We start from the raw sequence: 144179 nt of genomic DNA, 5'->3' as shown, positions 1-144179 counted from the left end.
CCATTGGCTTAAAGTTGACTTGTGGGACAAGTTTAGCTTCAGCACACATCAAGGTTGAGCCTTTGTTAGCAGAGTTCAACATAATAAAAGCACAGCAAAGCACTGTCAAAATCTGACATTATGGTAAAGCATAGGCGAGCACGGTAAACCACGGATAAGTATTCAATATGGAACTGTGGTGTAAGAAAGACTTGCGCAACACATCCGCTAGTAAATCTATGCATGTGTTTTCAACATCAATCATCTATACATCCATTTGAACTCACAACAAGGGTAAGAGAGGGTAAACCAATACATGTTTATTAAAAACAGCAGTATACCTCAACCTGAACCATAATACTCATCAGCCTTGCTCACTGCTAGCAGAGACACAAACCCTCAGTCCATTACTGCATCTCACATAATACTCATCAGCATCACTCTGCTACCAGACACAAACCCTCTGTCCATTACTGCACCTCACATAATACTCATCAGTATCGCTCACTGCTAGCAGAGAAACAAACCCTCTGTCCATTACTGCACCTCACATAATACTCATCAGCATCGCTCACTGCTAGCAGAGAAACAAACCCTCTGTCCATTACTGCACCTCACATAATACTCATCAGCATCGCTCACTGCTAGCAGAGACACTAACCCTCTGTCCATTACTGCACCTCACATAATACTCATCAGCCTCAGCCACTGTTAGCGGAGGCACAAATTAGTGTGCTGACAGGAGAAGCAAGATTACTCCAGCAAAAAAAGGTCTGCTGCAATCATTCTGAACAGTCCTGTGCTATGAATTATTATCATTATTCTTTAAATCTGGCTTTACTTGGCTTCAAACTTGGTTTGAGCCTGAAAGTGGATTTTCACAGGATTGGAATGGAATCAGTGAAAGGGTTATCTAAGAGTTGAAAGTGGATTTTCATAGGATTGGAATGGAATCAGTGAAAGGGTTATCTAAGAGTTGAAAGTGGATTTTCATAGGATTGGAATGGAATCAGTGAAAGGGTTATTTAAGAGTTGAAAGTGGATTTTCATAGGATTGGAATGGAATCAGTGAAAGGGTTATCTAAGAGTTGAAAGTGGATTTTCACAGGATTGGAATGGAATCAGTGAAAGGGTTATCTAAGAGTTGAAAGTGGATTTTCACAGGATTGGAATGGAATCAGTGAAAGGGTTATCTAAGAGTTGAAAGTGGATTTTCACAGGATTGGAATGGAATCAGTGAAAGGGTTATCTAAGAGTTGAAAGTGGATTTTCACAGGATTGGAATGGAATCAGTGAAAGGGTTATCACAGGAGGAATGGAATTGAAAGGGTTATCTAAGAGTTGATTTTTCACAGGATTGGAATGGAATCAGTGAAAGGGTTATCTAAGAGTTGAAAATGGATTTTCACAGGATTGGAATGGAATCAGTGAAAGGGTTATCTAAGAGTTGAAAGTGGATTTTCACAGGATTGGAATGGAATCAGTGAAAGGGTTATCTAAGAGTTGAAAGTGGATTTTCACAGGATTGGAATGGAATCAGTGAAAGGGTTATCTAAGAGTTGAAAATGGATTTTCACAGGATTGGAATGCAATCAGTGAAAGGGATATCTATCTGCCGGCACGTCGGGTTCTCCAGACAACTAGCTCAAAGCCAGGTAAAGGCAGACTGAGAGAACTTAAAACAATAATAACATAACCCAGGACATCAACTCAGAATGATTGTAAAATTCGGGTTAAATGTGTGTTTGTGAATCTACTGGAACTTCTGTTTTTCTACACACAATTGAACTGTAACACAGGAGTGACACCTTCAATGTGGTTTTATGTAACCTCTGGAGAAAGAACTGTGGAGACTGGATTAGAAGCGAAGGATAGCTATCTTAATATGCATCGGAGGCTGGTAGTTCACTGAGAACCGCTCTCGAATTCCTGAGTTCTCCTGAGGAGCTGTGTGGGGAATTACTGTGGTGAGGGGAACAAATTATTATACATTCCAAATCAGGGAGAAAATTCGCAGATAAAATAATTGGGCACTCTGTATAAAACATTAAAAAAAAAAAAGCTTCTGCCACAGTACAGAAATAAGTCAGCCAACAGTCAGTCGTTGCTGAAATAGATAGCATGTCGGTATGGGCTTTTAAAAGGTCAAGCAATTAATTCCTCATCTACAGAAGAAAGGCTTCCATCTGTTAAACTACAGAGAGACTGAGCCCAGGCTCTTGTTTATCACTATATTGTTTGCAGCCCTATCAGTGCTTCCTGGCCTGCCCACCCCTAGTGTGGAACCCTGATAAGAGACCAGTGTATACAAAACTTCTACCAGGTGCCATGAGACTGCTATGATGTCAGGTAATACCTTACACTGTCTCTAAGGACTGTGTATTACCTATAGTATTTACTTTAGATACACTATGTGTTGTTCCGTTTCTACAAACTAGCTTTTATGGTAGTTTAAATTTACAATTAAAACACATTTTTGTAACACTTTTTTTGTATCTGTTGTATCAAATTCTGTATTGGACTGTTTTTAAGCTAATAATTTCATTACTCTTTAGAGTGTGTGTGTGTGTGTGTGTAGGATAGAATAGAGAAAGAGAGAGAGAGAGAGAGAGAGAGAGAGAGAGAGAGAGAGAGAGAGAGAGAGAGAGAGAGAGAGAGAGAGAGAGAGAGAGAGATCATGTGAATGAGTATATAGTGCATTTGCCAGGTCAAAAATTGAAATGCTTTTTAGGAATAACTTTAAAATGATCTACTAGGAGGGGAGAATGGGGTTCATACAGAAGGCTGGCTTGAGAGGTGCAGTATGCCTAAGGTCTAACCAGGGGAACCAGTTATTGCAAGCAGAGCTATTTACTTCTCCGTTCAGCGCCCCCAGAATCACAGCCTATCCGCCTCTGACAATGTGTTCTCTGGCAATCGGTATACCTGCTCACGGAGTGATCCTTTACAAACATCTAGAATTCATGTGACTTGTCACGTCTGCCAGTGCAGAGAAGACAAAATGGTACATCAATAGAAACATCTTGTTTGAACTAGAACATCCCCCCCCCACACAGTGTAACTAGTGTGGGTGACTCGAGGGACCACAGTATAGACGGTCACGTCTCTGGTTTTACCTTTTTAGAACAAAGGTGAAGCGTACGGTTTCTCCCTGCTTCTGGGCCAGGCAATGCTGTGAACCAGAACACCACACCCACGCTCCCTGCTGCTGGGCCAGGCAATGCTGTGAACTAGAAACCCCCCATGCTCCCTGCTGCACGACGGCGCCGGGGGTACGACCTTGTTTTTGTTGAGTCACATGAGTGTACTCCCCCCCCCCCACACACACCACACACACACACACACACCCCCCACACTCCCTGCTGCTGGGCCAGGCAATGCTGTGAACACAGAGACACCTTAGAAGCAAAAGAATATGAAACAAAATACAAAGAGTTGTAGCCATTCCAAACACAAAACAAGCACACAAGTGCTTTTCAAATGGGCTTGGCCATGCGGAACAGATTGGTGTCTTTGCAGGTCGTTGTGAGAATGACCAACAGAAAAACCAGAATGACTGTAGGTGATGGTATCAGAGAATGTGGCCATTCTTAATCATTTATATCCTTGGGAAGTCCCAGTCTGTTTTGAAGGCCATCTCAGGGGGGTTTATGAGATGTTACAAGATTTTTCAATCTTAAATCACAACCCACTTGCATCTTTATCCCTGTGAGTGATCAGGCTTCACTCACAAGTGGAATGTTTTTGCTTTACCCACTTTAAAATATCACATACGCTATATCTGCTTACTTCAGACTGACATCTCTGATGCTTCCAACACAGCTGGAGCTCAACCTCCTGACCCTCAATACAAAGATTAGAACCAGCTAGCTGTTTGTTTTGTCAAAGTCTGGACATAAAGCTAGTTCTGTTTGGAGAAACGCAATAAAGAAAAGTCAAGGTTTCTTACCACTGAATCATAGCTGGAAGAGATCAAACTAAGCCCTATATTTTCATAACAGTGTGTTCTGCATTATTTCAATCGTGTTTTTTTTTCCCTTGCATTTTGATGTTGGGAGTTTCTTTATTTACAGCGTGTAAGGCACAAATGTCTAGTTGCTATCAACCATGTTGCTCAGATTAAATTGCTCCCTGAGTGATAAGGAACAATCTTATATGGTAGGAGGAACTTTAATTACCTTATCATTGCAGGAAGCATGTAGCATAACTTCACTTTCTCCCCCAGCCTCTTTCCTGAGCAGTAGGTTGCTGCCTGTGACATTGTGTTGTGTGATTGGGTTGCTGCAAGAAAGAAAAAGTTGCTTTTCTTCTGCAGTTCTCCCCCATGTTTTACTGTCTTCATTCTTCATTGACAACATATTTCCATCGCCGGCAAAATTTACAGATTATATAGTTTAGATGGATTATCCTGCCACTGACCCTGAATAAAATTAATGTCATGCATTGGAAAGACTTTCCCATTTGACTGTAGATGACATCAGTCCTTCTTTGGAAAAACAGCAGTGTTTGGGGATCTTGAAGTTACGCTAAACGGCTGCCTATTCAATGTGGTCATTACTGCGATGAATTTGGGTCCCCACAGATTACCAGAACCACTAGGTTTGAGGAGGGTACAAATAAAACGAGATCTGAAATCTGGTTTAACTCTGGTTTATTGCACAAGGATAAGCAATCTGTAAGATTATTCATACAGGCCTATAGGATTCCCTGATGAGACTTAAAACAGGAGCTTAGATCCTCATACAATCTGTGCAAAGAAGGATAGAGCAACTCCAACCAAACACACTTGATTTCCAGCGGCCCATTGGCAGGTTGAACCCTGCATCTCTTGCAGAAAAGGGCCAGCGCTGACTGCTTTCAATATTGCACAGTCTAACCACACACTAGATTACTTACATGCCGGGTCACCAAAAATGCATTCAGACTGTTCTTACAATATATTCTATTTAGGTTTAACCCATGTTAAGTGTGTAGATGTTTTGTCTTGGTCATTACTAATATTCCCCTAATAACTATGAATGGCAAATTATTCAAGTCACTCTGTGGCTAAATATCTGATGCTAGTAAAGAGGCTCTACCATCTTGCTCACCTGACATGTCTCCAATCAGCTCTACAATCTCACCCACCTGACATGTCTCCAATCAGCTCTACCCTCTCACCCACCTGACATGTCTCCAATCAGCTCTACCATCTCACCCACCTGACATGTCTCCAATCAGCTCTACCATCTCACCCACCTGACATGTCTCCAATCAGCTCTACCATCTCACCCACCTGACATGTCTCCAATCAGCTCTACCATCTCACCCACCTGACATGTCTCTAATCAGCTCTACCATCTCACCCACCCATGGTGGAGACAATCTCCTCTGGGTGAAATGACCAGGATGTACAACACTACCTGAAAGCATGCTTCTTAGCTTTAATTCAAGTCAGCTGAGTGAAATGTCATTAGAAGCCGGACACTAGAAAGTATATTATTTATTTTAGAAATAAGGTCTGTTTAAAAACTGGAGGTTTTAGGTTTAACCCTTTGCGGTCCTATGTCAGACCAGGTCCGACATTACAATTTTTCCTTTCCAGTCCGATGTCGGACCCTGTCCGACATCATCAAAAAGATGTCAAGCACATGTCTCTAGTCGTTTTTTTTTTCTGGAAAAAGCTTATAAAATGGCTGAGTGAGACTGATAGGAGCCGAGAGAAGACAAAAATAAAGGGGGCGTAACTGAGCAATACACATAGTCCCTGTACCACAGAGATAACACGGACACAAACAAAGAAGATAGCTGCTTCCGCATCCAGAGCTCAAAGAATATCATGGACATTTGCTGAGCTTTGCAGAGCCGTGAGGTTAGTGCTCAAGTGTGTCTTGCTGGTGGTGCTCTGTTGTGCTGTGAATTACTTTGTCCAGTGCTGTGAGGTTGGTGCTCAGGTGCATCTTGCTGGTGGTGCTCTGTTGTGCTGTGAATTACTTTGTCCAGTGCTGTGAGGTTAGTGCTCAGGTGTATCTTGCTGGTGGTGCTCTGTTGTGCTGTGAAGTGCTTTGTCCAGTGCTGTGAGGTTGGTGCTCAGGTGTATCTTGCTGGTGGTGCTCTGTTGTGCTGTGAATTACTTTGTCCAGTGCTGTGAGGTTGGTGCTCAGGTGTATCTTGCTGGTGGTGCTCTGTTGTGCTGTGAATTACTTTGTCCAGTGCTGTGAGGTTAGTGCTCAGGTGTATCTTGCTGGTGGTGCTCTGTTGTGCTGTGAAGTGCTTTGTCCAGTGCTGTGAGGTTGGTGCTCAGGTGTATCTTGCTGGTGGTGCTCTGTTGTGCTGTGAATTACTTTGTCCAGTGCTGTGAGGTTGGTGCTCAGGTGTATCTTGCTGGTGGTGCTCTGTTGTGCTGTGAAGTGCTTTGTCCAGTGCTGTGAGGTTGGTGCTCAGGTGTATCTTGCTGGTGGTGCTCTGTTGTGCTGTGAATTACTTTGTCCAGTGCTGTGAGGTTAGTGCTCAGGTGTATCTTGCTGGTGGTGCTCTGTTGTGCTGTGAAGTGCTTTGTCCAGTGCTGTGAGGTTGGTGCTCAGGTGTCTCTTGCTGGTGGTGCTCTGTTGTGCTGTGAATTACTTTGTCCAGTGCTGTGAGGTTGGTGCTCAGGTGTATCTTGCTGGTGGTGCTCTGTTGTGATGTGAATTACTTTGTCCAGTGCTGTGAGGTTAATGCTCAGGTGTATCTTGCTGGTGGTGCTCTGTTGTGCTGTGAAGTGCTTTGTCCAGTGCTGTGAGGTTGGTGCTCAGGTGTCTCTTGCTGGTGGTGCTCTGTTGTGCTGTGAAGTGCTTTGTCCAGCGCTGTGAGGTTAGTGCTCAGGTGTATCTTGCTGGTGGTGATCTGTTGTGCTGTGAATTACTTTGTCCAGTGCTGTGAGGTTGGTGCTCAGGTGTCTCTTGCTGGTGGTGCTCTGTTGTGCTGTGAAGTGCTTTGTCCAGTGCTGTGAGGTTAGTGCTCAGGTGTATCTTGCTGGTGGTGCTCTGTTGTGCTGTGAATTACTTTGTCCTGTGCTATGAGGTTAGTGCTCAAGTGTGTCTTGCTGGTGGTGCTCTGTTGTGCTGTGAAGTGCTTTGTCCAGCGCTGTGAGGTTGGTGCTCAGGTGTCTCTTGCTGGTGGTGCTCTGTTGTGCTGTGAAGTGCTTTGTCCAGTGCTGTGAGATTAGTGCTCAGGTGTATCTTGCTGGTGGTGCTCTGTTGTGCTGTGAATTACTTTGTCCAGTGCTGTGAGGTTGGTGCTCAGGTGTCTCTTGCTGGTGGTGCTCTGTTGTGCTGTGAATTACTTTGTCCTGTGCTATGAGGTTGGTGCTCAAGTGTGTCTTGCTGGTGGTGCTCTGTTGTGCTGTGAAGTGCTTTGTCCAGTGCTGTGAGGTTAGTGCTCAGGTGTATCTTGCTGGTGGTGCTCTGTTGTGCTGTGAATTACTTTGTCCTGTGCTATGAGGTTGGTGCTCAAGTGTGTCTTGCTGGTGGTGCTCTGTTGTGCTGTGAATTACTTTGTCCTGTGCTATGAGGTTAGTGCTCAGGTGTTTCTTGCTGGTGGTGCTCTGTTGTGCTGTGAATTACTTTGTCCTGTGCTATGAGGTGGTGCTCAGGTGTCTCTTGCTGGTGGTGCTCTGTTGTGCTGTGAATTACTTTGTCCAGTGCTGTGAGGTTGGTGCTCAGGTGTCTCTTGCTGGTGGTGCTCTGTTGTGCTGTGAAGTGCTTTGTCCAGCGCTGTGAGGTTGGTGCTCAGGTGTATCTTGCTGGTGGTGCTCTGTTGTGCTGTGAAGTGCTTTGTCCAGTGCTGTGAGGTTGGTGCTCAGGTGTATCTTGCTGGTGGTGCTCTGTTGTGCTGTGAAGTGCTTTGTCCAGCGCTGTGAGGTTAGTGCTCAGGTGTATCTTGCTGGTGGTGCTCTGTTGTGCTGTGCTGTGCGGTGCTGTGAAGTGCTTTGGAGAAGCATAGCACTAACCTTACACAGCGCCCTTTCTGGCCGGGAGGGAGATTTACAGCTCAAATTCCTCTATCACAAGGAGTTTAACCCATCTGCTTGTCTTCCTGTTGTCTCTTCCCCTGATTCTATTAGAGAAGTGTATGAACGTGACAGTATTGATTATGGAGAGGACATATTTGTATAGCATGATTCCAGCAAATAGAAGTTCCATTGGGAATGTATTTCTATATCACAAGAAAAATTTGATCTTTATTACTGTTTTATGGGGGTGGTAAGAAAATGTGTGCAATTCTTACATTTTCCATCCCACACGAGAATCCAGGGCTATTTACAATGAGAATAAAGTTGGTGTGCAGCAAGGCCCATGAAAGCCTCAATACAAGCTGCTTGCAGAGCCTGTTTATCAAACTACAGCAAACTTAATATCAGTGCCCTCAAATGAATCTCTGACCCAATAATAACCTTACTAAATACAATTTAAAAAACAGTGAAATAAGGTCAACTAAAAGCAGATTTAGACATTCCAGTGTGGCTGTATTTAAATCAGACACTTTTTAAATCAATAGAAGGTACCCCCTCTGTGTTTATTATATGGGTAATCAAGGTACAGTTATGCATTATTTCTCAAGCATCTAGAAGAGCTGTCTTAAAGGAATATCAATGTTACATGAGTGAGAATTACAGCACATAGTAACATTCAGTGAGATAGAAGAGACATATAACATATATCTGAACGCAATCCCACAGATAGCACCACTGCCAGGATTTATTAACACAAAAGTAATTCCTTCTGTTTTTACAGCTTCTTTTAAATTATTGATCTCTTCATTATAGTAGTCATGAACTGTAGGTATTGCTTGATATTATTTGCTAATACAGTAAATGAATAAGGCCAGCCTTACAAAATGAGTACTGTAGACTCTACACATTGTGATGTTGATTAACAGGCTGTAACGGGGTGTGCAATATGTATAAAGAGGAAGTTAGGGTTAAAGTTTATATACCACCTTACAGATACAAAGTCCAGATCTTCTGTGAACATTCCCCAGATTAGTAGGAGTCGCTGGACGATGAGGAGTATAAGAAGGAGTTTAGTAAAGGAACACAAGCATAAATCACTATATATATATATATATATATTTTCTTAAACAAGAATGCTTTAATCTTATCTGAAATGTAAAACATTCAGAAGTAGTTTGTTACAGAATAATTATTGGTGCAATTGTGTTACTTCTTGTAATGTAAAAGAGACAGAGGCTCACTTGGGTTTCATTAGAAATGTTGGTTTAAAGAGTGCAATACAATGCTAATTCAAATCATGATGTTTCAGTCACACACAGTAGTCTAATCTCATTGCTTATTAGGGTTTGGATTGGAGATAATTGAGTTTTTAGTATTTTGGGTAAATCACATGTAGTTATTTTTTTTATCTAATTTAGATGTATGGGTCTGAATTTATTTTCAAATTTAACTCAGTGGTTCTAACTTAGTATATTGCTCCTTTATAAAATCAGTCTGGTGTATCGTGTTGCAGTGTGCCAGTTATTGAGTCTGGCTTAGTCTCACCTGTATGTGGTGAGTCATCATCATTGTGATGATGGACATCTCTACTCAAGCAGTAGTCTGATAACTTGTATAAGGCTGGGCATGAAGGCGAGCAGTAATTGTGGAATCAAAGCACTCTTATGCCAGCAGTAAAGGGGGCTTCAAAGTGAGAGCCTTATTAGAGACTTTCTTTCGTAACGCAAATTACTCAAATACATGTGTACTTACACATAATTCCAATGTTATGCATAGTTATACTGTACTTAATGCATACACCTGTTTACACAACATATGTAAGTGCACAATTATAGCAGGAAAGGGTTAGAGTTAGGGTTAGAGTCAGGGTTAGCATTATATCATGCAAATTACACATTAAATGCATTACAACTATGTATAATAATAATGTAATGATGTGTAAGTACACATGCATTTACTAAGTAACTACTATGTACATACACAGTAATTAGAGACACCATGTAAATAATTTAAGAATTGTTGCATCTCTCAACATCTTTCTAAGCAGGTTATAATTTGTTATAATTGTTGGTACAACACTGTGTTTTGTTCTGTTTATTTTTACTCTAAAGATATGAAATGCATCTTATCAATTTTTTTCTTCTTAAATGTACCCTGAGGAGGAAAAAAACCCAGTCCTTTCTAAAGTGGATAGTTGGTGCAAATTTATAACATTCATAAATATTTATTGATTGATTTTTTAAATTATAAAATATATATGTGCTGGTTATTTTTCTCTTAAATGTTTTTTTTTCCTTCAGTTCCCTTGCTTAAAGGCTTTTCATAGTCTTTTGTTTCACACAGAACAGACATCTTGTCAGAGGATCAGTGAACAACAGAAATATCTATTAAAGAAATGCTTACATTTTCCACATTTAAAATCATTTCACTTAACTCCTGTGTTGTGTAACTGTTTTTTTGTTTTTAACTGAGTTCTCAGTTATTTTGCCCCTGACTTTCTCCCCAGTTTAGAATGTCAGTAGTTTTTTTCCACCTCAATGCTGCAATTCCCCACACAGCTCAGGAGAAATGAAGGTTCAGTGGGCTTTCTCTGATCCCACGAGCAGGCCAGCTTCCTCTTCTACACCCAGGAACTCGAGAGAGGATGTCAGTGAGCTACCGGCCTCTGGAGGACTAAGGAAGCCCTGCAGGTGTCCGCCTGAGCTTCTAAGCACCTGTCCGGTCGGGTTGGCTGCAGCACAATGAGGAGAACAGTCCCTGCTGGATTTGCCTCCCAAACCCTCGGTAGCCAGAGCCAATGAGACACTACCCCAGGAATCCTCAGCAAAGACTAATGACTTTGCACAGCAAACCTGCACTCGGGGACCCCTATAACTGTCATTTTGCATAGCGATTTTCCATTTGTTTAATCACAGCCCTCACAGTGGCAGTGAGGGCAGTAATTATATATAACACTGGCAGTCCTTTTCTTAAACCACTTCACACAGAAAATGCAGCTGTTTTCAGTGGCTGAAAAGGTATATTTTGGTAAATAAGGATCTAATCAGAAACACAATGAAGAATGATTGAGTAATCATTTCTAACACCTCCTCACCTCAGAAGCAGCCCCCTGTGGTTGAAAAGAGACACTCGTTAGGATGCCTGGTATATAAATAACTTAAGCAGAAGCAGCAACAGAGTTATACAAAATACACCCAGATTCTTAACCTGGTCAGAAATTAGATAGTCAACAAAATACTGATGGTATAATGTTTTTGGAATGTAAAGTCTGTTTTTATGAATGGAAATGTGTTTAAATTCTTTAAGAACACAAACGCATAAGAAAAGTTGCAAAGAAGAAGAGGCTCTCTGGTGCATCAATGCTCGCCTGGTTCCTAGGAGCTGACTGATCCTTTGATCCTTTCTCTAGTCAGTTCTAAAAGGATCTCAATTCAGTACAAAAACTCATGTGAGCGTTTATTTATTAAAACAGACTAGACAACACGACTGCATTATACATATTGCACACTACATTCTTTGGGCTTTGGCCTTGCCTTTCAAGGTACCCCTGCTCATAAATAAGCTCGCAGATAAGTGTAGAGGCTGTAGGGAAGCCATGGGCAGGGGGGCAGGATAGCTGCCCTCCCCATCAGACAAAAAGCAGGTGGAGGCTGAAGAGGAGGTCTATTGATAATGACAACACAGAGATACAAAGTTGCATGCATCAACCTCATTGCTCTGTTTGGAATAACCAATTCACAAAACTCTCAAGTGACTTTTATCATCCTCTCACTACCTTACTGGAAAGAACGAAGACCCTAATCCTGCAGCCACAGGTGCCAACAAGCTTCGGTTAGATGTGAGCTGCCTGAAGCAGTTCATAATGCCCCAAAAGTGCTGAAAGTTATTTAAAGTTATCCAGGGAGACAGAAAACAGCACAGCAAGGTCCAATGCATCTTACAGTTATTGTTATAACTTATAAGGACGTGATACTGGCTTTTAAATGTTTCATATCACCTTTGGTAGAACTGAATTTTTTTTGTAATAGCACTGCATAAAAGCCCAGTGTTTCTTTAATGAAGCACCTCGAGCAATGTGCTGCAGCAGATGTACTAGCTCTCATCCAAAAATAGTCTTTCTTATTTCTTTATTCAAGTATGCAGCTTCTTGCCTTGGAGGTCTTTCATTGGTACCAACAAATGTTCTCTAAATTCAATGACTGATCTATTACTCTCTAACTTTACTGTAATTTAATTCAAGTTGCCCTTAAGTAACGTTATGAGGCACTGATTTTCATTACCTAAAATTGAAAGAAGAGTTTTCATGCATGGCCCTTAATGAAGGGAATGACTTTCCAAAACCTCTTAAACTCCTTCAACGCTTGTTGAGTCTAAAGATCAACTGCGTGCACATGTCAGGCACACTGCACTGAACGCTGGGCCAGTCTTGGCACTCACCATCGTAGAAACATTCATTTGGATGGGGATAGAAAGGAACACTAAATGTCATTGACTGCAGGCGTAGTACATGTTTTTTTTTTTTTGTGGTATGGATGGCTCATTAAAATCTTTTGAAGATGGGCTGATTACATATTCAAGATTACCAAGATATTTAGTAAGTGAGGAGTCTAGAACAACAGATATCGGGGCGGAATGGAGGGGGGGGGGGTGTTAACTCCGAATGTCTTGACGTCTTGAGAGAGGGGAAGGGGCCAGAAAATAAATAAAAGTGATGTGAAATCTTCTAACCTCTTTTTTTTTTTTTGTGAAAGCTCGAAATTACATTTTTCATTGTTCCTGCATGTAGCTTCAGGGCAGAAACATCCAGGAATATTTCCTATGATTTGCTACAAAGAGGTGAAATAATATCATCGCTGTCTTCAGCATTCTAAGTCAATGCCATGTGAAATGTAATTAAAAAGGAAGATTATATGAAAAAAGGGGCAAAGAAACTAGAAACAGCACACAGGCTTGTGTCTATAACCTGCTCACTGCATACAGCACACAGGCTTGTGTCTATTACCTGCTCACTGCATACAGCACACAGGCTTGTGTCTATTACCTGCTCTCTGCACACAGCATTAATCACAGACTGATGGCAATCAGAATGAATGTAATATTATGGAAACCTTCAACAATAATAGACAGAGCTTTGTAACTTGTGGGTGTTAAGCTCACTCAGCCCACACATTGGAGGTATTTGTATTGCTGTGCATCTGACTTCTGCACACTGACCTACGCCATGTGGGTATTCTGTGTAGTTGCTGACTCTTGAGGGTCGCTGGATTACTGAGGTGCAGTAGTTATATGTTATATAGACTGCCATCCACCGTCCGTTTTCTGTTCACAGTATAATCCTGTTTGAAATAATCCAAAGGTCAATTCACTTTGAGACACTTTACTGGAATAAAAAGTCTTTAAATTTTGCTCTATACTAGTGTGTAAAACTGTAGCCAGTATGGGTCAGTCCCCCTCTCTGCTAGCTGCACCACTGATTCTGGTGCGTTTGACATCTCTCAAAGATGCTTGGCACAATGTTCTGGTTACTGCTGCATACTGGGATACAAGCGCCAACTATTGTGTCTTTTTAAAATATGATAAATCTTCTGCTTCCAGTGCCCCCCTTTATATCCAGATAATAAACAGCTAACTCTTACAGTGGCCATGCCCTGTCACTATAGACAGGAACAATAAAATACTAACATATCTATGCTTTTTACTTTCCATAGAATTTAAATAAGATAGAGATGAGTGAGTGAAAACAACATCCAGTTTGACCTATAGTACCTAACACAGCAAAGCTGAAAGTCAGACGCTTTCTCTTCCATTCAGTTCACTACAATTCAAGACATGACTCCAATGGGATTATTAATATAAAACAATACGCTGAAAAAAAACAACCACCTTAAACTTAGAAAAAAAGTAAAGATTTTCAGCTTAATTTAAGAAATATGATCTGCCAATGGGGCAAGATAATTATCTTAATAAGATTTTAAAAAATATTAAAATTAAGCTTATATCTTTCAACATTCAAAGCTGAAGGGCTTCAAAACAATAACTCCTAAAATTGTATTTTTGCTCTTATTTTACTTTCGGTACAGATCAGCTCAGATACTCGGTTTGCTTTTCTGTGAGTTAAACAATGTTAAATTGCAAGATATTTTTTTCTTACTATGTGAATTTCTTTCATTTTAAGGGGCTCATTCAGACAATCTTGTGACCCTGACAATGGCAATGATTTTCCTAGAATATCAGAGCTTACCAAAATTGTTTTCTTGCAGTGTATCTCTTACAGGATCGAAACTGTATGAAATATTTTCATATATATTATTTACACCACTTGGAAATATTTGAGTCAGTCTCCATCCTAAATAAACTTTCGGGGCCATGTATTCTGGGTAAAGACAGAGAGTGATAGACAATCATCATCTTAGCGACAAGCAAGAGACAGAAAAGACTGAGATCTCATTTTGAAGGCGTGCCTTGCACAAAACACGCAGAATCCTTTTTTTCCCAGAAGCCTCTGTGTGTTCCTTGAATGTTTCACAGTGTTGTGTGATATGTGCTGAAAGGAATGTGTCACAGTATATAGGTACACATGGCTACTTGTACCATGTATCATAATCAAACCGTGTATGTTGAACATGTAACATACAATTTTGTACAAAGTTGTGAAATTACTCTTTCACTACTCTGTATGCCCAGGAGACTGGTGATGAAAGGTGAATCCCCTTATACACCAATGCTGTATCAAATAAACTTAAAAGAAAGGTCTTGAAGCAAAAACACAATCACATAAATTACATAGCCAGGGGAGACAATATATCCTGTGTATTTTTCTTCAAATGAACACACAAAACTCACAAAGCGCCATTTATTGATTTTCTTATGAAAGCCTTTGCTGGACTTCAGGGCAAATGAATGAGCTCCATATGAACCCCACAGGGTTTCAGAAACCCCCCTAACATTACAAAGATTTGTGAAACTAGTGTCCGCTTGCTTGAAAGGGAAAGATCTTTGTACAAGACCTTGCTGATATTGTCAACCTTACATCCAGCTAGCAGGAGACTATAAACATAAGGATGTCCCAAGAGGCCAACTGGCTTCCTGAGGCTCAGCCTGTATCCCATGAAACCTGTGCAGAATAACTCAGCCTGAAGGTCTTAAAAAGAGGGATGTGCAAAGAGATAAGAGACTTCATTATCCTAGTGAATCCCACTAAAGTTACGATATACTGTACATACCAACAGGTGCCAAGAATCCCACAAAATAATGTCTGAATGGATATTCACACTAATAAAGTCAAAGACTTTAATTCTTTCATTTTTTATTTTATTTTTATTTCCCAAATGTGTACATTTATAATCAGATTGATAATGTACAGGTGCATAAAACAAAATTAGTGTTGAAAATTCTGGGTAAATCCATTAGAAATGAGAAATTTGACCTTTTGTGACCTTCGTCAGTGCTGTAAATGTATCTGACATGCTTTCAGCCAGTAACATTGTTTGGCCCAGAAGACACTGCTGGGGTGAAATGGCCCAAGAAGTAAGGCAGTACTTCATGGAAGGCAAGGCAAGCAGCGTAAGCGCCTTCCTAGTACCATGCCTGTTTGAAATAAATCTTAAGCCCGGGACACACCAGCATGCCGATGCGCCTCGCGTCACTTTTTGATATAATGGGTTTCAATGAGACCTGTCACACAGGGGCCTCACATCCAGGAGCGGCGCATCTAGATTTCTCCCACTGCAAATTTTGGAAGCGCTGCTTCACTGACGCGTGTGCTCTTGATCAATACCAGCCAACACATGTGTGACGTCACTGGACAGTCTGAAAAACTCACTCACCAGGAACTGTAAAATGTATAAACTGTCCTGATACTCCTTTACACAATGGTACATGGTATGAATTAGAAAGGAGATGACTGCACTGCTTTGATGTGACAGAGAGAGAGATGTGAGTGGAGTGGAGATCACAGCTCAAACCCAGAGCATGTGAGCAGAGTGGAGATCACAGCTCAAAACAAGAGCATGTGAGCAGAGTGGAGATCACAGCTCAAACCCAGAGCATGTGAGCAGAGTGGAGATCACAGCTCAAACCCAGAGCATGTGAGCAGAGTGGAGATCACAGCTCAAACCTAGAGCATGTGAGCAGAGTGGAGATCACAGCTCAAAACAAGAGCATGTGAGCAGAGTGGAGATCACAGCTCAAACCTAGAGCATGTGAGCAAAGTGGAGATCACAGCTCAAAACAAGAGCATGTGAGCAGAGTGGAGACCACAGCTCAAAACAAGAGCATGTGAGCAGAGTGGAGATCACAGCTCAAAACAAGAGCATGTGAGCAGAGTGGAGATCACAGCTCAAAACAAGAGCATGGGAGCAGAGTGGAGATCACAGCTCAAAACAAGAGCATGTGAGCAGAGTGGAGATCACAGCTCAAACCCAGAGCATGTGAGCAGAGTGGAGATCACAGCTCAAAACAAGAGCATGTGAGCAGAGTGGAGATCACAGCTCAAACCCAGAGCATGTGAGCAGAGTGGAGATCACAGCTCAAACCCAGAGCATGTGAGCAGAGTGGAGATCACAGCTCAAACCCAGAGCATGTGAGCAGAGTGGAGATCACAGCTCAAACCCAGAGCATGTGAGCAGAGTGGAGATCACAGCTCAAACCCAGAGCATGTGAGCAGAGTGGAGATCACAGCTCAAAACAAGAGCATGTGAGCAGAGTGGAGATCACAGCTCAAAACAAGAGCATGTGAGCAGAGTGGAGATCACAGCTCAAAACAAGAGCATGGGAGCAGAGTGGAGATCACAGCTCAAAACAAGAGCATGGGAGCAGAGTGGAGATCACAGCTCAAAACAAGAGCATGGGAGCAGAGTGGAGATCACAGCTCAAAACAAGAGCATGTGAGCAGAGTGGAGATCACAGCTCAAAACAAGAGCATGTGAGCAGAGTGGAGATCACAGCTCAAAACAAGAGCATGTGAGCAGAGTGGAGATCACAGCTCAAAACAAGAGCATGTGAGCAGAGTGGAGATCACAGCTCAAAACAAGAGCATGTGAGCAGAGTGGAGATCACAGCTCAAAACAAGAGCATGTGAGCAGAGTGGAGATCACAGCTCAAAACAAGAGCATGTGAGCAGAGTGGAGATCACAGCTCAAAACAAGAGCATGTGAGCAGAGTGGAGATCACAGCTCAAAACAAGAGCATGTGAGCAGAGTGGAGATCACAGCTCAAACCAAGAGCATGTGAGCAGAGTGGAGATCACAGCTCAAACCCAGAGCATGTGAGCAGAGTGGAGATCACAGCTCAAACCCAGAGCATGTGAGCAGAGTGGAGATCACAGCTCAAACCCAGAGCATGTGAGCAGAGTGGAGATCACAGCTCAAAACAAGAGCATGGGAGCAGAGTGGAGATCACAGCTCAAAACAAGAGCATGTGAGCAGAGTGGAGATCACAGCTCAAACCCAGAGCATGTGAGCAGAGTGGAGATCACAGCTCAAACCCAGAGCATGTAAGCAGAGTGGAGATCAAAGCTCAAAACAAGAGCATGTGAGCAAAGTGGAGATCACAGCTCAAAACAAGAGCATGGGAGCAGAGTGGAGATCACAGCTCAAAACAAGAGCATGGGAGTAGAGTGGAGATCACAGCTCAAAACAAGAGCATGTGAGCAGAGTGGAGATCACAGCTCAAAACAAGAGCATGTGAGCAGAGTGGAGATCACAGCTCAAACCCAGAGCATGTGAGCAGAGTGGAGATCACAGCTCAAACCCAGAGCATGTGAGCAGAGTGGAGATCACAGCTCAAACCCAGAGCATGTGAGCAGAGTGGAGATCACAGCTCAAACCCAGAGCATGTGAGCAGAGTGGAGATCACAGCTCAAAACAAGAGCATGTGAGCAGAGTGGAGATCACAGCTCAAAACAAGAGCATGTGAGCAGAGTGGAGATCACAGCTCAAACCCAGAGCATGTGAGCAGAATGGAGATCACAGCTCAAACCCAGAGCATTTACTCAATAACTGGCTGTAAAAGGATATATTTTCTACCACTTTAGTAGTAGGCTACATGCTATCAGCAGCGTATTGTATGTTTCGTTCCTAAGCTCAGATCGCTCATGTCATAAATCTGCATATAGATGACAGAAAAACAACGTTGAAAAACAAACCAGTATTTTTAATTAGTAAAATATATGGGGGGCATTACAGCTATGGCCAAAAATTTTGCATACATCCTATAGAATTAATAATGTTATGTTGACATATCACTTTGTAGTTTTCCAAAAATGAAAATGGATCCATATACACTACACAGTACTGTAGTGTCAGTTCCACACTATGTACTCAAATATAATTTACATATATGGACAAAAGTTTTATGGAGTTCGGGAGGTGCAACACTGTGGTCCAACTTGCTGCAACACTTGAACGGCCTCTCGTTATTTTACAATGGTTTCATGAGCTATCATTATTTACTGATGCTTCATCCATAGGATTCGGGGGTTTCTAATCAACGAGTGGTTCTATAGCACATGGCCCCCCGAAATTCGAAACTTATCTCCTCATCTCAAGTCCTCAGCTCTGTTCAAAATTTATCCCATCATTGCAGCAGCTTATCTCTGGGGGCACTCTTTCTCCTCTCTAACTAAGTTCATATCTATTAAAAGACCTTTCAGTTCCTTAGACCCCGTCTTCATTAATTGCTCCAAAAGCATCATTACCAGACACTGGTTCTCTTCCCACCTCTCCGCCCTCGTCACCAGAGCAGGTCTTTTTCCCCTATTCTGCATCACGCACTCCTTCAGGATTGGCACAGCATCTTCAGCAGCCAGAGCCTGTCATCAGCCATCACCTGATCAAGACCATGGGGCGCTGATCATCTTCAGCAGTCAATTCCTACATCTGATATTACTGTCTGTTGCTAGTATATTACAGTCTTTAGCTAGTATACCCAGAGTAGGGGTGCCCTCTCCGCCAAGGCTACTAGAGACTTTCCCCTAATAGAAGGGTTTTTACCTCTCTGCTTTGCGGATGGCTGACACATAGCTTTTTTCCATTAACCAACTATTTTAGTTATTTTGTTTGTCTTTTCTTGCTTTTATGTTATACATTGGCATGCAGTCTTTGTTTGTCTTCACAGGTGCAGGGTCAGCAAGGAGTTGGTGGTCCATCTTTTGGGATGATAGTGACTCTCACTTCCCCGACCTGGAGTTCCAGAAACTGCATGTTCTTTGTGTGGTCAGAGGGGACCACCGGCCTTGTTTCGCACCTCATGTGCTATGTCTTGCCTCAAGAAAGAAGGCTCTGTCTTCCTTCCTTCTTTACCCTTCCTTCTTTACCATTCTTTCAGATTATCTTTTCTTCCTTACATCAAGGTTTCGTATGAGCTGTCTGTCCTCTGAGGATCGAACCCGGTCGGTAACTGGGACTCGGTTGCGAGGTCGAGCCTATAATGACTCTTCGAAAGTCCTTTTCTCTTGTGGGCCCCCACAAGTCTAACGCTGGCTCTGCTAAAACTGTTCTCTTTCAGAATAGAGGCTCCTTTCAAATACAATTGTACTGGTGGTGCTGTTAAAAATGTTGCTTAAGACAGTGTCTGCTGTGGCTTCAAATAATCATGCGGTGGCCACATATGAGAACTCTTGATTAACATTGCTAAGGACGTTAAGCCAATTCCAAAATGTTTTTCCAATATTACGACAGCAAGAGAACATTCAAAGAGGAGGTTAAATGTCTAAAAGATACAAATGGCTAAATCATAGACAAAGAATAGCAAATATATTAAGTGATTGCTTTTCACAAGTTTTACAAAGGAGGATATGGACAACATGACCCACATGTCATCCAGTTCCTATCCAGGTTTAAATAACTTTAGCATAACCGAGGCAGAAGTGTTAAAGGGACTAGGAGCTCTTAAAATAAACAAATCCCCTGGGCTGGATGAGATCCTCCCAATAGTACTCAAAGTTATTTACAAACCGCTAACCAAGAAAATGCAACAGTCTCTTGACACAGGGGTTGTACCGACAGACTGGAAAATTGCAAACGTAATACCAGTCCACAAAAAGGGAAACAAAACCGAACCAGGTAACTACAGACCAGTAAGCCTGACTTCTATTATATGCAAACTCATGGAAACTATAATAAGATCCAAAATGGAAAATTACCTATATGGTAACAGTGTCCTGGGAGACAGTCAATATGGTTTTAGGAAAGGGAGATAGTGTCTAACTGATATGCCGGATTTTTTTGAGGATGCAACATCGATAATGGATAATTGCAAAGCATATGATTTCCAGAAATTTCCAGAAAGCTTTTGACAAACTTCTGCATAAAAGATTAATTCTCAAACTGAACTCGGTACTGATTCAAGGAGACATACAGTACTGTGCAAAAGTTTTAGGCAGGTGTGAAAAAATGCTGTAAAGTAAGAATGCTTTCAAAAATAGACATGGTAATAGTTTATATTTATCAATTAACACAATGCAAAGTGAGTGAACAGAAGAAAAATCTACATCAAATCCATATTTGGTGTGACCACCCTTTGCCTTCAAAACAGCATCAATTCTTCTAGGTACACTTGCACAAAGTCAGGGATTTTGTAGGTATATAGTCGGGTGTATTATTAAACAATTATACCAAACAGGTGCTAATGATCATCAATTCAATATGTAGGTTGAAACACAATCAGTAACTGAAACAGAAAGAGCTGTGTAGGAGGAATAAAACTGGGTGAGGAACAGCCAAACTCAGCGAACAAGGTGAGGTTGCTGAAGACAGTTTACTGTCAAAAGTCATACACCATGGCAAGACTGAGCACAGCAACAAGACACAAGGTAGTTATACTGCATCATCAAGGTCTCTCCCAGGCAGAAATTTCAAGCAGACAGGGGTTTCCAGATGTGCTGTCCAAGCTCTTTTGAAGAAGCACAAAGAAACGGGCAATGATGAGGACCGTAGATGCAGTGGTCGGCCAAGGAAACTTACCGCAGCAGATGAAAGACACATCATGCTTACTTCATTTCGCAATCAGAAGATGTCCAGCAGTGCCATCAGCTCAGAATTGGCAGAAAACAGTGGGACCCTGGTACACCCATCTACTGTCCGGAGAAGTCTGGTCAGAAGTGGCCGTCATGGAAGACTTGCGGCCAAAAAGCCATACCTCCGACGTGGAAACAAGGCCAAGCGACTCAACTATGCAATAAAACACAGGAACTGGGGTGCAGAAAAATGGCAGCAGGTGCTCTGGACTGATGAGTCAACATTTGAAATATTTGGCTGTAGCAGAAGGCAGTTTGTTCGCCGTAGGGCTAGAGAGCGGTACACGAATGAGTGTTTGCAGGCAACAGAGAAGCATGGTGGAGGTTCCTTGCAAGTTTGGGGCTGCATTTCTGCAAATGGAGTTGGGGATTTGGTCAGAATTAATGGTCTCCTCAATGCTGAGAAGTACAGGCAGATACTTATCCATTGTGCAATACCATCAGGGAGGCATCTGATTGGCCACACATTTATTCAGCAACATGACAACGACCCCAAACATACAGCAAAAGTCATTAAGAACTATCTTCAGCGTAAAGAAGAACAAGGAGTCCTGAAAGTGATGGTATGGCCCCCCACAGAGCCCTGATCTCAACATCATCGAGTCTGTCTGGGATTACATGAAGAGAGAGAAGCAACTGAGGCTGCCTAAATCCACAGAAGAACTGTGATTAGTTCTCCAAGATGTTTGGGCCAACCTACCTGCCGAGTTCCTTCAAAAACTGTGTGCAAGTGTACCTAGAAGAATTGATGCTGTTCTGATTTGATGTAGATTTTTCTTCTGTTCACTCACTTTGCATTTTGTTAATTGATAAATATAAACTATTAACATGTCTATTTTTGAAAGCATTCTTACTTTACAGCATTTTTTCACACCTACCTAAAACTTTTGCACAGTACTATATGTACATGGATTAGGGAGTGGTTAACATGTAGAAAACAAAAAGCACTGATTAGAGGAGAAACCTCAGAATGGAGTGTGGTAACCAGCGGTGTACCACAGGGATCAGTATTAGGTCCTCTGCTATTCCTAATCTACATTAATGATTTAGATTCTGGTATAGTAAGCAAACTTGTTAAATTTGCAGATGATTCAAAAAGAGGAGGAGTTGCAAACACTTTCAGCAGCAATGGTCATTCAAAATGATCTAGACAAGATTCAGAACTGGGCAGACACATGGCAAATGACATTTAATAGAGAAAAGTGTACGGTACTGCATGCAGGAAATAAAAATGTGCATTATAAATATCATATGGGAGGTATTGAAATTGAAGAAGGAATCTATGAAAAAGACCTAGGAGTTTATATTGACTCAGAAATGTCTTCATCTAGACAATGTGGGGAAGCTATAAAAAAGGCCAACAAGATGCTCGGATATATAGTGAAAAGTGTTGAATAAATCAAGGGAAGTAATGTTAAAACTTTACAATGCATTAGGAACACCTGATCTAGAATACCGTGTTCAGTTCTTATCACTTCGCTACAAAAAGGATATTGCTGCTCTAGAAAGAGTGCAAAGATGAGCGACCAGAATTATTCCAGGTTTAAAAGGCATGTCATATGCAGACAGGCTAAAATAATTTAATCTATTCAGTCTTGAACAAAGAAGAATATGCAGTGACCTGATTCAAGCATTCAAAATTCTAAAAGGTATTGACAATGTCGACCCAAGGGACTTTTTCGACCTGAAAAAAGAAACAAGGACCAGGGGTCACAAATGGAGATTAGACAAATGGGTATTCAGAACAGAAAAAGGAGGCACTTTTTTACACAGAGAATTGTGAGGGTCTGGAACCAACTCCCCAGTAATGTTGTTGAAGCTGACACCTGGGATCCTTCTAGAAGCTGCTTAATGAGACTCTGGGATCAATAAGCTACTAACAACCAAACAAGCAAGATGGGCCGAATGGCCTCCTCTCATCTGTAAACTTTCTTGTGTTCTTAAGAACAGTACAGTCCTTTGTGTTGATTTTGATTCTTAATGGGTATAAGAATATATTCAACAAGCGCCCTTAACTTTTGATAATTCATTCAACATTGCCATGTATGTAAGTGTAGCCATCCACAACCTTGCTATTGTTCACCCAGCTGTATTCAATTAAAATCAATTTACAAATTTACAAAAGCCACTGTCTTCTCTATGAGCTATGAGTCTATCCTTCACTGTTAGGTAAATAATAAAAATTGGCAGTAGATCAGTAAAGCATTATTTATTGGCTGCCTTTGCACTCTGACTAATTTTTAATAATAGTCAGGTCTTAAGGTTTGCTTCTTTTCTGTTTCGCCAAGTGCTGCTTTGGCAGGGCTTGTACAGTAGATACCTGTGTTGTGCACACACATACTCACCTCTCATTTGATAGACACCATGGCTCTGTCAGTACAAAGCTGCCAGCTCTTTGTTGCAGCCATCATTGTGAAGAATATCCAATAGCTGGAGGACAAAATACTTTAGTGCTGGCAGACAGACAAATGCTTATGCCTTTTGTAAATGTTAAGCTTCAGATTCCTCACATACCTTACTTTATCAGTGGGTGTTCAATAGTGTGAGTGCTTTATTTGAGGAATCACATGGGTGTAATACCATTAACCAATTCTGCAAAAGAAACATATTCTTATTGTTGTAGCATTGATTCTGTGACTTAGCAGAAAATGAATTACAAAACACACTACAAAAGAAAGGTGCTCCAAGCACTAAAATGCTGATTAAAACGTCACTGCCTTCTGACTTTCTGAAATTCAAACAAATTCAGCTGGACAAAAACAAATATGCCAGCCAGGATATAAAGTGGATTATGCAGCAGTCAGCAAGCCAGACAGAGAGAACTGTACACCAAAAAACTTTGAGAACTATGCAGTATGAAATGAAAAACATGTTCTGTTATTTATTTATGTTACTTGTGTATTTACTTCTGCTGTGTCAGCTATATTTAAACAAAATATATAAGTCAAGATTTATTTACGTATGCTGTATTAGTGATATTTGAACAAAATATATAGTCGTATTTACTATCCAACCTTGTCTCACTTATTTTCTTGAGTGATTCATATATTAAATATGCAGTGCAGACTCAGCCATTGGAGAAAATTAAATACCCCTCTGTAACAACAGTCTTCCCTCAGGTCAATAATTTTCCACTAAAGCCCTCCTCTGCAGTCGATATATATATATACACATACACACACACACACACACACACAGTGCCTTGCAAAAGTATTCAGACCCATGACCAATTCTCTCATATTACCGAATTACAAATCGTACATTGAAATTGTTATGTTCGATATTTTATTTTTAAACACTGAAACTCAGAATCGATTATTGTAAGGTGACATTGGTTTTATGTTGGGAAATATTTTTAAGCAAAATAAAAAACTGAAATATCTTGCTTGCACCAGTATTCAACCCCTGTGCTGTGGAAGCTCCCAGTTTGCACCGATGAAAGAAATTGCCCTAACAAGGACACAATTATCTTACCATTAGTCTCCACCTGTGAACCATTAAAGTTGCTGTCACATTTTCTGGATAAAAACGCCACTGTTGAAGGATCATTGGAGGATCATTGGCTGTGAATCTGAAGGAAAATGAAGACCAAAAAGCATCCTACAGACGTTAGAGATAAAGTAATACAAATGCATAGATTAGGGAAAGGGTACAAAATAATGTCCAAGTGTTTGGATATCTCAGTGAGCACAGTTGGATCAATAATCAAGAAGTGGAAGCTGCATCACACCACCCAGGCACTGCCAAGAAAAGGCCATCCCTCAAAACTCAGCGCTCAAACAAGAAGGAGACTTGTGAGAGAAGCCATAGAGAGGCCAACAATCACTTTGAAGGAGCTACAGAGTTCAGTGGCTGGGAGTGGAGTAATGGTGCAGCAGTCAACCATATCAAGAGCTCTGCATAACACTGGTCTGTATGGGAGGGTGGCCAGAAAGAAGCCGTTACTCAAAAAGCACCATCTGAAAGTACGTCTGGAGTTTGCCAGAAAGCATGAGAGTGACCCAGCTGCGATGTGGGAAAAGGTTTTGTGGTCAGATGAGACCAAGATAGAGATTTTTGGCCAAAACTCAAAGCGCTATGTGTGGTGCAAACCTAACGCTGCCCATGCCTCAAGACACACCATCCCTACAGTGAAATATGTTGGTGGCAGCATCATGCTGTGGGGATGCTTCTCATCAGCAGGGACTGGGCATCTTGTTACAATTGAAGGAAGAATGGATGGAGCAAAATACAGGAAAATACTGCAAGAGAATCTGCTTCAGTCTGCTAAAAAACTGAAGCTTGGGAGGAAATTCACCTTTCAGCAGGACAATGATCCCAAGCACAAGGCCAAAGCAACATTGGAGTGGCTCAAGAACAAAAAGGTGAATGTCCTACAGTGGCCCAGTCAAAGTCTTGATCTCAATCCCATTGCGAATCTGTGGCACTATTTGAAAATTGCGGTCCACAAGCGTTGTCCAACCAACCTGAACAACCTGGAGCAAATCTGCCAAGAAGAATGGGCCAAAATCACTCTGACACTGTGTGCAAAGCTGGTACATACTTGCCCCAAAAGACTTAAAGCTGTTATTGCAGCGAAAGGTGGCTCTACAAAATATTAATGTGTGGGGGTTGAATACTTATGCAAGCAAGATATTTGGGTTTTACATTTTGCTTAAAAATATTTCCCAACATAAAACCAATGTCACCTTACAATAATTGATTCTGAGTTTCAGTGTTTAAAAATAAAATATCAAATAGATGAAATTTCAATGTACCATTTGTAATTCGGTAATATGAGAGAATTGGTCAGGGGTCTGAATACTTTTGGAAGGCACTGTGTGTATATATACACACACACACACACACACACACATACACTGTAGTAAACCCCCAGCCAAGGCAGGTTTGTGCCCTTAAAACTGTTGAACCTTACACAGAACTGTAGCTAAATGCTGTTGTGCACTTTTAATAAAGGAAATCCAAAACACACAAAACATGGGCACAAAATAACAGTTTGAACAAAATAAATACACACAGTTCATTTTGCCCACACAGACTGGCTCCACACAGGTGGCAGGCTCCACACAGGCTGACTCCACACAGGTCCCTGGCTCCACACAGGTGGCAGTCTCCACACAGGCTGACTCCACACAGGCTGGCTCCACACAGGTCTCTGTCTCCACACAGGCAGGCTCCACACAGGTCCATGGCTCCACACAGGTCCCTGGCTCCACACAGGCTTGCTCCACACAGGTCGTTGGCTCCACACAGGTCGTTGGCTCCAGAAAGGCTGGCTCCACACAGGTCCCAGGATCCACACAGGCTGGCTCCACACAGGTCCCTGGCTCCACACAGGTCCCTGGCTCCACACAGGCTGGCTCCACACAGGTCCCAGGCTCCACACAGGCTGGCACCACACAGGCTGGCTCCACACAGGTCCCAGGCTCCCCACAGGTCCCAGGCTCCACACAGGTCCCTGGCTCCATACAGGCTGGCTCCACACAGGTCCCAGGCTCCACACAGACTGGTTCCACACAGACAGCTAACAAACACTTCCGACCTGCTTTTATACTTGCCTGCTTAGCTACAGGCAGGTGTCCCTCATTGTAATAGAGCCACCCTGGCTCTAATTACAAACCACAAGGCATTCTGGGTGATGTAGTCCTCTATCACACCCCAGGACTACATTTTTTCCTCTCTCCTCCACCCTTCTCTGCCATAACACATATACAGTCACAAACAAAAGTATTTGGGCAGTTAATTTTTTTTTGAAAAAACACAACGAAAGTAATTTCTATAATTTCTAATTGTTCTATTGAAAAAATATAAATGAAAGTACAGATTCAGCTTTATAATAAAATAACTACTTATTACATAACATGCGTAAAATGAAAAATCACATGCAAAAACAAATTTGCTGGGGTGAATATTTATCTAATGAAGACTTTTCAGGTTTTTATTTTTTATTGATTTGTTCCCTTCACCCTCCATTTATTCACACATCAAAAGTGTTGAGTAGGTTGTGTAAATCAAAGGACAAAAAATCCCATTTAAATGCATCAAGATTTCAGGTTGTAACACAACAAACTGTGAAAATGTCCAAGGGGGTGAATACTTACTATAGGCTCGAATAATACACAAGCAAAGCAATGGTCAACTTTGCATTGAGCCTTGTAGCTCTTTGTTCATGTTCTTGTCATGTTTACATGTATTTCTTTATAAAAAAAAGAAAAATAATAATAAATTATAATAGGCAAGAAAGTCACATGACTCACATGTCCCGCACAATTGTCTGCTTCAGTCAGCAATCCTTGTGATGCAATGAAAAAAGCATGAGGAACTTCTTCTGTTACGAGCTACTTCTTTATGATGGCTACAAACGCTGACTCAACTACTATTGTGGACACAAAACACAAACTAAGTCACTGACACTCAGACACGTCAAGTGAAGCATTCCAACAAGACGAAGAAAGACACTGTGGAAATACTTGTAGAAATGAGATAAATGCATTAGCTAGTACATGTGTTACTAGAAGTTCAGTATACAAGTACAATTTGTATAATAATTCTTGTTGAAGAAAATCAATATTTTAGTGGCGCTCATGTATCTTCAGATCTAGGACTACACCACTGCTCTAGTGGTAGGGTTTTAAATTGTGCTACTAGAGAATCTGATTGTAGTTTGTATCGTAAGATCACGGTTGATTTGTGGTTTGGTACTACATACTATTAGGAGAAACACGTAAACCAGTCCCTCATTTAAAAATGTACAAGAATGGTACAACCAGAGAAAACATTGCTGAAAAAGGAGAACCCCCCCAACAATACATATATGCACAGGAAATGAATATAAAGCTAAGACAGCAAAACACAATGGCTCCTACCCTTGGCACCAGAGGCACAATAATCGATTCTGATGGCTATATCAGTGAGGTCAGTGTCGATAGAAGACAATTGTTTTTGCATTGGATTTCACAGTATTATTATTTCTGCATTGACATTAACACAAAGAGCACAGAGACACGTGAAGCGTAAAGACAACTCAAGAACCTTTCTGCTTAAATCAAGCATCTCTTTTAGAAGGAAATCCTCTGCACGTCAAGCATGTTTTAAAAATGGGGCTTCAATCCTGTTTAATGATTGAAGAGTGTTTTGAGAGCATTGCTTGCTAGCTAGTTTTTTTTTTTTTACTTTTGCTATATTTATGAATATTTAGAATGCATGAGCTTTGCAATCTGTTCTGGACCTACGGATACACTTGAAGCAAACCGACAGATTTTGGTTTGAAAGTGATTTGAAATGAGACCTGTTCTTTTCTATTAGAAATTAAACTAAACAGAACAGGTAAAGCTACAAGCCCGCGATAGGGTTGTAGGCTATATAAATGTTCTGAAGGAAGAAGTTACCCAAAAAATGCATATTATTAATACAGACAGACTTCACACCCTGTGAGTGAGTGTGTGTGTAACAGGGTGGAGGCCGGGTACGAACCGGCGACCCTATGCACTGCGAGCTTTCGTTCAGTTGCAGCATCCATTGCTAGGGAGTTTATTTGTTCTGAGCGTCATCCTGCTAAGGGTTTCTGTAAAACACAGCACACTACTGTCCCACAATCCCCCAGTGTCCTCCTCAAGCAGGACAAGAACATTCGAGACTGGCCATGGTTGGAAAATACTCTGAAACTTGATTTTTTTGGCCCGCAGTGGAAATGAAGTAAAAGTTATATAATAAAAAGGAAGTCCTTTATTGAGATTACATGAGAACAGGACAAAATATATTTTGTACATATATTTTGATAATTGAGACTTTAAAGTCCCGTCAGTGCTTTAAGAACTCTAAACGGCACTAAGATAAAGCAGGACCGAGAGGAAAGGGTTACTAGCACAGACTGTGTAGTTCCAGTTGCATTGAGTGAGATCAGGGGCATACAGTGTTGAAGCTGTCTGTGTGTCACAATGCAAAGCACACATCTGCAGAACTCCGCAGTCACGTGACCCGAGCTGTACTTTCCCGCGGTGGTTCTCTGCAATCCCACTGTTTTGATGGACATGTTGCTCAACGCAGCCACTGTGATGCTTGGGCCCCAGATATCCCCTCATGATGTCCCTTGTGAAGTCACAGAGGTCTTTTTGCTTTCCCATGGAGGTTGAAAATAGCTCTTATACAGCTTGAACAGGATTAGTGGATTGCATGTTCTAACTGTACTTCCAGTCTCCTGGTTGTAGCAGAACCAATGAAACTGTCTATGAGAATTCTTTAGCAGAAGCTCTTAAAGTCCTGGTGACCAGCATGATTTCTGCCCTCTATTTGTTTGGGCTAATGAAAGCATTGTCTTCAGAAACACTTCAAAAAGCTGCACTCACCTTATCAGACTGCAAAACCATGCCATTTTAATCTTGCATTTTCTATTGATCAATTAATCATTCAATCTACGTGATTGATTAGTCACACCTGTTTGCAAATTGTATTGAAAGAAAATTACAAGTAAAAAAAGAAAAGTACAAATAAATTGCCAGTTGCACTACAACTCGGAACACTGCATTACAGAGTGCTGTTTTGGTATAGCGTAAGCTTTCAAGTTTCAAACTAACGAAGGTAACTTGCAGAGTGCTGTTTTATTTAGAACACTGCATTACAGACTGCTGTTTTTGTTTACTTGCATCTGTCACCCAGGTCAACCCTGCTTTATCAAAAGCAGTGTGAAATTGCGTACCCGACCCGTGTGACACCTGGTCCTGCCCAGGTAGGTTATGACCCGGGTAGATCATGCCAGTGTGAAAGGGGCTTTAGTTCAGTGTTCCTTTTCCTGATAGGTTGACTCTCCATTAACCATACCCTGCAGCAGAGAGTCTGGTGAAGTTGACCTTGCACACTGTCGACGTTACAATATTTAATGTAAAGGGTTATTACAGATTTCTGATTAAATGCAACTAGCAATATCAAAAACATAAACCAAAGACTGGACAAAGCAGTTCATTTTAAAATTGCACAGACTGAACATAAGAACATAAGAAAGTTTACAAATGAGAGGAGGCCATTCGGCCCATCTTGCTCGTTTGGTTGTTAGTAGCTTATTGATCCCAAAATCTCATCAAGCAGCTTCTTGAAGGATCCCAGGGTGTCAGCTTCAACAACATTACTGGGGAGTTGATTCCAGACCCTCACAATTCTCTGTGTAAAAAAGTGTCTCCTATTTTCTGTTCTGAATGCCCCTTTTTCTAAACTCCATTTGTGACCCCTGGTCCTTGTTTCTTTTTTCAGGCTGAAAAAGTCCCTTGGGTCGACACTGTCAATACCTTTTAGAATTTTGAATGCTTGAATTAGGTCGCCACGTAGTCTTCTTTGTTCAAGACTGAACAGATTCAATTCTTTTAGCCTGTCTGCATATGACATGCCTTTTAAGCCCGGAATAATTCTGGTCGCTCTTCTTTGCACTCTTTCTAGAGCAGCAATATCTTTTTTATAGCGAGGTGACCAGAACTGAACACAATATTCAAGATGAGGTCTTACTAGTGCATTGTACAGTTTTAACATTACTTCCCTTGATTTAAATTCAACACTTTTCACAATGTATCCGAGCATCTTGTTAGCCTTTTTTATAGCTTCTCCACATTGTCTAGATGAAGACATTTCTGAGTCAACAAAAACTCCTAGGTCTTTTTCATAGATTCCTTCTCCAATTTCAATATCTGCCATATGATATTTATAATGTACATTTTTATTTCCTGCGTGCAGTACCTTACACTTTTCTCTATTAAATGTCATTTGCCATGTGTCTGCCCAGTTCTGAATCTTGTCTAGATCATTTTGAATGACCTTTGCTGCTGCAACAGTGTTTGCCACTCCTCCTACTTTTGTGTCGTCTGCAAATTTAACAAGTTTGCTTACTATACCAGAATCTAAATCATTAATGTAGATTAGGAATAGCAGAGGACCTAATACTGATCCCTGTGGTACACCGCTGGTTACCACACTCCATTCTGAGGTTTTTCCTCTAATCAGTACTTTCTGTTTTCTACATGTTAACCACTCCCTAATCCATGTACATGTGTTTCCTTGAATCCCAACTGCGTTCAGTTTGAGAATTAATCTTTTGTGCGGGACTTTGTCAAAAGCTTTCTGGAAATCTAAATAAACCATGTCATATGCTTTGCAATTATCCATTATCGATGTTGCATCCTCAAAAAAATCAAGCAAGTTAGTTAGGCACGATCTCCCTTTCCTAAAACCATGTTGACTGTCTCCCAGTACCCTGTTACCATATAGGTAATTTTCCATTTTGGATCTTATTATAGTTTCCATAAGTTTGCATATAATAGAAGTCAGGCTTACTGGTCTGTAGTTACCTGGTTCAGTTTTGTTTCCCTTTTTGTGGATCGGTATTACGTTTGCAATTTTCCAGTCTGTCGGTACCACCCCTGTGTTAAGAGACTGCTGCATGATCTTGGTTAGCGGTTTGTAAATTACTTCTTTCATTTCTTTGAGTACTACTGGGAGGATCTCATCCGGCCCAGGGGATTTGTTTATTTTAAGAGCTCCTAGTCCCTTTAACACTTCTGCCTCAGTTATGCTAAAGTTATTTAAAACTGGATAGGAACTGGATGACATGTGGGGCATGTTGTCAGTATCTTCCTTTGTAAAAACTTGTGAAAAGTAATCATTTAACATATTTGCTATTTTTTTTTCTTCCTCTACGATTTTGCCATTTGTATCTCTTAAACATTTAATCTCCTCTTTGAATGTTCTCTTGCTGTTGTAATATTGGAAAAACATTTTGGAATTGGTTTTAGCTCCCTTAGCAATGTTTATTTCTATTTCTCTCTTGGCCTTTCTAACTTCCTTTTTGACTTGCGTTTGCAGTTCTGTGTACTCTTTCTGCGTACTTTCTTTTTGGTCCTTTTTTAATGCTCTGTAAAGTGCCTTTTTTCGTTGAATATTTTTTTTAATTGATCAGTCCTGTACTTTCCCTACCCTACTTGAGCTCCTAATATAGGTTCTGGGAACGTTATTCCAGTTTCTAATCGCATTCTTGCTTTTCGATGCGTTTTTCAAAATTTTTCCTGACCGCTATGCAACCACAGTTTAACAATCCCATTGCACACAATTGCTGTATGTTATCTAAAAATGCACTGTTCGGTATCATCAAAGCATATATATATATATATATATATATATATATATATATATATATATATATATATATATATATATATATATATGTGTGTGTGTGTGTGTGTGTGTGTGTTTACTGTAGTGTGCTGTCTGTAATTCATTCTGAGCACTTCAATCAAGTACATATTTTAGTACAAACACATTAGTACATTATCCTACTATTTGCTTAGATCAACGGTTCGATCGTCATCGTTTTATCATTACAGCTTTGTTCATCACTTGTTTATTGTGACATCATCAATTTACACAATATGTTGGATGCTCAATATTATGTAAATGTTATTTATTAAACCGTGTTTCCAAGCCCAGTGTATGTACTCTCTCAGTCTCTCCCTCCCTCTCTCTCTCCCCGGCACAAGCCCAATAACAACACCGCTGAGCCCCCTCCCCCGTCCCTTTCTCTGGCTCCTTTGGTTGCATTCCTCTCTTTGTATTTACACATCCGGGTTTCCCTACTGGCTGTGCTTTACTCTCCTCTCCTCACACAGAAGCCATTTTGGACTCAGTTCAGTTTCTTGCATGTCAATTTCAGACCTAGTGTCTCTCTGTCCATTTACTGTTTTAGGGGCAAAAGAGAACACGTTAACCACGCGTGCAAAACAATGACATTTCTGCAGGCACAGACGCGTTTATCCAACCAGCGTTAGTGTTTGGAAATGTTTGCTTCCTCGGTGGATTTTTTTGCATTTTAAAGTTTTGTTTTTTTCCAGTGCAATATTGTTGCATGCGGGCTATACGCACAAAAGCAAAGCAAACTCTTCCTCTGTACGGTGGATATTGATTGGGTGGGAGTTGGGTCATTGGGCAAATCATCTTTTTAAATGTTCGAAAAGGATACCAATACGCTTTTTAAAAGGAGACCATCTGGTGCCGTAGGGTTCTCTTAAATTTAAGGAATATGTTTGCGTCCTGGTTCACTTTTACACTTCTTTGGGGAACTTTTTGTGCAGGTAAGAATTTTTTATTCTTAAAAAAACAAATGTAAAAAAAAAAAAAAAAAAAAAAAAAAAAAAAATTAACTTTAGGTCCATGAGCACTGTGGCTGACGTCTTGGCAAAAAAGGTTTATTTGGTTTTTGGTTATTCTGATTTTTGTATTGAAACTTTGTTGATGTAACGTATGAAATACGTTTCATTGTGTAACTCATAGCATTTCTTTACACGCTGCAGGTTTAATGCAACTGGGTTTATGAACTGGGTCGAACTCGTGAACTAATTGTTGGCGGTTTTGCAAATAACTATTTTGCTGTTATTTTTAATTTTCATAATTAAGTTAACTATTTTTATAACGCTTGAAATGCGAGGTATCAATATTGGGAGATCGCTTTAAATCTAAAGCAGTGTAAATGTTGCATTTGTATTGGTTTTAATGTGTGTGTTTTGTGGTCAGTCGCTGTTGTCTAAGAAAGATCCCATTTAGGAAGCGGGTTTGTTTTTATTAATGAAAGGGTGTGATGTGGAGTGTTTGCTATTTTTATGGGATGAGTCATGTGGGCTGATTTGAAAGGGTGATCTAATAGAGGTTGTAAAAATACAAACCACATTGGTTTCACATTCCTTTGAGCTTTCGTTCCTCCTTTTGCAGCACCACGTGTAAGAAAGCATTGCTAAATTAAGTTTTATAAAGTCATGTTACATATATTTTGAAAATAAATCCAATGTAAGCATGGTGAGACGTGCCAGCGAAGCGGGTGGATTCTAAACGTGGGGTTTCCTATTTCAGTTATTTGTGATTTAAGATGCTGATTGCTACGATACTGCCTCGGTTGCAGATTTGCGAAAGCGGAGGGGGTTAACTTGCACAGTGCTTCCCGATGGGTTACCCCCATTCCTCCTTTAATGTATACATGTATGCATGCATTTATTATATACATTGCATGCTGATTCCCCCCTTGCCATTTACAGTAAACTAAACCAGTGTTTTTGCTGAGCAGTCGTTGAGACGTGCCGCATCTTTTGGTTTAATGGGCTGTATGGTTGCTTTGTTGCTCGATCAATCCCCTCCTTGTTTTGACGAGTTTGGGGGAGGGGTACCATTGGCATTTCAAACGATTTGTGCAGATTTCCATAACAATATCAACATAATTACAAAATATAAGTGTTATGGAAGTCGCCCCTGCCCCCGACGCGTTGATACACGGCAATGTGATAGGTTGTGTTTGTTGATTTGTTACAACGGCAATTAAAATAGTTCGCAACAGCGCGAACACTAGCGATCGGTTATAGTAAGCAACTCCGCGGTTTAGCGTTTGTGTCTCCCGGTAAAGGACCCGGTGGGCTTCATATCAGTTTCTAAACGTGTTAAACAGAAAATTGCGTTGCTGACACAGACGGAGGACGGAGATCGTGTCATTAGTTTGTTGTTCCTCCGGGAGTAGAGGTGGGCAGGGTCTGTGTGTGCAGAGCGGTAGAGGGTTACATTTTAAACAGGGACACACATCTCTTAGTTCTCTAGCCGCTCAAACCCATGTTGTGCTCGGATATGATGTACAGGAGCCACGTGAAGTTGTCTGGGCACATGCTCTTTGTTTTTCTCTGTGTCCTTCATTAATAATGCAAGGATTGTGCGCAGTGCTGTGTTACCGTGTCGTATGTATATTTGCATCCTAAATAAATACCGAGTTTATTTTGAATTGATTATTTTTTTTTTATCCTGTATTAGGTGATTTTATACGTTGCCTTGTAGATGTTTAGCTTTCCGAATTGTTTTAGAAATAATGACGCTGCTGAACGCGATGAGTTTGAAATACGTTCACTTGTTATGCATTGGCGTGTTTTAAATATACAATTGTGTAAAACAAACAACTTTGCAATATTTCACAAATGCATTAGTCAAAAACAAAGGGGCTGTTTACTTGGTGCACTTTTAGTAACTAGTGTTCGCTTTTTGTACGCCAGATTGGTCAAAATGCACAGTGCAGAGGCCATTAATATTGGTACAATAAACGTGTATGTGCAAGTTTGTGTTAAAAGCTAACGTTATACTTCGGGCGTATCTTCCCTGGCAGTGACTCAGTGAAATGAACTGATAAAACGCATCAGTACAGCACAGTGCATAATGTCGCGAACCGTATCAGGCGCCCAGCAATAGGTGTAACATTCATTAACACCCCTCCCCCGCCCTCGGCGTGTTTACCATCGTGCCAATGAGTATCACAGCAGCAGTCGGCTGGCGCATTGTATTGTATTATTGTCACAAAGTGTTTCGTTTGTTCCACATTCACTTAAATGTTATTGGGAGAAACGTAATGTTTGTAATTTGTAAACCCTGACCGTGGTAAGAGATCGCGTTGCAGTTAATACAGCCCGTTTATCACCTGATCTTTGCATCAGTGCACCTGGGCCGTGTTCTCCGTGCAGTTGCAGCACGCTTGACCACATTGCTGGAAGGAGAGAGATGGGTGAAGTGCTTTTAGACGTGTTTTATTTATTATTTTGTTACCAAAGCCTGCTACCTTTATATACCTGAATGTATTGTTGTCTATGGAAGAACAATACGCGGGGGTTGCAGTAACGTTTGCTCCGCTGCGTTTTGGTTTTGTTTGTCATGCCAGGGAAGGGGGTGTGAGGGGATGGGGGGGACGGGACGGGGGGGTTATAAAAACACCGTGGGGGATGGGTACAGAGCATGACTTCCAGCACGAGCTCAGATTTAAAAAGACAGTGTTTGTTTTTTGCAGACGACAAGGCTGTAATAGAGAGCAGCGTTTGTAGTCAGAATTTCTTCCAATACAAAACAATTTAAGCTTTATAAGAAGCACATCATTTGTGTTTATTTAAGCGCTTAATTGTTTTTACTTCAGTGGCACTCCGGATTGGTTAACGCTTATCAGTAGCTAGTATCTGTAAAACACACATTTTTGTCTCTGTTCTTATGAGCACTTTGGAGTAGAATATGCAAAATGAGCAGAAAATATGCAGGTAGGTGGCTTTTATGGCGCCTGAGTAATATGGGCATAACCTCCAGTGGGCTGGCGCCACAAAATGACGTTTTAAGAGTTAAAGCGAAAGTCACCGCTTGCAAAACAACACCTAGATAGACTTAATATCATATAAAAAATTACTTACAGCAGTAAAGTGAGAATCACGGCCGAGAATCACGTAGGAGAGAATATGGTCGCGGCACTTACAATATCCAGCACTACTTCTATTTATTTTTTAAACAGAACTGCTCAGAATGCTGCTAACAGTGCTTTCCTCACTGACACCCACTTGCTTAGAGTTTGTTGTAGCGTTTCAGGCAGGCTAAGGGGAGCAGGGAGCAGTTTGTCAGCAGCCGACAAGGCCATAGGTTTTCACAGGATGTTAAGTTCCCATAGGTAAGTTATGGCGCGGTCCATTCAGTGTGGCGTCAGGTAATGTTAAACACTGTTGCAGTAATATCAGTAATAGTGCTTATGAGGTAGTAGATGCAAAACCTTTTTTTTTTTTTTTATCAAGATCTGAATGAATTGGGGAAATAAATGACGTGAATAATTTTAGTTATATAAACAATTTAACGTATTTAGCTTGTGAAGGAATGCCCAAAGGGAACCTGGCTTTCTGTTAACGCTCACCCTAATGGAAATCCTCCAAGGCTTTTTTTTTACAGTTTGAGCAATTTTAGACCTGTCTCTAATATACCTTTTTATAGCTAAGATCAAAGAGGAAGTAGTAGCCAATCAACTTCATATGTTTATTGAGAAAAATAGCTCTAATTCGACTTATTGGGAAATGCAGAGTCTGGGTCTATTTCCATTCTGGTTTTATTAGACTCCTGCTACCGCTGGGGATATATTTTGTAAACATAGTGTGCATTTTCACAGCTAAGCTGATGACACACAGCTTTATTTCTGAGAAACCTGGAGATACCTTTTTGTGGTCTCTGATTTTAATTGAGTGTCAGTGATGTACAAATCGGCCTCAATTTTTTGTAGTTAAACTCAGATCAGAGAAGTTTTGATTTTGGGTTCTCTGCAAGAACTGGAATTTGCCAGTTCGCTAAAAACAGAGTTGAGTAGTTTAAATTCAAACCCAAAATCAGAGGCCAGAAATTTGGAATTCATATTTGATTCTGACTTGTGTTTTGAGGTTCATATCCTTAATGTCACCAAAGTGTCTTTTTATCATTTATGAAATATAGCTAAGATTAGGTCTCGTCTTTCACTGCCTGACTCTGAGAAGCTAACTCATGCTTTTGTCTCATCTGGGTTACCAGACCATGTCTTTCATATTTACAGCTTGTTCAAAATGCTTTAATGCTTATTTAAAAAAAAAAAAAAAAAAAAAAAAAAAAAAAAAACACATAACTCCGATACTGGCTTCTCTACACTGGCTTCCAGTACGATTTAGAGTTGATCATAACATCCTACTTTTGACTTGCAAAACACAACATAGCCTGACACCTGATTATCTAAAATAGCCTTTGTCCCTATATGTACTGAGGCATGCTTTAAGGTTGGCTGATTCTGGTCTTCTGTCCTTCCCAAAGATTGAGACAAAAAGAAAAGCAGAAAGAGCTTTTAGTTACAATGCTCCCAGATTGTGGAATGAACTATCATCTGCCATTAGAGATGCCGTCACTTCTTAATATTGAACTACCAGCTGCCATTAGAGATGCCGTCGCTTCTTAATATTGAACTATCAGCTGCCATTAGAGATGCCGTCGCTTCTTAATATTGAACTACCAGCTGCCATTAGAGATGCCGTCGCTTCTTAATATTGAACTACCAGCTGCCATTAGAGATGCCGTCGCTTCTTAATATTGAACTACCAGCTGCCATTAGAGATGCCGTCCCTTCTTAATATTGAACTACCAGCTGCCATTAGAGATGCCGTCCCTTCTTAATATTGAACTACCAGCTGCCATTAGAGATGCCGTCGCTTCTTAATATTGAACTACCAGCTGCCATTAGAGATGCCGTCGCTTCTTAATATTGAACTACCAGCTGCCATTAGAGATGCCGTCGCTTCTTAATATTGAACTACCAGCTGCCATTAGAGATGCCGTCGCTTCTTAATATTGAACTACCAGCTGCCATTAGAGATGCCGTCGCTTCTTAATATTGAACTACCAGCTGCCATTAGAGATGCCGTCGCTTCTTAATATTGAACTACCAGCTGCCATTAGAGATGCCGTCGCTTCTTAATATTGAACTACCAGCTGCCATTAGAGATGCCGTCGCTTCTTAATATTGAACTACCAGCTGCCATTAGAGATGCCGTCCCTTCTTAATATTGAACTACCAGCTGCCATTAGAGATGCCGTCGCTTCTTAATATTGAACTACCAGCTGCCATTAGAGATGCCGTCGCTTCTTAATATTGAACTACCAGCTGCCATTAGAGATGCCGTCGCTTCTTAATATTGAACTATCAGCTGCCATTAGAGATGCCGTCGCTTCTTAATATTGAACTACCAGCTGCCATTAGAGATGCCGTCGCTTCTTAATATTTTTAAATCAAGATTAAAAACTGTTTAGACTAGCATTTTATATAAAATATTAAGTGTTCTCTTTGTCTACTAATCTTTGGTGTTTCTAATTAATTTTTATTGTAATTTTAGTTGTTGCTGACTTGTAAAGAGCTTTGAGATACTGTGTATGAAAGGCGTATCTATCTATCTATCTATCTATCTATCTATCTATCTATCTATCTATCTGTCTATATCTGTACCTATTTATCTATATGTTAGAAATATAGTAGCATAATGGGGGGTGTGTTTTTTTTCTCACGTTTTTTCAAACGGTTTGCTTGGGTTTGTCCAGCGTTTTAGTTTGAAAGTTAGGATTGCAAATGTCATTTAATTAGTCTGGATTCTAGAGAGAGCTGTTGTGGTTTTAAAGGTCTTTTAAACTTGCATGATTGAGCTGGTGCATGTCTGACGCAGTACTTGCCAGGCTTTAACAATGCTAATGTTGCTGCTGCTGGTTCATGTGGTGGAAGTCTGAGGTGCTGGAGAGCTAAACCCCATGTGTGATTCTGCAAGACTTTTTTTTTCTGTCTTTCTCTAGAATGCAGAAGTGTGCCTCTCTGGTTCCAGGTGTTTATTGGCTGATGCATATTAAAAACCACAAAGATGAAAATGTAACTAATGTACACTTCTCTATTTGTATCTGCACTGTCTAGGTTTACGTATTTCATAACCTCCCCCAACCACAGCTTGAAATATTGAAGGATGTGTTGCAGGAACCACAGATTTGCAGTTTACCTCCAAAATAATAAACCCCACTTTCATTTAAACTTCCATTCTGAGTAACAAGAACATTTAAATACAGCAACATAACTAATACTGCAACATTATTCTGGCTTGCTTTAAACAGCCTGGACACAGCAGCAGCTTTAACGATTCATGTGCAAACCTCTTGAGTGATTGCTACAGTAGCACTGTTGTGGCCTTTTGATGTGGTGGTTGTAGCCACTGTTCCCAGAGTGATTATATATCTCTATCCCTATATACACACTCACTGCTGTGCAAAAGTCTTAGACATGTTGCCTTTTTCTATTCTCATGCATTATGAGCATCAACAATTTACTCAAAGCCTCCACTAGTGTTTTCTACTATAACAACCTTGACTTGCATAAAGAAGGAAAACATTGAGTGAAACAGCTTGCATCACTCGATTTTCAAGGTGTGGTATCCGAAGCATAATCAACAAGTACAGAGAAACATCATCTGTAAATGACAAACCCAGGACTGGAAGTGAATTGCATTAATAAGTGACTTGCATTCAAAAATTTAATTTTTAAATGAAAATGTAAATCTTATCAATTTCAATGAAATGGTCACCCAAAGCAATGGGATTTTAGTCTGAAGCCCAAGTCAGTTGTCTGAAATGTGTATAACACGGTGTTAGAGCACTGGCCTAAACTGGAACGCATAGGGACCGAACAAGTTCAGGCAGGCAGGCCAAGGGTGGCCTCAGAATCAGAGAACAAGTTCATTCGAGTCACAAGTCTGCCGAAACCAGTGATTAACTGTCCCTGAAATACAAGCTCAGCTAAATGCTACTAGAAGTACAGATGTTTCAACATCAACTGTTCAGAGGAGATTGCGTGAAGCTGGCCTAACTGGAAGAATTGCAGCAAAGAAACCATTGTTAAGAGTGCAGAATTACAGGAAGAGACTTGTCTGGACCAAAAAACACAGAAACTGGACGCTTGAGGAGTGGAAGTTGGTCTTTTGGAACGATGAGTCAAAATGTGAAATATTTGGGCCCAGCTGCCGAGTATTTGTAAGACACAGAGAGGGTGAGTGCATGAGTTCTGCATGTGTGATTCCTATTGTCAAGCATGGAGGAGGCAGTGTCATGGGCTGGGGTTGCTTTGCTGGTGGCAGAGTTGGTGATCTTTACCAAGTCCATGGCAAGCTCAACCAGCATGGCTATCATAGCATACTTCAGAGGCATGCCATTCCATCAGGATTACGGCTAGTTGGGCAGTCCTTCATTCTTCAGCAAGGTAATGACCCGAAACGCACCTCAAAGTTTTGCAAGATCTATCTGGCGAAGAAGAAAAGTGAAAGACAACTCAAACTAATGACCTGGCCTGCCCAGTCTCCAGACCTCAATCCCATAGAACTTGTATGGGACGAACTGGACAGAAGAGTCAAAGCAAAGCTACCCACAAGTGCCCTACATCTCTGGGAGTTGCTGCAGAACAGCTGGGAAGACATGTCGGGTGATTTCCTGCTGAAACTTGTTAACCGAATGCCTCGTGTTTGTGAGGCTGTTATTAAGGCAAAGGGTGGGTATTTTGAGGAATCCAAGATTTAGAGACAATTTTCAATTTTCTTGAACGTTGCTTTGATACTCCTTATGTTTTGTTTTGTATATTGTAACATGTGCTTTCATTTTCAAGTATTTACAGAATCGTATACGACGTAAAACATTGTCAATTATGAAAAAAAAAACTAGTTTCCAGCAAGTGCACTCAAACTTTTGACTGGTACTGTATCTAAGTGGCTAATTTGAAATATTGGCTTATACTGGTGTTGCTAATTTAATGACAACTACAGCAGACCACTGGCGGGCAGTTCAAGACCCTGCTGAGGACCGAGCCTGAAGCTAGCATGTGTTTCTGTTCATGCTGCCAACGATCTCGCTGCCCATGCGATTGTGAGCCTTTGTCGGCATGCCAGCTCCAAGGAATGCAATTATTGGGTTTAGTTTTTATATCCTGGAATACTTTCACAACAAAACCAGCTTTCTGAATCATTACTGTGCCATAACTTACTGTTCCTTTTTCAAGACTTCTGTAATTGCCACAACATCGATTCGTACTGTATGTTTGAGTCAAACTTTACATAGGAATCTGACAAGCTCTGCTAGCTTCTGCACCCTTGATTTTAGTGCTTGAGTGTGCATAGCCCTGTGCTTAGTAACATTCTATTGTCACCCCCTCTTCTACTGAGGGTTATGAAGCTGGCTGTGCAGTTATCAGTTAGCTGGTTGTTTTGCATTGGGACACCATGGGGGATGAATGGGTATTATCAAAGGGAAGCAGACCTTTTAAGAGGCTTGTATTTAACACAAGTAAAGCTGTCTGAAGTGATGATATTCTAGCATGCATTAGCTGAATATTTGATTTGTTACAGAACCCCAAATAGGGTCATTTTTAATGTTGCTTTAATTGTGTTTGACTGTTTACATGGATTTATGATGTGTAGATGCATTTGTTCTTCCAACAAAGCAGGGTGTAATGAGATTAAATTAAATTGCCTCGCAGTCCTGTTTATTCATGTTGAGTGTGATTCACGTTGTGCCCTAAATATCAGTAAAGCATAAATGACAGGTGTGTTCAGAATGTCCTTTTCTATTGTCCATTTCTATTGTAGGTACATAAGAACGGTCTGCAACAGATACATTCTGCAATGCTATGTGAACTCTAGAGGTCAGGACTATCCCAAAACATCAAGTGCGTGTCTGAGATTGTTTTGTGTCTTCATTAATGTATACCAGCACGTGCGTGCCTGCCATTTGAAATGGTTTTTCAATGCAAAGGCAGAGAATGGTGATTGGTGGGGGAAGGGGGTTGTCTGGTTACTGGTGTTCAGCCGCAGCCCTGGCTTTAGCTGACTTTTTGTTACTTGCTTGTGAAACGGCTTACTTCAGCCTGAAGAGACAGACGTGTCTCTATGTGGGATTGATGGCTTCTGGAGGCGTCATGCTCGAGACGTTAGACGCCTTTACCCCCCCCACTGGGATCTTTCTTTGTTGGCTGTTTGTATGCGAGTGTGAAAGAAAAGAAGCCTTGTCTGGAGGCAGCGCTGCCCCTGTGGGCCCCTTTGCTTTTGTGCCCCTTCATGTGTGCTGAGGTATGTCGGGTCACCGGGTTTTGTTTGTGGAAATGCGCCGGAGGGGTTCTGCTATATGTATATATATATATATATATATATATATATATATATATATATATATATATATATATATATATATATATATATATATATATATATATATATATATATATATATAATGCCTGTGTTTGTGTTTCTACAAACCCTGATGCTGAATGTAATCTATTAATACATTCTTAATTGAATAGGTAAGTAATAACAGAGAAGCCCATGCTGAAAATAATTGCTGTGCAGAATTCCCCAGTTAGGGAGTTAAGTACCTTATTTTATTGCCTTTTATTTTGCTTCATTTGAGCTCATTTCTTTTTTTCTGTGGTTTTAAAACTTCTTTTTTTCTTTCTTTCTTTGTTGAAGCAGCTCATGAAAACCCAGGCTGTGTTGCTAAGACAATCCTCAGCTATTGATGAGCATGCTCTCACGTTTCTGTAGGGCTATATTAGAAGATTCGAAGGGTCATTCGCTAGCCAGGAATTCGAAGATTGTTTTAACCCTTCGAAGGTTCGTCGGACGCCATTCACGCTCTGTGTAATGGCTTTTCTCTGTTAACAGAAATCGCTTGACCAGGTGTGAATACTGTAAGTCACACATTAAATGTCACTCGCATGCAACCTTCGATCTTTTGATTTGTATAATGCATGTTACTTAAACAAAAGTTGTTGTATTCAAATCCACTACCAAATTGTTATACGTAGCAACTCTGTATTGTGCTGCTGTTATGTATGAAGCAGGGTATAGTAACCAAAGCACCTATAGCGGTTGTAGTGCTTCAGTTAAATGATGTACTGAAAACCTTGTGTACAAGACAGTGTAAGAGAAGTGCTATGGTAGAATAATGCTCTAACACTAATAATTAATAAAAAAACAAAACAAAAAACTGAGCACCGTCCATCCCTCCCCAATCCAGCTTGTTTTAAACGGGAGCAAATGTCTTCATTCGCTATCTCGACAGCAAAGTGCTTTTATAGTGTAAGCTGTATTGAAAGAAATGTCTAGAAAACCCTCTGCTTGTAGGCACACAAGAACTGTCTGCAACAGATACGTGCTGTAATGCTACTCTATAGTTCAGGACTCTTGTTAAATGACCTGATGACAAAAAAAAAAAAAAAAAAAAAAAAAGTTGAATGCAAACTGTGCAAGAGACTGAGTTATCATGGAGGCACGCCGATCTCTGGGGTCACTTTACAGTCGTAAGTTTATATGGGTGGTAGTGGTAAAATGTGACCTGACTGATAACCTGCTTGGAACGTTCACTGTTAAATCAAGCTTTATTTTGCTTAGGTCCACTGCAGTTAGTGCTGCTGTAATGCAATTACGTGTAAATAAACATGTATTTTTATTTAAATTATAAAACAGGATTACTGTTCTATATGAGTGTTTTTTTTATTCCATTTAGATGGCTTACCTGTAAAATAATAGGATTTTCCATCAAATTTAAACAAGTATCTATGGTGACATCACCAGTAAAGTATGCAAATTAATACCATTAAAGGTTTGAACCTTCCTTCGGTGTTCCGAACCTTCGAAGGTCAAAATGTACCCTCCGATGCAGCCCTACATTTCAGTTTAATTTCCTTTGGGAAACAGGCTGGAGCAGATTGTAGCTTTTGTGCAATGTATGTAATTTGCTAAAACTGAACAGTCTATGCATTTTCAAACATGCAGTGGTATTGCACATTTCTAAAGACCTGCGTTACTGCTGAGCACACAGATTACTAATGCAGTTAATACATGGGGGGTGTGCTCTTCGCAATGCAGTGACTCTGGCTGTCTTATGCCCATCTTTTGTTTCTATTCCATTTCTGACACAAAAATGAAAACTTGAATAAGTTCAAAACAAACACTTTCATCCCATGGAAAGGGATAACAGTAGCATGTGGGGAATCAATGTAATCATGTTTCTCCGTTTTGGTTAATTTCCCAAGTGACTTTTTTAATGTCCTTTGTATGGTATACTTTTTAATGCATCTCAAACAACAGTGGATGAGTGGAAGATCACACAAGCGCTGCACAAGCACGTGGGTAAGAAGAGATCAGCGCCTCGTCTTTTGAGCTTCTAACTGGTGATCCCCCTGGGTACGGGTTCCAAAAGCTCCATGTTCTGGCACACATCCATTGCACTGGAAACACACTGGCTTTGCATTCGGTACAGTTGGTGAAATAAATAGAAGTATTTATTTGTCAAGTCATTGTTGAATCTATGGTTTTCACCATAGTTTTCTATTCTTACTAGCTGTGGAGAGAACCATGTGTTATATCACCTTAAATAAATAAATATCAACATGAGTAAAAAACTAATAGCGCACAGAGTACACAAAGTGGAGCTCAATTGAAGTGGCTTAGTGACTGGGAAGGTCTGGTGTGATGAGCACGCTGCTTTATCAGATGGAAAAATAAGACGTCTTAATCACAAAGTCATTTTGTGATGGTACTGTTTGGGTTATTGTGGAGGTGTTCATTTTTGTTTTTTCAGTTAATGTTTTTAGTTTTTTTGCTGTCTGTCTGCGGGCCACTTGGTTGTCCTTTGTTTATCCGGATGTGACCCCTGGGTTGCCAGTTAAATGGCCCTGCTGTAGATTATACTAAATTCAGCAATGTAAACAAACTGGATAGCCAAGCAATGCTGTTTTATTGCCCATGCGGGTGGTGTCTCTTGCTGAAGGTATGTGGAGGCCCATGTGTTCTTTGACACCCGGCACACATCAAGTCTCTTTTGAAGTGTATTTTCAACCCCCTCTGTGCATGGGTCTTCTCCTTTGGCAAGTCCTCACAGAAGCTTTTGCTCACGACTGTTGCGCTGTTGTGTGTAAATTGGGTTAACACGTGTGGAATATGTGTTGCACAGCTGCACATGTACAGGATAGCCCACCATTTCAGAAAGAGAATGAATAAGTACTGCCATGAAGTGGGCTAAATCTCTATCCTGTGTGTGTTTGAAACCTTGTTGCTTACATTTGCATGAAACGTTTGCATTTTTGTTCTGTTTTTATGGTATCAAGTTGTTCTCTCGTCACCAGCTGTGTTCCAGAACTGCCGAGTGGAGTAGTTGCTTGATAGCAATGTTGTGGTATTGAAAGGGGTGACGCTTGTATATTGTGAAGGAGAACCCTGCATTGTAGGAATTGGCAGCAGCTTTGAATGCTTTATTTTGAGTGTCCAAAGAAGTATTTCATACGCAATTAACAGTTTGCGGAAGTGCTCCAGTAAAAGACTATTTAAAAATAATAGAAGGGTGGCTAAGCATTGTATCAGATGCGATCCGTAATGGGCATTGCAGGGTTGAAATGATCTTTTAAAAGCACACGCGAAGATCACTTCCCTTGTAACGTCAAGAGGAGTCAATCGGGGAGTAGTTTCATTTAAAAGCCAGTCCAGGGGGTGCAACTTCACAAACAAAACAGCACATCTTTCTCTTTCGGTCTCAACCTTGTAAATGGAGCGCACAGCCCTGTGGTTCTAAGGAAGAGTCTGTGTGGTTAATCTCTTTCCCCTGGGTGCTGATTGCTCTTAAAGACGGAGGGGATTCCAGATATGCTTTCCTGTTGGCCTCTGCCTCAGTAAACATTGTTTGGGGTCCCCTTTCTTCTCTATACACAAGGCCAGACCCATTTCAGTGATGGATTTAGCACATGTTACAAAGAGAACTATTCAGCCACGTGATTGGATTTTAGTGATCCCAACCCTAAATCTACATAACCAACTGTTTCAGTACTTCACTTCCATACCTAAACGCTGACGGAGCCTTTGATTTCCACTAAAGATTAGACTGCCATCATTTCTGCACAACTTCCCCTCCTCACCTTTTAGACCAGGCTTGTATCTGTTGCTATAGTTTGAAATGTAGCTTCAGTAAATCGCAACACATCCTTACTTGACTTTGTGCTGCAGCAGACATTCCTTCAAGATCGTGGTTCGATATTAAACCTTTAAATGTGTAAACAGATTTATTCCTGAAATGCTGTACCAAACACCCCTTGAACTGTTTTTTTTTTTTTTATGCTGGTCAAATGTCGACCTAACAATTAAAGTAAAAATAGCTTATTTATTGTTTCTATTTATATATCCAAAAATATGAAAGATGAGATTAGTCCTGTAACTACAAATAAAAACAAACACAAATCTGAGCCCCCTCTCTTCCCCATTGTTGCCATGGTTTCAGGTTTAAGCTAATGGGTCATGTGGTGTTATCTCAATATTATGTAGTATGGCTCGGGCAGCAGTATTCGTGCTGACACCTCAGTGAAATGAATATTTGGGGCAGTTGGTCAGCCTTCTCCTGTACATTTTTATTTGAAGCAGGTAAAAAAAATAACATGGCAAATACTGTCCACATTCCCTATTCTGAATTAATGAGACGCCTGACCTCTGATTTGCTTTCTACGGCCTGCGGCAGCAGTGTAAAAAAGGTTGGGAGTGTGCAACGGTGTGTTTTTTTATTTATTTTTTTTGCGCTGTGGTTGTGTGGTTTTAGTTGTCTGGTTTCTTGCCAGAAGCTATAAATAGAGTTGTGTAAGAGTTAGCATCTGAATGAGGGGGAGCGGCAGGAAAGGAAAGGCCTCTTTTGGCGTCCAGCTGGCTGCCTGCCAAACCCTGGGTTGGCTCAGCAGATGAGTGTTTGAGGTAGTGTAGTAAAGAGTGCTCGCTGAGGATCTGTTTTCAGTGCTGAGGAGTTTGTGAATGAGTGGAGTCACAAGACACATTTTAATAATACAAATGATGAGAAATAATTTCACTTTTTTTGTGTTCAGATTTGTCTTGCCGAAAAAGCTGTGTTATACATGAATGTTTCTTTTATGCCGCTGAGTTGAGTGTGTGTGAAATTGTTGCTGTATAAATATTGTATAGCATGAGTGTGCAAGACAGTTTGGTTAATCTACTACAACAGTACCAGCGATTTCACAGATTGTATTCACTAACCATAGTGCAGTGTCAGGGTGGTTTTTGGTTTTAATCCATTTTGAGTGGCTGTCCTTTCAGATTTGTAATTTGTTTGTTCCACCATAAGTAGCAAATACGTGGTTTCATATGCACGTTTGTTTGTGATTTGCAAAGTAATTATCAGATCTGTAAGCCAGGTGAGAAGTGCTTTTCTAGTAAGAACCTGTACTGTATAGTAATATTCTAGTAGTACAGAGAACTCAAATGACACCTGCTGTATATCCCCGGAGAACCAGGATCCATCAGGATACTCATCAATCACTAGAAATAATTCATGAAGAAAGGGAATTGCTCAGCTGAAAACGCCCTCTTTTAACCCTGCAAGGCCCATTTCTGAATCGCATTTATTCGAAAGCATTGCAGCTGCTCTTGTTATTTCAGCCTCACAAGCCACTATTTTTCACATGCAGTACGTTGTGTTGTCAAGCAAAGAAAGTGTTTTGCACAAGAAAAGGAATCTGGTTACATAGTTTTTTCTCATTTCAAAAAATGCTTGGGCATTCCAAAGTTAATCATTAGCTTCAGCATTTCGACTGCTGCCTTCAGATAGATGGTAGAAATAGCCAGTTAGACTTTGTTTGAAAGCTGCACAGTGACTTGCAGATGGATGTTCTGATAGCATGTGTATATCTGGGCTGTACAGGGTACTGGAGTTTACCTGTACAGTGGATGTTCCGAGAGCTCATGTATACATGTATACAAGGTACTAGAGCTTAGTTGTACATAATGGGATTGCAAATCTTTACTGCCTTTTGTTTGTCCCCAGTGATTGCATGCCAACTCAAGCAGCGAGTTAGGACAGTGGGAAACATCAAAGATAAGCCAGAGATATAAATGAGATGGGAAATCCATTAGCAGTGGAATGCACGCGGCGAAGGTCAACAAAGCCGATTCCACACAAAGGAGAGGCTTGTGACTCTGCGTGCTGTGTGGACCAGGACCCTCCCTGTTTTCATTTGAATCAAAGTGCAAGTCTAATTTGCCAGTAAGTGTTAAGATTGAAACCCAGAGAATCCGTTAATGGGCTGTCTGCCTGCTGAATGGCAAATGGTAAACTACTTCTGCAAGAACATTATCTGTGAGTCAGAGGTCACATGACACAGTCAGCAGGCTGCCTGAAAAGCCCCTTCATCGGTTACTTTAAAGATTTTATTATGTTTTTTTTTTTTTTTTTTTTTTTTTTTTTACACCAAAAGACTCAAGTTGTAAAATCAATCAAGCAAGTCAATGCTTCTGAGATCTTGGAAATCAAGGACTTGCATGTTTAATTTGGAACTGGTCACTCTTACCTGGGAGAGTTTGAATTGGGGGCTTTTAAAGTAGTCATAGCAACGTCCGTCTTGCAGATGCTGCTGTGCCTTTAACAATAAGGATTGATTGCGCTGCTAGCAGACTAGATCAGTTGCGTGTAGCTGGGTGAAAAAAATAGTCTTGGAACCACATGACAGCTGTGTTACGCCTTGACACAACAGTTCACCAATCAGAGAGTTGAAGGGGCGGGTTTTCTGTGTTAAGCACGTAGAGAGACTAAAATGTTAAAATGACGGCTAAAAAAACAACAGATTATTAAGCAAAAATAGTAACTGTGAATGCAGGGGGTCTAAATAAGCTGGCGATCGGCGCAATCCACCGCCTGATACACTGGTAATACACTGGTAATACACTGGTAATACACTGGTAATACTAATACATTGCACTGGCTGCTTTATCAAAAACAAATTACGATTATTTTCAGGCATTGTCATTCAATCCATTTCTTTTGTTATTGTACTGTAAGGTGATATATAGTACATATGCACCAAAAATAAGAAAAAAGCGTATTCCTTTTGTTGTGATATCGTAAAAATATGTACCCAGGTGCTTGTGAGATATTGGGGGTTCATTTATAGAGGCTGTACAGCTTTAAGAAGAAGGGTGTGATGGAATGTCAGCTGACATACAAATGCTTCAGTGCAGAGGTGCTGGATTATTACACTGCGATTTCATGCAACAGTTATGATGGTGACCAAACGTGTGTGAATACTGTTGTGTTAATGAACAGTTGCATTCAAAAAGTGTAGAATAGCAAAAAAAGACATGCATTCACAAAATGCCCTGAAAACTTAACATAAAGAAAACAATTTAAATGAAGCAGTAAGCTCAATAATTACGCTGAAAAAGAAGTAAAAAGGTTACGTTTTTGCGTGAACTCCAGTAATCCTGCGTTCTCTTTCCCCAGTGAAATCATAGAGTACCTAAATAAGCACAGGAATCTACCATCATAAAAAACAGTCAAGAAAAAGAAAATGTAGAACATAAAGCGCAACCAGATCTAGTCAGTGAAAGACATTGCATTAAATTCTTTGTCATATTGTATGTTTAAAATAAGTTTATTTTTCTGTTAAATGTTCCCCGCAATAATGTTGTTAAATAAAGGGTTAAATACCCTTCTGTATGGATGGTCCACATCCTCTTTCTCTGACATTTAACCAATATTAAAGGTACAACACTTTATTCTGTTACCATATATTTAACGTAGTGTGTGTGTGTGTGTGTGTGTGTGTGTGTGTGTGTGTGTGTGTCTGTGTGTGTAGTCTTGTGTGACAACCTCTGAACTCAGTGCATTCTTCAGACCCTTGGTGTCCCAAAAGGTCCACACATCTAGTTTTTTGTCATCTTCCTTGTTCATATTTCTCCGTTTTGCTTGAGACCCTTTGAGTCCAGTGGCATTATCTCTTCTTCTCCCTGAGAACCTTTGGATCCAGCGCCAGTCCCTGGGATCCTTTTAGCTCCTTTATGCTTTGCATTCCAAAAGTCTTAGAGCCTGTTCCCTTCTGGTCCACAGCATTGTTATCTTGTTAGCTTGCAGTCAATGCTGGGCAAGAAGCTTGTAGACGCAAGGACTCTATCAGTTGTAAGCAGTACATGCAATTTGAACCAAACAGTCTGCTATCTGCAATTTTAGTCTCTTTTCAGAAAAGAACACCAGTATAGCTCTGCCAGTCCAGATGCGTAGCAAACTGCTAATAAATTTTCGATCCATGTTTGCCAACATAGAGTAATTGAGCTAAAATGAAAAAAAATCTATTATACTTCTTCACCCTTCTGATGTCCTGTTACGTCGTCTCTCTTATACTTTGTTTGAGCACCAGAACTAGTGACCTGTTTACATAGTGCAAGTTGTCTGGTGTTCCTGAATTCCTTGTGAAAATGGATTAGAGTACCTGGGTGCGTGACTCTGTGGGTAGACACACTGGAGGCTTGTATTGTACTTCAGTGCACAGCATCCCTTTGGACTGTCAATGTCATGCCCTGAAACACATTTCTTAATGCTACTTATTTCTTCCTCTAAACTCTAACACCTCCGTCCCTTGCTGTAAACTTTGTGTCTCCTCACAAACTTGTTATAGGCCTCTGAGCGGGCTTCGAAAGCTTTACTGAGTTGTAAGTGTTGCTAGCCCATCATTTGCTTGGCCGTCGTCTGTCGTTTTCTGCAGCGCTTTCCATGGGCCCACAACAACACGTATGTCAGTAACAATGCATCCCTGCCACGGCGGTGTATGCTGTAGCTTTGTCATGTTCTATTAAAACGGATACCCTTGCAGCCCACTGTGTGCTAATCTTCACTGTAAGCAAGAGAAGTGTAAGCAAGGTGAAGCTGCCAGGGGTGCTTTGTTTCTGCTCACAAACTCCCATTTCTAGTTTTTATTAGATTTGCTTGTGTGTGTTTCTTTTCCTCTCCTTTTCTTTGTTAATCTTTGAGTTCAGGTCTATTCACACTGGACACGACGAGACAAGAGAATGTGTGGTACGACACAACAAAAGATAAAGCATGTTGTTTTTTGATAGGAACTATTCTCGCTGCCTGCGATTTGCGACGGGGTGACAATGGAGCGAAAAAGAAATAGGATTGGTGTCTGTTTTTGCATTTGTCACGTGGCAGCTAAGGAAATGACCAATGAGGAGCATCTTCCATTCACCTTTTTTCAGGAAACTGCAGAAGTGAAGTTAATTCTTGCAGTATGAAAATACCCAGGGCTGTGTAACAGAATTACAAAACCCAGCGATGAGACAGAGATAATGTTGTTTGATCACGGCACAATCGCGTCTGCTGTGAATAGACCTTTATTTCCACTAGACTGTCTCCTTTCTGTTTGAATGTATTGAGCATGGCAAGTAAACTGAAAAACTTTTTGTTGAAGCACATGATAGGAAAGCACTTGTGCAATAAAACTGCAGATCTGCTTTCCAAGTTGCAGACCATCCTCATCATCGGGAGTGTCTGCTCTGTTACATCAGGTGTCACACTTGTCATACAATCATCTTTTTAGTTTATGGACACTTGTGTGCTAATTAACTGAGGAACACTTCAGTTTTATTTGTTGCAAGGCCATTCCATGCAAATTGTACATCTGTTACAAAACTACTCAGCCACTGATTTTTATTTAATTTTCTAGATCAGCCAGTATCTGTTTTTGTAAAACATTATTATGGATACATGTGCTTGGTGATTGTGTTGCAGATGGTTTCCTTGTTGTTAAACTGTTCATTCCCATCTGTGTCGTCCTGAATGAAGTGCAGTTGTATCCACCATCAAGTTTGAAGTAGTGAAGCACTGTTGGGTTTTAGTGGCTGGAAACCTGCCCTATACCGGAGTACAGAGCCTTATCTTTTTCAATCAGTCCTCCTTTTATTGTCTTGAAAGAGTACAAACACAGGCCAGGTGGGTTCTGCCAAGAACAGCTCTGAGTTCACAAGCAGCCTGTCAGAGCGACATGGAAGACGGGTTGCCAGTTACAGTTAGCTTAGCAGGCTGGCTTTGGCTCAGCAAAACAGTGCCCTGGGTTTCTGGCCAAAGAGGCATGCGAGTAGCTGTGGGAGCGTGTGTTTATAGAGTAGGGTTTACTGCTTTGAGAGGAGAATGCACTGTAGGCTTTTCTTTCCAGTTCATTAAAGGAAAAGCACCTTTTTGTTTTTGGTTCTTGTTCTTGACTGACTTGTTACCTGAAAGCACATCTAAATGTGCATTAGGGCAGCCAGATTCCTGTGAAGCAGTGCAAATGCAGTTTCAGGGGAGAGTAACAGTTCTGACTTTTCTCTATTCCCATTGCTATTCAACATTACAGGAGGGGGCAATATCCCACCTTTTACAGGCACCAATCAATACACATACATTAAGTTGCCTGATGCGTATAAATTAGTGATGTCGAAAGTGCAACTTAATTAGCTTTATTTGAAGCTCAGCCAAAAAAAGTATTCATTGCCCCATTCAGAGACAAGTGCAGATCACATCTGGTTTAGCGCAGTTGTGAACACTGTGTGAGCCTGCCTTCTTTTCAAAGCGTTGTCTAGCATTTGAATAGTGCATAATTGTGAGATCTGTACTTTCTCTAGATATCTGTTCAAACAGCAAAGACGCATTTAACCTTTGGCTTCCAGGCAATGGCAGCACAAAGATAGACTTCAAAGACAGGGCCAGGAACAGCGACTGATCCCAGGCAACAACCCTCCATTTTGCTGGATATCAATATCCTGAAGCCAGTCCAGCAAGACGCATGGGGCTGCTAACTTATACAGACCTCAATCTGTAGTGTGAAATCTTTTTTCTTTTTTGCAATCGTTTGCGGGCCTCTGGGGGCTATATTCCAGTGCCATTCTTGTAGCACACCCTTGCTACACAGTCTGAGAGCTCGATGCTGCATTGAGAGTCATGTTTGAGTTCCTACATTTTATTACTTACTTGAGGCCCTTTAGACAGAGTGTATCATTGGCCAGGACTGCAGAACAAACAGCCCTCTCCTCCTGGTACAGCAAAGCATTATTTCCCAATCTGCTCGTTCACTGTTCCTCTCAGACTGCTGCAGGTTAAACTGTAGTGTGGGCAAGATATCCCAGCTGCTGGTCATGGGAGATTATGCTTCTGTGTCTTCCAGTGAAGCCACACCTGTTTTATAAACCACCACAGTTTGTTCTGCATATCGACCCAGCCCAGTTTTTGTTTTTCACAATAGAGTGAAGACCAAATAACTAAACTCCCAACTTGGTGATGAGAGAAACTTTCTTTCTTGAACAGTTCTCATTGACTGGCTTATTGTATCTCTACACCACGTTTTCATAATTGATGACAGGAATAATGACATGGAAAATGTGCTCTTTTTTTTTTTTTGCAGTCCATTTTTTCAGCATTTGTCAGGCACATCGGGTCCAATTTATTTTCACACGCGCTGTTTAAAAAAATAAACAAACATATATACCGGTCAAAAGTTTTAGAACACCCCCATTTTTCCAGTTTTTATTGAAATTTAAGCAGTTCAAGTCCAGTGAATAACCTGAAATGGTAGGTTACCAAAAAGTGAAAAATAATGTACATTTAAAAAAAAAAGGCCTTTTTCAGGGAACAAGTAATGGGTTAACAACTTACAGCTGTTCTGCAGCAGTGGAAGTAAATTAAGCCTTGAAAGTTGATGCAAACAATTGGTGTCCCAACTTTTGTTGATTACTTACAAACCCTCCGACTGTATAAAAGCAGTGCTGGAACAGACTGTTACTACACCCTCTTAAGCATTATTTGGACAGTATTGTACTGCAGGAAGTAATATATTGCTATCATAATGGTGAGAAAAAGACAATTAACAAAGGAAGACAGGCATACCATTAAAACCCTTAAAAGTGTAGGTCTTTCCTTTACAGAAATTGCAAAGAAAGCCAAGGTGTCGGTGAATACAGTTTCCTACATCATCAGAAGGCACTTGGAAACTGGAGGAAACTGACAGGAAGAGGTCTGGCAGACCCAAAGCCACAACAGAATCAGAAGACAAGTTTCTGAGAGTCAACAGCTTGCGTGATAGGCAGCTCACAGGACAACAGCTTAACACTGGTCAAAGTAAGCAAGTCTCAGTTTCAACTGTGAAGAGAAGACTTCGAGCTGCAGGTTTGAAAGGTCGAGTGGCAGTAAGAAAGCCATTGCTAAGATGGCAAAATAAGAAAAAGAGGCTTCCCTGGGCCATGAAGCACCACCAGTGGACTACTGAAGACTGGAAGAAGGTCTTATGGACCGGTGAATCAAAATTTGAAATCTTCGGTTCATCACGCAGGGTTTTTGTACGCCGTCGAGGAGGCGAAAGGATGGTTCCTCGGTGTGTGACACCAACTGTCAAACATGGAGGAGGAAGCGTGATGGTCTGGGGCTCTTTTGCTGGATCCAGAGTCGGTGATTTGCGCAGAGTAAGTGACACCCTGAACCAAAACGGCTACCACAGCATTTTGCAGCGCCATGTAATACCCTCTGGTATACGCCTAGTTGGTCAGGGGTTCATCCTACAGCAAGATAATGACCCAAAACATACCTCCAGGCTATGTCAGTACTACCTTAGAAGAAAAGAACAAGACAGTAGGCTTCAAATCATGGAATGGCCAGCACAGTCTCCAGACTTAAACCCCATCGAGCTGGTTTGGGATGAACTGGACAGAAGGGTGAAAGCAAAGCAACCTACAAGTGCAACACATTTGTGGGAACTTCTGCAACAGTGTTGGGAAGAACTTTCCGAACAATATTTGATTTCCATTGTAGAAAGAATGCCACAAGTGTGTTTGGCTCTTCTATCTGCAAAAGGTGGCTACTTTGAGTCAAAAATGTAGATAAAATTTTGTTAAATAAAACAATTCCATGATTTCTTTTTTTTTATCTCCAATTGTTTATTTGTTCTATGTTTTAATTTCAGAGTACGTTGAGAAAGAGAGAGAGAGAGAATATATATCAGAGTAAAACAGGTTTAAAAGGCATTGCATGGCAAAATGACATCAGTACTGCATCTCCAGCCAAGCCCCACCTCTTGTTCGCTGTAAATGTAATAATAAATTGATAAAAACTGATAAATTCTCTCCTGATCACTCGTTTCATCACCCAACTCCTCAATAATGTGATCCAAGTCATTATTATTACTATAACATCTCTGCAAATTTCTGTGATATTCGTTGAGCGCTGGATGCGGAAGCAGATATCTCCTCTGTTTGTATCCATCGTTATCTCTGTGGTGCAGCTGCTAGCTCTGTTTCTCACACGCCCCTTTTTTGTTTCTTTCATTCGGCTCCTGCCGGTCTCACCTGGCCATTGAATGGTTTTCTCTGTTTTCTGGAGAAAAAACGACTAGAGACCTGTGCTTGACGTCTTTTTGATGTCGGACAGGGTTAGACATCGGACTGGAAAGGGAAAATCGTAATGTCAGACCTGGTCCGACACCGGACTGCAAAGGGTTGAATTAGACATCAGACCCATCATTTTTAAAAGGTTCCAGAAACATAGTGGTGGTTATTGTTCTGATTAGGAGGAGTAAGTAGGAGCACTATATTTAGAGTTTGTATTTGTGGTTCATTCCGAGTTTTACTGAAAAATTACCAGATTTTTATCTGGACTTCATTACTGATTTTTTTCTGATTTTTATTCAATATTATTCCGGTACTATTTTCTAGGAAATACACAATAATTTGATTAAAATGATGTTTTATTGTGACTCCAACATTGTAATAAGCAGCCCTACACTGTATCCTAGGATAGAGCGAATGTTTAGACATCAGAGGATCAAATAACATTTAACTGTGATTCTCACTTCACAAACACATTATCACCTGATTATGTTGGCCAATCAGAGTCTGATTATTGTGGCAATTGCTCGGTGTAGTAACCTCTAGCTTGATTAAAAACTAAATTGAAATACATATTTATAATTTCATTTTAAATGTTTACCGTTTCTCTCCCAATTTGAAATGCCCAGTTGTATTTAGGCTCCGCACACTGCTACCACCCCTGCACTGACTTGGAGGCGGCAAAGACGAACACACGCTGTCCTCCATAGCGTGTGCTGTCAGCCGTCTGCTTCATTTCACTCTGCAGGCCTGCCGTGCAGCCACCTCAGAGCTACCGCGTCGGAGGACAACGCAAATCACAGGCAAGCCCGCAGGTGCCCGGCCAGTCCACAGGGGTCACTGCTGTACGGTGAGCTGAGGACACCCTGGCCGACCTAATGATTTAAAGGCGAATAAACCTGGCTTGTTTTGTGCTGGTGTCACGTTCATACCATCTGTAGATTTATTATTTCCATCAGCAAACATTAGTAAAGTACCAGCTAACTTGAGAAAATGTGGCTTCGACTTGCACAGATTGGTTTATCGTACATGCCGGGGACATTAACCCTAATCAGAAACCAGACCTGCTATGCATCATATTCGACATGTAAAGCGTGTATACTGAGACCCCCCCCCCCCCCCCGATGTATTATTTTATTTATTTAACCAAAGTTTCAATTCAAAACAATTTATCATTTTTTATTTATTTATTTATTTATAATAATATCCCTGTTTTAATACATAGAAAACGTGGAACACATTGTTGTGTTAGAGCAAATTTAATTTAGCTTTGGCCTTTAAACTGTAAACTACACAATTACTGCTACAGACAGGAATACAGTGTTATATTCATAATTAATTGGTGTTTATGGAGCAGGTTTAGTTTATCGAGGCAATAGCTGTATGTATTTATTTATTTATTTATTTATTGGCAGTGCTATGTTTCAGATTCTAGTGAAATTTCATAAGGAGCATGAAGTTTGTTTTAAAATACATATGATGTTGGCGGGTTATCTCCACAAAGCAGAGTCATAGTCAGCCTACTCGGGACATGTGTGAATTTCAAAATCCGACCCACACTGCCAAGCTGTGAGGATCCAGTGCCACAGTGAGGCAGCTGCTAATCCGACCCACACTGCCAAGCTGTGAGAATCCAGTGCCACAGTGAGGCAGCTGCTAATCCGACCCACACTGCCAAGCTGTGAGGATCCAGTGCCACAGTGAGGCAGCTGCTAATCCGACCCACGCTGCCAAGCTGTGAGGATCCAGTGCCACAGTGAGGCAGCTGCTAATCCGACCCACGCTGCCAAGCTGTGAGGATCCAGTGCCACAGTGAGGCAGCTGCTAATCCGACCCACACTGCCAAGCTGTGAGGATCCAGTGCCACAGTGAGGCAGCTGCTAATCCGACCCACACTGCCAAGCTGTGAGGATCCAGTGCCACAGTGAGGCAGCTGCTAATCCGACCCACGCTGCCAAGCTGTGAGGATCCAGTGCCACAGTGAGGCAGCTGCTAATCCGACCCACGCTGCCAAGCTGTGAGGATCCAGTGCCACAGTGAGGCAGCTGCTAATCCGACCCACGCTGCCAAGCTGTGAGGATCCAGTGCCACAGTGAGGCAGCTGCTAATCCGACCCACGCTGCCAAGCTGTGAGGATCCAGTGCCACAGTGAGGCAGCTGCTAATCCGACCCACGCTGCCAAGCTGTGAGGATCCAGTGCCACAGTGAGGCAGCTGCTAATCCGACCCACGCTGCCAAGCTGTGAGGATCCAGTGCCACAGTGAGGCAGCTGCTAATCCGACCCACGCTGCCAAGCTGTGAGGATCCAGTGCCACAGTGAGGCAGCTGCTAATCCGACCCACGCTGCCAAGCTGTGAGGATCCAGTGCCACAGTGAGGCAGCTGCTAATCCGACCCACGCTGCCAAGCTGTGAGGATCCAGTGCCACAGTGAGGCAGCTGCTAATCCGACCCACGCTGCCAAGCTGTGAGGATCCAGTGCCACAGTGAGGCAGCTGCTAATCCGACCCACGCTGCCAAGCTGTGAGGATCCAGTGCCACAGTGAGGCAGCTGCTAATCCGACCCACACTGCCAAGCTGTGAGGATCCAGTGCCACAGTGAGGCAGCTGCTAATCCGACCCACGCTGCCAAGCTGTGAGGATCCAGTGCCACAGTGAGGCAGCTGCTAATCCGACCCACGCTGCCAAGCTGTGAGGATCCAGTGCCACAGTGAGGCAGCTGCTAATCCGACCCACGCTGCCAAGCTGTGAGGATCCAGTGCCACAGTGAGGCAGCTGCTATTGTACTGGGTAGAATCCATGATCCAGCTGCCATAATGATAGTGATGACGATTGTGGGATTCAGTTAACTGCACTGCATACAGATGATAGTGATGTCGATTGTGGGATTCAGTTAACTGCACTGCATACAGATGATAGTGATGACGATTGTGGGATTCAGTTAACTGCACTGCATACAGATGATAGTGATGTCGATTGTGGGATTCAGTTAACTGCACTGCATACAGATGATAGTGATGACGATTGTGGGATTCAGTTAACTGCACTGCATACAGATGATAGTGATGACGATTGTGGGATTCAGTTAACTGCACTGCATACAGATGATAGTGATGATCCAGTTCAGTTAACTGCACTGCATACAGATGATAGTGATGTCGATTGTGGGATTCAGTTAACTGCACTGCATACAGATGATAGTGATGTCGATTGTGGGATTCAGTTAACTGCACTGCATACAGATGATAGTGATGACGATTGTGGGATTCAGTTAACTGCACTGCATACAGATGATAGTGATGACGATTGTGGGATTCAGTTAACTGCACTGCATACAGATGATAGTGATGTCGATTGTGGGATTCAGTTAACTGCACTGCATACAGATGATAGTGATGTCGATTGTGGGATTCAGTTAACTGCACTGCATACAGATGATAGTGATGTCGATTGTGGGATTCAGTTAACTGCACTGCATACAGATGATAGTGATGACGATTGTGGGATTCAGTTAACTGCACTGCATACAGATGATAGTGATGACGATTGTGGGATTCAGTTAACTGCACTGCATACAGATGATAGTGATGTCGATTGTGGGATTCAGTTAACTGCACTGCATACAGATGATAGTGATGACGATTGTGGGATTCAGTTAACTGCACTGCATACAGATGATAGTGATGACGATTGTGGGATTCAGTTAACTGCACTGCATACAGATGATAGTGATGACGATTGTGGGATTCAGTTAACTGCACTGCATACAGATGATAGTGATGACGATTGTGGGATTCAGTTAACTGCACTGCATACAGATGATAGTGATGTCGATTGTGGGATTCAGTTAACTGCACTGCATACAGATGATAGTGATGACGATTGTGGGATTCAGTTAACTGCACTGCATACAGATGATAGTGATGTCGATTGTGGGATTCAGTTAACTGCACTGCATACAGATGATAGTGATGACGATTGTGGGATTCAGTTAACTGCACTGCATACAGATGATAGTGATGACGATTGTGGGATTCAGTTAACTGCACTGCATACAGATGATAGTGATGACGATTGTGAGATTCACTTCACGAATGGAGCCATTTCACATTCAATCAAAACAAACACATTAGAACATCGAAACAGTTATCGTCTTAATTTGTACAAACAGATATTAAATTATCTCTGAGCATTTCCTACTTTGCTTGGGGCTAAATTATATTAGAAAGCGGCACATGTTCTGCCTTTGTAATTCAGATGTTGATAGGGTTTTTTTTTTTTTTTTATTAAAAATCTTTTAATAGTTTTATTTGAAGCAGTATTCCTACAAGCATCCTTACATTGGCGTCCTGTGTGGCTCAGGATCCTGTTTAAGATTAAAAACCCTTTAATGCAGTTTTATTTTAACGTAATTTTATCCTCTATCTTTACTGTTTCTCAGTGTTATTTTCTATATACATTTTGTTATTTGTATCTGTAACCTCTGAGGCAGTTTTATTGCAAAAGGGAACTATATAAGGAAGAGAGGATTTAAACAACAAAAATGTACATTAAGCTGTGTCTCATTGAAAACTGCAGATGATTCAAATCTCATCTAATATGCTGTGAGTAGATGTTTTGAATACTCTTTAAATTGCATTGTGCCAATGAAGCACGACAGACCCGCGCACGAGTCCTCTCTGAAGCATTAACCCTTAGTGATCCATTTATTCAGCGCCTGTTAGGCGCATCGGCTTCAATTTATGTTTTCCCCCACCCCACAGTAAGAGGTTTAAAAGGCACTGCATCTCCAGCCAAGCCCCACCCCCTGTTTGCTGTATTTATCACATACCTCTTCATAGACGTGCATACTGATACTCGTTTTATCACCAAACTCCTCAATAATGCGATCCAAGTCATTATTTTATTACTGTATCATCTCAAAAAGCCCAGTGATGTTCTTTGAGCGCTGGATGCGGAAGCAGCTATCTTGTTTGTTTGTGTCCATGTTGTGTCTGTGATATTCTTTGAGCGCTGGCGGAAGCAGCTATCTTGTTTGTTTGTGTCCGTGTTGTGTCTGTGGTGCAGGGGCGATGTGTATTGCTCAGATCCGCCCCTTTTTTCCGGCTTCTCTCGGCTCCTATCGGTCTCACTCTGCCATTTTGAAAGGTTTTCTCAGCTTCTTCTGGAGAAAAAACGACTAGAGCCCTGAGCTTGACGTCTTTTTTTTTTTTTTTATGTCGGACAGGGTCCCACATTGGACTGGAAAAGAAAAATTGTAATGTCGGACCTGGTCCGATGTACCGCAAAGGGTTAAGCTTTGATTAGTAAGCTAACAAAGGGGTTCTATGAACTGACTGACTGTCTGAAGCAGGGGTGGCCAACCTTTCACAGACCAAGAGCTAACAAAATAACATGTACAGTGACGAAGAGCCACAAACTTTAAAAAGTGTTTCATTTAGCATTTCACAGATATGTTTTAGAGCAATTACTATCACACACTGTTAAATGAAGCTGACCTTTATTTTTTCCAGTACATATGTAATATTTATATCAAAACAAATATATTTTCCCTGTGTATAAAAGCACAGTTTTGTTTTTGTTTCTTATTTGGGAGAGTAGCTCTATCGTTTATTTTCTTATACCGCATACAGGCAGGATCTCTACTCAGTGTGACTGGCTTTTGGCATTCTTTACTAGGCACATTGTTCTGAATGCAGCTGTAGTTCAGTGTCACTATATTAGATCTGAGATGGATACGTTCTACCGTGTGATGTGAGAGCTGCAGCTCTGAAGTTTGCTTTTGCAGTCGATTGTTGTTTGGACATAGGATAGCAATAACATTCCTAAGGCAAGTTTTCACAAACTCCCCTTCGGAGTAGGGTTTTTTTGCATGGTCAGTGTTCCAGGCCACTTGCTAGGAATAGGCTAGAGTCGCGGTCTCAGATTGTTTGGCAAATTTGGTCAGCATTTGCGTCAGTTTGTCCTTTTTGCTTTTTACCAATAGCAGTACATTTTAATGGGTACATTTTAATCCGCTCCGATATGAAAATGAAATGCTGTCTTTCAGATAAAGCTCGAAAGATGTATTCATGAACATATCTAACATTAGCAGAAACACCATATTTAAATAGTCATGCGTTACATGTGCCATTTTCATCGTGGCGGTTCTAGCGTCAAATTTTAAAGACAGAAGTTCATCGTCTTTTGGTAATTCTTTGTCAATGCAGGCATGGTTTGTAGTGAAATAACGCTGCAGATTTGAACTGCGACATGAAGGCAAGTGCCTGGTTTCATATTTATTTATTTATTTTCATTGATCTGTTTTTCAGTCCTGGGGACAGGTTCTTAGTACAGCAGGCAGAATACTGTCTGTGCTACAAGTCCTGCAGGATCACAAGTACAATCCTGCCTGCAGATAATCAGTACAGCTCCTCTCCCAGTCTAGTGTGTGTGTGGCTTCATTGCACGGGTTTAGCGCTTTACTGTCCACACAGTGTGAAGCAAGGGCATGATGGGCGACAGCGTTGGTGGCCTGTGCGGATTTCCTTAAGATGATTTGCTTTGCCACTGTTGACATGGTGACAGTGCTGCTTTGAACACGCCCTACGTAATCAGAAGCCTCCAGTTTCCATTGTTATTGTTAAATTTGGTGCTCAGAAATGTAAATCTTGTTATAAAAACCCATGCAAGCGTCTCCGCAAAGGCTCTGTAAATGAACTTCTCCCCCGATAAAACCGTTTGGAATCGCTCCAAGTTTCCAAGGATATCAGTTGTATTATATTAGCACTGGTTCACTTTGGAGATGGCAAATAGCATGTTTAAACCAAGCAGTGGGAGGGCTCTTGCTGTAATTTCACCTGAAGGTTAAAACATGGTTGTGTAACAAAATACACGACCACTTGCACGTTGTAAAGAGACGCAATGATTGGTACGTGTAGTACAGTTGGCCCACGTAATATCGCCCCTCTTTATATCACCACCCCCTCGTACTGCCAGCTAACAACAAAAACAAAGTTATGCAGTAACCTTTGACTCGCTTTCCTAATTAGTTGTTAACTGAATACTCATACCAACCACTTCCAAACCAAAACAAAGTACAAAACGGCGAGTCGACCCCACATTTAACATCAGAGCAAAAGAAACAAATCTACATGTGAAAATAAGAAAGCAAAGACATTGCAAATGTTTTCTCACGTAACTGAGGCATATACTATAAATCAAAAGGACAATCTAATAGATAAAAACAAATGGCTTAAATTGACGGAACGGGTCGATCTGTTTAACCTGAAAAAGGCTTGACACGGTCTAAACTAAGCGACTTTTATAAACCAGTTTAAAAAAAATAAAAATAAAAAAATGCAAGAGGTTTGTTTGTTTTAGTGTGAGTTTTGCACAAATGAAGGCTGGCTTCAACTAAAGTATCAGTTTTGTAAACAGCAGAATATACATATATTTTTTTTTCACTTTTCGTGTGTGTACAAATTCAACATTTTTCTTTGAACTACTTAAAAAAAGAATGTTGAGCTTAAGTTGCTTTGTGAAATAGATGGCTTCGTTCAACGGGGGATAGGATTCAACAGGCTTACGGTCGTGCCACAAACAGCAAAGTTCAAATGACCAGTTGTGTAAAAAAAAATAAATAAATAAAAACAAAAACCTTACGCTTTTTAAATTTTTATGGAATTGTTGTTTGGGTGATTTGACACTAAATCAGTGTTTATTGGTTATTTTTATTTAAGTGTAAACTTCCTCAAAAGTAACAATGTATGTTTTATACAAATTGGAAAAAGATGATAAAACGTCACTAACAGACCTACTGTTGTGTTAAGAACTAGTACTGTAGTTTAAAAAAAAAAAAAAAGGTTTATTAAAATGGCCTAGAGATACTGTAATTGTATAACAAAAAAGTGTTGTTTATTTCAAACATAGAAGTGTGTGGGTGTAGCTTAATGCCCGTTTTTGTCCATGGCCCTTACCTGGCAGTATAGAGGGTTGACTGTATTCCATAATATTGTACAGTAGGCAGTCTCAGGTGATGGATGTGTGTTTAATCTTTACCTGGCTAAGTTGATTTCCTGTCAGTCTTGGTTTTCCTTCTGTATCTCCATCAGTCTTGTTTACCAAGGGGTCCTAGCAATACATAATGGAAACACGTAAGCTAGTGTTATTTGTGCAATGTTTGCTTGGCAGTGGAAGGTCCCTTTTTAAAGGAGTAACTGAAGAAATATTTGTTAAGTTACCTACAGAAGCACAATTCCTGGCATCAAGAAGTCCCAAATATATTGACTCTCTTTTAATATGCAAATGACTTGCTTGCACATGCAAACAGATTTAGTCATCTCTTTATTGACAGATTGATCGGTTGTAAGACCTAATGCACAATGTGAAGTGCAGCTTTCATTAAGCAGTTCTTGGTTACCAGCTCCACACATGCCTGGCTCATGTTGTGTAATTCTAGGAAATCGTAAAATCTATTTGCTCTATCACTTTTTTAAACTGTTGTGCAGTTAGATGCTGTGTATTGGTTACTCTGTGTGCCAAGAAAGAAATGAATTCATGACACTGTGCCTCAGACAGACATTTTAAAAACATACATGATACTGTGGTGTTTCAGTCAGTAGTGTATGTTGAAAGCACGTCTTTCAAAATTTATACTGCAAGTTTGGCTTCTGATTTTGTGAGAGCATAACATTATTTTGGTCTCCTCCTTCTGAAACTCTGACTGGTTTGAACCTCATAAATAAAATCTTCGGTTAAGGTACACTTAACTGACACGCTCGAATAGAAAATCCGCCTCGTTTCGCTCGTTCAGTTTGAACAGATCATTTTCAGACTGGAAAATACAGAAATTCTGAATTTATTTTTGAAATGTAGGTTAACCCTTTGCGGTCCTATGTCGGGCCAGGTCCGACATTACAATGTTCCCTTTCCCGTCCGATGTCGGACCCTGTCTCGCATCATCAAAAAGACGTCAAACACAGGTCTCTAGTCCGTTTTTTCTCCGGAAAAGGCCAAGAAACCCTTTCAATGGCAGAGTGAGACCGATAGGAGGTGAATGAAGCCGATAAAGGGGAATATCTGATAGCCCCATGCACCACAGAGATAACACAGACATAAACAAAGGAGATAGATAGCTGCTTCTGCATCCAGTGCTCAAAGAATATCACTGACATTTGCAGAGCTTTTTGAGATGTTATAGTAATAAAATAATGACTTGGATCGCATTATTGAGGAGTTTGGTGATAAAACGAGTGATCAGGAGAGGATTTATCAGTATGCACGTCTATAAAGAGGTATGTGAAAAGTACAGCGAAAAAGAGGTGGGCCTTGGCTGGAGATGAAGTACTGAGTGTCCTTTCGTGATTCAGTGCCTTTTAAACTTGTTTACTCTGAAATGATTTTAAACAACGCGTCTAAAATAAACCATGCATGTGAAAATAAATTGGACCTGGCAAGTGCTGAATAAATGGACCACTAAGGGTTAAAACGTTACTGCGCATTGCCTTTCAGTTTAGGGCCGTGAGAGTCGGTGTAGTAGCCATGAGAGGGTGCAGAAGAGACCGTGTTGAAGTGATAGTGACAGTTAGGGTTAGGGGTAAGGGTTGAGGTTAGGGTTAAAGGCAGGGGCAAGTTTAGGGATTAGATGAAGGGATTCATTTTAGGGGTTGGGTGTAGTTGCATAGAATATGGTTTGGACTGATGATGCTTTTATGTGTGTGCGACTATTTTTGTAATTAACTTTTTAGAATTATTTTTTCCACATTTCTATCTTTACATTAATATAATAAAGTCAAGGACATGACGTGGTAGAAGTTTGTGTTTTTGTGTGTGACTAGTTTTGCACCCTCTAGTGGCCTTTAGTGGCTCCTACATCTGACACTCGCTGACCTGAACTAAAAGGTAACACGCAGTAATGTTTTCACCTATATTTCATAAATAAATTCATAATGTCTATTTTCCTGTCTGAAAATGAACTATTCAAGCTTAACGAGCAGAAGGTTGAATGTTCTTTTTGAGTCTGAGTTCAGTGTAGCGTACCCAAATCTTCTACATTGTCCAAAAGGTCTGTTTTGTTTCATAACAAATTGCATCCATTTCTGGTTGGTTCTCCCCCGACACCTTTTTCACTTTTGCAATTCCTGTTCTTTCTTTCATTTGAAATGGCACCAGGGAGCCGAGTTCTTCTAATGAACCAGGGAGGCTTCTCTGGAGTTAGCCTGGATCACTACACTGACCCGAATGAGTCTGCTTTTTGCCTCTGAAGATGGTAGAGCTGTCAGGTCCTGTTAAGAGAATGTTGTTGGAGGAGTATGTGAAGTGAAATGTGAGAATATCTCATCCAATTTGTGGTGTGTGTGACTCTGTCAGTCTCTCTGTCTTTGTGTGTCTCTCTCTTTTTAGAGAACTGTGTTTTTGTTTTTTGTTTCAGAGCTTTTGAAAAACTTTGTTTCCAATAACTGTGCGAATTATATAGTGTGTGTGTGTGTGTGTGTGTGTGTGTGTGTGTGTTTATTTTATAAACAGGGCTCCAGACTGCACATTTTATTCGGGGTTAGGTGCACGCGGTAAGGGGAGAAACGCAGTGCACATGTTTTAATAATGTTACAATGGTACACAATCAGAGGAGCATTCCCCAATTCAACTCAGCACTGCAAAATATTTAAAATATAAACATGCTGGGCTCATTGCAATTATCAGCTGCACAGATTAATTCAGCGGAACGAGGAAACAAACAACTGAGAACACACATTAAGATACTGCTTTAGTTTCAGTGTAGCATCTTCGCAAGTTGTTGCAAAAGCAGGGTGTGACCAGAAGTGCTTTGCCAGTGTCATTCCAAACACTTACACAAGCAAGCGAGACACTTGTGTGGTTTTTATTGTTCATGCTTGGTTTACTATATCGTAGCATGATGCGTATCGTATTGAAGACACTGGCGATACCCAGCCCCACGGGGAGGAGGGGGTCTCCAGGCCGTGCGTTGCCTGTATTAATGGGTTGTTTCTCTTTACGATGCGATGCCATTGTCACGGTGGGGCCAGGGCTCTGGTATCTCGGTCTGAGCCGAGTCAGGAATGAGGTGGTGCTTTGGCTGCAGTCCTTGCTTCCTGGGTTCATATTCTCCATTTATCAATGTTTGAAAAGGCTGTACTGGATTTAAGCGAGTCAGAGCTGGCATTTAGCTATAAGCAATTTGTTTTGTGTAACCAGAATGCCTTGGCCTGCTTCTGTATGTGGTTAAAGGCTGGATTCATTATAGAGGAATGCCTGAGCAGGGGTTTGAGGTTTTCAAGCTGGTCTTGTGGGAGAAGTTACAGTAGTTGAATGTTTGTTTATGGGAAGACAGAAATATGTTTTGAGTTTTTTTTTTCTCTAGGAAGGATTTATGTTATGAAACAAGTTGCACATGTGGTCAGTTGACTGCTTTATGAACTGGTGTAAAAATAAATTTTAGCTGAATGTTAACTTGCTCTCAGACTTCAGTACGGTACTGTACATTTAATACACACTGTACAGTTTCAATACTGTACATTTAATACACAATGTTCAGTTTCAATACAGTACTGTACATGTAATACACTACTGTTTCAGTACATTACTGTGCATTTCAATACAGTACTGAATATTTAATACACTCTGTACAGTTTCAATACTGTGCATTTAATACACACTGTACAGTTTCTATACAGTACTGTACATTTAATACACTGTACAGTTGCAATAGAGTACTATACATTTAATACATAGTGTACAGTTTCAATACAGTACTGTACAGTTTCAGTACAGTGCTATACATTTCAATATGGCACTATACATTTAGTACACACTGTAAAGTGTTAACGGCTGGCCTTTTGACTGCACTGGAGAAAAATACAAGAATCTTGAGCTCTGAAATAAAGGGAATACATTAATTAAAGGGAGAGATTTAGTTCAGAGTGGACTCATTTGTGGAGATCATTTAAAGCCAACCAGTAACCTTTATTTATTTATTTTGATTTAGTTTAAAACTTTATTGTTCTAGAACTACAAACTAGCCTTATCATTTAATTTCCGGTTTTATCAAATTCTGTATTTTATTAATTAATGAATGGTTCAGTTGTTAGTGTGTGTGTGTGAAGTGCTTTGGGATCCTTGACAGAAGGTGCTATAGAAATGATGATGATGATGACGAAAGAAAGTGGGATTCCCAATGAATGACATCTTGCTGCTGATGTAGTCTCAACATAGCTCTGTAGCATATTGTCGGATGAAACCAAAGGGGGAATATTGTGACAGTTCTGTGAACTTCCCTGGAACTGCAGCAATGATTATGTATACTGTACAGATACATGCATACACTGCATGGGCACCAATGATAATGTATATTGCACATATACATGTAAACACTGCATGGGCAACAATAATAATGTATATTGCACATATACATGTAAACACTGCATGGGCAGCAATGATAATGCATACTGCACAGATACATGCATACACTGCACGGGCAGCAATGATAATGTGTACTGCACAGATACATGCAAACACTGCACGGGCAGCAGTGATAATGTGTACTGCACAGATACATGCAAACACTGCACGGGCAGCAGTGATAATGTGTACTGCACAGATACATGCAAACACTGCACGGGCAGCAGTGATAATGTGTACTGCACAGATACATGCAAACACTGCACGGGCAGCAATGATAATGTGTACTGCACAGATACATGCAAACACTGCACGGGCAGCAATGATAATGTGTACTGCACAGATACATGCAAACACTGCACGGGCAGCAATGATAATGTGTACTGCACAGATACATGCAAACACTGCACGGGCAGCAGTGATAATGTGTACTGCACAGATACATGCAAACACTGCACGGGCAGCAGTGATAATGTGTACTGCACAGATACATGCAAACACTGCTTTGCCATTTTGCTTTGCAGAACATGTGATTGGCCAGAAGTAAATGTATTAATCCTTAAGTAATGTGTGTTGATGTTTGACACTCTGAACGGTCTGAGAATGTGTGTGCAGCTTCGTAATGGTGGGGGAAAAGAAGCTGCAGATTGTTTGTAACAGATGGAAATGAGACTTTCTTTGAGGGAGTTTGGGGGTCATCTTTGATCCTGATCTCTCATTTGAGACTCATTAGGGAAGTTACTAAAGTATCTTTTTACCATTTGAGAAATATAGCCAAACTTAAACCAATTATTAACATATCTGATGCAGAGAGACTAATTTATGCCTTTGTCATCAACATTTGATTATTGTAATGCACTTTTTTCTGGTGTCCCAAAACGTGTGCTATCCCGCTTGCAACTTGTTCAGAATACCGCTGCTAGAATTCTGACTAAAGATAGAAAAGTGAACATATTACCCCTGTTTTGGCGTGTTTTACACTGGCTTCCGTTGCAATATAGAATTGATTTTGCTGTTAACTTACAAAGCCCTGAATGGATTAGCACCTGGTTGTTTGCTGGGGTTACTGACCCCGTATCTTCCAAACCCCACTCTGAGATCACAGAATGCGGGGCTGCTGGTTATTCCTAGGATCAACAAGAGCACATGGCAGGCAGGGCTTTTTCTTGTAGAGCTCCTAAATTATGGAATGCTCTGCCTTCGTTTGTCAGAGAAGCTGGGACCGTTATTTACTAAAAACACGCAAGACTGAAAATGCACTTTTATGAAATGGATTTCTTGTCTTAGTGGGTTTTAATGTAACTTTAAAATTGCTGCTTTTATATTGTGTACACTGTTTATTTTAATATGTTGTGTAAATGGTCGGACTGTGGCAGTTGTACTTGTGGTTTGCTGTTTTTTTTTTCTGCTATGTACAGTGCTTTGCGGTACTTGTGTAAAGCGCTATATGAGTGTGATCCATTCCTGGTTTTACTGCGAGTTTAATAAGACATACCTGAGCATGTTGCCTATACACACTCTGGCTAATCAAGCTTATAGTAAAACCTGGAATGGGTTAGTATGTGATGCAATAGGAGTCTTATTTCCATCTCTGTATAACTAACTGTTCCCCATGCATTCTCTAGTCTGTCTGCAACACTTCTTCATTCATTTGAATAAGGGCGTTTGGCACGAGTGATATTCCATGCCTCGTGCTTTTTGTTTTTGTTTTTTGAGACGACTCCATTCATTTAAACTCTTGAAGTGTTGCTTGAGAACTTGACTGCGAAAAAAAGGCAATTCCTTATTCAAACTGAACGCAAACTGAGTGAAGTTAAAGTGATTTAATTAAATGGTAATTAAGAGGAAACTATTTGCAGAACAGAACTTTTTTGTAACAAATCATTAAGATTTTGGATCCAGGGAAAGCAGTTTGACTGAACTTTCTTTGTGTTCGCTATGAATTACAAATAAGGAGCTGACTCCCGTTTATTTATTTTTTACATTCTCACTGAAAGAGAGTCATAGTCTCATTCAAGTTACTGGAGACAAAAACCAAAAGTGATCTTGTTTCACAATCCACGCTTTTCCAGGAATTTAATAAAGAAACAGTGTCTGCTCAATACTTATAAAGGGACGTCACGTGACCAAAAATAAAAACCGGAAACAAAGTCCTATCCGTGCCATACAAAACTGGCCTGAGTCGCTCCATTAGCTGCTTTACTGAACACCAGCAGAGCACCCGCTGACTGCTGAGGCGTGCTTTTAAACAGGCCAGCTTGTTTCTGCTCAAGTCTGAGCAGGGGGATATTCAGATGAAAGTGTTTTATTACTTGTGGAGGGTTTGCTCAGTGCCATAGTCTCCAAGAAACAAACAAGAGCTTAATTCAAAGTGAAATTAACTTTTAACTGTGCATCTGGCTTTCACTCGAGGTGATCAAATATGTGTGCGCCAGCGCGTGGGGTCGAAGGTCATCAAGTCACCAAATGTCCTTGCAGTGAACATGCAGGCTCAGAGAAACTGAAGAGAGAGAATAATAAACAGGAATGAATTTCTTCATTCTTCAGTTCATTCGAGTCATCCAGCGTGTCAATGGGAGCAGCGTGTGGCTGCGAGCCGTGGTTTGCCCACCTCTGGTATTTTGTAAATAAACGTGTTCGGGGGGAGCACAGTGCACAATTGGAAGTCGCAGATGTTTCTTTTTAAACAAACTAGTTTTGCTTTTGTTGAATAGGTAAGAAACAAATGTGAAGTTGTTTCTTGAAATGTCCGATATGCACGTTTTCAATGCTCCGCTCCATTTCTGATGCCAGAATTGAAATCTTAATTAGCACGGAACGAGCGCCTTGAAGTAGAAAAACAAAAGAACACTTCCGCCTCTTTTCTGGGGAGGGGAAATGTCTTCACGCAAAGAGCGGTTGCTATGACGTCAAATGAGAAGAATCTTTTAATCTGAACGACCATGTGTGTTTTTTTTGGTTTTTGTTTTTTGAGTAGTAAAATGTTACTACTTAATCAGATGTTTGTCATTTTTAAATTTGTTCTTATTAATAATCTGCAATGTGTGTTAGTCTTCCATAGAAGTCTCGTTTTGTTACTTGCTTGCTTTGTGCACCCCCCAGCTATAACCTGCTGAGGGCATTCCTTCCTTGTGCTACTCGATACAATCTGTGATTTCCATTAACCTTAATGCCTGTTGGCGGGGCTCAGAGATGTCTTTAGTGGTGTGCTGCAAAGCCTCTGGCCGAGAGTGCTTTAGTGTGTTTTGTAGGTTACCTGACACACACACACACAAAACCTAGTTTTCTTTTTTTTTCCCCTTTTACCAAGCCGATTCAAGCAGGATATTTTATTTGCACAATACTTTGGCTTTGTACTCAGGAGAAAGAGTGAATCAAGGTACCCTACATTTCTTGTTGCTCAGCAACCACAGTGCACAGATTTTGTGGGAACATCTGTTGTAGCCAGCCTTGCCAAATTGGTAAGAGCATTGCTCTGTGCATAGGCTGCTCAATATTGCAAATGTTTGCTTGCGGTTTTGTGTTTGCTTGTTTGGCAGAGAGAAATGAAGGAGTGTTGGTATTGGAGGTCTGCTCCTTCGGTCCCTCGCTGTCAAGGTCTGCTCTGCTTGCAGGACCCTTCGCATGATCTTTTCACAGTTTGCATATCTCAGTGATTTTGTGCCAGTTGAATCTGGGGAGATGTGGAACGTGTGGTTCAGTGGCGAGAGCTCAAGGTCTTTCTGGTCATCCTTATTTCTATATTGTGCTAAATGAGGCTCCGAACAATCCACAGAGATTGAAGAGACGACTGCAGTAGCTGTCACTGGATCTGAATTCAGCCACTGGTTAGGAAGGGCTCCTCTTCACTTACTAATGTGCAAATCTTTTATTTCGAAGCATGCATTGTGCGGCTCCAGGAGTCTGTGTGTCTGTTAAAGATTAACATGAGTATTTTAAATGACCTGAATCAGGGTATGAATGTAAAGTATGCGGATTGGAGACTGGTGGAAATATAGCCGAGTAAGAAGAGGGGTGTTCTGATTTGAATTAGATTAACCCTGTAATGCACAATCATGTTTGAAATGAGAAAAGCTACTTTATGTAACTGTTTTGTTTCTTGTACAAAACAATTTGTATTTATTCTTTCCTATCTGGCAACACACAGTATACTGCCTATGAAAAAATTTGGCTTGAGGCTGAATTTAAAACATAAAAGTACTTAAAGGGTTAAACTTAAACTGTAATCTAGCATGAGAAATAAAGTGGAGTTTGTGATAGTGTCGCTTACTACGGTCACCATAGTAACATCTAAGTTATGGTGGGAGTCAAGCCTTCCCGAATTCCTGAGCATGGAATAGGGCTCTGAATCAGTAAGAGAGAGCAAGCATGGGTGTGTCTCGGATAGGGCTCTGAATCAGTAAGAGAGAGCAAGCATGGGTGTGTCTGGAATAGGGCTCTGAATCAGTAAGAGAGAGCAAGCATGGGTGTGTCTGGAATAGGGCTCTGAATCAGTAAGAGATAGCAAGCATGGGTGGGTCTGGAATAGGGCTCTGAATCAGTAAGAGAGAGCAAGCATAGCATAGGCTCTGGGTGCAGGCATGTGGGTCTGGAATAGGGCTCTGAATCAGTAAGAGAGAGCAAGCATGGGTGCAAATGTCTGGAATAGGAGAGAGCTGGGTGAATCAGTAAGAGAGAGCAAGCATGGGTGAATCAGTCTGGAATAGGGCTCTGAATCAGTAAGAGATAGCAAGCATGGGTGGGTCTGGAATAGGGGTCTGAATCAGTAAGAGAGAGCAAGCATGGGTGTGTCTGGGATAGGGCTCTGAATCAGTAAGAGAGAGCAAGCATGGGTGTGTCTCGGATAGGCCTCTGAATCAGTAAGAGATAGCAATTATGATTGTTCACAAGGTTGGATGTTGGCAAGTGAATAATTTGAATTAAGTGAGATGTTCTTTGTTCAAGAGTTTATAAAAGGACGCTGCTATCACAGTCTAGCAAGCAAAGAGCAGCGGACAACAGCCTAACTGATTTTAGCTCTTTGTAATATTCAAAAGGAACACCCCAGAATTTGGTCAAAATTGTGAGAAACTTAAGTAATACCAATTGCAACGCAACTACATTTAATGAACTGATTTGGCCTGCTGGCACCGGTCAGATTTACGGCAAGATTTTCTATACTGAGTGAGAGAGGGTTATCTGACCAGGAATACAGACAAACTCTACGGCAAGTGGAACCACAGGCACTGAATCATACCCAGCATCTACTGCAAGACAAAACCTGAGTATTCCCAGTTCAACTGAAAGAGACTTAACAGAATATATATGTGGGAATGCAATACATGTATAAGCAGAGAGTTCTAAAGTATAACAGGATGTGGCCATGAGTCTCTCTGTACTGTAGAAATCGGGCCAGTGTAAATCAGATTGAAATAATTTTATGGTCAGGGTGAAAATAAGCGATCTTCTTTGAAATTGGTGCTAGAATAAAGAACAAATCTACCAGGTGTTAAGTTTAGGTTCGATGAATTCTAATTAAGCTGTATCTATCTATATCTGTCTATCTATCTAGCTCTATGTATCTCAATGTATATTACAGATTGCTAACATTTGATTGCGATTTTATAATATCCTGTCTTTAATTAGAATTTACAGTTTGTATTTTAATAATTCCTCGTCCTTTTTACACATTTTATTCATGCTATTTGAGCATTGATTTAACAGAATATAAAATATGTCACATTTAAGTTGAAATAATTAAATATTCTCAATTGCTGAAGTTAATGTACTGGTTATTTTGACACTAATTGACTTCTGTACCATATTACTGAATGCACTTTAATAATGTATAGACTGTATAACTGTGTTGTGGTAGTATTGTTCGACTGTTTCACTTCCCAGAGTGTGATTGGAAGTAATTAGTAATTAGAGTGCTAATTAAAATATTACACATCAGCTAGTTACTCTTGATTGGGTATTGTAAATATATTTATTTGGTAATACTTCCCATAACATTAGAGGGGTGGCTACATTGTATATTATGTGTGATGCAGAAATGCTAAGCATGTGCTGGCTGGCGAGACAAACACTTGTATAGGAGTACAGAGTGAATCTGAGGATCTGGCTGTGGAAGGACCCGGTAAGGTTCCTGGTTAATCACCCCACTATTCCCAGTCTGATGAATGGTTCAGTTTAACACACTGGTGCCCTTTTCAGAAGTGTTAACCCATTTTTATGCAAGTCTGTGTTCTTGTTTGTCCTCGGAGGTTGTCTAAAATCACCAGGATTTCTGTTTATCAGGAATGCAGCTTATTCTGAGCAACACCGTACTGGGGTGGGAAGACTCCTATTGCACAAGAATTTGCTCTTTCCCTGGTTTTACTATGCGGTTAATAAAACACACCTGAGCTTGTTACCTGCCTCTGCGCTGGTTAATCAGTGATGGAATTGCAATGCCTGTTATTTCCATCCCTGTCATACTGCACGTGGCACATTGTTGCAGTCCTAGAACAGAAGATAGACAGTTCAAGATGACATTTCGCAACATTTTGCTTTTCTGTTTTGTATTTGATATATATTCTGTTATGTTTGTTTTAGAAGAAATACAATTGGAGAATTTACAATACAGAAGAATAAAGGCAAATAAATGGATAAAGGTATGTTAAACATACCAAATCGTGTGTGCCTGCCTCGGTGTGTGAGTGCGCGTGTGTGTCTATATAGATAGATCTCGTGCACTTGCATTGGCAGAAGTTCAGTAGGATTTAAGCACCATTTTAGCACATCTGAGAGCCCCTATTTTTACTCTTAGCTTGATGTCTTTATTGACCGTGCGTGTGGAACTGGCTTACAACAGCAGCCTCCTTTTGATCCCTGTATATTCTCAACTACTCTCCTTTTCCACAAACCAACCAGTCACTGAAATAAACTGCAGGGGGAGGCTCGTCCTCCCTCCCTGGTATTATACTGGGCTTTGCTGTCCTGCATCTCCCTGCAGGCTATGGATTCTAAAACCAGAATTCAGAGCTGGGTGATGGGGGGGCAGCTATGAGAGAAACTGGAAAAACAATGACTTTTAAACTTCTGCATACTTTAACCCCTTAAGGTACACAAGAAAGTGAGCGCTTGTTCAAATGTTTCCTTCTAAAATACATTTGATAGTGACTTAAGTATCATAAGTAGGAAGCTGTCAATGTGGATGAACAGATCCAGCCTGTCAGTAAATTTGAAATCCTGTTTCATGCACCTTGAAACATACAGAGTATGAAAATAAATGGATGTGGATGAAGATGCTGTTCATGTTAGTCAAGCTCAGTCAGTTTAATATGAACTGAAATGTTTAACTGAAGATGTAGGTGATGTCGCATCATTGACAGGGCAGCATATACAGTATCTCTACAATGCCTGCTTGTCCAAGCTTTCTGAATGCCTTTGCTTTTTCCCTTCAGGGCCTGGTCGCGGGGAGGCGGAGACCAGAGAGTGTATTTATTACAATGCCAACTGGGATCTGGAGAAGACCAATCGGAGTGGAGTGGAACGCTGCGAGGGGGAGAAGGACAAGCGCCTCCACTGCTACGCTTCCTGGCGCAATAACTCTGGCACCATTGAGCTGGTGAAGAAAGGCTGCTGGCTGGATGACTTCAACTGCTATGACAGGTGACCACCACTGTGGGGGGGGGTAGTTATAGCAATAATATTGTATAGGGGACCATGTGCTTGTTGCTGCTTAGCAAGAACCTCTGATCAGTTGAACCTCAAGGACCCAAACGAAGGGGAATTCCTTGTTCAGGTCAGAAATCTGGGAATAGTCACACACACCCCCACCCCCACCTTTCTGGGACTATGTATAATTAGAATAGCCCCTCCCTCTTTCTGGGTCTGTGTAGAATTAGAATAGCCCCTCCCTCTTTCTGGGACTGTGTAGAATTAGAATAGCCCCTCCCTCTTTCTGGGACTGTGTAGAATTAGAATAGCCCCTCCCTCTTTCTGGGACTGTGTAGAATTAGAATAGCCCTTCCCTCTTTCTGGGACTGTGTAGAATTAGAATAGCCTCCCCCTCTTTCTAGAGCTGGAGAGCTGCAGAATTTCACAGTGTTGTTCATTCTATTTTAAAAGCCCTCTATCTGAAAGAACACCCTGTGCCATTGAGTTCCATGCTCGACTGGCTGTACCAGGAGATCATGTACACAGCTCTCCTTTTTTAAACTGTGCTTGTTTTCACATGTTCTTTTGTCTACTTACAGGCAGGAGTGCGTGGCCACAGAGGAAAACCCCCAGGTATTTTTTTGCTGCTGTGAGGGCAACTACTGCAATGAGAAATTTACTCACTTGCCTGAAGTTCTTGAACCACAAGGTGAGTACCTCCCTTCTTTTCCTTTTGGGCTTACAAGACTCTGCATTAACACAGCGGACCTCTTGCTCCTATAGCCTGGAATGACAGAGCTGAGGTAGTTCACAAGACTCTGCATTAACACAGCGGACCTCTTGCTCCTATAGCCTGGAATGACAGAGCTGAGGTAGCCGAGGCACTAAGATACAAAACATAGAGTAAGAATGTGTGTGAATAAAGTACTGACAATTAGTCAGCAACTGCCTGTCTTGCAGGGAATGGAAGGAAATGGGAGACTATGCGAGAAAGCAGGTGTAATAGAGAAAGGGAAGAAGCAGTGAGTGCTTCTGACAGGGAGTATGATAACAGTGAGATAATAGCAGTGGAGAAGAGAACCAAACTGAGTGTCCATTAAAGAACAAAGAGAAACCCTGAAGTTTCAGGTAGGACAGGACTCCAATGTGTTTACAGTGCCCTTTTTGTTTGTGTTGAATTTCAGTTTCCTTTGAGCCCCCTCCCCCCACGCCCTCTCTGTTGAATATCCTGGTCTACTCCCTGCTTCCCATCACCGGCCTCTCCATGGCCGTGCTGCTGGCTTTCTGGATGTACCGGCATCGCAAGCCCCCGTATGGGCACGTCGATGTGAACGAGGTGAGAGAGCACCGCATCAGAACCACCAACAAAACAGATCAGCAAGTCTTGTGAAATACCACATTGTGCATATGGGAAAGTGCAAACGCGGGCATGTTCGGGGTTCATTATTTTGAGATTTGGTTCTATTTTTAAGTGGGTTTTGCATTAACTCTTAATTTTGGACACAGATTTTCTCAAGGATAGAAACGTGCACACAGACACAGAGTTCTCCATGATGACGGGCTACTTCATTTCTAGGGTAATATATAATCCACAGTCTGTCACACTCTAGATGGTGAACACTGTTGTCAGCAATCCTCCATTATAAACTCCTAGCCTTGAGACCCATTGCATTCCATTTTGGGATACTGTAATATATCCCAAAATGGAATGCAATGGGTCTCAAGGCTAGGAGTTTATAATGGAGGATTGCTGACAACAGTGTTCACCATCTAGAGTGTGACAGGCTCAACACTGTGAACAAGTAACCCTAAGTAATGCACAATGCAGCCTTTATCATGAGGACTGGCTGCCACTTGTGACCTGAATATTGGTTGCCAGTATTTGGGTTTTTTATGTAGTAGCAAAGTGGAAAATTCTCAGTTTATATATATCTATATATATATATATATATATATATATATATATATATATATACAGTGCCTTGCAAAAGTATTCAGACCCCTGACCAATTGTCTCATATTACTGAATTACAAATGGTACATTGAAATTTCGTTCTGTTCGATATTTCTTTTTAAAACACTTACTCAAAATCAATTACACTATGTAACACAATTGTTGTTCTTGGGTAGTAAGTGTTATTTCCTAATTGCTTATGCCTCAAAAGTATAGAAAATGGCTATTATTCCCCACAGACTTTGCTTTTGTGACTAGGACAGTCAATGGGCAAATGGGCAAATGTGTCTTTTCGTTCACATAAAGTAAAAAAAAAACAACATATGAATCCAAATTAACATGTATTTATACTAAAGTAATACAAAGATGACTACAAAAGATTTAGAAGTGAGTAGTTTTTCAAGATTTACAATTATACTGTATTTACATCTTTTGTAATCTTTTGTAGTCAAATTTCAAGGCAGACAGGGGTTTCTAGATGTGCTGTCCAAGCTCTTTTTAAGAAGCACAAAGAAACGGGCAACGTTGAGGACCGTAGACGCAGTGGTCAGCCAAGGAAACTTACAGCAGCAGATGAAAGGCACATCATGCTTACTTCCTTTCGCAATCGGAAGATGTCCAGCAGTGCCATCAGCTCAGAATTGGCAGAAAACAGTGGGACCGTGGTACACCCATCTACTGTCTGGAGAAGTCTGGTCAGAAGTGGCCTTCATGGAAGACTTGCGACCAAAAAGCCATACCTCCGACGTGGAAACGAGGCCAAGCGACTCAACTATGCATGAAAACAGGAACTGGGGTGCAGAAAAATGGCAGCAGGGTGCTCTGGACTGATGAGTCAACATTTGAAATATTTGGCTGTAGCAGAAGGCAGTTTGTTTGCTGAAGGGCTGGAGAGCGGTACGCAAATGAGTGTCTGCAGGCAACAGTGAAGCATGGTGGAGGTTCCTTGCAAGTTTGGGGCTGCATTTATACAAATGGAGTTGGGGATTTGGTCAGAATTAATGGTCTCCTCAATGCTGAGAAGTACAGGCAGATACTTCATGCAATACCATCAGGGAGGCATCTGATTGGCCCCAAATTTATTCTGCAGCATGACAACGACCCCAAACATACAGTGAAAGTCATTAAGAACTATCTTCAGCGTAAAGAAGAACAAGGAGTCCTGGAAGTGATGGTATGGCCCCCACAGAGCCCTGATCTCAACATCATCGAGTCTGTCTGGGATTACATGAAGAGAGAGAAGCAACTGAGGCTGCCTAAATCCACAGAAGAACTGTGGTTAGTTCTCCAAGATGGTTGGGCCAACCTACCTGCCGAGTTCCTTCAAAAACTGTGTGCAAGTGTACCTAGAAGAATTGATGCTGTTTTGAAGGCAAAGAGTGGTCACATCAAATACTGATTTGATGTAGATTTTTCTTCTGTTCACTCACTTTGCATTTTGTTAATTGATAAATATAAACTATTAACATATCTATTTTTGAAAGCATTCTTACTTTACAGCATTTTTCACACCTGTGTAAAACTTCTGCACAGTAATGTGTGTGTGTGTGTGTGTGTATATATATATATATATATATATATATATATATATATATATATATATATATATATATATATATATATATATTATTTTATTTATTTATTTTTTTATATAGTTTATTTATTTATTCAATGCAAATAAATATTCTCCATCTCCTATTGAAACCTTGCTGTTTCTTGTCTGGGCTCTTCCTTTGAGATCTGCATTAAAAGGACGTGCCCACTGTTGTTGTCAGTTGTACCTGATTCTCTAGGTTCAGGTCTACAGGGAGTGCGCATTCATTCCTCTGCTTGTAAAGCACATTGCTATGCTGGAGCCCAGTTTGGGATTTGTTTTGTGCGTCTCTCTTCCACTTCCATTGCCCTGGATTTCCTCTCCAGCATGAGGTTAGCGTGGTCTCCTCCATCCAGACTGCTGGTGAGGCTCAATAACAAAACGGAAAGGCAATGTAGAAGCCGCCTTCTATTGTACAGGGACTGTGCATACAGCATACAAGCGTGTCCCACAGTGACACGACACGACAGAGCACAGTAGCGTGCGCAGTGGTGGTGCTGTTCCTAATGTCATTGTGAGTTTAAATCATTAAACTGGAGCATGTGCTGCTGTACTTGCATACTGCTGTTATTCTGCAGCACTAATTTCCCCCTGATATTTGTATGTTAATGATTTGTGAAAATACATTCGCCACTTGCACAGTGCTGCTTTTTTTAGGGTTTTTTTTGTTTTATTTTAAGTTCATTCATTCGTGTTCTGTTTTTTCACTTATGCACACTGTGAATATGACCTATATACTGCTGCGATGACAGACCCCCTGTGTTTCTATTATTTATTTATTTACGTCTCTAGTAAGTTAGGAGCCTGGATAAGCTGGTATGTCATGTCTGAGGAGGCTGTCGTGTTTTTTTGTTTTTGTTCCTCTGTCGTGTGTTTTGTCCTCCTCATGTGTTTTTGTTTGTTTCTCTGATGTGTGTTTCTTGTTTCCCAGGATCCTGGACTAGCCCCTCCTTCGCCTCTGGTAGGCCTTAAGCCCCTGCAGTTACTGGAAATTAAAGCTAGGGGACGCTTTGGCTGTGTGTGGAAGGCTCAGCTAATGCATGAGTATGTAGCAGTGAAGATCTTCCCCATTCAGGTAATGGTTAATCTGGACCCCTGTATCTCAGTTCAGGGGCTGGTGGCATCAATTTCTACTGTATTTGACATTCAAGCCCCACCACCCCCATTAATATTACTATTAAATTACACACTAGGAAACGAAGCTCCTTGCAGGTTGTCTAAAAACAGGAACTGTTTTCTCCTAATGTTTTTCTTGAGCTTTTAATATTGTACATATTATTATTCAATGGTTTTGCTGCAGTGTATATGTGTACAAGTGTCTATGTGTGCAGTATGACTCTGTGGTCTGTGACGTATCCTAACCAGGGCAGTTCTGTTTTTCCCAGGATAAGCAGTCATGGCAGAACGAGAGGGATATTTTCCTGACTCCTGGAATGAAGCATGAGAATCTGCTCTACTACATTGGAGCGGAAAAGAGGGGAGTGAACCTGGAGATGGAGCTGTGGCTCATCACAGAGTTTCACGAGCGGGTAAGCAGTCCAAGAGGGGAGTGAACCTGGAGGGAGCTGTGGCTCATCAGAGTTTCACCAGGGTGAGCAGGTGCAGGCAGCGTCACGAGAGGGTGAGCAGGTGCAGGCAGCGTCACGAGAGGGTGAGCAGGTGCAGGCAGCGTCACGAGAGGGTGAGCAGGTGCAGGCAGCGTCACGGGAGGGTGAGCAGGTGCAGGCAGCGTCACGGGAGGGTGAGCAGGAGGTGCAGGCAGCGTCACGGGAGGGTGAGGAGGTGCAGGCAGCGTCACGGGAGGGTGAGCAGGTGCAGGCAGCGTCACGGGAGGGTGAGCAGGTGCAGGCAGCGTCACGGGAGGGTGAGCAGGTGCAGGCAGCGTCACGGGAGGGTGAGCAGCCCAAGCTTACAAGCCAGACAACCATATTTGGATATTTAAACAAACACCTCTTGCAATTTAGTGCAAGAAAATTAACCATTCTACAAAAAAACCACTTTCCAGGTAATCTTGGGGTTTGTGCACACAGGGCTCCTTGACCGACTACCTAAAAGGGAACGCAGTCAGCTGGAATGAGTTGTGTCACATTTCGGAGACGATGGCTTGCGGGCTGGCCTATCTGCATGAGGATGTGCCCCGACACAAGGGAGAGGGCCCCAAACCTGCCATCGCCCACAGGTAACGCCAGTAGAACCACAGATTTAACTGCAAGATATCAGTCAACACCGCCATCTACTGAGGATTTGGAATGTATTGCATGGGTCTGTGTCATGTATGCTGTATAAAGCAGGTCGTTCACAACATGCAAACTTAGTGCTCGTCTAGATTTAAGCCAGCTTCATTTTAGTGAGGCAGTGCAATATTGGCAAGAGTCAACTATAACTATAACTCCTAAAGTAACTCTGCTGATTTCAAGAACAGTGACTTTTCTCCTAGTCCTGCAAGTGCCTGTATCCAATGTCGTGTCCTACAAACTAATTAATACAACCAGAGGTCGCGTTAATGCAAAATTTTGTGTCCTAGACGCAAAATAAATCCATTGGACGGAAAAATATTTTGTCTTGCGTTCCCGGGACAAAGAATGGAAAGGGGCGCAGACATGCATGCTCTTGTAATCTATTACACTGCGGCAATGACCATAAAATACTTGCTTGTTTAAAAATAAATAAAATAATACTTCTGCAATATAACAGCATTGATTTAAGGTGCACTCCAGTCCTTCAGGCGGCAGCAATCAGCCTCATATTTGGCTTTGCCAGCAGTATTAAGGATATATACTTTTAGGCTCTGTCGACACCACATAACCGATCTCAAGACCTGTACACAAATGTTTGAATTAATCCAGCTCAAGCTTTAGTCACACTGAAGTACTGTTTCATGCTTACTATTCTACTAATGCTAGTAGAATAGTTCATTACAGTTGCTAGCAGCGCAATTAACACTGGAAATTAATACCATAATATCCCACCATGCACTTTTATTTTAAAATAATGTGTTATGCCCCATATTAACACAGACCCATAGTGCTAAGAAATAAAACGCAGTTGCAAGCAGTAGTAATGCGAGCAGTAGTAATGCACAAAAACGCAGCAGCCCTGAGGAAGAGATCTGTGGGGTTTTTATATATACTCCCGCAGAATTACCAAAATACAGGCGGCTCCTTATTTACAATTATAGCCAACTGCCAGAACAATTAATACATTTAAATCTCACGTTTTCACGTGTGCTTTGCATTTTAACCCCTTCCCTACCCTGTTACAGTGTGTGTGTGTGTGTGTGTGTGTATATATATATATATATATATATATATATATATATATATATATATATATATATATATATATAAACGAGGTCGGCATGGGTACCCTAAAACCTGTGTTTTAAATGACCTGACGCTACCTGGGTTTTGATTTATTAATTTGAATTTAAAGAGAATCTAGACATGGTAATACAGTTGTAAGTGCGGGGTCTCTGGCCGGCACAATAAGGACGTTAAAACAAGCTTTTTAACAGACAGGATATCAATGTTTTACAGAAAACAGTAACATGGAGAACGGCAAGCACACCTCGGTAATAATAACTGCAGCGACTATTCTCAGGAACTAAACAACACAACAGGGCTCTACAGTGAGACTAATTTGGTCACATATGAGACTAAAAATGTGCTTATGTGAGCGTCAATTTAATTTAGGTGCACATGTGCTGCTACAAAACACTAAAGGTTGTTTTAGCTGACAGTATAAAACCATGAATAAAAAAACAGATCTGAACTTATAGCTCAGTTGTAATGGACTCTGGGAATGTAGTTTATTGGTGTCCACTGTTAATGACACATTAAAAACTACAAATCCCATACCCCGTCCATTCCAGTGATTTATCACTGCAATGACTGCTCGTTTCCAGGCAGTTTTTTTTAAAATTATTTGCATGGGTGGAGAAGTTTCAAAAGAAAACCATGATGAACAAAATTCAGATATGTCGGTGTCTTTCCAAGAAATGAGCAATGAAGGTATTTATTATTTGTTGTTGTTATTGTTGTTTCGATGTTTTCAGTACTGAAAAAGGTTACGCAAGTCTACAGATCTGAAGGGACTGTTATGCTACACCCACAACCCTTTCAGTATCCCTAGTAGAAAGTGGGGCTCTCATAACCTGTAACAGAGGTAGTGTTAAAAGCATTGAAAGCTGCACCCTTTACTGAACAAGTCTGCTTTTGTTACTTGATTGTCAGTTGGAGAGCTGTGCACAGAAGTAACACAGTGCCCTCTGCTGGTCAAGGGAATTATTTTGAGATTTCAACCCCTTTTTAGACTACACTGTAAGAGATTATAAAATACACATAGGCCCATAGGTTAAGCAGACAGCACTAACAGTATGTATTTATTTTTTTCAAAATGTTTTCTCAGGGATTTTAAGAGTAAGAATGTGTTGCTGAAAGCAGACCTGACCGCCGTCATAGCAGATTTTGGACTGGCTGTTCGGTTTGAACCTGGGAAGCCACCAGGAGATACACATGGGCAGGTAACTATTGAATGCCTTTACTACAGGTAGGAGAAATCGATATCTATCCACAGCACTCACTGTGTGTATCATTGTACCATGGTAAGTGTCCTATTTAATGTATCTATTTTAGAATGTTTAATTTTATTTTTTCAAATTTGTGGCAGGAAAACTTATTGAACCCCATATAGTTAACATTTCTAAAAATTAAACTTGGGGCCGACCGGGAGATATTTGTGTTAGCATGTTGCTTATCTGTGTGCCCTCCCTGCTGTGGGATTTTAACAGCTCCCCTTTCCTCTCTCCCCTCTCTCTCCTAGGTGGGAACGAGGAGATACATGGCTCCAGAGGTGTTGGAGGGGGCAATCAACTTCCAGAGGGATGCCTTCCTCAGAATAGACATGTACGCCATGGGGCTGGTACTCTGGGAGCTGGTGGCACGGTGCACTGCCTCTGACGGTGAGCTGACATGGGGCTTCCTCTGTTTTACAGGCCCTGTAGATGAGATTGTGTTGGGTATGGGACCAGGCTGATGTTATTGGAGAAGGTTGCTGGAACGCTGTTCCTGTGTTTTACAGGCCCTGTAGATGAGATTGTGTTGGTTATGGGACCAGGCTGATATTACTGGAGGAGGTTGCTGGAACGCTGTTCCTCTGTTTTGCAGGCCCTGTAGATGAGATTGTGTTGGGTATGGAACCATGCTGATTTTATTGGAGGAGGTTGCTGGAACGCTGTTCCTCTGTTTTGCAGGCCCTGTAGATGAGTACATGTTACCGTTTGAAGAGGAGATTGGGCAGCACCCGTCCCTGGAGGACTTGCAGGAAGTAGTTGTCCACAAAAAGATGAGGCCTGCTTTCAAGGACTGCTGGCTGAAACATTCTGTGAGTATTATCCTTCTTGTTGCTCACAGTAACACTCTGATTTAAAATGCATGTCTGTTATCTGGAGTAAGTAACGCAATGTTTGGAATCTAGCTGTGTTCCTTGTACAATGAGAAGCCCTTGTGTGCAACCCAATAACACAGTATTATACAAGATAAATCAAGCACAGTAATGTAGCCTGTTTAAATATTTAAACAAAATAAGTGCTGACTGGAGTTTTCATAGTTCATGGGAAAGCTTTGCAAATGGAACTGTGTGGTGAAGTATGGAGAGAAAGGCCTTGCATTACTTCACTCAAGCCAGTAAGGGTTCTGGATTTATATTGGCAGCCTGGCTGATGCATGTTTTGTTCCTCACCCCTAGGGTTTGGCGCAGCTGTGCGAAACGATAGAGGAATGCTGGGACCACGACGCAGAAGCCCGTCTATCGGCAGGGTGTGTGGAGGAACGCATCTCCCAGGTCCGGAGATTGACGCATGGCACTACCTCGGATTGCCTGGTTTCCATGGTGACTTCTGTCACCAATGTGGACTTGCCACCCAAAGAGTCCAGTATCTGAATCCCGGTCAATCCCTCATTTTATCAGACTCGGTGAATTTCAGAAAACCGGGGGAAAAATCAAACATGATTGCAGCTGCTATTTTTTTTTTTTTTTTTTATTAATTGTTGTTGTTGTTTGTTGTTGTTATTATTATTATTATTATTATTATTATTATTATTATTATTATTATTATTTTGGATCTGATCAATATTACCAGCACACTTCTCTACTGTATTTTTTGTGAGACAAAAAACAAACATGCGGTCATCTCAAACACATTCAGGTGCGACTAATGAATGCTGAAAAAGGTGCAGGTACCTCAAATATTTCATTTGTCAGTTTTGATTTCTTTTATTTTAATTTTGTATTTTTTTGTTTTTGGAAGTTTTATTTGGTCTTCTAGATAGGGGACCGTCTGACAAACGAAAAATGAAACCATCTACCATCTGAGACAATTACAATGCTGCAAAACCTTGGAGGAAACTGAAGAGACTGTTACACAATTTTACACCTTCAAGGGACTACTCATTTCTTTTACACCTGTGTGTGTGTGTGTGTGTGTGTGTGTGTGTGTGTGTGGGGGGGTGTGTGAGTGTTTTTATGAAAGCGAGTGCTCAACACAATAACGGTATACGTGTCTTTTATGGAACTAACGGGTGTCATGGTAACAGAAAAAAGACAAACACTTTTTGCCCCCCCTCCTTCCCTGACCAGCCAATTCTGTGTCTTGTAGAGGTTGGTTAAGCATTTTTATTTGAGAGAGAGAGATATATGCAGGGGGTTGGGGGCAGTTGAAATTGGATTGCAGCATTTGGACAGTAATATTTTGTTAGGTACGAAACTGCTTCTCAGGTAGCCGGTCTCCTTGGTGGGTGTTTATAAGGCAGGGTGTCCGTCTCCTCTGTGTGGTTTATAAGACAGGGTGGGAATCTCCTCTGTGTGGTTTATAAGACAGGGTGTCCGTCTCCTCCTGTGTGGTTTATAAGGCAGGGTGGGAGTCTCCTCCTGTGTGGTTTATAAGGCAGGGTGGGAGTCTCCTCCTGTGTGGTTTATAAGGCAGGGTGGGAGTCTCCTCCTGTGTGGTTTATAAGGCAGGGTGGGAGTCTCCTCCTGTGTGGTTTATAAGGCAGGGTGGGAGTCTCCTCCTGTGTGGTTTATAAGGCAGGGTGGGAGTCTCCTCCTGTGTGGTTTATAAGACAGGGTGGGAGTCTCCTCCTGTGTGGTTTATAAGACAGGGTGTCCGTCTCCTCTTTGTGGTTTATAAGACAGTGTGAGTCTCCTCCTGTGTGGTTTATAAGGCAGGGTGGGAGTCTCCTCTGTGTGGTTTATAAGACAGGATGTCAGTCTCTGTGGTTTTAAAAGGCAGGGTGTCAACCACAACCTATTAAGTTAGGAGAGACAGAACAGACACTCATGGAAAGAGAGGGGGCAGGAGCACAGTTTTGTGGGAGTGTCATAGGTGCCCAAACAAAAATCTGAGTTTGTGGACGAGCATGGTGAAAGAATGTGTGTGTGTGTGTTGAACTCAATATAAAGTATGTGTTTGTAAAGATGGGCAGTTTCCAATTATTGATGTGTTCAATCTCTAATATATATAGATATGGTAACAAGAAGACTGAAGAACAAACCTGGAACATGCTTTCAAAATACAAACCATACACATGGGAAAACACACATGTGCACTCAGACACACGGACAGTTCATGACCACAGACCACCTCAAACCAGAAATACCTCAGATTTTTCTACATGTATGAGTTTTATTGTATATTTTGTTAGTTGTGTTGTCTTTGTAATCGGTATATTTTAATGCAAGTTGGCTTTTATGACAAGGGAGTTTAAGAAGAAAACAGAGTTCCAGCATCTTCTAGGAAGTGATCCCATTTCACATTGTATAAAAACATCCATTGGAAATAACTGTACACAGTTGTAGAATACTGCCTGCATACGGTACCTGGGCATTACTCAATAACTGTACTGGCTATTGTGAAGTCTGTTGCCTATAGGGACAGTAAACCTTTTTTGCATGTGAACACTTTTAGAAGTCAATCAAATTTCTGTGCCTATGAACTTTGGCATTACTTCATTAATAATGAAGTAATGCAGTTTAAAACGGAAAGAGAGGGGTGCAAAAGAAATCTGCTCCATTCGGAGCACTCCTGAAAGTTCCCTTTGTATTGAATTCGTGTTTTTATTAATAATGCCACAGCCCGGGTCAGGACAAGTGTTAGTTGAGTCCTGGTCAACCAGATCCAAACAGTCTTGTACTGCAACAAACAACAAAATGGATAAAGTATTCAATTATGTCTGTGGAATGGATCAACAGGTTGTTTTATTTTTGAGTGATTGAGAAAAACGTTTACTGTCCCAGTTTAGTTTGTGCTGTGTAACCGTTTTTGTGTCACAATGACTAAATGAGACTCCACAGCAGTTGCCTTTTCAAACTACTTTTTTCTCTACCCGAGAGCTGTAAGCTTGTTTCCAAGGTGCCATGTGTTACCTTGCAGGTTGGAGGATTCGCTTTCCTCTTTGCTTCTGTGTAATTTAAACCACATGGAACCGAAATGAAATGCCGATAATGACTCCTTGTACAGGGCCTGGTTTCAGACTGTTTTGTAATCATACGTGTATCTGTTCAACAGGAAGCTTTTCAGAGCCCCAGTTGTCTGGAGACAGCAGTATCTGTACAGCTCAGTTCGATGACTGCAAAGGTAGTTTTGTTAAAAGTGGAGATTAAAAGGAAAAGGTACAGCTGGTATACCATGTTTTGAGGTCTCAGATTTCCAATGTAATAGACTAGACTATTTGGAATCGGGGGGTTGATGTAAACTAAAAATAACTGCTGTGTTGTACAGGTTGCATTCATGTTCAGCACCCAGGTGGTGATTTGTTTGAAGCAGTGCATGAGTGATTCCTGTAGGTGTACAGTGTAACGGGAGCCAGAGAAAAGGGGGTGTAGCTGGTGAAGCGTTTTCCCTTGCTTGCTGAATAAGAGGAGTTTAGAAGTAAATATGGCCAGTGACAAGTTGTAAATCGGTTGATCCAGCAGCAAGATTCATGGCCGTTTGAGAACGAATGACCTTTGAGAGTTCAGTCCTGAAGAACCGAGGTGAGGAGTCTTGGTTTAAGCACGCTTTATGAAGAGAGGCAAGCCAAAGTAGGGTAGAGTGAGCTACCTTGTTTTTATGATTTTATATATATATAATATATAAAATCATATTTTGTAACTATTTAGTCAAATATTTTGCCAGTTTTAGTATTATAGATTAGTGTCTTTTAAATGGCAGTAAAGACTCTCCCTGAATGTATCTTTTTTTTTTTTTTTTTTTGGCGAATAGTAAATCCATTAGACAATCTACTTACCAACCAGTTTTTGAGGGCTAGTTGAGTTCTCGCAGCCCTCAGCATCCATTAGTTGTGAGACTTTGTCCAGATGTGTTCTAGGGGAAATGGCTCTTACATGATGCCTGTATAAAATGAATTTCATATTTCCTTGTTCATTTTTTTCTGATCTTCTAGTTTCTATGTCTGCATGACACACATTTCCTAAAGGTGATAATCTTTTTAAAGGCTTATATAACAACAGTATTTATTTTTTTAATTTATTTTTAAAACACAATGTACCAGTAAACCACAAGAAAGTGAAAAAGCTTGATTGCTTGGTACAGCATTAACATTGAGATCTGTTGAGAGTTTTTGCCATGTGCTCTGTTACAGCCTTTGGGTTTTATTGGTGAAGTCAGACACTGACCCAGTCACAATCTGCTGTTTTATTATTCACAATTGATGTCTTGTGATCAGTATTATTATTATTGTAGAGAGTTTGGAGTAAACAGCAACAGCGTGTGCATACCCATTCTAAAAGCAGTTTGCATTGATGGGACTAACATTATGATGTCATCCAAGCAGTTTTATTTCTTTAGACAAAATCTCTGTATTTTTATTGGCTACCACTGGGAAGAATATAGGCCAAAAGTGAATAGAAGACAGAAATGTGTATGTTTTAGTATGTCAGTGTTTTACTCTTGCTCATCTCATTTTAAAGATGGCTTTGTTTTGTTTATTTCCCAAATGTAATTAGCTTTAATGTAGGTATCCAATAGATTTCAATAAAAAGACCAACTTTGACACATTTCTGATGTATGATGACAAACGCAAGTCCCAAAGTTGTCCTGATATTGTGCCTTTTTCTTTTTGTTTCTGTAAAAGCAGCTGCTGTGGGTCTCTTTGTGTTTTATAGTACCTGAGAAAAGAGAAGAAAAAAACTTGGCCAGCTGTTTCTGCATATAGGTATTTCAGGAACCAATTACCTCAAAACCCACGTGTACATTACAAACACACAAACGGGAACCTCTCTCTACCAGTGCAGCATGTAAAGCAACCACCCCCCCCCCCCCCCCCCCGACAGCTTGGAAACCTTTCTTTTTTTATGTAAGGCTCCAGCCATTCCTGGTTATTAAAAGCTCAGAAATGGCATTGTGCTACAGTAATCAAGAGTTCTTCCTTTTTGTTTGTTTTTTTTCTCAAGTATTATCGATTCTGTATAGGTGATAAATACCTTATTATAACAAGTTAGCCAATCATTTTAAAATGTCCATGGATAAAAGAGTTGAATAACTTGTTGTAATCCAGCTGCGAAGAATTGGAACGAGTTTTGATGCATTTTTAAGGATGCTTTTATGGAGTAGGTCAATGGGCAGGGTGTTCGCTACAGAACATCGACAGCCATCAAGTTCCAGAGCCTGGGTGTGATTTGTGTTTTTGAAACAGTTTGTGTTCCAGCATAAATCTTTCACACGCATGGAAATGTAAGCTAAAAACCATCATGACAAGAACCAACAACACGACATCACCGCAACCAAAGCATCAGCATGCTCCAGTTGACAGCCTTGTGGGGTTGAACCCACAGTAAGCTAAGGCTTGTCCTTCTAATACCCTACCAATCGTCTGCCTTCATAGTGCGGAAAAGACTGGACTTCGGGTGGGTTACAGCAACGTTCTTACCACAATTGCATTTCCTACGTGAAAGATTGTATTCTTTCCTGCAATGGGATGATGAGTAACATTGGACAAAGGGGACATTAACAGCTGCCTTTTGTGTTTTCTCAAAGTATCAGTGTTTAGGATTAAGTGTCAAATTGTATTGATGTGGCTGCAAAGACCCTTCAGAAAGTATTAACCCTGCCCCTCACAAGGGGGAGACTGAATATGAATGCCAGTGGTTTGAGAGATGGCGGCTCCCCCGTCACATAGTGTGGGGTAGAAGTGGTTACTTCACTCTTATTACTCCATGGCCTCAGCTTTGACCAAGTACATGCCATATTGTTGCACAATGTTATTTCAGTGCTTCATTGAATTGTAGGCTTGGTATGCAATCAGTGATTTTTTTTGTAAATTTTTTTTTTTAATAAATGATTTTGCTTATACAGTACGTTACACTTTCTAGCAAGCAACCCAAATTCAGATTCTTATTAATAAGTAGATGCATTTTAAAATGTAATATGAGCTTCCACAGTAATAGGGGAAAACTCGCATGTGATTTTTAGTTCCAATATAACCTACTTTTTTTGTTGGGGGGGACGACAAAAAAGCGAGGTTTGTGGTGTCCAGGAGTGGGGAGGGGTAGGTCATAATCGAGTGCAGTTTCTACACCAGGACGTGCGAAATTGAAATGTTTTTTAGATTTCACTATTGTAGCTAAAAATGTAGAACAGAGATAGCTTGTGCTACTGAATCAACATAAATATACTTAAACAAATCCTGGAAAAAAAAAAAAAAAACCCTATACCGTGAATCTTGTTACAGTAACCCGTTTTGTGCTGAAGAGTGTGTTAACTTTTTATATATATATATATTAAATGCCCTGGAAACACTTCTATTGTATCACCATTATGAAATGAGGATTTTTTTGTTTTTGTTTTGGAGCAATCATTGTAACATAGTTCATGAATTTGCAGTGGATTATTGTTCATTTTTACTGTGGTAATTTTAGACCAGAGTATCAGTTTGAGCTGGAGTTGTCTGTTTTTGGGGTGTTGCTGTTTCAACCCTGTGCACTGAGTGCCAGAAGAAATCAAATAAATGTCTGAATGTAGTATTTACTCTTTGTGAGGTAACTACACCCCATGGTTAGGAGACAAAAAAATACTAGAACGGATTATTTCAACATGATATTTTTTGTATCTGAAAATAAACAATAAAATACTGATAATGTATTCAAAAGAGTCTCTGTCAATGCTATGAAATGTTCTACCGAAGCATTGCACGCCCATTATCCCTAGGTGTCGAGACAGAGCCAGGTCCCCCTGGATACCCTGCTCTGCTGCTAGCCCGCAAGTCACCGCCTTTTTACCCGTTTCAAAAAGCAATGTTGTAAGATTAGTGTGCAAATGTATTGAAACACCCCATTGCTTCTGTTTTGATTTCTTGTTCATGTTAAATCAAACCTCTGTAAATGAAAATATTTGGAAATTGTCAGAACAGGCAAATTTAGTGAGAGTCTAATTCAGTGGTTCTCAGCCTGTGGTCCGTGAATTAACTCCAGGGGTCAATTGCAACTAAGCAGCTTCGGCTAGTCCCCAGCTACTTATTTAAAATGTTGTTAATTGCAACGAACCCAAAGTAACTGCTGTTGCCCTCTAGAGGATACTAAAGCACTTTAATTTCTGTAAAGACGTGGTATCGTACAAACTGGAACAAATATGAAAAATCCCAAAATCGATTGCCAACTTTTATGAAATTGAACTATCATATCTAAAAATTGTCAAATTATTTGAAATCTGGGAGGGGGGCAATGTCAAAATATTTGCAACAAAATCAGTTTATCTTTATTCAATTTATTCAGCTAAACGTTGGCCTGTTTATTTATAACAATAAATAATTCAGGTGCCTCTGCTGTTAGCCTCTTCCACAGATTGCGTATTTCTTTATTTTTTAATGTGCTGCTGTACGAGTCCAGCCCTCAGGGAAGGCAGTATTCACTCTGCTTACACCTGTATTCCATGCAGTGTGCGCTGCAGAATTGCTGCGGAATCCTTTCCGCCATCCTCCACAGTTTCAATACAGGCTTTTATACACTCTATGAAATAAAGATGTTGCTCCATTGTATAATTTTGCACACATTAGTGCCCATGATTGCCTTCACATGGATGTACTGAGAAATTAAGCATTTATAGGCTATTCCTAAAATATGGAATCAGCATTTTTGATTCGATTTATACCTTTTCCAGTCAAATACACCTTTGGTCCTGTAAACTAATGCATTTGTTATGTGTGAGAATTAAATAATGAGGACTAGTAAGTTTTGTTTATCCTCAATGCAGCTTCATTCATTTTGGTGGTATGATCTAATTTCCCTAACAGAAATTCAATTATAAATGTGAATTTGGTTTAAGAAAATGGGAACGTTTTCTGATGCAATTCAGTTTGGTATTTATTTATTCGTGCGTAAATACATACACGTAGGAATTGTAGACACTCGAATTTTCTAGAAAGATTTGGTTGCTTTTATCAGTAATAACATTAAAGGAAAAACCTTTAAAGACATATTGCTAGTGTATGGTTTGGTATCACTAGTTGTAATACTATTGAAAATAATGGTTTTACACAATAAATGTAATTATTTTAATGGTTAAGTTTCATATTCACAAATGAATATGAAATCTAATCAAACCCTTTTCCCTTTTATTTTTATTTTTTTGTACTTTTTATAAAAGAAATAGAGCAATACATTGAAGTTATTAAAATATCTCGCAACAAAAAAGCTTTGAAAACGTTTCATCTGTGTGACTTGTTTAATATTTTCTTGTAATTGTTTAGAGCCCACCTCCAGGATCCCATTATGTTTTGTATGTATTCTGTAATATATAGTACTATTCTGCATATTTTATTTATTTTTTTTGTATCTTATTTTCATTACATAAAACATTTTATTAAAAAGGTGGTGGAGACATTTTCAGCAGCTCAGAGAAGCAAAACACGACACAAAACAACTTGTTTACAGCAAGGAAAAAAACAGGCAAACACTGTAAATCTGATGTGTTTGACTTCTAATAGGACACCTATTCTGTCTCATGTGTTTTAATATTTATGTTTTTACAGCATTTATAATATGAAGAAATGAATGGATGTAAGCAGTTACTATTTAATTAACTAAATGTGTCAGGTATGTGTTGTTCCCTTATTGCTGGTAATAATGGAACGAATGAACTATTTTATTTATAAATATTTATTTTGAGAAAAAGACACTCGGGTGAAACATTGTCTTGTCATTTGCACAAAAAAATCTATATTTTTCAACGAAACTTTCAGGAAGTATTGTAAGGTTTCCGAGTAATAGAATAACAGTTTGTGTTTATGTATACCACTCAGGGGACGCTCACCAAGGGACAGACAGTCGCCGCGCAGGGGGGATCTTATGTTGCAGGGAAGGCTGATCAAAAGCACTGCAGGTTTAAGCCTGATCCACATGTCCCTCCTCTCTTCACGGCTGTGAATGAGGACTACCTGGGGAGCGGCTGGTCTCGGGGACACATGGCTCCAGCTGGGGACAGGAAGTGCTCAGGGGTACAGTAGGGTTATCCATCTCTTCATACACAGTCTGTAAGGGCTTATCCCAGCCAGCGTTTAGTTCAAGTGCAAGTGTTTTTAAATGAGATCACCGTGTTTTAATCTAGTTGCAAAGTATTTGCATTTGGCAGAATGTATTTGACAAATACATTTAAATAATCTACAGTGGCTTGCAAAAGTATTGACCCCCCCTTGGCGTTTTTCCTATTTTGTTTCCTTACAACCTGGAATTAAAATTGATTTTTTGGTGGTTTGTATCATTTGATTTTCAAAATATATTTTATCTAGCCACTGGGATTTTTGCCCATTCTTCAAGGCAAAACTGCTCCAGCTCCTTCAAGTTGGATGGGTTCCGCTGGTGTACAGCAATCTTTAAGTCATACCACAGATTCTCAATTGGATTGAGGGCTGGGCTTTGACTAGGCCATTCCAAGACATTTAAATGTTTCCCCTTAAACCACTCGAGTGTTGCTTTAGCAGTATGCTTAGGGTCATTGTCCTGCTGGAAGGTGAACCTCCGTCCCAGTCTCAAATCTCTGGAAGACTGAAACAGGTTTCCCTCAAGAATTTCCCTGTATTTAGCGCCATCCATCATTCCTTCAATTCTGACCAGTTTCCCAGTCCCTGCCAATGAAAAACATCCCCATAACATGATGCTGCCACCACCATGCTTCACTGTGGGGATGGTGTTCTCAGGGTGATGAGAGGTGTTGGGTTTGCGCCAGACATAGCGTTTTCCTTGCTGGCCAATAAGCTCAATTTTAGTCTCATCTGACCAGAGTACCTTCTTCCATATGTTTGGGGAGTCTCCCACATGCCTTTTGGCGAACACCAAACGTGTTTGCTTATTTTTTTCTTTAAGCAATGGCTTTTTTCTGGCCACTCTTCTGTAAAGCCCAGCTCTGTGGAGTGTACGGCTTAAAGTGGTCCTATGGACAGATACTCCAATCTCCGCTGTGGAGCTTTGCAGCTCCTTCAGGGTTATCTTTGGTCTCTTTGTTGCCTCTCTGATTAATGCCCTCCTTGCCTGGTCTGTGAGTTTTGGTGGGCGGTCTTCTCTTGCCAGGTTTGTTGTGGTGCCATATTCTTTCCATTTTTAAATAATGGCTTTAATGGTGCCCCGTGGGATATTCAAAGTTTCAGATATTTTTTTATAACCCAACCCTGACCTGTACTTCTCCACAACTTTGTCCCTGACCTGTTTGGAGAGCTCCTTGGTCTTCATGGTGCCGCTTGCTTGGTGGTGTCCCTTGCTTAGTGGTGTTGCAGACTCTGGGGCCTTTCAGAACAGGTGTATATATACTGAGATCTTGTGACACTTAGATTGCACATAGGTGGACTTTATTTAACTAATTATGTGACTTCTGAAGGTAATTGGTTGCACCAGATCTTATTTAGAGGCTTAATAGCAAAGGGGGTGAATACATATGCACGCACCACTTTTCCGTTATTTATTTTTTAGAATTTTTTGAAACAAGTAATCTTTTTCATTTCACTTCACCAATTTGGACTATTTTGTGTATGTCCATTACATGAAATCCAAATAAAAATCAATTTTAATTCCAGGTTGTAAGGCAACAAAATAGGAAAAATGCCAAGGGGGGGGGGGGGTCAATACTTTCGCAAGCCACTGTATCAGATGCATTTAGCGAGTGTTTTTAATTCAATAGCAATCTATGGCAGAAACATTTTACCTGTCTAACATCTTGCCACAGAATGTGGTTGTTCTTGATGTTGTTTATTTCCAGTTTTGAATAGTTTTTTTTTTTTTTTTTTTTTTTTTAACATTTTCTTTCTCTTCTGATAAGGTGGCTCTAATGAAACTTTGGAGTAAAAGACTTTTTGAATTTCCCCATTTGCCTCTTCAGAGTCAAAGCATTTATTTTACTAGCAGTTAATAAAGAAAATAGACTGCTGGTGACATGTATTGATTTACCAATATGTACTATGTGGCCATGTGGCAATGTTGCCTGCCTCTGTGTGTATTTCAGTATTATTTGTTGCGTGTTATGTGTTAATGTTGGTGTATAGTCATTGATACACGGGATATAAATGGGTCTGTGGAACACGAGTTGTTTAAAATGTATATTTGTATTTAGGCACAAGGATTAAAATGTAATAATATGTGAGCACGGGGAATTGCACTTTATTAATTCACGTGCAGTTGTACAGCGACTCTAATTTAATGATTGATTAGCAATCGAGTCTCAGTACAGCTGCATAAAAGCAGCATGTTTTCACTCACTCGGGGTTGTGTGTTCGGTGAGTGGAGAACGGGATAGGAGACGGAGGTAATAATCATAGTAATAGTTAAAATATCAGCTCACCGTGTTTGTCTGTGTCGTCCGTTTTGTTTATCTCTTTATTTTGGCCAAAGTACTGTGTCCTGTGTTTTGTTTGTCTTTACAACCTTTTATTTTCTGTCTGTTCATTTTTAAATGCTGAGCAAAACCAATTGCTCAGCTTCACCCAACTCCACCTCTCTGTTTATTTTTCCTGGTTCCTGGTTTCTGGTCTGACATCACCCACTGCAGCCATCTTTGTGACAGGCTAGTATAGATAACACTGTGTAACAATTTTTTTTTTGTTCCTGGGTAGTAAGTGTTATTTCCTAATTGTTTATGCCTCAAAAGTATAGAAAAATGGCTATTATTCCCCACAAACTTTGCTTTTGTGACCAGGATAGTGATATTTCAAAATATCACTATTTCCAATGGGAAAACGGGCAAATGTGTGTCTTTTCGTTCACATAAAGTCAGAAAAAAACAACATATGAATCCAAATTAACATGTATTTATACTAAAGTAATACAAAAATGACTACAAAAGATTTAGAAGTGAGTAGTTTTTCGAGATTTATGATTATACTGTAAATACAGTATAATCGTAAATCTCGAAAAACTACTCAGTTCTAAATTTACACAAGTAGGAATTTGCTTGAGACGTTGTTCAAGTCAAGTAAGCTTATTTGTGTATAAATAATGACAATAGTTTAATCTTAGTTTACAGGCACGCACCTGAATTGTAAGGTAATTAAGCTGTTTGCATATACTCTCCCCTCCATTCTGCGCACTGCCAGCCCTGGTTAAAGATGAAAATAATGTACCTGATCTGAACCAAGTGTGAATCTTGCCTGAATATTAAAGTCAAAAATCTAAGTATTTTAAAACTAGCAAGAAATGACTTGTTGCACTAGCAGCAGTTCCATGATTGTTTTACATTGTTGTTCTGCCCTCTGACACAAAGGCAAAGACACCATTTCTTAGAGCAGTAAGACCATTGTAATGGTATAAAACAAGAACCAACCCTTGACTGGTCCTTCCTGCAACTAAGTTTCTACTGTAGAAATTGTTTTATTTACTGTATTTTTATACGGTAAAACCGTGCTTTTGACATGGCAAGTATTTTGAACTGCCTTACTTGGGGAATAATTACCTCACCCGATTACCTAAAGAACAGTGCTTGCTTTTCTTTGTTTATTTAACACTTTCTGTTAATAAACTGCATGTGTGAATTCTAGGTGCAGCTCTGTGCAGAGACTTGTATGTATTTGTGTTTAATGCGTGCTCAGTAAGTACATATTGTACATTTTATGCTGAAACATCTGCCCAATTTGTAGGATTGCAATTACTGAAACCGTAACTTCACAACAACAAGGTTTGCTTGGTTTCTTAGAGCTTCTTAATTGTAAAAAAATTAAAATAAAATTAGTTTTGAAGGTAAATGTCAGTTACACCATTTTGTCTCCAGAGGGCAGTATAGCACTTTACAGATCAGTGTTGAATTTTAATATCCCAGTGCTCATATGAAGGCAGTGCAGTGCTATTGGCCCTGCTGTTAGAATGTAAAGTGCAGCATTCACAAAGGGTTTTTATCAGAACACCACCTCGCTGCTAAGTTGGTGTCTCATGGTGGTTTTCAGTTGCACCAGTAGAGAATATTTTGAGGACCCTTTCAGTCCTGAATTATTTCTGTATAGTCCTTTATTAAGTATGCATGAGAACAGGATAAACATTTTTACTTCTATTTCTACACTGCCTCAGACTGGGTCCTAAGAGTCCCGAGAGGCTCCTACAGGATTTCTGAGGGCAGCTGTTAACGTACAGTTCTAAGAGAAGGTGGGAGCGGTCCTGCCAGGACTGAAAGGGTTAAGTTCCGTTACTGGTGTCCAATGAAACTTACCTGTTTTACAGCTGCTTTTTCTTTTCCTGGCCATTTCAGTGATGCAGGTCAATTTGACTTCATCACTAACCCTTCCATCAGTTGTTCAATGGCCCTTGCGTGATGCTCTGAGTATGCAGTTTAACCTAAACAAGATTTGATGTAGCGGTTTGTTTCCAGTACTAAACCCTTTTAATGACTGTCCTCCTCTTTCATTGCTAGGTGATTGGGAAAGGTAACATGGCAGTACCCACACACCTTTACAAAGTCATTCTGGCACACAGGAGTGACACCTCTTCTGAGCCCCTAGCACTGGGGTGCTTTGTGGTGCCCAACAAACCAATAGGCTTTGACCGTTCCAGGTGAGTCTTGTAGACCTGGAGAAGATGAGTGGGCTGAGCTTCTTCCCCCTACTAGATAAGACCCAAGCAGTCCAGAACATCTGCGATGCAGACCCCTGCAAGCTGATGGGCTTCAAGGAGTTCACTCTCTATATAACCAGCCGCAAGGTGAGCAGCGCCAGGACTCTGCCCAAGCTGGAGAAAGCCATGTGTGAGCTGAAGGGGCTGGCCATTGAACCGGATGCTTATCTCCTCAGTCTGTACGAAACTAAGAAGGAGCTGGCAGGTGCAGGGAGCCGGGAAGACAAGTCCGGATGATTAGCAAAGCTGGACACTGCAGAAGGGCACAAGCTGTCAGCACATGAATTCTGAACTGCAAGGGTCTGAGTATTGATTCTGGCAGCACATTTTATTGTTAATGGTTTTTTGTTTTATTTGTGTTCAAAGTCCAGAGACAGCCTGCAGTTCTCTAACTTCTCTTTTATTTAAGTTATGCCCAAATTCCATCCTTTGTGGATCTTTAGAGCTGTTCTAGCTCATATTTTGTCTTTTAGATTCCCATTACATTTTATTTTTTATTGAAGAAGTCAAATTGATAGTGACTTGTATTCTTTGACTTGGGCCCTGAAACAAGCATTGTAACTTGTTGATTTGGTCATTGGTAGTTTTGTAAAACGCTTATCGCTATGCTTCTTCAAGCATAGAGATGTATGTTTGTAGAGAATCTGTGATGGAATAGGAGCCATGTCTGTCCCTGTAGTTCCAAATAGATTGTTTCAGTGTGAACACAATGTGTCAGAGAGGGAGACAGACTCTGACACTTCCCAATGCAGGCATCACATTTAAACTTAGAATTTTACCATCCAAAAAGCATTGTGGTTTTGGTATGCCACAAAGAAAGTTTTTCAAGGCTATTGTGTTTTGCAAATTCTATTGGTTTATCAATTGCTGGTAATGTGCTTTTAAAGCTGCAGGTGCTTACAGTAGGTCATGCACAGTGCGTATTGATTCAGAAGCTCTTCATGTTATATGACATGTACAGTGTAGCTGCAGGTGCTGAGGGTCGCTACTCTTACATGGTAACTGCTCTGTAATGACATGGGAATGACTGTGGACAACATAGTGTTACCTGATATAATTACATGGTACACTAACACCATTGCACAGGCCTTCTCTGTGTACTGAGAGACTCCTTTCTTGGAAGCAGTATATTAGTCTGAAGTGCAGCACAGAGCTGCACTGTATGTAAGGTTATGATAGTAATAGAACTCTGATCTTGGTCTAGTATATCACCTGAATTGAGCAGTTTCTTTGGTCTCTGTAGTGTATAGGTTCCCTTGGTCGATGGCACCCTTTCAGTGTCTGGTTTGTACTGCCTGCTGGAGCGCAATCTTCTGCCTCCAGGAACATGTTTTAAATGTTTATCAAACAGTCATTTTTCTTGTGTTTTTTGGGGTTTTTTTGCAATATGTTTATGGTAATGAGGTGCAAACTCTTGCACACACTTTTCAGAAGAGGCCATCAAAAACTGCTGAAAGTGTTTTCAAAGCGAACGCATTGTCCCGTGTCTTTCTCTTATTATTAAGAGAGACTCATCGTGTTAGCATTGAGAAAACAATCAGTGTTTGATTCAAATCAATAAGCATCTTCGTTCTTTCCGGTGCACCCTGATGAGTCAGGAGGTGCATCTATTGTAGCAGGTGCACCTCTAAGTTGGGAGATGCACCGATTGTTCTTACTCGAGTTTTAGATTTGTTGCAATTGTTTTTATTTTAGACACTGTTAAAATGCTGTTTAAAGTGTTTGTATAATGCGTACTGCCATGGTAATTGTATACAGTAAATGAAATCCGAAGACCATGGGTTGTGAGCTGAGGTCAGAACCAGTGTTCCTAGTCATTTTGCATAGGCTATTTATTCATTCATTCATTTTCCAAGTGACGGTAACGTTACTGTAATAAATGGCATGCTACTCCTATTGCAGTGAGCAGGTCAGTCCTGCTTCCTGCAGGCTCTGAAAACAAGTTGTTCTCTCAGGTCACTTGTTCTCTGCATGTTTTAGTAAAAACACTGACTGCAGTATAAAGCATTGTTAAAGCATAGCAAAATATACTTCATCATAGAGAATGCATGGAAAAGTAAAGGCAAGTAAAAAAAGAGGTACTGTAAAGTGGGTAGAAAAACATGACAAACTATTATGGACCATTGTAAGTGCACTGTATATGAATTGGGGAAAAAAACTGCACACTGAAAAACATCTACTGATGTGCTTATTATCTTGAAAGCAACTGAACACCACATCCACTACTGCCCAACATGTATCATCACTTTTCAGACTTGCACCGTAGACAGCCTCTTCAGATTGGAGACAACTTCAAAATCAAAGAGCTATTTAGCCAGTAATAACTGGCTAACCGTGATTTGTAATGTATGGTAGGGGTGTACAAATTGAATCAATGCATCATTTGTGTGAGGGAGATGAGCTTCTGTTTTCTACACTGGAGCTATGGTGTGTGGCTCCCCAGGGCAAGTCAATGCTCCTCTCCAGCTTTATCTAGTGTAGGGTGCTGGTGACTCAGTACAAGTGCATGACAAGGTATATCACTTCTGTATCTCTTTCTATAGGTCCCCACCAACCTTGACTAGGTAGTTGCCAGTTAAAAATGCTCAAAAAAAATTACAAAGTAGCCTGTCTTCAAATGAGGACAGTGGCACTTAATGGGCTAATGAGCTTTACTGGAATCCAAACAAAGCCTGTGGCTTACCAATAGGGATATCAACAGTGCACTAGGTAATGCTGCAGTATGGAGCCAGAAGAGATGGCTTGCTAAGACAAGCATGTTGATTGTGTAGCAGCTAGACTGGCACCAGTACAGCACAGAGAAACAACCAGGCTGGTGTGTTAGACAGAAGACACTGTGATTGCAAGCCCTGGTCAGGACCTCTAGTGAACCGTAGCACTGAAGCCAACATCCATCCATCCACTGGAGTTCATGCAGTTAATCCCCGGTAATCCAGATGAAACATTGCTTTTACACAGTACTGGAGAGCATACTTATTACCTGTTAAACTACCAGTAACTGCAGACCGGCTGACAGCCCCTATTGCTGGCAGTTGCTGTATTGGCTGTCCTATCACTTTTCTGTTGCAGTCAGGGTCTGGAACATGCACTATATGACTTGCTCTTGGCCAGCACTGCTTGCAAGCTGCTGCAGGCAGAAGGCCGTTGTTGCTTTCTTGATTTCTGCAATGCCTTTCTGCAGGGTTGGGGTCAATTTCATTTTCATCTCAATTTCAAATCAATTCCCAATTCCAATTCCCTTTTAATCAATTCCAACACATCACTGATGTAAATTGTAATCAGCAGTATTCTGTTACAGTGAGTTCACAGTGGCAACAAATTACTTACTTGGAAGTCGCTGTTAATCAATTAAATTGGCTTAAGTGAAAGCAGCAGAATAAATAACAATTAGTGTCTAAAATCTTAATTCCAGTCCCTTGACTCTCCCTGGTAGATGACTTTAGTGATGTGGACAAAACTTGGTTATTTTAGCACAGGAGAAAGTGAGTTGGTTTCTTTACTTTGATAGCAGAGCTGAATCCTCAGTAACCATGTGCAGACCTCTGAACTGAGTTCTAGACATTGAACTAAGCTCGGTGGTTTGCAGGTTGAGAGTCACTGTTGGACCAGAGCTCAGTTTTGTGGGTTGTTACTTACAGCTCTCCTGGTCCTGCTCACAGCACAGCTAAACTTACAGCTCTGCTGGTCCTGCTCACAGCACAGCTAAACTTACAGCTCTGCTGGTCCTGCTCACAGCACAGCTAAACTTACAGCTCTCCTGGTCCTGCTCACAGCACAGCTAAACTTACAGCTCTGCTGGTCCTGCTTACAGCACAGCTAAACTTACAGCTCTGGTTAAACATGTTGCATCCCCTATAGAAATAACTGATTTTACTTCATGAAGTGGAATGAAAGCTGCTGAATCATGTTACGTTAACATATTGAATTGCACATCACTGCTTTGGAGTTCCGTATACTTTATTAAAACTGACACAAATTGGAAACTGACATTTTGAACTCTTACGTGAAATATTGTACTACTGTTATGGCTTCTGATACACACTTACAATCTCATGTTACAGTCTCTTTGATGGCACGGTTTAAAAAAAACAGATCTAAATGATGTTCATATAGTCATTCTTTTTCTGCAGAATTAACTTTTCTTTATATCATGCTCTTAAGAGTGTTATGAGTTCCATTTGATTCAGTTACCAAGATGCTCTTTATTACCACAAGTGCACTCTATACCCACAGGCCTGAGTAACAGAATGCATGGTAAACTGGATGGGAATGAGTAAAGTAGCCATACATTCGGTGTGCCTGTGAGGAAGATCAGTGACCCTTTCACACAGATTCCATCATAGCTAATGGGGTAATAAAACAATAACGAGACGCAAGAGAAACACGTCCTTAACTCTCGTCAGCCTGACGACTGTCCTTATTGCTTTGGAGAAACATTCCCTAATGATACAACTGTCCTTATTGCTTTAGAGAAACAGTCCTTATTGACACACCTTCCTTATTGCTTTGGATAAACATTCCTTAATGATACAGCTGTCCTTATTGCTTTGGAGAAACAGACCTTATTGATACACCTTCCTTATTGCTTTGGATAAACAGTCCTTATTGATACAACTGTCTTTATTACTTTGGAGAAACAGTACTTGTTGACACACCTTCCTTATTGCTTTGGATAAACATTTCTTATTGATACAACTGTCCTTGTTGCTTTGGAGAAACAGTCCATATTGATACAACTGTCTTTATTGATTTGGAGAAACAATCCTTATTGATAAACCTTCCTTATTGCTTTGGAGAAACAGTCCTTATTGATACAATTGCCCTTATTGCTTTGGTGAAACCATCTTTGTTGATAGACCTGTCTTATTGTTGGGCTGCTGATCTTCGTGTGTTTTTACATACTCTTTTTGCCCTGACTTGGGGGAAACCAGCGTATCAGGTCATGACAGGAGGTATGAGGGAAGTATTTGGTTTTTCTCTCCCCTTTTACCTGTTTATAAGTAGGACCTGTGGAAGTTCATGCCTGGATTTGCACAAATAGTAACACTTTACATTAAGTTTATCTACTATGTATTTACATTGTAGTTACTTAGTAAATACACACTGCTTGGCTTATCCAAAAGTAGGATTCTAATCAAAATAAAAACCCAGCGCAAGCGCGTTTAGTGGCGCAGTGTCAGCGCCCAGCCAATCATTGCTGATTAGGTTGAGGAATCTTCTATCCAATCAGGGCCAGGCAACAATCCCTCTTAGACAGAGTGCGTTTGCGTCACCGCAAGGCTCCGTTTCGACTGTAGAAGTGGCGACCGTGTCGAGCAGCAGTAACACAGCAAGAAAAAACAGCGCAGAGAGAATACGTAAACCATGCTTCACAACACAGGAAATTGCTATATTAATAGAAGAGGTAGAGGCAGTCTTTTATTATTTATAATAATTATACAGGGCATTGACATTACTACATGTAAAGTGTAAAATACTCCCTGGTGTCTCTACCAGTAGCAGCTGATTCATTTTCTAGCGGACATGAAGTGCGGCATCACGTTACCTCTGAGCTTGTAATGGAATAGAGTTTCAATATAACAGGGCTTTAATTCTCATGAATCACAACAAGATCAATAGCAAAACCATCAAGAATTGAGAACAGGTTTTTTGCTACTGTGAGTAAAAATCAAATAAAAAGTCCAGTGAAAGTGTGATTTCTTGCATTATTAAATGACAGTATTGGAACTGATATCTAGTGTTCTAGTTGGCATGAGGGCGTGAGTTCCAGTGGGTGTAGTGTGTTCACATGGAAGCACGTCATTAAGGAGGCGTGTAGTGTTGAGTGGGAAGGTATAGCTGGGCAGCGCTCCTGTAACCGGTCTGATCTCACTCGCTGTTCTGCACTCCGGCTTGCTATGACTTCTCAAGCAATCACACCAACACAGGGCGGCAGGTTCATTCAATATTTATTCCTGATAAACAACAAACTGGTTGGAACAGGCACTTCATACAGCAGTTATTTCTCCATCTTAGGAAATAGCAGAATTCCAACTAAAGTTTAAAGCAAGTCAAGCACTTCCTACCGCAAATTAGATAATTGCCTGTTTAAGCCACAAGAGGTCTCCCTCTCCCCTCAAATAGCAATCCAGATAGCATGTCATGGAACCAAGCCAATACATTTTGGTGAACTTCAGTCATTTTTTCTTCTAGTGAGTTTCACGCTACACGTGCACACATACAAACAGCCAAGAGAACATTTGATTTAAGCAGGCAGCAGCATACATGAGCAAACTAGGAATGTCTTTACTACCAGCGGCAATGCACTGCTGATTTATATATATATATATATATATATATATATATATATATATATATATATATATATATATATATATATATATATATATATAATATATATATATATATGTGTGTGTGTGTGTGTTTTGTCGACAAAGAAAGATAACAGTCTCATCAAACAGATTATACTAGATACATTTAAAACTATGAAATTTTGAGCTTTAAGTACAACAGAAATGTTGTCTTTATCAGGGATACGTAAAGGAGTTTCCTCAGGTAAATTTGCTGTTTTTGTTTTATATATTATATATATATATATTATATATTATATATATACAGAAATTCGCGTAACCTCTTTTAGGATAATGGATTTGTTGATAAACTAGGAAATGAATTGGAGACTAAATTCCCTTTACATGTTGTTAAATGCATTCATACATTTTTTATGTCTTCCTCTTATTAGCTAAGTGACAGTTTCCCACTGGGCATTCAGAGAAATTTATTTCCTTTGGAATCATACACTATTTAAAATTGCTTCCATAAAAAAACATAATACTGCCTCAGCAGATCTTTTAGAGACTTTTACAATCGTTAATCTTTGTATTAATGTAACCTAATAAATGAACCCAAGCCCTGAAGCCTATTATTCTTCTCTGAAAAGTCAGTGGCAAATGCTTCTAGTTGCCTTCTACATGTGTTGGAATAGTAACCATTTCACTGGAATCACGTCATGTTATTGTATCTGATTCACTGTTGCTGGCTCAAAAGCTGTGTCATTATATGTTCTGAATATGCTCTGCATGCAAATTCAACACAACCTATCTCACATTTCAACAGCAAGAAGCAGTTCTGAGATCCCACACACTGCTATACTCGTCGCTATACCACTTGACTCATTTCAAGCCACTGGCAATGCCCAGCTAAACTAAAAGCAAACATGACAAGTGGCAACAATTGATTTTAAATCTCATTTCTCATAACAGGAACATTGCCCTGGTTTTAAATACATTTTTCTGCAAACGGGTACCCGAAAAATTTTGCAAGAAAAGTAAAACAACAAACAGCTGACATAGAGTGACGTGATTCTCAGGCAGCTCAAGCAGCTCCCAGTCTCCTGAACGAGCACAGCGAGCTGAAAACAAGCAGACATCCAGCCCCCACCAGTACACACGTGCGCTGCTTATTGCAGGAATCGCCCTCGGCAGTGAAGTGAAGAAAACAAGGGCATGTATCCTATGTGTAGAGCAAAAGCATGAGGAGATTCACAATGCAACTTTACAGCCCAGAAAAAAGGTCTACACTTTGCATTGTGTCTATTTCCTGTGTATTTACATAGTGGAACCTAAACCCATGTGGAGTCACACATTACAGTGTTATTATGCATATCTGAATCTGAATATTAACATAAATAATGATATGCAAGGTATACTTGTGCATCTTAAATAACACATCCCTGTTTATAATGTGCATTTAAGAACATCTCACTTAGATTCAATGTGAATGCTATGCACCCAGATGTCTGCTTTTGTTTTACGTGTAATATTTATTTTAGAAATGTAATGAATCACCGGAACAGCTGGTTTAGTCCTCTGGGTTTTTTTTTTTTTTAACCAATTAGACAGGACATCAAGGGATGGGCGAGTTTGCTTACATACAATCTGACCCCATTTCAGCTTTGTGTTTTGACTGAAACATGGTTCCAAAATAACCTACATTTCATGAAAAGTACTGTATATAGAAGCAACATGACTCTAAAAGGTTACAATCACTGAGCCTGGTCATTTCTGATGTGTATGTGTGTCTATATGTTTGTAATGCCAGATTCCACATACATCTTTTATACTCTGAGCACACTCTTAAAGTCGGGAGATGTTTAAGGAGGACACAGTGTTTTGGATTTCTGTAAGTGGATTTTTCGTGCACTGTTTTACAATATATCCAGACAACTTTTAAGTAATCAAGAAACTCAGACAGACCCAATCAAATTAGAAGTTTTAATGAATCAGAGTAGTATCATTACTCCTTCGGTTTATTAAATGCTTAAATGGATCGAGTGATTACAGACCACGCTGGATCCCAGCTAATAGGCAATCTGGGCGATCCAGTGCCTTTACAAGTTTAACAGCACATACGATTTACAACTGAAGAGTAATTAACGTTTTAAATGCAAAATTGGGTCAAAATGACTGGCATGGTGACTCTAGTGTTAAAAAGTCCCGACAACTCCTTTAAAATTAATTGGATATGGCTTGTCTATCTGGAATCAACTCCCCAGTAATGTTATTGAAGCTGATACCCTGGGATCCTTCAAGAAGCTGCTTGATGAGATTCTGGGATCAATAAGCTACTAACAACCAAATAAGCAAGATGGGCTGAATGGCCCCCTCTCGTTTGTAAACTTTCTTATGTTCATGTCTTCTACCTTTCTAATCTCTATAATATATGGGGTAATCCTCGAACTGATAACCAGAGATCCTAGGAATGCGTTTGCTGCGGAATAATATGGATAAACAATGATTTTTTATGCTGTTGGGGAATTTTTTGTTTTACTTTTGCAAAAAACATGTAAGGCTTTTTCTGGTTGTTTATAACTAAATCAATTAGATCTCCCTCCCGACCTGTGAGGGCACTGTGTAAAGGGAACAGAGTATCCTGGACTAAATGGCATGACAATTTATTCCCATGGGTAGGTAGAAGTCGGCCATCTAGAAAAGGAGTGGAGCTACGGTACCCGAACTCAATGACCTGGACGGGAAACAGGGTGGCATTCGCGGATTGGAGGAGCGGATGCGCTCGTTAACCAAGGGGTCATGAGGGAGGGTATAAATAGGGTCGTAGTGAAAATAAACTGTTCCTTTTTGTAAATAGTTAGAAACAGCCTAAAAGGAGACCCTGTGTTACAAGAAACATGAGTGTTGTGTTTTGTTAGTTTGTCTAATTAACTGTTTGTCTGTTTTCTAAGACTACGAACATCTATCCAGAGCTGTCACCACAGGCCAGCATTAAACCCAGATACCAGCACTTCCCTTTCACAGAGAAAACTGTCTTTGCACCACGATCACTATTTCACTCCCTGTAGGAAGAGTATATGTGTTTTGTATTATGTATTGATGTAAACTGGACTTTTTGGTTACGGGTCAAACCCAGGGATTACAAACAAAATTATACACGCCGCTGTATCACTTTATAACATTTATTATGTACAGTTGTTTGCCGTCAGGCTCTGGACATTGTTAACTCAGTAAACACCCTTACACTGGGAAATTGCTGTCTGTCTGTTCCTTCCACACTGCTGCATTTCCTACACCGGCACTCGCTTGAGCACTTTTACACAATAACATATTGAGGTAATGAGAGTAAGACCCTTAACTCTGTTTCCTTGTGCTATGCAGTATTTCTCGTTCATGAAAAAACAGTTTATACAAAACCTTGAATTGAAGACAGTGCTTGACCAGCAAATCCTGCTTTGGATGTCAGGATTCATTTTCCCTTATCTGTTATCTGCCTCGCTCATGCAGGCAAAAGCACGGGGCCCCTTTCAGTAAGTCTACTAATAAGGGCTTGTGGCTTCATGAATTTACCAATGGTTTTTAATTAGGTGACAATTTCCAATGAATTGTCTAATTTTTAGACTTAACAGTTTTCCTGTTACAGTAAAACCTTTAATCTTCTATTCTGTTTCAGTTCGATTGGAATACCTGTATTTAACTTAAAGACTGCTTTCAAATAAAGCTTACTTTTTTTCTAACAAGAAACTTGACTGTGAACAATCTGAGTATAATCAGTGTAACAGTGAACACCATAGCTAGAATAATATTACCCAAGGGTAGCATATAAAGAGAAAACAGAATGTGTCAAGAATCGAACCCTGGGGGCCCCCACACAAAACCTTTGATAAAGAAGTCTCCTCAATTTTAACAAACTGAAACCTGTTCGAGAGATAGGAGCGCAACCAGGATATTTTCAAGGCGATCAATTCAAACAGAGTGATCAGTGGTGTTGAAAGCTGCACTTAAAGCTAGTAAAACAAGAAGCGAAGGTGAGCCCACATCAGAGGAGCACAACACATCATTTACCACTGGAATTAGTGCCGTCTCAGTGCGATGATACAGCCTAAAACCAGACTGAAGTTTCTCAGCAATGTTCTGTGCAGCAAGAAATCTATTAATCTGCTCTGCCACTGCTCTTTCTAAGATCTTGGGTAAAAAATAAAGATTGGAGTCTGTAGTTATTAAGCACATTGGGGTTGAGGGTAGGCTTCTTGAGCAAAGATTTTGTTACTGCTGTGTTGAATGAATTAGGAACAATACTTGATGAAAAAGAGCTGTTGATAATATTTAAAACTGGTATTTACTTTTGGATATTATTCTTTTAAAAGTGAAGTGGGAATGGGATCTAATGTACATGTACATATATACAGTTTCTACATTTGATCCCAGGTCATGATTGAGAGTCTTGGGATGTGGAACTTAGCCAGGATGTAAGGGTTTGAAATGGAAATAAACACAGGCTTAACTATTTTATTACGCTATAAGAATGAGATGAGACCATGTTTACTAGTATTAGTTCAAAATACCCACATTACATTCTACATTGTACATTACTGTTTAGATGCAGTACCTGCCACTAGATCTTTTCAAAATGCCCGCTCTAGTGCATTGATAGTGTCAGGACTGTTGCCCACATTGTCACACAGGTAACAACAATAATGATCCATGATATGGTGCAGAACAGAAAAGCCAGAGCTCTTGTTACGTTTTCTTTTTTTTCCCGTTCTTCCTGCACTGATTTAGAGGACAGAGGTCAAGCCCCAGTGCACTAGAGCAGACATTTTGAAAAGAACTTTGAAACAGACTTTAAAGCTGTAAGTGTAAAAAGTTGTCAGGATGTTAACAATGAAGAGAAAAGGTGGCAATTGCGGATTGGAGGAAAAGCGATTGCACTCGCTACCAAAGGGGGCGTGACTGATGGTATGAAAGGGGAAGTGAACTGTTCCTTTGTTATTGTTACAGAAGGACCACTGAAGGAGTATAAAAGAACGTGAGTGTTTTGTGTTGTTTTGTCTGTTTTAATAATAGTACTGCTTGTCATTATTAGACTGCTAAATACCCGGGAGCTGTCGCACTGAAGCCAGCTCTAAACCCGGACTGCACTTCACCACAGTTCACCCTAGCGTGTATTTCACCACTTGCATGAAGAGCACTCACTTTGGATTAGTGATCGTGTCTGTGTTGTGTGTGCTTCATTATTGTTTATTATAACTTCTCACAGATTATTGATAAGGTAGTCAATTAATTTCATAGGAAATATTTGCAGCAATTTTGGAAAACACACCTCTTGTCAGATGGCATCTTTTAAAAGGGTGCATTTCATGTCGCACCTGTTTATTTTCTTATTATGTGTGTTCGATACCATTTCTGTGTTCAGATCATTATTCACCAGGCTAACCAACTCATCTACTTTTCAACCACTTTTTCAAACTGCATTTCTGGAGTCAGTTATTTAAAATGTGGGTGAATGTAAACTTCACTGCGTCAGAAACATTGAGAATCTCGATATAAAACAAGTTTCTGAGTGGACAGAAATTCCAACTGCACTTCCCCATCTCAGTTCAGAAAATCTTTTTTTTTCTGTAGTTAGTAAGTCTGATGAATAATCATATAGAGAACACCCACAATAGGGTCTTAAAGACCAATTGTAATGTTAAGAAACTGTGTCGATGGTATAAAACAGCAGACCGCAACGTTTTTTGGCCGCAAACATAATTCTTGAATTTCTCTTAAGTTTGAGGGCTACATCATTTCTTATTCCAAAACATGAAATAAAAGGACCTTAAAACACAGATTTATGAAACGGCACAAAGTGAGAGACTGAGAGCCTAGAGTAGCGGATTGTAATGACTTCAGAGCAAGGGCTTTGGATCCAGCAGCCTGGAAAGACCAGATTCCCTTCAACACTGGTCACTATCTCAGCACACTCGCTCAGGAGGCACTCATTAGCTAGGTAAAGAAATGTTTAGAGGACAATTTTATTAACTTAATATTGGCGCAAGTACACTCTCTGCTTTACAAGCATTCCCTGTCAGTAAATGAGTGAATGCAGGCAGCCATGTGAAGAGGAATGTCTGCAGAATGCACAGTGTGGCGCCACTACACCGCCGTTTCCACAGCTTTCAATCCTTCCCATCTACAGTCTGACACTTCTCTTACCACATTGAGAAGTACTGGCTCTGATTTCCATAGTGGATAATGTTTTTAAAAAGATATAGAGAACAAATGATGCAGCCAGTCATTCAGCATTGTTAGTAAATGAATCATATTTCGGGTACCACTGAGCTTGTGAGACTGATTGCTCATTAAAATCCCTTGCATATTTTTAAAGAGGAGACAGCTATCTATTCAGAGATACCACGGTATTTGGTAAGTGAGGAAAGATGGACAATACAATCCAACCCCTAGTCTTGCTGTAAATCATTTGGTATTTCCAAACTTTTGAACTCTATCCTATATATTTAGGAATCAAAAACAAATACAATTAATTGAACATTTTAATAATTGTTGCATGCAGAATAATAATACTACTAATACTAATAATAATGTCCGTGCAGCTGTGCATAACTAGGCTGCAATTCTATCAAGGACATGAAATGGATGTCACCACAAATCCGAGTTAGAATCACAGCCTCACATGTACAGTTCTGGTGTGTATTACTTGTTAGAATACATGGTGACATCCATAACAGAACATGCTGCTTCAATTGTAATGTGTTTGTGATAACAAGCAAAAGTCCATAATTACTGATTTGAATAAAGTGCACCAGGAATATGCAGAACACAGTAATTCAGCTTTGAAAGCAATTGTAGATTTGGTAGCTGTTTGTGGTCCTCAAAACCTTGCCATCAGGGGGCACACTGACAAGCGCAGGAACTTCAGTGCTTTATTGGAATATCGTGCCAAAGGAGATGAGACACCAAGAAGGCATGTCCAGCAAGCAGCAGGCGACGTCAAGTACAACAGCCACAGAATACAAAACTAAGTGATTGACCTGAGCGGCATGCAAATTCATCATGGCATTCTACTTAAATGCAGAAATGCTAAGTGGTTCTCTCTGCTGGCAGATGAGAGTAGAGACATTAGCTGTACCGAACTACCACTACGACTACTACTACTAGCTGCTACTGTGCTGACCCCAGCCATGTGGAAGGAGATAACAGAGCAGTATGGGGCCATACCATCACTATGACTACTACCATCACCATCACTACTACTATCACCATGACTACTACTACCACGACTACCACCATCACTACTACTATCACCAGAACTACTACCACCACCACGTCTGTGACCACGACTACTACTATCACCATGACTACTACTACCATGACTACCACCACAACTACTACTACTACCACGACTACTACTATCACCATAACTACTACTATCACCATGACTACCACCATGACTAGTACTATCACCACGACTACCACTATGTCTACTACTATCACCATGACTACTACTACCACCATGACTACAACCATGAGTATGATGACTACCACCACAACTAATACCACGAATATCACCACGACTACCACCATGACTACTACTATCACCACGACTACCACTATGACTACTACTATCACCATGACTACTACTACCACCATGAGTACTACTATCACCACAACTATTACTACCACCACTACTACTATAACATTGACTACTACTACCACCACAATTACTTCTACCACCATGACTACTACTATCACCACGACTACCACCATGACTACTACTACCACCACTACTACTATAACATTAACTACTACTACCACCGCAACTACTACTACCAGCACAATTCTACCACCATGACTACTACTATCACCACGACTACCACCATGACTACTACTACCACCATGACAACTACTACCACCACTACTACTATAACCATGACTACCACAACTGCCACCGTGACAACTACTATAACCATGACTACTACTACCACAACTACTACTACCACGACTACCATCATGACTACTACTACCACCACAACTACTAATGTCACCATAAGTACTACTACCACAGCTACTACTACCACCACGTCTACTACCACCATGACTACTACTACCATCATGAGTCTACTACTGTCACCACTGTCACCATGACTAATACCACCACAACTATTACTATCACCATGACTACTACTACCACCACAACTACTACTATCACCATGACTAATACTACCACCACGACTACTACTACCACCACAACTACTACTATTACCATGACTAATACTACCACCACAACTACTACTATCACTATGACTACCACCACAACTACTACTACCACCATGGCTGCTACTACTATCACGACTACTACCACTACCATGACTATTACTACCACCATGGCTACTACTATCACCACAACTACTACGACCACCATGACTACTACTGTCACCATGACTACTACTGCAAATAACAATAACCAAATCTGTGCTACTAAGGGCTGATTCAAAGGGGTTTCAATTCAATGAATTTCTTAAAATAAATTCTAGGTCTGCTAAAAAAGTGACATGCATAATTCAATAAGCCCCTGTACAGTAATTCAGTCGGCAATCATAAAGCTTGCAGACAAGCTACATACAGTAGCAGAATGACCCATGTTACCCGAGTGACACTCAGTGACGTGTGTTGCAATTGAAGTTGTTTAAAACTATGGTGAGGATGCTCTCCCCCCTGGTGCCCTTGTGTGAAGAGAAGCAGAGGCAGTAACTGCTGTAACTGGAGGTCACAGCTCCCATGGAGCAGAGCACACTCAGCTGCCTGCTCCATGGGAGAAACTGGAGGTCAATGTTACAGACAGTGTCGCATGGGTAACCTCAGTCTCCATCCGAGCAACACACTCAGCTGCCTGCTGGCTCTTGGGGCCTAATCAGAACGATTCAATCAGAGCCTGGTAGTGCTCCCATGGCAACCACAGCTAACACTGCCCTCCCAGGCTTCCCAGTTATCACTGGAGATTTGTGAAATAACAGAGGCCAATGTGTCGCACATCAATCACAGCCCTTCATGCTCGCGATGATTGCGTTTCTGTTTGATCCTAGGTCAATGCTGATATACAACGAAGAGCATCTTATTCATCTGAGTTAACATGTATAGCTGCTGTGCTTCAAATAGTGTTCCCTCTAGAGTCCAGCAGGTCAGACAACCCCCTGGTGTAAGAGGAAACTCAAGCCCCAGTTACAAACACAGCTTTATTATTTGAAAGGGCTCTCCAAGGTCTTCCATCTCGTCCCATGTGTACAAACTACGTACTAGTTCAAATGCAGGAGAAGGAAATTGATCTCCATATGGGATTCCCCACTAAATCAGCGTGACTAGAGAATGAATGCCTCTCCACTTATCTGCAAGCTGTAATGGGCAGGGGTCCCTCAAAAAGCCAGGCCAAAGGCCAAAGAATGTAACGTTTATAGTTTAATAAACAGCCATGTGAGTTTCCTGACTTGACTGGTGTTCACTTTGTAGGCTCGCAGTATGAATTCAGGGAGAAGGCTGGGTTTGCAGCTATTTCTTTTTCAGTAAGCATTTTCCATTTAGCAGCTAAAAGTAAACTGAAATATTTAGGCCTGGCTAGAGTTAGTACCAGTGTTAAATTAATGAAGCTTTAGTGTAGATTTCTTCATGATTTTAACCTCTAAACATTTATTTAAAAATGTTAATAAACAGACAGTACCTTTCCAGACCACACCCTTTTCCCGGTTGAATTGTAAAGCTCTAACACGTCTGTCTTTCTAGATCAGTGTTCATTATATGGGAATAAGGAGCGCAGAGAAAGCTAAGCTGATTCATGTATTGACTGTCAGTTTTTACCTGCTTTGTGCTAAGTCAGGGTGATGACATGTGATTGGCTGTTGACTTTTTCAACCAGATAAAAGATAATTGCCGGTATTGTGAACATTAGACCACTTTGTTTATTACAGTAAGCACTGCACTGACTCATTGTCCCACACGGCTTAATTAATGTCTCTTTCCTGTAATCCGATACTGCTTTCATCTTTTTTAAAGGAATCTTTAATCCTATATCCCTATATGCAAAACATTGGAGTGCGCATTGTAATATAAACTTTTTAGATGCATTGTTCCCTTAGACTTTAAGGATACAGAACCTGTTTTTAACTTTAACAGTGATTTTTACCCTAATTCTTATGTCAACTCTAACCCTAACCCTAAGCATAACCCTATCCCTATCCCTAACCCTAAACCAAACCCTATCCATATCGCTAACCCTAACCCTAACCTATCCTTAACCCTAACCCTATCCCTATCCCTAACCCTATCCCTAACCCTAACTCTAACCCTATCCCTATCCCTATCCCTATCCCTATCCCTAACCCTATTCCTAACCCTATCCCAATCCCAATCCCAATCCCAATCCCTAACCCTAACCCTAACCCTAACCCTAACCTAACCTTAACCCCAACCCTATCCCTATACCTATCCCTATCCCTAATCCTAATCCTAATCCTAACCCTATCCCAAACCCTATACCTAACCCTAATACAATCCTTATCCCTATCCCTAACCTTAACCGTATCCCTAGCCCTAAGAGTAACCCTATCCCTATCTCTAACCCTAACACTAACCCTATCCCTATTCCTATCCCTAATCCTAACCCTAACCCTAACCCTAACCTTAACCCTAACCCTAACCCTAACCCTTTTCTGATACAATTGTGTACTTACATATATTGTGCAAAAACATTTATAAAAAGCTGAGTGCTGGCGGAATTCCGTTTGACAAATGAAGAAAAAGTAGGGGGTGAAAGGGGCTAGTAAATCAGGAGCAACTGGCATTCCCGTTAGAAAAACTGTAGCCCTAGCATGGAAGAAATTGCTGAGCTTTATTGGCAAAGCATTATTTGTTAATGCTGTATTTAGAAATATTTACATTAATTGAACAATCTTTGCATATGTGATTCCAGTGTTAAATTCTATTCATAAACAATCATTCTAATATAGAGCTTATTCAGGATTTATATATAGGATTTATACCAGGGGTTCTTGTTGGGGTTGCAACCTGCATCCTATAACAAGAAGAAATTATCGAACGTTCTAATAGATCCTAATAGATTCACAAGAGGGAAAATAAAATGGCTATTTTCAACAGCCATTAAGCTGCAGCAGTCAACTGAAGCAACGTAGGTTGAGCTGAATCTGTTCGAGTTTTCAGAACAGCTGTGAAAATGTGAGATACCATTAAACCAATGACTGCACCCTGTCTGGGGCTCTAGGGAGCTGATGAGACAGCATGTTTTGCTTTGTGGAATGTTGCCTTCCTCTGCTGGTGTTTTCAGTGCACTGAGTGACTTGGACCCTATCTGTAGCTGCCTGTCAGGGGGACGCCAGACTCTGCTGCCCCTGGCAGCTTCACCAATGGAATGCTGTTATTTAAAGTGCTGTTTTGTACAGGGGGTTTAGGGATGAATTCGAGACTCATGACACAAGGTGGGCCTTGCCCAGATCCACAAACAGATGGAAGTGTCTGGTCTAATCGCACAGGGATTGGAAATGAATGAGTTGGAATTCTAGTTTGCTTAGAATTCCTGTAGGAAAGCTTCCGAGAAATCACATTACTGACCAGATCATCTGGAGGATTCCTAACAGCTCAATGTGAATCCAAGGATTTGAATTGTACAGTGGAGTAGAGATACCACATTTATAAAGAGGTGTCCCTAGACTTGTAGACCATTCTCACAACCTTCTCTTTCTGTCTCCTGTGAGCACCATACTGTTGCAGAATTCTTTTAGTTTTGCTTGTCCAATGGCATGTGTCATTAGAAAACTGGAAGAGTTATATAAATGCCAACAACTTAAATTGTCTCCTGTTTTTTGAAAATCGTGTTGCCATGTTTGTATCTATAAAGCACATTGTTATTCTTCTACGATAGGGTGATAGAGCAATATTAAATAGGATCAAATACAGATGACACAGCTTATAAAAATACAGTATTCAATACATGCAGTGACGCTGTCAGGTGGGAGAACCAGGACTGGAGGGGCCCGGGCTCGGGACTTTAAAGTTCTTGTCAGTAATTTCTAACTGTATCTTATGATTTTGTCTGCATTAAAATTATACCCTTAACTGCAAACATGTTTTTGATCATTTTGGCTGAATGGTGATAATAATAAATAGTTTTGAGCAGAACAGGTTTGCTACAGTGTGTGTGACAGGCCTCCAGTACGGGTCATCACGTATACAGAAACAGGTTTGCTATAGTGTGTGTGTGTGACAGGCCTCCCGTATGGGTCATCATGTATACAGAACAGGTTTGCTACAGTGTGTGTGACAGGCCTCCAGTATGGGTCATCACGTATACAGAACAGGTTTGCTATAGTGTGTGTGTGACAGGTCTCGAGTACGGGTCATCACGTATACAGAAACAGGTTTGCTACAGTGTGTGTGACAGACCTCCCGTACGGGTCATCACATATACAGAACGTATAGCCATTCATCTGGCTCTCAAAATCAGAAAGAGAAAAGGGAGAGAGGAAAAAATAAGACTCATAACTGACAAAGGAGCAGCTTCTTAATTATTTTTTAACTCCTGCAAATCAAACCAAAAATTATGTCCTGTCAATGTGCCCTCACTGGGTAAGAGGGGACTTTTCAAAGGACTTGTCCCGGGCTCCAGAATTCCTGTCTGTGGCCCTGCATAAATGTACTGGTGGTTTTAAAGGACATATTGTGTTGATTAGTTGACAAGTTAATACCAATTCAGAATTCTAATTAGCCCTTAATAAGTTTCAAGTGCGTCAAGTATTAACAAATAACCAAGAAGCAACATAACTGGTCATACAAGAGGAAACTTTTTAAATGTAAAAACTGCTAACAACCAGTTTACTAATTTTTGAACAAATGTTCATTATGTGTCAATGATTTTTTATACTATATTATAATTTAATAAAAGACTGTTCTGCTAAAAAGGATCAGCATCCAGCAATCCCCTATTTTGGGATTAGGGACAACACAATCATATAATTGAAATGGGATTATATATTGCAGTGGGTAAACTGGTAGGTCATGCAGCGAGACTATATGAATGTAACATTAATAGAGGTTGGCACTGGTACCCGAAAACTGGGTGCCTGTCGGGTTTTAAATGACCCGACACGACCCGGGTCCAATTTTACTACCCGGGTATCGATTTATTAATTTGAGAAAATATGCCATTGATTATTTCTTTATTTTTCTCAGTAATTTATTTGTATAGCACAAGCCAGTCCTTTGGTAAGCAATAGGACCCAGTGAAAAGGCTAGCCTGCCTGCCTTTGATGGTGCGCAATGCATTATGGGGTGCTCTAAAGGTGTAAGCAAAATGAAAACAGTATGAGCTAACAACAGTGCACAGCCTCAGATTGTCATGCTGCTTAAATACAGCATGACTTGAGCTTCACAACACGCGTGTGGCTACGACGTCACTCAGAGAGCATGGTATTGTTTGAAGTGCCAAACTAGTCATGCAGCATGACTCGAACACAGCAGAAAGAATAGAGCGGTCCACGCAATGAACACACATACAAAAAAGATTATATGAAGACAGAAAGACAAGTTTTATATTAGAGTATTATCACTGAGCTCTTAGTTTTCTGATTGGTCATGCCGTGCATGAGTTGCTTGTCCTGACTGCTCGTCACTGCTGTAGGAGTGTTAACCAATGAAATGTGGTTGTATGTTAGCATACCTGTCTTTACTAGTTTATAGTGAGTTCACTATGTCTGAACTAGTATTTAACTAAATGAGCCACATTTGTAAACATAACGGACGACAAGACACTTTTTCTGGAGCAGCAAGAAATTAATTCAACATCGTACATGTTGTTAAGTTATTGTTAATAACTACAGCTCGATACACAATTATATTAAATGTACTGCTTTGAATTGCCAGTACATTTCAATAGAATTGTGTATCGAGCTGTAGTTATTTCAAATTGAAGAGACTTAGTCCACGGTATTGCTAAAATTTCCCTATGAAATTCTTTGATGAATGTTTCGACAAAGACTAGGTTCTGGCAGTGAACCTGAATTAGACATCGGTTGAATTTCAGAGCAATGGTGGGGCTAGGGGCTATACTCAGTCTCTGTAGAAAAAATGCAATTAAAGCTAGTGATTTCTATTTTATTTTAGGCTCAGATTATCCATGGTACATAGCTGGCTAGGATTAGATTTAGCCACTTTTCGTTCCAGAAGAAAATATCTTTGGGCTCTGTGCCTAAAAATGTGCCTCCATTCAACTGATCTAAATGATGGCTGATCTGAATTCTGCCATGTTTATATTCCAGCTGCTCTGGAAACACAAGAAGATTCAGACTGCATACAGAGCTAGGCAGAAACATTTCAACAATTGTTGTTCATTATGTGTTAATGGTTTGTATGCTATATTATAAATAAAAAAAATATATACGTATGAGTGAAAATATATTGCCGATGTTAAATCAGGAAGTGAAATACAGTATGGTAAACAATTAACCATAGATACCTTGTAAAAGAGAGTAGTTAGTGGTTGGTTGCACTTCAGTGGAGTAACAGCTGAATAACTCGTTTCTATTCATAATTAGTAAGCTACTTATGTTCTGAGTCTACTATAGTATAAGTACTAGACAGACAGAGAAGCTCCCAATACCTCCAGATCATCTGGACCATCGGGGTATCAGTCTCAGGGCTCTCTCCAGGGGTTCAGGTGATCTCATTAATTATCTGTCTCTGTTAATACTAGTGGCATGTCTTGTATCTAAACAATAACGTTCAGTGTAGAATGTAATGGGGGGATTTGGAATTAATAATTGGTTTGGTTTCATCCTTATAGCTTAACAAAGTAACTTATTCCATGGTTACCTTCATTCATAAACCTGACATGTTGTCTGAACGTGTTCTATTTTGATGGCATCACAAAGGAAATACAAGTTGCTTGTATGGCCAGGCTCTGATTTTTGGATCTGATTTTCCACTGTTGGTAAAAATCCTGTATCATCATACATTTACAATGGAATAGGACATTTACCCTACTACTGTATGTGACATCAAGACAGTTCTGGCAAGTCCCTATTGTGCTATGATCCTTTTGCATGGAAGGCCTTGATTGCAAGGGTGTGCGGTTCTTTGATGGACCCAGATTCAGTTCAAATGTGTTTGCTCACTGACAATGGGAATGAGAATGTAGAGATGTGAGCCCAGATAACAAGACTGAAGTTTTTGCAGAAGTCAGGCTTTTAAAGACTGTCACCCACACCTGTGAGCAGAAATTGACTCACTGAGAGCAGAAACTGACCCACAGCTGTCACAGCTACTGAAAGCAGGTTGATCTTTGGGATACAAATTGAACATTTGTGAAACTGCAACAAATATTGTCATTAATGTAATGTGTTTTAAAGGATTTAAAACCAGCAGAAAATATTATTAGCAGATCTGTGTAAGGCCTATGAGAAGGAGTTCATTGCATTGAAGGTCAGACTGGCCTGCTGAAAGTTCCAAACCTCCCTGATTAGGCAAAAGCATCTTTTTTAATTGGACTCAGAGTCTCAAAACATCCTGATCCAGCGATAGCAGAATGGTAGGATCTATGGAGCACAGTTAATATGCCAGAAGCAATCGAACTAGGTTTGATAAAGAAAAAAACAAAAGTGTTTAAATAAATAATAAACCTAATATTATAACATTAAGTAAACGTATGAGCAGTCCTAAGTTTAAATATTCAATTAATATTAATATTTAATAATTAAAAATTAGCCTCTTGCCTTCTATGTATATCAATGAAGTAAAATAGAATTGCAGTTTATAAGAGATTGCTATATTGACATATCTGAATTAGAACTACCTGTTATAAAATCATTTAAAGTATATATTGTAACTCTAACAGTAAACTTATATACTTGCTATATATAACAGAAATTAATTAGAACCTGGCAGGAAGAGATGGGAACGGAAAGCGTAGGACGTGTTAATGCGATATTGGTTTGAAATAATGAGTATTGGAAAATGCTTACAATAGTGTTTCATATTAATCAAGCCTAAAATTGGCAAAACGCAGAGGATGTCTTAAAACCTGCTTTAATTGGATTTTGTAGGAACAGTGAAGAAGGTCAGACTCAGTTCAGTCACTACAACACTATACCAGTCTAATATGTTGACAGTGGCCTATATTTGGATGTACCTTCCATTGAAAGCTTAAATGACTTCATAACAGATCAATGGAGTAAAATACAATTATTGAAGTATCTGAATTGGAAATAAACTATTGAAAGAACATACCAAAAGTGTATTATAACAGAAGCATGATGTTGACAATATTGTAAATATATTGTTAAGACACATTTGAAATAATGATCATTTAATTTAATCAATTTAAGAATTAATTCAGTTTCTCCATCTAAACAAAAAGACATTACAATATCAATTAAACTAAAGAATATAAATGTTTAGCTTAGTTAAAGGTTTTACTGCAGTAATAAACAGAGGTATTTATTTATAGGAAAACCATAACTAAAAAGCTGTAGAGTTTTCCTGTGAAATAATTAAAGTTTGTCTCAGACACACAGTATAATTCTGGAAGGGCATTAGACCTTCAAAAGATAAGGCTTAGTCTTTGGCACCTCAAAGCAGGATTCGGTGTTGGCTCTTGAAAAGCGGGATTTGCCAACCCTGAAGGATAAACAACGGAAGGTGCTTTAAGAAAGACCGGAGTACGTATCTCATTATAAGAAAAGAATGAGAGCTGAGTTATAAAAATTGGGATGAACGCTTTTTTGTATAATCTGAAAAGATACCGGTCCAGGCTTCTCTTGAATTGGTCAAAAAATGACACCATGGCTGAATTTGGAAAGTGCTTACAGTGGAGTTTCATATTAATTAAAACACTGGCCTTGGCAAGTAAAGAGGGTGTGTGAAACCTGCTTGCACAGTGGAGTTTCATATTCATTAAAACACTGGCCTTGGCAAGTAAAGAGGGTGTGTGAAACCTGCTTGCACAGTGGAGTTTCATATTCATTAAAACACTGGCCTTGGCAAGTAAAGAGGGTGTGTGAAACCTGCTTGCACAGTGGAGTTTCATATTCATTAAAACACTGGCCTTGGCAAGTAAAGAGGGTGTGTGAAACCTGCTTGCACAGTGGAGTTTCATATTCATTAAAACACTGGCCTTGGCAAGTAAACAGGGTGTGTGAAACCTGCTTGTGCAGGCAACTTTCAGAAACAGAGAGAGGTCAGGCTTGGTCCAAGCATGGTACAAGTTAATATAAGGCTATTATATTTATCATGTTTATTGTAGCCTGAATTTAAATGGAAATAACTGGACTTGCCATTGTATGCTTAGTGATCTTATTCAAAGGCTTATGATTAACCCCTACATGCTTTGTCAAATACTTTAACACACATTTGTATGTGAAGTTAAACTGACCCATTGACAACACACTGAACAGGTAACATAATATGTGGCTAAGAGGTTAATGTAATTAAATAGATCTGGTGTTACATATTAGAAACATCTCTCATCTATACACATATACTTGTATTGTATTTGGTAGCAAGGACCCTGTGAACTCCAGTTCACCTAATTTTTAGGGAAAGGAGGGGTGGAAGATAGGGAACCCATGAGCTCACACTCAATTCATTTTGATAACGGAGTTGACCGGATCCTTCTAGAAAATATCATTAAAGATAGGAACTGTCAAGGCAGATTGATGATCAAATTTAATTGGGACTCCTGATGTATTCAATGTAGGGAAAATCCTATAAAAACCAAGGTAAAACCCCAGTCAAGTATCGCGCGACTTGTTAACTACAAGTTATGTGGTCCATGTTCTGAGGATCTCTGAAAAACTGACTGCTATTTGGTCATATTCACAAGTCTCTGCCTTTTGAAGACAGTTCTTATTTTTCAATATATCCTACACTACATGTCCATATACTGAAAGGTAAGCATATCTCTTTTATATTGATGCATTGCTATTAGGTATAGAAATTATGTTTTAGTCTTAAGAGATATATATATATATATATATATATATATATATATATATATATATATATATATATATATATATACAGTACTGTGCATAAGTTTTAGGCAGGTGTGAAAAAATGCTGTAAAGTAAGAATGCTTTCAAAAATAGACATGGTAATAGTTTATATTTATCAATTAACTAAATGCAAAAGTGAGTGAACAGAAGAAAAATCTGAATCAAATCCATATTTGGTGTAACCACCCTTTGCCTTCAAAACAGATTCAATTCTTCTAGGTACACTTGCACAAAGTCAAGGATTTTGTAGGCATATAGTCAGGTGTATGATTAAACAACTATACCAAACAGGTGCTAATGATCATCAATTCAATATGTAGGTTGAAACACAATCATGTGTTGTCCAAGCTCTTTTGAAGAAGCACAAAGAAACGGGCAACGTTGAGGACCGTAGACGCAGTGGTTGGCCAAGGAAACTTACTGCAGCAGATGAAAGACACATCATGTTAACTTCCCTTCATAATCGGAAGATATTCAGCAATGCCATCAGCTCAGAATTGGCAGAAAACAGTGGGACCCTGGTACACCCATCTACTGTCCGAAGAAGTCTGGTCAGAAGTGGCCTTCATGGAAGACTTGTGACCAAAAAGCCATACCTCCGATGTGGAAACAAGGCCAACTATTCAACTATTCGCGAAAACACAGGAACTGGGGTGCAGAAAAATGGCAGCAGGTGCTCTGGACTGATGAGTCAAAATTTGAATCTGATTGGCCCCAAATTTGTTCTGCAGCATGACAACGACCCCAAACATACAACGAAAGTTATTAAGAACTATCTTCAGTGTAAAGAAGAACAAGGAGTCCTGGAAGTGATGGTATGGCCCCCACAGAGCCCTGATCTCAACACCATCGAGTCTGTCTGGGGATTACATGAAGAGAGAGAAGCAACTGAGGCTGCCTAAATCCACAGAAGAACTGTGGTTAGTTCTCCAAGATGTTTGGGCCAACCTACCTGTTGAGTTCCTTCAAAAACTGTGTGCAAGTGTACCTAGAAGAATTGATGCTGTTTTGAAGGCAAAGGGTGGTCAAACTAAATATTGATTTGATGTATATTTTTCTTCTGTTCACTCACTTTTGCATTTTGTTAATTGATAAATATAAATTGTTGACATGTCTATTTTTGAAAGCATTCTTACTTTACAGCATTTTTTCACACAATCCAATTTTTAAAACATTTAATAAACTTAAAATAGCACGACTACTGCTCTGATTCGTTAAAACTTCAATTTAAATGAGTGTGTGATTTTCTTGAATATTAAAAAGTTGGGACTTATATATAGCATGCCCAGTGCATGAAGAAAACCACTCACAGGAGTTTAAACATCTCTGTCCTCCTTAAACGTGTCCCCTGAGTTTAAGAGTGTGCTCAGAGCATATATATATATATATATATATATATATATATATATATATATATATATATATATATATGAATGAACAGAATCAGAGAGAGTGTACAGCAAACACAGTGATATGAGTGAACAGAATCAGAGAGAGTGTACAGCAAACACAGTGATATGAGTGAACAGAATCAGAGAGTGTACAGCAAACACAGTGATATGAGTGAACAGAATCAGAGAGTGTACAGCAAACACAGTGATATGAGTGAACAGAATCAGAGAGTGTACAGCAAACACAGTGATATGAGTGAACAGAATCAGAGAGTGTACAGCAAACACAGTGATATGAGTGAACAGAATCAGAGAGAGTGTACAGCAAACACAGTGATATGAGTGAACAGAATCAGAGAGAGTGTACAGCAAACACAGTGATATGAGTGAACAGAATCAGAGAGAGTGTACAGCAAACACAGTGATATGAGTGAACAGAATCAGAGAGAGTGTACAGCAAACACAGTGATATGAGTGAACAGAATCAGAGAGAGTGTACAGCAAACACAGTGATATGAGTGAACAGAATCAGAGAGAGTGTACAGCAAACACAGTGATATGAGTGAACAGAATCAGAGAGAGTGTACAGCAAACACAGTGATATGAGTGAACAGAATCAGAGAGTGTACAGCAAACACAGTGATATGAGTGAACAGAATCAGAGAGAGTGTACAGCAAACACAGTGATATGAGTGAACAGAATCAGAGAGAGTGTACAGCAAACACAGTGATATGAGTGAACAGAATCAGAGAGAGTGTACAGCAAACACAGTGATATGAGTGAACAGAATCAGAGAGAGTGTACAGCAAACACAGTGATATGAGTGAACAGAATCAGAGAGAGTGTACAGCAAACACAGTGATATGAGTGAACAGAATCAGAGAGAGTGTACAGCAAACACAGTGATATGAGTGAACAGAATCAGAGAGAGTGTACAGCAAACACAGTGATATGAGTGAACAGAATCAGAGAGAGTGCGTACAGCAAACACAGTGATATGAGTGAACAGAATCAGAGAGAGTGTACAGCAAACACAGTGATATGAGTGAACAGAATCAGAGAGAGTGTACAGCAAACACAGTGATATGAGTGAACAGAATCAGAGAGAGTGTACAGCAAACACAGTGATATGAGTGAACAGAATCAGAGAGAGTGTACAGCAAACACAGTGATATGAGTGAACAGAATCAGAGAGAGTGTACAGCAAACACAGTGATATGAGTGAACAGAATCAGAGAGTGTACAGCAAACACAGTGATATGAGTGAACAGAATCAGAGAGTGTACAGCAAACACAGTGATATGAGTGAACAGAATCAGAGAGTGTACAGCAAACACAGTGATATGAGTGAACAGAATCAGAGAGAGTGTACAGCAAACACAGTGATATGAGTGAACAGAATCAGAGAGTGTACAGCAAACACAGTGATATGAGTGAACAGAATCAGAGAGAGTGTACAGCAAACACAGTGATATGAGTGAACAGAATCAGAGAGAGTGTACAGCAAACACAGTGATATGAGTGAACAGAATCAGAGAGAGTGTACAGCAAACACAGTGATATGAGTGAACAGAATCAGAGAGAGTGTACAGCAAACACAGTGATATGAGTGAACAGAATCAGAGAGTGTACAGCAAACACAGTGATATGAGTGAACAGAATCAGAGAGTGTACAGCAAACACAGTGATATGAGTGAACAGAATCAGAGAGTGTACAGCAAACACAGTGATATGAGTGAACAGAATCAGAGAGTGTACAGCAAACAGGGATAAGAAATATGGGCTTTGGGGGAGCAGTCGGCAGACAGATAGTTAAGTGCTGTTAGTGAACGTTTTAGTTCAGGGGATCAAAGGAAAGGGAGTCACACTCGAGAAATGGCACTATATTAGGAGCTCGATGTACATGGGAGCTCTCTTTTAAAGACACCACAGCAGGGTTTGCTTGATGTGCCCACTGGCTTTCTCTCATTGGGAATGGTTTTTATGCTTTAAAAATACACAAGCCAAAATTCACTATAGTGGGGCCCATGTATCAGGCTTGTCCCTCAATGCAGTGGCAACACTGGCCAATGTATCCAATGAAAGAGTCTCCCGGCCATTCCTAGAGTCGCACAGTGTCTCAAGCAGGCATGACCTATGAAGTTTGTGCAACATATCTCTCATCTTCGTATATCCTAGGCTAATATAAAGTAGAAATGTATGAGATAGATAACATTAATGAAACACTAAATATATAACCAAACACAAGTTATTAACGCATTATAGTAAAAACACCCATTCTATGCATTTTATAAGAAGGTACTGTACCCCTTTATTTAAAGTGCATTCCACATTTCCATTGGTATTTATTTAACCAGGACAGAACCTTGAGATATACTTCTCATTACAGGGGGGTCCTGGCAGGAGAAGGTGGCAAGAAATGACATTTACCTGTCCAGTACATAGAGGGCTGTCCCACTAAACTCCAACATGTTACAAATATGGATGATGTGTCTTCCATTGTTTCAGACCGCCACTATGAAAGGGTTCATACTTTAAGAACTGTAGCATTGTATTTAAAATCAATAGCTTACTACAATTGCCATGTTTGATTTGATTTTATTACCTAAATGGGAAAGTAATATACAGGAGATAGATGCATACTTGTATACTATATTCATGTAAAAGGCCAGTCTCTTAAATAGTTACAGCATGTGCTTCTTCAACCCAGGCATGCATTGTTGGTGTTAATGGTGTAATATCAGTTGCAATCCAGTCACCCAAAACCTAAGCAAGCTCAATTAGGCATGCACATTCCTACTATTACAACATAGGACCCTTTGAAAAAAGATTTCATTATGGAGTGTACAGTAGGTCCACCTTTAATTTAAATGTTCCTGTTGCTTTGTAGAATAGGATGTGGTCTTACTTACAGAAAAACAGCCTAAAAACCCCACAAACAATACCTTGGAAAACACGCAATGTGTTCCCTGGTTGATACGTGTATAAACTGTATAAAGAAAACCTGTCTGTAAATACCACCGACAGGCAACACCTTCAAATGAATACGAACATAATGTGAGGACAAAACCAAGCTGCTTCACTTCATTCCCCGTCATACTGACTCTATGCTGCTTGGCAGACAGGATGCATGTACATAAGGGCCTTGTTTGGCCCACGGCTGACTGAAATGAATTATCAACAAAACAAGGTTCAAAATATGGCCTATATCACTGGATGCTTATCTACTGCAACGTACCCTTGGCTAGGCAATCTGGCTTTAATTAAACAAATAACATTACAATACTTCTCCAATTGCTGTGTATTTATATGTGTGCTTATTACACATCATCACAATGTTATTAGGCATATTGACAATGTAATTAATGTGTCAATCTTTTTGCATGATATAACACTAACCCTTTTTGATACAATTGTCTACTTACATATATTGTGCAAAATGATTTTCACATTACGTACATTGCAACTCTGCATAACAACATTGTAATTATGTGTAAATACACATGTATTTAGTAACTTCTCTGTAAATACACAGTAATTTGAGTCACAGTGTAAAGTGTTACCCAATCAGGTTTCAAGTAAAAGGCTGCAGAAAAGACCTGCCCCCATGCATCAGCTTGGTATTTTATATAAAGTGCAGAAATATTGAATTTGTCGAGCCAGTTGTGGGCCAAAAAAAAAGGCTTTGTGTCCCGGATGCTTTTCCAGAAAAGCTGCTTGTAAACAAGTTTGTGGTGCAAGGACATGAGCGGCACCGTTTTCTGAACCACTTTATGAGGGATAAATGAATTAATATACAGTAGATTTTACTATTGTCACAAAAATAAATGTACAGTATATTACAAATCTTTACATATGTACTAGATACAAATGAATTATACACAAATGAATCCTTGTGGAATTGAACCATTGAGTCATTGAACTTAAACAAGGATCATTTTCTATGTTTAGACACAACAAAGGATATATATTAACATCAAGGTGTCTATTACACTCATATAAACAGCAGTGGATCCAAATCCCACCAGTGAGAAGTTTAATCTAATAGTGCTGGGAGTCTGAGTGTTTGTTTCAGTGTGGATCTCCATGTAGGGGTCTGTATATAATGAGGATTATAAGGATAATGTTCGCTAGAGCAGCAACCATTCACATCAAGTGAATAGACCATATGTTTTCTTTTATTGCAAAGTTGCATTACACTGACTCCTCCCACCCCTTCCAACAATAACAATAAAACAGTAAACAAAAATAAATAAATAGTGCCATAATATGTTCTACCAGCAGCCTAGAATTGCATGTTTTTTAAGATTCGAGCACTCTGCAAGCAGCCTATACTTGCAATGTTTTTAAGATTCGAGCACTTTGCAAGCAGCCTAGAATTGAATGTTTTTTAAGATTCGAGCACTTTGCAAGCAGCCTAGAATTGCATGTTTTTTAAGATTCGAGCACTTTGCAAGCAGCCTATACTTGCAATGTTTTTAAGATTCGAGCACTTTGCAAGCAGCCTAGAATTGCAATGTTTTTTAAGATTCAGCACTTTGCAAGCAGCCTAGAATTGCATGTTTTTTAAGATTCGAGCACTTTGCAAGCAGCCTAGAATTGCATTGTTTTTTAAGATTCGAGCACTTTGCAAGCAGCCTAGAATTGCATGTTTTTTAAGATTCGAGCACTTTGCAAGCAGCCTAGAATTGCATGTTTTTTAAGATTCGAGCACTTTGCAAGCAGCCTAGAATTGCAGTTTTTTAAGATTCGAGCACTTTGCAAGCAGCCTAGAATTGCATTGTTTTTTAAGATTCGAGCACTTTGCAAGCAGCCTAGAATTGCATGTTTTTTAAGATTCGAGCACTTTGCAAGCAGCCTAGAATTGCATTGTTTTTAAGATTTGCATGTTTTTTAAGCGAGCACTTTGCAAGCAGCCTAGAATTGCATGTTTTTTAAGATTCGAGCACTTTGCAAGCAGCCTAGAATTGCAATGTTTTTTAAGATTCGAGCACTTTGCAAGCAGCCTAGAATTGCATGTTTTTTAAGATTCGAGCACTTTGCAAGCAGCCTAGAATTGCATGTTTTTTAAGATTCGAGCACTTTGCAAGCAGCCTAGAATTGCATGTTTTTTAAGATTCGAGCACTTTGCAAGCAGCCTAGAATTGCATGTTTTTTAAGATTCGAGCACTTTGCAAGCAGCCTAGAATTGCATGTTTTTTAAGATTCGTTTTTTAAGATTTTTTTAAGATTCGAGCACTTTGCAAGCAGCCTAGAATTGCAATGTTTTTTAAGATTCGAGCACTTTGCAAGCAGCCTAGAATTGCAATGTTTTTTAAGATTCGAGCACTTTGCAAGCAGCCTATGCATTGATTCTTCGAGCACTTTGCAAGCAGCCTAGAATTGCATGTTTTTTAAGATTCGAGCACTTTGCAAGCAGCCTAGAATTGCATGTTTTTTAAGATTCGAGCACTTTGCAAGCAGCCTAGAATTGCATTGTTTTTTAAGATTCGAGCACTTTGCAAGCAGGCTAGAATTGCATGTTTTTTAAGATTCGAGCACTTTGCAAGCAGCCTAGAATTGCATGTTTTTTAAGATTCGAGCACTTTGCAAGCAGCCTAGAATTGCATGTTTTTTAAGATTCGAGCACTTTGCAAGCAGCCTAGAATTGCATGTTTTTTAAGATTCGAGCACTTTGCAAGCAGCCTAGAATTGCAGTTTTTTAAGATTCGAGCACTTTGCAAGCAGCCTAGAATTGCATGTTTTTTAAGATTCGAGCACTTTGCAAGCAGCCTAGAATTGCATGTTTTTTAAGATTCGAGCACTTTGCAAGCAGCCTAGAATTGCATGTTTTTTAAGATTCGAGCACTTTGCAAGCAGCCTAGAATTGCATGTTTTTTAAGATTCGAGCACTTTGCAAGCAGCCTAGAATTGCAATGTTTTTTAAGATTCGAGCACTTTGCAAGCAGCCTAGAATTGCATTGTTTTTAAGATTTGCGCACTTTGCAAGCAGCCTAAAATTGCAATGTTTTTAAGACTTGAGCACTTTGCCTTTTTGGAACAGACTGGGTTACGTTTCCCGATCATCTAACCATATAGAAGGTCAATGGTCTTTCAGTCAACCCATTTCTTACATAGATTCTTCAGTCATAACCCTACATGCTTTTTGCAATATGTAAGCATTATTTTATATTACTAATTGCACTTTTGACATTTGCTTTGACATGCTACTCAGATGACATCCCCAGTGGTCTTGCTACTTAGAGGACACATTGAGGTACGTTGATATACTAATAACAAAAAAAAGTCATTTGGGTTTTCTATGATATTGGTTATAACAGACATCCACATCGTAGCTATTATTATACAATATATTGCTAAACTCTGTTTATTTTTTTATTCTGGATTGGCTTCTTATTAGTAGCAAAGATGATTTGAATGATTTGTCTACATGCTATTTATGACACCTGTCATTGGAACCGCTGTTTAACAGTAACTGGTCTAAGATTACTGGCAATACTAAATGCAGACACCTGTTAAAAAACAGTATATTTATGCCAGGCTGCCTTCAATTATTCAGAGTACACAAACATGAGTCTAATCCAAGCAACTTTGTTGAGCAACTACCGTAGCTGGGCACAAATCCCGACACCAATCACTTTTTACACTTGATTGCCACATAGTTGCATATGGTGGATAACTGAAATAGCAACACTTCTGGATTTGCCCCCATAAATAAACCACTCTCAGTGAAGAAGTGAAGTGCTTAAATGTGAGTGGTACAGGCTTCCAGGGCTAGTCCCCTGTGAAAAGCACACACATTTTTACAAGTTCTGTGCCAGGGCTCCGTGATTCCTGCATTAGACGTTCTTAAATCTTGTGATTGCCCTTTAAAAAGCCAATACAGTTTATTAAAAAGATTTGATCTTTTATGGGCTGTTTTCACAGTGTATCACAGTACCTGCACTAGCATTGATCTTGAAACAATGTTGAAGCACACAGCAGATTAAACACACCAAACCTTTGTCATAACTGTACTAACTTGTATTAATATACTGTCAGCACTACAGTAAATAAGATAGCCTTTAAAATCCCGGCCTTAATGCAGTTTTAACATTACTGCTGGGGAAAGGAAAATCGTCAAAAATGAGCCTAAAAACAATAATGCATAAGCTTGAAGTACTCTGTAACATATCCTTCAAAATCAACTTAGTTCTGATTCTACATACAATAGAAATAAAAAAGTAAACACGTGTTGCTGACTTGCTTTGTGTTTATCTGTCTAAGCACTGGATTTGTTTGTCTGTTGTTCTGTAGAGTTTATTGGGAAAACAATGAAATAAATGGGTTTTTTTGCAGTTCTCAGTATTTGTGGATTGTGCACATTTGTAGCATGATCCTCAATCATGTTTTTCACGGGGGGCTACAGGTCCTGATTGGGGGTTCATGTTTTGAAATTGGTTGCCTCTGAGTATCACAGTCTCAACTTCTTCAACAGCAGTGTTTTTGAATCTCCACAGGTGGAAAAAGATACATGGGTTTTGATCACGAAGACCAACTGAAACCAAACAATGGTGTCCTGCACATTCCATCAGGAAATGACTGGTAAAGGAGGGATTTCACCCCACTTGTCCTTCTTCAAACATGATAAATAACCCTTTCCACCAAAGGGAATTATTGATGCAAGGGCCTCTCCATCAGAAAGGACAGCTGTGGGGATAGCTATATAAATAATCCACAATATCTATGTGGTTGACCTGGTACAGTGATAATAATCGTACAAACATTTAGTTTTACTTCTTTTAGTAAATGCAGTTGTTAGGAATGGCTACCAGACCACCTAAAGAATCATTGACAAGCAGGAATAGACAAGACAAACATATGATGAAGCTATTGCTAGTTTAGACAGCCCTGAAGTCAATGAAGTTTCACTCACCTCTTGTGAATTATGACCACAAAAGTGGAGTTACTTCACTTTTCTTTTATTGTTATTAGTATTGCATTAACATCCTCATACATACCTTTAACTCTTAATTGGTCGGACTGGAATGCCAGCCTTTATCATATATATTTATATGAGGTCATATTTTGTAATGTGTTATTATCCTCTTGACAATGGACATGTTTTTTTCTCATTTCTCTAATTATTCTGGAAGCTTAAATCAGCAAACAGTTAAAACAGCATTTCCTGTTTATATCATTGCTTTGGATTCTTGTTGTTCTGCTCATTCAGCCTCATGCACATAATTTCTCAGAGAGCCTTGTAGAAGGTGCTTATTGTGTTAGAATGCTGGAATAACATGCAGTCTCTCTGGAAGCTGCCCATCACACTAAACATACGTCATGCATGCACCATGCTAAATCCATGGCTTTATGCCTTTTCATATTAGATAAACACGTGATCCGTTACCTATTCAAAAGAAATGTGCAGTAGAGAATAGAACTTGATTGTCATGTTTACAGCTTCAAAAAACTATTCAGTTGCTGAAACCCAGCACATGTGAATTCCCTGCAGATCGTCACAATGCATAGACATGTGACTCTAAAGCTTACCCAATAACCCCAACCCACCATATACTGTACCTACAGCTAGAGACAAATGTTTTGCATTACTTTGAATTTTAGGATTGAGACATAATGCACAAAAAAATGACATACTTAAATGATGTTTTAGTCTTAAGAAAGTAGAACATAATTTAGATCTTTTATTTAACATCATGTAATCGAAGAAACTATAAAATGATACTGCAAGTCTACTGGAAGCCATAATTGTAGTACAGTATTTCATGTTAAATTTTCAAAAATGTTTCATGTTAGATTTATGGAAAACTACAAAGCAGTATGTAATTCAACATGTTAATGTAACATTATTCTGCAGGTTTAAATCAGCTTTCTGAAGCACAATGTGTTGATTCTATAGGGTGATGCAAAGCATTTGGCAGAGCTGTACACAGACAGATAAATAAGCCTGCACTGCCTACAGAGGAATCTTGCTTTCTGTCTTTGTTTTGAGTTTTTTGCTAGAATGCAGTGAGTGGCATTGGTTACGTAGGTACAAGGTTCGCTACCCAATGGAAAAAGACACAACCTTTCTATAAGTAGAAAAATATCAAATATAATAATAATTTTATGAAAGACCAATAATAACATGTACAGTAAGTATTACATATTGCTACATATATATATATATATATAAATAATATATATATATATATGTAAGGTCATACATTTTTCTAAGGATTCAGCCCATTATAAGGAAGACCTTCAATGAATGCATACAGTCAGGCATTGTTTGTAAATAGCTTGTATTGGTTTTGTTTTTTTCAGCCCAATAGATGATTATTACATCAGTGATATACTTGTAGCGACCCTGCACAGGCCCTTCATGCATATAAATGTGAAGCATAGTTAACATAAGCAGGGTCAAAGGGTAGTTTCTGTGATAAAACATTCCCTTAATTTATCCAACCAAGGTGGTTGACAAAAAAAAAAAAAAAAAAAAAAAAATAATAATAATAATAATAATAATAATAATAATAATAATAAACCCTGTGGTTTTGTTTTGCAACTCAGTGTAGAACAAGACTAAGTCAGTGTCGTTTTAGTTATGTTACATTCGGTAAAGCAGTTCATAACCAGTGTTACAGAAATGTCTCCCTGTCTCTGTCAATATGTGTGCAGGGTTCATTGAACCCAGTGTTTCTAGAATCAATCACAAGCACTTGTATAGGGTCATTAGCAACTCTGGTGACACTGTCATAAGATGGCGGAGAGGAGGTGGAGGACATAGTCTCCATCATTTCCAGCTGATGGCCATAGTTTTCATTTATCATGGATGCTATGAGACCTTCCTTCTCGGGAGCGTTCTCCACAGTAACGTTGCCATCGCTAGATCTGTGGCGATACAGGTAGGAAGCCTGCCTCATGGAGCGCCGGAGAAGGTGTCTCCTGTAGGACCTCTGAATTATGATAGCCGACACCTCCTCCTGCTTCCGTCTGAGCGTGGTGGTGATGGGCTCATAGGAGATCTTTGAAGGATTGGCCATCATGAACTTCTCCTCCATCTGCTGCTTCAGAGCATCCATCTCTCCAGACTCCCCAAGAACCCTTTTGGTGAAAGCAAACAGAATGTCCAGGCAGTGGATTTTATCCCCACTGACCATGGGCAGGTCCATGGAGATCAGCTTTATTCTGTTGGGCTTGGCGATCCGCAGCGGCTCCTGCAGGGCATCCGCAAAGTTGGTCAGCTTGCAGTACTCAATGAACTGCGTGGCTTCAGGATCGAACTTCTCCCAGACCTCGTAGAACATATCAAAGTCATCCTCGCCCAGAGGCTCCGTGCTTTCCTCCGTGGCTACGCTGAAGTTCTCCAAGATGATAGCTATGTACATGTTGACGACGATGAGAAATGATATGATGATATAGCTGACAAAGAAGAAGATACCGACAGAGGGGTTCCCGCAGTTCCCCCTCACTGTACTTCCAGGGTGTTCAAAATTTGGGTCGCACTCCGGTTCAGTGTTCAAGATAGGGTTGAGGAGGCCATCCCACCCTGCTGAAGTGGTGATTTGGAAAAGACAGATCATGCTGTTACCAAATGTTTCGAAATTGAACATGTCATCAATCCCATAGTGCTTTTTCACATAGGCAAAGTTTGCCATGCCGAAAATGGCATAGATGAACATGACAAGGAAAAGGAGAAGACCAATGTTGAACAGAGCAGGAAGAGACATCATTAAGGCAAAAAGCAGAGTTCTAATTCCCTTGGCTCCACGAATTAGTCGAAGGACACGTCCAATGCGCGCAAGTCGAATAACTCTGAATAATGTCGGCGACACAAAGTACATTTCTATCAGGTCAGCAAGCACAATCCCTGTAAAAGAATAAAAAACAGACAGGAGTTAATTACAGGAATGGAAGTCTCTTGCCCCCCTGTTATTTTTCTGTTTCTGTGATGGCATTCAGTCTGAAGGAATCTGTGTGCCCTTATGAATGACCATATTGCAGGTTTACCTACCCACAATGGAGAGGATGACCACCACGAAGTCGAAGATGTTCCACCCGATGGTAAAGTAGTAGCAGCGGAGAGCAATGAGCTTGAGGCAGCACTCCCCAGTGAAGATCACAACGAAGGCCAGGTTGATGTAGTAAAGGATGTTCTCCATGTGTTTAGGCTGTTCATCTGTTTCCACCATCATGGTGACCATGTTCAGGCAGATTAGAATCATGATGAAGATGTCAAAGGCTTGCTTTGACACCATATCGAAAACTAATCCTTGGAATTTGTTCTGAATGGGAAAGGAAACAAAATGAAGCAATGTGACCCTTATTTTCAGTGCAAAGTTTGTAACATGTACAGTATATCTGTGTGAGCATCTTCTGTGCATCGGCTGGCATCATGTCAGCACATTCACATGATGTAGAGTTGTTTCTGTTACATTTGAGGAACACAATTAAAAGCATTGTCTCAGTCAATGTGTGTAGGGTTCAATTAGCTGAGTGCTTCTACAATCAGTCAGTAACACAGAGTATATATGATATGGTTCATTATTCTATGTGTCTGAGGCCTCATTTAATTCAATGTATTTTCAGCATAATATCATTTGATGATATTAAGATGGGATATGGGGTTCATTCCAAGGGGCAAATTATTTCTTTTCATTTAGAGTGCCCAATTACTTTACCACCGATTTTCTCCCCTGTTTAAAATGTCCAATTATTTTCCCTCAACGCAGAAATTCCCCACAGAGCTCAGGGAACTGAAGGTCAGTGGACGTCCTCTGATCCCACGACCAAGCCTCTTTCCACTCGGGAGCGGATGTCAGAGAGTTACCGGCCTCTGGAAGACAAAGGCCAGCCTACAGGTGTCCGATTGAGCACAACAGGTGCCTGGCCGGTATGGTCAACTGCAGTGTAATGGGGAGAAACAGCCCTTGTTGGTTTTGCCTCCCTAACCCATGGGAGCACCATAGTCAATGCAACATTGCCTTTGTAATCCCCAGCAAAGACCGCTGTGCATACCACACGGCTGTGCTTTAACCAGGTGAGCCACTCTGGGAGCCCGTCAATATGGAATTTGTGTGTTGCATGTTCACTTGTTCTGTGCCATGGAAGTAAAAACACTGTCTGAAAGTATGTGAGTGTGTTCACTCAAATATGGGGGTGTCAATGGTGTTGAAATTGCATTCACATATTTGAACAGCAAAATCAATAATGTTGAAATAGTAATATTCATGCACCTTAAACTAGGCGTTTTAAACATGAAGCCACGATTTGGGTATTTCTACAGCATGTAGCCCTGTGTGCAGGGGGTGTTGTGCGTTGTTTGGATGAACAAAGCTGTATTTTTGGGCTGAGTGTGTTTAAATGAGATCTGTTTGTTTATGGGAAACCTAGATCACATGGAAACTGAAACCATTATGTTCTTACCCTTGGCCTTGGAATTGGCTTCTGGGGTTTTTTGGATCCAAGCTTTTTCATTGCATTGTAGTACTTTTTCTGTTCTTCAGTCATAAAAATATCCTGTCCACCTAAGTAAACAGAGAAATTCTGACTGTTATTTTGGCCTAGTGGTTATGTTGATAACTAAACATATACAATTAAAAACATGCAGAAAGATATATTGTAGAAATAGTGCTACATCCCATGAATAGAACTGCTTCTGCAAAACTTTGTCAGAAAAAGAATAATTCCATCTGTATACTTATCTTTCTTTTTTGCTGGTTAAAGTTGTCAATGATCACACCTATAAAGAGATTTAAGGTGAAGAAAGACCCAAAGATGATGAAGACTACGAAATAAAGGTACATGTACAGGTTTACTTCCTTAATTGGCTGGTCTTCTACCTGTAGAAGGAAGAAAATGTGATGTTTGTGAAAACATTAATATTAATCCCAGAACTACTAGGTATGCGTTATGAAGGGAAGTTTAATGAATTGATCTATTTTACTGAATCCCAAGTTCTATTATGAAAGCACATGTTTGCATTATCATTTGCTTCTTTTGAAACTGCAGTTTTGATGCCTATATAGTGAATGCAAGTGTAATAGGCCAGAGGCTGGGCGAGAACCAGCGACCTGCACACAGCAAGCGAGCATTTTAACCACAATGCAAAGAGCCGGGTTCCTCTGCATTCGTGGTGTTAGAGCTTTTAACCTCATCTCATCTCATTGACAGGAGACAATCTAACAGCAGTGTATCACACAGCACTGCTTGTTACACAAACACACACATCAAATCTCATCTCACTGACAGGAAACACAATCTGTAACAGCAGTGTATCACACAGCACTGCTTGTTACACAAACACACACATCAAATCTCATCTCACTGACAGGAGACACAATCTGTAACAGCAGTGTATCACACAGCACTGCCTGTTATATAAGCACACAACATGTATAAGTATTGTGTTAGAAGCAACCAATGCTCTTACTGTGTGTAATGGTTCATTTGGATTGATAAACCTGATGTGCATCCTTTGACATCACAAGAGGAGATGTAAGACTTTATTCATTTCCTTTCACTTTAACATTTGCAAATTATAAAAAAAAGATTTTCATGACATGCAATTGTCTGCTGCATCAACAGGCAAATAAGCTTGTAGTTTTTAAAGATGGCAGCAATACCCTATACTGTACTGGTTTTCTGTGGTATTGTTTCAGTAATTCAGTAAAGGGTTATATTAATGTATCCACTCAAAGCCTTAATGATATGTAGGAAATATGACAAGCAATCATTTAACAAGACAAGGGACATATGTGTCACACAAAAGCAAATGATGTTAACTTTCTTACTATTTCCAAGAGGTGCACGAAACAGGGTTTAAAATGTACTGCAAGGTTAGATCAGGTCATTCAAATTGTCAGTTTCCTCCTCGTGATACTCGAGTCACTCGCAAATGCTTTGTTTTTTTTCCAGAAGAAACTGTTTGAACAACAAGCGCTCAATTCCTTGTGTTAAAAGACAAAAGGGAGCAGTTGTCTTTTTAAAAGTAAAGTGCAACAACCCAAAACTTGAAATGCTAATCCACATGAGTATCACCCTGTATTAGGTATGGAATATCAGGGATCTGCTCCTGGGTGCTTCTGGAATTCTGATGAAGTTTTGTGAGTATCACCCTGTATTAGGTATGGAGTGTCAGGGATCTACTCCTGTGTACTTCAGGAATTCTGATGAAGTTTTGTGCATCACTTCCTTTCAGGAATACTTACACCACGTGAATCCACTGCTGCATACATTATTTCCATCCAGCCTTTGAATGTTGCCTTAAAAAAGGAAACACAAAAAATAGACGTTTCAGAATTTACAAGCACACAAAAACACATAAAAACTACATCTTCAATGTCAAGCGTTTCCACTATAAAGCCATTGTGAAGTGCCTTAACACATTGCAGGGAGTCGTGTTGTTAAAGGCGCCGCCCCTGAGCCGTCTGCACAGCTCCAGTTTGCTGGAAGAGACATTGGCATAAGTAGAGTTGCTAAGGAAACTTCACTTTGCATTTGGCCTAGAACACTGAATGATAAAGCATGTGCTAGAAAGCATGAGACAGGAAAAATATGGTAAACAGTTAACTGCAGTAACTCTGTAAAGGAGAATATGCTGTGGTCAATCTATCCTGAGTGAAGTACCAGCTAAATATTGCATTTCTATTGATGAGAATTATATTCAGTAAGACAACAGAAACACCCTGTAGTCACATGGGCTCTGAGCTGCTAGAGTATAAACGCCAGGCACAGAGGAGACAGACAGAGAAGCCCCCAGTATCTCCAGATCATCAGGACCATTGGGGTGTCAGGCTGAGGTTCTCTCCAGAGGTTGAGGTAACCTGGTCAATTGTCTGGCTCTGTTAATACTAGTGACACGTATTGTACCTAAACAATAACCTTCAATGAAGAATGTAATGTGGGTATTTGGAACTAATAAATGATAAACTGTTGAAATTTGAAACATGGTCTGGTCTCATCCACATTGCATAGTTAATTCCATGTAAAACCTTATATTGCTTATATCCCGCCCTTAGAAACAATACAGTCTGTGGGAGGGTGTTTACCACATCGTTAATAAATGTTGCTGCTCGCGATAGTCAGATGGAAGGGTTAAAATACCAGTTTTTAAATTAATAATTCTACCGGAATATCTAAAAAAAGAAATGTGAATGAAAGAGGTATTTTTTCCTTCAAAAACTGCAGGAGTTTATCACATGTTAGCACTGTAGTTAGCCTTTCCCTATGTTGCTGTTAATTGTAGGCTTTTTGTGAATGACTAGTGATTGGCTGTATTGAGTGGAGTCAGACAGGGATGATGGAACAGAGCTGAGTGACCTGTTGCTAGGATACACAATGCCTAGAAATAGCAAGAGACTGAGAAGATTGTCACACAGCAGCACTTTAAATACTATAAACTGGGTCACTTGCGTAACTAAAATATTACTGATATTTGGTCATGTTTTAGGAGGAAACACTCAAACACCCTTCATATGTGTGTGTATGTGTGCGCGTGCGCGTGCGCGTGCGTGTGTGTATATATACTACTTACAACTTGCAGGAGGGCCAGGTACCCAGCGCCAACATTGTCGAAGTTCACTTTCACTCTGGTCCAGTAGGTGGCGTTCCCGCAGGAGTCGCATTCAGTTTTGTTATTTATCTCGGAAGCATTGAAGATTTGTAGGTCTGTGCTATTTACACACCTTCCAAACTTGCCTGCAAACAAGTTCACTCCCATTATGCTAAAAATCAACCAGAAGATCAGACAGACCAGCAGCACGTTCATGATAGAAGGGATAGCACCAACAAGTGCATTCACCACCACCTGCATTGAAGGAGAATATACCAAGAGGGAATAGTTTAGAAGCCAGGCAAAAACACAGCTGCCCTTAATCTTCACAACAGCAGCATTGTACACTGCTGACAACTGTTAAATACGTGAAGTGTCTCTAATTACTGCGTATTTACACAGTACTTACTTAGCAAATACATGTGTACTTACACGTAATTACAATGTTATTATGCATAGTTACAATGTACGGAATGAATAGATCTTTTAGCACGATATTTGTCATAATTGTATCAGAAAAGGCTTATGGTTAGGGTTAGGGTTAGGCTACACTCTCCTCCCAGTGTCTCAGAACATGGGTTTTTCAGACTGGCTATACAGTAGGCTGAGTTTGTTTTGGGTAATGCCCCGCTCCAGACGAAGAGCTTCCAGCTTGGCATTACATTAGCTTCTTCAAGATCTTATTGGCAGCTGATTTGACCTGTATTGGGATGTGATCTGGAAAATTAGAAAGGCCCTTGATTCTTAATGTTTTATCAAGAGTTGTAGCTCCTCCAGCACAGTGCCTTTAACTGTGGAGGTCTTCTAACCATGGGCTGAGCAGGCTTTGATTCACATTATCTTCCTAGCTCTGGCAGGGCCAGAACCCAAAAGGCTCAAATCTATTCTGCAGCATTCAGCTGGCTTTAGGATGTACATGTGAAGCCTTCACCCATAATTAACTGCAAGGAGAGTGTATCCATGTGGGCTTTTTCAGAAAGCAGTCATAATTCAAAACATTATATATCATAATATATCGCAAAATGGTACCATGGTCCTTTTACACATGTGCTACAATTTTGTATCCATCCACATAACATGCTTTTATATTTCAGTGTTGTTTATTATTAAAATACGTATGGATAAAAGAAAAGCGGGCACAGCAGTTACTCATAACTTCTGGGCTTCATTATGCTGGACAGCAGGTAAAGGATTAAAATGCTCAGCTTCATAAACACCCTTGTTTACAAATAAACATGCCCATGATAAGCTTTATATACTTCTGTGTTCAAATAATGTGTCAGGATACAAAATAGTGCAGCATTAAATACATTATTACTTATCGATGACTCTTGAAAAAGACAAAGGGCCAGATATTTAAAAGAGATGGGATTTGCAGGGATTTCTTCCCCTCCGTTCTGCTGGAGAAAGAAGTTGAGCTGTGAGTGAAATTGAAAACGGGAGCTGGGGGTGAAATGTCCTGTTTGGATTCATTGACATGTATTCATTTCCGTGTCCTTGCAATACTAGCAATTCCCCACAACTCTTTTGTTTCACAGACTTGTGAATATATACACAATATAAGTTACATACATTCTCCAATTCTTTCAATATCTACCCCTAAATCTATACTACAGAGGTGTGCTGAGTTAATGATGATATCAATCAATTATTTTGCATGTCTAACACATGGAAGTTTATGAAAAGCAAAAGGCACTATGCACCATTCTGCGTAATTAAAACAAAGTGCAATATAGATTGTACAGAGCAGTGCGATTGCACAGTCCAAGCTTTAATCACTGTAATTGTTACTGCTAAATCAATCAGCTGGCACACCTCTTCAGTATATTTCAATTATTACACAAATACACAGATAATACTGGCAGGAGCGCAGGGTTAATGAGGATTTTTTTTTTATTTATAAGCATACTTTTCTCCAGCAAATATGGAAACAAATGCTGCAAAAAATAATGTTTTGTCTGCCGTATTATGGCATAGACGTTCTGAGGGATAGAAACAAGCTTTAATACTGAGTGTAAGGTTCAGGCATTTAAAATTCAGATACGATTCCAGGGGACAATAAAGGACATACAGTTAATGCATTGTTTGGTGGACACACACTGGTGGTTGTATAATATCATGTGACAGGACCAAAAATTATACTGTTTCTTTTTTTTTTTCTGTGTGCGAAATGAACCTAATGAAGCAAAATGAAGCACTGTGTCATGGTATCATGTGTTGCAAGAGTTTCATTTTCATTTTCCTTCCTCAGAAAGTGGTACAAAATACCTGGACCATTGTATTAAATAATAATGGGGAAAGAAATATAATTAAGTATACTGTAAATTACTGAACAGAACACAACAGTTAAAGTGAAAGTGAAGAACATGACTATCAATGCAATAGGAAAGTGTGTGTTTTAAGTGTTCATGATGTTAAACACACTGTGCTGTTCTGAGAGGATTGTATTGTACACACCTTGCTCTTTCTGGATTTGTTGCGAGGGAAAGTAATAAACTTAAAAAGGCGAATACAACGAGACACCTGACTGTCTGAGGTCCTTGCCAGTCTAATTATTTTTTAATGACTTATCTTTTCTAGCAAGGCAAAAAAATAATCAAAATGCACACACCATCAGCAGTGCCTGTTACACCCTCCCCCAACACAAGCCAATGGCAGGGGGGACAGGTTCATGGTTACACTCGGGTGTGCCGGTTATACTTGAAGATGTTTGAGAGCTGTATTCAATCTTCTCCAGTACTGTATGTGAGGATGTGGTGACTATACAATTAGACCTTAACACTAAGATGACATCTATGTTAAACAACATACAATATGTTCAATACACTGTGCTATAACAGTGATTGTTTGTGCAACATAATGACCTCATGAATTTATGAAAAAAATATTGGTTGATAAAAATATTTATTTGAATAACTTTATAATGGACTTACATAATACAAATAAAGATTGATAAATGGGGGTATATGCTGGGTATTAAATTAGGATACTTGTGTAATAACTACAAATCCAGTAAGAATGGGGAATGCATATGATAAGAACTTACATTAAATAAGCAGACTTTTGTAGAACTGTGCATATACTGTAACAGCAGGCTAAAATTGGACTTTTAGGAAATACGAGAGGATGTTTAAGGCTGTATTTTGTTCGCAGTTATCACGGATTTCATTTAAAAATCAATGCAGCGAGTGGCTCCACAGTTACAGTGCTGCGGCTGGGAGTGCAGGATGAGTCACACAGCTAGTTCGCGTCCGGGGTCTGCAAAGGGGCAGACTTTTGCTGTGGACTCCGAAGGGGGGCGTCACATTGGCTCTGATTGGCCCTGGGTGGAGGATGGGAAACTGGCAGTGACTACGTCTCTTCATCGCGCAACAGCGAACCCTACTGGCCAGACACGGAGCACATTCAGAGTGGATTAATTAGATGCAGAGCTGGTCTCTGTTCTCTGAGATCAGTAGCCCGCCCACCTCTGCTCGGGATTGCTCGGCGTAAAAGCGATTCTGGCTTTAGGTTTGTGCTTGTGAAAAAAAACAAAATATTCTATAATTCAGCATTTACTGTTTTTCAGGTAAGAATTTAAACATTTAGGAGCATTTGTTGTATAATAACTCTAGAGAAAATTATCAATTTTAAATGTGACAATAAATAATAAATATTATGTTTAATTGTGAAATATCTTTAAATATGGTATCTATTTTCAGACCATGAAATGCAGTAAATAAGCCATTTTATTTTTACAGTGAACAAAACCCAGCCCTAACATGGCCCTTGGACAGTTCAATCCAACTTTGAACACTATGAACAGAAAGAGTGGACCTGTATAAACATCTCTTACCCTCATTGAACACTATGAACAGAGAGAGTGGACCTGTGTAAACATCTCTTACCCTCATTGAACACTATGAACAGAGAGAGTGGACCTGTGTAAACATCTCTTACCCTCATGCCTTCGAATCGGGACAAGGCTCTTAATGGTCTCAAAGCTCGGAGGGTCCTAAGAGATTTAATGGCTGCGAAGTCCGAGTATCCCAGGGTGCTAGCTACAAGGCTTATTAAAGAGACCTATATGGAGACACAAGAGCAAGAGCCCAGGCTGTTAGGAGTGATCCACAATCTGCTATTACTGCTCCACGGCACCTTTAGAGGAAAGCAAATACACAGCAACCCTACTGAAAGAGATTGGGTGTGTTAGTTATGCACCTGGGTGACTTTCTGTATGGGGTTTCCATAAAAGAAGGAGAAAAGAAAACATCATTGTTATATTTTGGTTGAAACCTTGAGCCTTAACCCAAAACTGCACATGATTTCCCCCTTTCAGGTGCCCACGTGGTCTCTGCAGATCAAACACATTCAAATCTAAATGATATCCTGACCCAACTACAAACCTTCAGACAGAACTCAAATGAGTAACAATAAGCAGTTTTTCTACAGGTTGGATAAAGAGTTAATCTCTGAGTTAATCTGGAGTTTGTCTTGGTTTTGCTTTAATAATCTATGTGTGGCTATGTTGCTCAAAGCCTACAGCCACTCATACATCACATGCAACAAAGATGAATGGGTGAAAACACAGCCATTAACTGTGAGGGCACCTTGCAAGTTCAACATGAACACCAGAACAACCAACCATTTCGCAGGGACTCAGCCGACTCAGCCCAATCACATTATTATGCATAGTTACAATGTACTCAATGTGTCAATCTTTTTGCACTCTATATCACTAACCCTATCCCTAACCCTAACCCTAACCCTAACCCTAACCCTAT

The 144179-nt window shown here is 40.2% G+C and overlaps 2 protein-coding genes and 1 pseudogene across 3 annotated transcripts in view; 2 read left to right on the top strand and 1 right to left on the bottom strand.

Annotated features, from left to right (window-relative positions):
- The first annotated feature begins 32614 nt into the window (after positions 1 to 32614).
- LOC121310004 (activin receptor type-2B) lies at positions 32615 to 89388 on the top strand. The gene is made up of 11 exons (XM_041243191.1): positions 32615 to 33070; positions 75332 to 75539; positions 76127 to 76236; positions 76712 to 76863; positions 80007 to 80150; positions 80461 to 80604; positions 81106 to 81254; positions 83483 to 83597; positions 83897 to 84035; positions 84327 to 84457; positions 84821 to 89388. Exons 1-11 carry the CDS (start codon positions 33019 to 33021, stop codon positions 85013 to 85015), a joined length of 1539 nt encoding a protein of 512 aa, XP_041099125.1. The 5' UTR covers positions 32615 to 33018; the 3' UTR covers positions 85016 to 89388.
- A 3763-nt stretch (positions 89389 to 93151) lies between these two features.
- Positions 93152 to 98383, top strand: LOC121307608 (annotated as a pseudogene).
- A 34727-nt stretch (positions 98384 to 133110) lies between these two features.
- Positions 133111 to 144179, bottom strand: part of LOC121309989 (sodium channel protein type 4 subunit alpha-like) — a 162751-nt gene continuing 151682 nt past the window's right edge. For both annotated transcript variants that reach the window (XM_041243181.1, XM_041243187.1), the window contains exons 21-27: positions 143356 to 143478; positions 139399 to 139671; positions 138074 to 138127; positions 136568 to 136705; positions 136290 to 136394; positions 134878 to 135148; positions 133111 to 134733 (exon numbers count right to left, since the gene is read on the bottom strand). In XM_041243181.1, coding sequence (XP_041099115.1) covers positions 133502 to 134733; positions 134878 to 135148; positions 136290 to 136394; positions 136568 to 136705; positions 138074 to 138127; positions 139399 to 139671; positions 143356 to 143478 — 2196 coding nt within the window. In that variant the 3' untranslated portion in view covers positions 133111 to 133501. The remainder of the gene's footprint in view (positions 134734 to 134877; positions 135149 to 136289; positions 136395 to 136567; positions 136706 to 138073; positions 138128 to 139398; positions 139672 to 143355; positions 143479 to 144179) is intronic.

The sequence above is a fragment of the Polyodon spathula genome, chromosome 3 (genome assembly GCF_017654505.1).
Source record: "Polyodon spathula isolate WHYD16114869_AA chromosome 3, ASM1765450v1, whole genome shotgun sequence".
In the NCBI taxonomy this organism is placed as follows: Eukaryota; Metazoa; Chordata; class Actinopteri; order Acipenseriformes; family Polyodontidae; genus Polyodon; species Polyodon spathula.
This window is presented reverse-complemented; position numbering and strand designations above follow the sequence as displayed.

Bases quoted from the DNA above. Each gene is read 5' to 3' on its own strand.
- LOC121310004 (XM_041243191.1), top strand. From the start codon at position 33,019: ATGTTTGCGTCCTGGTTCACTTTTACACTTCTTTGGGGAACTTTTTGT. The intron at 76,237-76,711 runs GTGAGTACCTCC...GTTGAATTTCAG, and splicing joins TGAAGTTCTTGAACCACAAG to TTTCCTTTGAGCCCCCTCCC. The intron at 84,036-84,326 runs GTGAGCTGACAT...TCTGTTTTGCAG, and splicing joins ACGGTGCACTGCCTCTGACG to GCCCTGTAGATGAGTACATG.